We start from the raw sequence: 127,094 nt of genomic DNA, 5'->3' as shown, positions 1-127,094 counted from the left end.
GTGACCAACATCTCTTTGAAAAGGTCTGGAATCCCTGAATCAGATACCTTCAGTCCCCGTAGGGGGGGGGGGGGGGGGGACGAATAGGTGGTCTGGAGCGTGGGGATTGGTGGTAAATCTTCTTTCTTCTTTTCTTTCTTTTATCTTCTTATATACAGTATCTCACAAAAGTGAGTACACCCCTCACATTTTTGTAAATGTTTTATTATATCTTTCCATGTGACAACACTGAAGAAATGTCACTTTGCTACAATGTAAAGTAGTGAGTGTACAGCTTGTATAACAGTGTCAATTTGCTGTCCCCTGGAAATAACTCAACACACAGCCATTAATGTCTAAACCGCTGGCAACAAAAGTGAGTATATCCCTAAGTAAAAATGTTCATATTGGGCCCAATTAGCCATTTTCCCTCCTCTGTGTCACATGACTCGTTAGTGTTACAAGGTCTAAGGTGTAAATGGGGAGCAGGTGTGGTAAATTTGGTGTTATCGCTCTCACTCTCTCATACTGGTCACTGAAAGTTCAACATGGCATCTCATGGCAATAAACTCTCTAAGTATCTGAAAAAAAGAATTGTTGCTCTACATAAAGATGGCCTAGGCTATAAAATGATTGCCATGACCCTGAAACTGAGCTGCAGCATGGTGGCCAAGACCATACAGCGGTTTAACAGGACAGGTTCCACTCAGAACAGACCTCGCCATGGTCGACCAAAGAGGTTGAGTGCACGTTATCAGCCTCATATCCAGAGGTTGTCTTTGGGAAATAGACGTATGAATGCTGCCAGCATTGCTGCAGAGGTTGAATGGGTGGGGGGTCAGCCTGTCAGTGCTTAGACCATACGCCGCACACTGCAACAAATTAGTCTGCATGGCTGTCATCCCAGAAGGAAGCCTCTTCTAAAGATGATGCACAAGAAAGCCGGCAAACAGTTTGCTAAAGACAAGCAGACTAAGGATATGGATTACTGGAACCTGGGTGGCGTGTCCAAGATGGCCACCGGAGCGGCTGCTAAGTGAGGGAGCTCCGTGAGGATCGCCGCTATTTACCCGGTCCCTGCACTTATTAACCCTGCTAACCTGCTCTGCTGCCCCGGGGGGAGGTCATGATGGTGATGCGCCGCAGTTCCCGGTCTTCTCACTCCTCCAAGCTCGGTAAAAAGTCCTCCTCTTCTGGCGCGCACAAGGCCCTTCCCCCCACACTCTCCAGCATGGCGTCCCAGATGGATGGCGCGGACCCAGCCCAGCAGGAGACGGACAACTTTGCCGCACTCCTGCTGGCGATTACCACCTGCCAAGCTACCCTGACGGGTAAGATCGATTCCCTGCAATCCGACATTGGCCTCCTGCGGAGGGACATGGACAAGTTCCGCACCCGCATGTCGGAGGTGGAGCGCAGGGTTGGGGAGTCGGAGGACATCCTGCATGACCACGCTGCCACCCTCCACACCCTTACGACCAAGGTGAAGGCCCTGGAATCGAGGGTGGAAGATGCTGAAAATCGAAACAGGAGGAACAACCTCCGGGTCATGGGCCTTCCCGAGGGCGCCGAGGCCCCAGACCCGACGTCCTTTACAGAACGTTTCCTGCGTGCCCTCCTCCCGCAGGCCCAGTTTTCACCCTTTTTCATGGTGGAGAGAGTCCACAGAATGCCTGCAGCCCGTGGACCTCCGGGCTCCCCACTGCGCACGTTCATTTTCCGGCTTCTCAACTTCAGGGACAGGGATCTGGTCTTGAGGGAGGCTAGGAAATTGGATGCTCTCCACTTTGAGGCTGCCAAGATCATGATCTTCCCTGACTACTCGGTGGTCACGCAGCGGCTCCGGCGCTCCTTTGACCATGTTAAACTGGATCTGAGGAACAGGAAGATAAAATATAGTATGCTCTTCCCTGCCTGCTTGCGGGTGCAAGATGGGGAATCTGTACGGTTTTTCACCTTGCCGGAAGACGCCTCGCACTGGATTGAAACCTACCTAGGACCTGACATCTCTACTGCTGCCTTCTCCTGTGATCTGTTGCCCGGCCTGTTGCTCTTGGACCCCAGGCCGGTTTCTTCCTTTTGGTGAGTGGAGGCCTGCTCCACAGGCCTTGCTGACGGTACTTTCCAGTATGGTTCCTTTGCATCCCTTCGGTTCTGCTTCGGCTCTCTTACATCTGGATTTACCTAGCATTGTTCCTACCTGTTTGTAACTGCACCCAAGATTTGTGCGCCCGGAATACTTCGGGAGAAACACTTTCCTACAGGGACCACTTACCCAGTGTTTCCCATCCTACATGGCGATCCACATGTGGGCCTTGACTCTAGAACTTGGCCTTCCATCACCCTTCGGGGTGCCACTGTTCACTCCTCCGTATGGCAGTTGCCAATCTGTTTTGGGGATGTAAGGCGCACCCAGGTTTCTGGGATTGCGTGGGGTGGGGGGTTGGGGGGGGGTTTGTTTTCTATGTTTTTTTCTGCTGATGTTTATTATGTTCTTTTGGCTATATTATGCATCACTGGGGCAACAGATGGCTTCTGGGACGCTCTCGTGTGCTGCGAGCTGCCCTCTCTTGCCGCTACTGATCTCTGGTGCTGTTGGCTACGATTGTGTGTTGCTCTGGGGACCTGGGTGGAGATCCGGGCCCTTTCGTTATTTTCATTCTTGTTGTCATGGCTCCTCTAACCATTGTCTCCTGGAATGTCCGGGGTCTTAACTCCAAATTTAAAAGGTCTCTCATGTTTGACTTTCTTAAAAAATACCACCCGCATATTTGCATCCTACAGGAAACCCACCTCGTGGATAGTAAATTGCTCGCACTTAAGAAACCCTAGGTGGGCTCCCATTACCACTCCACTCACTCCTCCTACTCGAGATGTGTTAGTATCCTCATTCACAAGTCCCTGCAGTTTACTCTCCTGGATCTCCACCTGGACCCCAGGGGTAGATATGTTGTTCTTCATGCTATGTGTGATAGGCTTGAATTTGTTATTGTGGGTGTATACAATCCCCCCGGCCAGTATGACTCTTCTTCATGTGCTGACCCCACTCCTGGCCAAATACCCTGCCGCTCAGCTGCTACTGGCTGGCGATTTTAATATGCCCCCGATACCAAGTGAAGACAGGATGGGGGTGGACCCGGCGGTGGACTCCCCCCTCTCTCGTTGGGCTGATGTGTACGGCCTTTGGGACGTATGGAGGTGGAAGCACCCTCAAGAGAGGCAGTTCACCTGCCACTCCGCCACCCATGCCACCCTCTCCCGCATAGATCTTATATGGGTCAGCAATCCCCTTCTAGCACTCACCCTTGAGGCCTCCATCTTACCTAGGGGCATATCGGATCATGCACCTGTGCTCCTGAAGTTTGGAACGGACGTGCCCTCTGGGCCTTGCCTATGGCGGCTGTCCTGGTTCTGGGTGACGGATGAGAGGGTGGCCCCGAGGGTGACATCTGATCTCCTAGACTTTTGGATCCATAATAAGGGCATGGCAGACTCGGCTACGACCTGGGATGCCTTCAAGGCCTATGCTAGGGGTCAGTACCAACTGGCTATAGGGAGGACCCGGAAGGAGTCTTCTCTGGCGCTGGAGGAATTGGAGTCTACAGCGAAACATCAGGAGGCAGATTATGTGGCCACCGGCGATAATGGGATTTATAGTGCCCTGACTGCTACCTATAAAGAAATCACCCTTCTCCGCACAATCTCCTGTAAAAAATTAGTCTTGTCGCAGTCCCACCGTATCTTCTAACAAGTCGAGCGGGCGGGTAGACTCTTGGCGTGGTTGTCTAGGGAACGCACATATACCCCATTTTAGAGATCTAGGGGGCTCTTTATTTTCTGACCCTGCTCAGATTAATACCTGCTTACCGAATTCTATGCCAGCCTCTACTCCTCCCGGGTGGACTATACCTCGGATGATCTAACCTCCTATCTATCCCTCATTGATTTCCCTGAACTTTTCCTCCAGAGCTGTGAAATGTTTAGAGACCCCTTTTACACGCAAAGAAATTCAACAGGTGATAGGCTCCCTACAAACATCCAAAACTACTGGCCCAGGCGGACTCCTATCTGAGTTCTTTAAGCCAACGAGGGCGTTCTCCTCTCCCACTTTCATGGCCTGGTGAATGAGGTGGCCGATCTGGGCTCTCTTCCCCAGTCCATGTCCGAGGCGGTGATTGTACTTGTGCCTAAGCCCGGTAAGGACCCTGCATTGTGTGGCTCCTACAGACCGATTTCTTTAATCAACGTGAATGCCAAGATATTTGCCTGAACTCGGTGATTCTCTCTCTGGTTCATGGCGACCAAACTGGATTTATGCCGGGCAAGGGCACGGACATTAATCTCCGCCGTCTCTTTACCAACCTAGCACATGCTAGTGCCTCTGATTCTGGGGGGTTGGTGGCCTCGCTGGACACGGAGAAGACCTTTGACTCTGTGGAGTGGGGCTTTCTCTGGCAGGCACTACGCTGTTTTGGTGTGGGCTCCAAATTAATTTTGTGGATCCAGCTCCTCTACAGCAACCCTACTGCCAGGGTGCGGACAAATGGTGTCCTCTCCCCTCCCTTTGCACTGGGGAGAGGGACCAGGCAGGGGTGTCCACTTTCCCCTGCCCTCTTCGCCTTGGCCCTAGAGCCCCTTGCCATTCTAATTAGAGCTCTCCCCTCGATTGCGGGAATCCCGGTAGGTCCCTTCCTTGAAAAAATTTCCCTTTATGCAGACGATACTCTACTCTACCTTCCGGATGCGGAGAACTCCCTCAAAACTGCACTGGAGACTATAGATCAGTTTAGTAGATTCTCTGGGGTTAGGATTAACTGGAATAAGTCGCTGCTGTTCTCGCTGTCGCCAAGGCTGCCACCCTCTTTACCTTCCCTTCCATTGTCCTGGGTCCCGAAATTTAGGTATCTGGGGATTGAAGTGTCACAGGACCTCTCTTCCTACCTGACGGACAATTTATATCCCATACTTCACCAACTTACACTCTGATGTCAGGCTTGGAAGACCCTCCCGATCTCCCCTGTGGGTAGAATCGTTCTTTTTAAAATGACCTTCCTCCTGTAGTTTTTATACGTCTTTCGCAATACCCCAGTCCCCATTCCCTTGTCCTTCTTCTGCAAGTTGGACACAGTGGTGATGTCCTTTTTGTAGGGTTCCGTCCCCCGTATTGCAAAAATTGCTCTTCAACTACCATTATCCCAAGGGGGTCTGGCATTGCCATCGTTCCGACACTACTACTGGGTGGCGGTCTTGGTGACGGTGAGATGGTGGTTTGCCCAAACCCGCTCTAACCCTTGAGGCAGCCATACTGGGCTCCTACTCAGCACTGAGTAACCTGGTATTTAGAGGTCCGAAGGCCCACCCTGACATGACGACGCCGATGCGCACCACGGTTATGGTTTGGAGACAGGTGTCGGAGGCGTTCTCTGATTGCGGTGACATCTCTCCCAACACTCCACTCTGGGGTAACCCCCGTCTGCCCCACTTCCATTCCATGCCTGATCCGGCTCTTTGGGCCAGGTATGGAATCAAGAAGCTTGACCATATCATGCCTGACGGTAGACTAAGTTCTTTTGAGGAACTCAAAATAGCTTTTGATCTACCCCCCTCAATGTTCTTTCACTTTCTGCAGCTCTGCCACGCTTATTCCAAGCAATTCCCGACTCCCCCGCAGGTTACTACGCATACGGTAGAACGCTTTCTCATCTCTAAGAATGCAGATAGATTGCTCTCTCCCCTCTACCTTAGGATCTCGACCTCTGATCCGACAACCTTGACCCGACTCCTCAGCGCTTGGCAGGAGGATGTTCCTTCTCTAACGTTGGAGGACTGGGAGGAAAGCCTGAAGTTCTACATTCCGCTGGTCATATTGGCTAGAGATCAATATACCCAACTCCGATTCCTCCACAGGGTCTACTACACCTCGCAAAAATTGGCCCGAATTTATCCAACTAGGTCTGACAGGTTCCCCAAATGCCAGTCTGCTCTAGGTTCCTTTATTCATGTGATCTGGGCGTGCCCTCTGATCCAGGACTTCTGGAGGGCGGTTGCAGGAGAGTTGTCCTCCATTATGAATCTAGTTGTCCCTCTAGACACTAAAGTCCTTCTCCTAGGTATCGATGAAGCTCTCCCCACCGATAAATATGCTAAACTTCTTACATTTTATGCTACATTTTATGCTCGGAAAGTTATGCTTACCCATTGGAAGACAGACGATCCACCTACTGTATCCCACTGGAAAAAGTTGGTTGACTCAGTTCTACCACTCTATAAGCTTACCTATATGTCTAGAAAATGTCCCAAAAATGTTGACAAAATCTGGGAGCCCTGGGTGACTGGCTGATCCTTTTCCGGGCTCACTTGTTTTCACCCTCCCGTCTCTATACTTTTGTCTTACCTGCCCCCCCTCCATCCCTCTCTCCCCCCCCCCTCTGGTTTTCCTGTTTCTTTCTTTTGTGCCATGACCTTCACTGTCACGATGATTGTCTATACTTAGGTTATGATGTTCCCATGAGATCGCTTGCTGACTGTTCCTACGTGATTATGTTGTTCTTATAACCCCAAACGGGGTGTAACTACAGGGGTTGCAGGAGTTGCAATTGCAACCGGGCCCCATGCTCCAGGGGGCCCATGCAGCTCCCCTGTACACCTGGATAGGAGGGGGCCAAGACGCAGCATGTAGAGAAATCACTGTCCTCCTTTTACCTCCTGTAGCTGCAGGAGGAAAATGGAGGAGATTGGTTCCTCTGTATGCTGCCCCTGCCCCCCCCTACTGTGCTGCCCCCCCTTCCCTCTCCTGCCGGCTGCTGCAGGGGATGTGTCACAATAGAGAACCAGGAAGGGGTCAGTAAATATGTTATTTACCAGCTCCTTCCTTTTCTGAATGGACAGAGTCATAGTCAGTCACATTGTAAAAAAAATAAAATAAAATGATAAAAATAGTACAATTAAAATACCAAAAAAACTACTGACACCAGTGGGTGAACTTCTAGGTCGCAAAAGTCACAGTTGCGACTGGGCCCTGGCATTCCACCACCGTGGGGAGGCCCCAAGATGGCAGGAAGGGGGCCCACTGCAGAACTTGTGAAAGGGTCCTGCAACGAGAGTAAAGGGCCCCAGGATCAGTGGGAAGAGCCCCAGACTTGAAGGGAAGGGCCCGGGCTAGGGGTCCGGGGGTGCCCTTAATGGTTTCTTGCACCCGGGGCCCTGAAGGTTCTAGTTACGCCTCTGACCCCACAGTTTGTTATGTTGTTTTCTGTTCTGGATGTATCCAGTTTGTGTGTCCCTTGTTTTGAAAATCAATAAAAACGTTTCTGTTAAAAAAAAACAAATTGGAGTTTAGAGAAAAACTACAACAAAGTGCAAGGTAAAAGGCACACTATGTAATAGTGACTCTCTAAAATACACATCAGTTCAAAATATTAAAGTCCAAAACTATCTATAAGATGCAGCTTACACACATAAATGTTCTACTTTTAGATTGTATAATAATTTTCAGAAAATCCCACCTTTACGGCATTCTCTCCTTCCAAGCTGAGTTCTCCGCCTCTGAGTACCACAGAGATTCAGTAGATTGGAAGAAGAGGATACTGTAAAAAAACTGGATTTTTGTCCTACCGTAAAATCCTTATCTGAGGTTCACTGACAGACACAGTTTCAAGTCTTCAGACCAGTGGGATGTCCCAAAGTAGTGTCAACATGAGGGGTGGGAAAAAACATAGCAAGCACAGAATTCCCAACAATGGCTAAATTAATAAATAAATAAGTTAATTAAAAAATGCAGGCAAAGATCATCATGGCTCACTAAGGGGCCTTTCAAAAAAATCAGATTTTATTTTAAAAAATAAAATTTTTATTCAGTAAAAACTTAGATAAATATGTACACATAATAGAAACAGCTCAACAGCAGGTTGCGTTAACATTATGTTCATAACACATATTTAAAGGCAGGACATTGTATTTTTATAGCCCCTCACATGTGTTAATAAGGAATTTAAAAAAAGAAAATGCTTTAAAAACAATAAAGACCTATAGCCTATAATTTTTTGCTTTCTGTGCTTTCCTGTCTCAACTTAGTAATTGCAAATACTCTTTCTGAAAGAGTATTTGCAATTACTTGAGACAGGGGAAGCCCAGAAAGCAAAATATTATTTACACTGAGTCTGACTGACCTGGCGCCGCGACCTGTGGCTTCAGGGCCTCCCTCAGCTCTAAGCTGAGCCCGCGCTGCCGCACGGAGAAGAGGGAGGTGGCTGGTGGGTGGAGTAAATTCTAGGCGCGTAGGAGGAATTTGAAATCCTCCTCCGCTCTGAACGTTGCCCGCGCTCTCCTGCTGACATCCACGCTGACGTCAAGTAACATCACTGGTTGCTAGGCGCCAAGCGGCAGGCCATGCTAGCAACCAGGGGGCCGCAGTATGCAGGCCAGGCAGTAGAGCCAGGCTGAGGCCAGGTCAGCACAGAAAGGAGGATCATGGACTCTGGGCTATTAATGATTTACACATAGCAGGAGACCGGGGGCTTTTTGGGGGACCACTCGGGGCTATAGCCCAGGTCAGCCCCCCCGACGCCACTGCTTTGGGCCCAATTTGGACCGGGGAGGTAAAATGGCTAATTAGGCCAAATTCTGACATTTTTAACTTAGGGGCTTGCTCTTAACCTGGTCCACACTTGGAAATGTGGTGTTCTTTAGATTGGCATGAATTTGGTCCAACTATGTAGAGTTTACTCTGCGGGACCCCCCTCTCTTTTTTCTTCTCTCCTGCTTAGGAACCAAATATAAATAGTGTTTCTGAATTGCCATTAATGTTGATACTTAAGTTACTATGTCTATAGTGTACAGATTATCTTGACCGGTGCATTTTATATGTCTTCACCTAGCCCCCTCGGACGAAGATGGCTATGGACAGCAACTATGATATGGTATAGTTCTATTACAACTAGAATATGTTGATTTTGATCATTTCCGTTGTAACACCATTGTTTAATATATACTTGTACAATTTCGAACCCCATCGTTTGCCTAAAACTCTTTTTAATAAAAACCATTGGAAAAGAAAATATAAGTACACAAATAAAGCATTCATTTTGAAGACCACTTAAGGATGTTTATTGTTTAACATGCAGAGCTGCATACACCTAGGATTTTTAGAGTTAAGGGTTAAAGGTCCACGTTAAAGTAAGGTGACCATATTTTTAAAATGAAATCTGGAGACACCTAACCACACCCACAATACCACATCCTCCTTAGTAGTCATATCCACAAAACCAGACACACACACCCATGTTAACCTAAAACCCTGAAAAAAATGGTCACAAACTTTTGGAATAGGAGGCAGACATTCAAGGTATAAAGAAAAAAATAAATACATTTCAAACAAGAGGCACCAAGATGTGAATACATGGTCAGGAGGAACGCCTTGAAGGTATAAAGAATAAAAAGGCAGTACACTGATTTTCAAACATCTGGAGACATTGCTAATATTGTAATTTTTGCTTACTGGTGCACGGCTTGCAGGGATTTGACTATGGTTCAAAAAGACACAAATGTAGAGACAACTAGAGATGTACCGAACTGCTCGCCGGCGGACAGTTCCCGGCGAACTTAGCATGTTCGCGTTCGCTGCTGCGGGCGAACATATGCGATGTTCGGTCCGCCCCCTATAATACATCATTGAGGCAAACTTTGACCCTGAACTTCACAGTCAGCAGGCACATTTCCAGCCAATCAGCATACCTCCCTCCCACACCCTCCCACCTCCTATAAATAAGCAAGGGCAGCATCCATCTTAGATCATTCTGAAGCAGTGTGTTAGTGAGAGCCAGGAGAGTGTTGCTGCTGCTGCTGCTGCTGTTAATAGCCAGGGACAGTTGTTAGTCAGTGTTCCTGGTCTTGCTAGTCAGTGTTCTTGGTCCACTACTGCTGTAAGGACAGCATCCTGACAGCATCCCAAAAAGCCCTTCTAAGGGCTGGTATTTGTGTAATTTTATATATATATATATATATATATATATATATATATATATATATAGTGTCCCCAAAAGCCCTTTTAAGGGCTGGTAATTGAGTTTTTTCTTTTTATATATATATATATATATATATATATATATATATCTAGTGTCCCCAAAAGCCCTTTTTAGGGCTGGCAATTGAGTATTTTTTATATATATATATATATATATATATATATATATATATATATATATATATATATATATATATATATATATATATATATATATATCTATTGTACACTGCAGTTGCCTGCCCGCTGTGTGTGAGAGGCCACAGACCCACCACAGACTGTACTGTGTGCACACCACACTCATTTCGGGTGGCACAGGCACAGTACCTTGCATTTTAAAAAATCTTTTTTTTTTCCTCTGTCATAATTGCAGTGAGTGCTGTGTCAGGTCCACAGAGTACACTGTACCCACTGCAGTGCACTGCCCACCACTGATATATATACGGTGGCACAGCATCTTGTTGCAAATTGAAAAAAAATATATATTTTTTATTATTGCAGTTGCCTGGGCTGCCAGTGACTGTCAGGTCCACAGAGTGTACTGTGCCCCCTGTAGTGCCACTGCGTGCCCACCCACCACTGATATATATACAGTGGCACAGCAGCTTGCAAAGTAAAAATATATATATATTTTTTTATAATTGCAGTTGCCTGGGCTGCCAGTGACTGTCAGGTCCACAGAGTGTACTGTGCCCACTGCAGTGCCACTGCCCACCCACCACTGATATATACAGTGGCAGGCATGACTTTTTTTGGATTAGTGTCTGGGGGGGTCTAAAAAGCGTACCTGTGAAGTTTCAGCTCTGTAGCATGTCCAGAACCAGAAAAAAAGATCATATAGGTGTAAAAATCTTTTTTTTTTCCTCTGTCATAATTGCAGTGAGTGCTGTGTCAGGTCCACAGAGTACACTGTACCCACTGCAGTGCACTGCCCACCACTGATATATATACGGTGGCACAGCATCTTGTTGCAAATTGAAAAAAAATATATATTTTTTATTATTGCAGTTGCCTGGGCTGCCAGTGACTGTCAGGTCCACAGAGTGTACTGTGCCCACTGTAGTGCCACTGCGTGCCCACCCACCACTGATATATATACAGTGACACAGCAGCTTGCAAAGTAAAAATATATATATATTTTTTTATAATTGCAGTTGCCTGGGCTGCCAGTGACTGTCAGGTCCACAGAGTGTACTGTGCCCACTGCAGTGCCACTGCCCACCCACCACTGATATATACAGTGGCAGGCATGACTTTTTTTGGATTAGTGTCTGGGGGGGTCTAAAAAGTGTACCTGTGAAGTTTCAGCTCTGTAGCATGTCCAGAACCAGAAAAAAAGATCATATAGTTGTAAAAGGGGTTCCCACCATCCCTGCTCTACTGAAAAATGATCTTTTTTTCTGGTTCTGGACATGCTACAGAGCTGAAACTTCACAGGTACACTTTTTAGACCCCCTAGACACTAAATCACACAAAAAAGTTCTTAAAAAATTGTCATTTTTGATAGACAGCCAATTATTGGAAAACTTAAAAAAAAAAAAAAAAAAACTTAAAAAAAAAAAAATTCTTTGGATTTATTGTCTGGGGGGTCTAAAAAGTGTACCTTTGAAGTTTAAGCTCTGTAGCATGTCCACAACCAAAAAAAAAATAGAATTAGGGTTAGGGCTAGGGTTAGGGTTAGGGTTAGGGCTAGGGTTAGGGTTAGGGTCAGGGCTAAGGTTAGGGTTATTTTTAGTGCTTAGGGTTAGAGGGTTAGAGTTAGAGGGGTAGGGGTAGGGCTACTAACTCTAACCCTAAGTATCTCACCGTAACCCTAACCCTAGCCCCTAACACTAAACCTAACCCTAACCCTCTAACCTTAACCCTAACCCTCTAAGCCTAGCCATAAAAAACCCTAACCCTAACCATAACTCTAGCCCTAACCCTAACCATAACCCTAGCCCTAACCCTAACCCTAGCCCTAGCCCTAAGCCTAACCCTAGCCCTAACCCTAATTCGTAATTTTTTCTGGTTCCGGACATGCTACAGAGCTGAAACTTCACAGGTACACTTTTTAGACCCCCCCAGATGCTAAATCCAAAGAAATTTTTTTATTTTTATTTATTTTTTTAAATTTTTCCAATCATTGGCTCTCTATCAAAAAGGACAATTTTTAATAACTTTTTTTTGTGTGATTTAGTGTCTGGGGGGGGGGGGGTCTAAAAAGTGTACCTGTGAAGTTTCAGCTCTGTAGCATGTCCAGAACAAGAAAAAAAATAGAATTAGGGTTAGGGTTAGGGTTAGGGCTAGGGTTAGGGTCAGGGCTAAGGTTAGGGTTATTTTTAGTGCTTAGGGTTAGAGGGTTAGAGTTAGAGGGGTAGGGGTAGGGCTACTAACTCTAACCCTAAGTATCTCACCGTAACCCTAACCATAGCCCCTAACACTAAACCTAACCCTAACCCTCTAACCATAACCCTAACCCTCTAACCGTAACCCTAACCCTCTAAGCCTAGCCATAAAAATAACCCTAACCCTAAACCTAACCCTAGCCCTAGCCCTAACCCTAACCCTAACCCTAGCCCTAACCCTAGCCCTAAGCCTAACCCTAGCCCTAACCCTAATTCGTATTTTTTTCTTGTTCTGGACATGCTACAGAGCTGAAACTTCACAGGTACACTTTTTAGATCCCCCAGATGCTAAATCCAAAGAAATTATTTATTTTTATTTTTTTTTAATTTTTCCAATAATTGGCTCTCTAACAAAAAATTAAAATTTTTAAGAACTTTTTTTGTGTGATTCAGTGTCTGGGGGTCTAAAAAGTGTACCTGTGAAGTTTCAGCTCTGTAGCATGTCCAGAACCAGAAAAAAAATAGAATTAGGGTTAGGGCTAGGGTTATTTTTAGTGCTTAGGGTTAGACGGTTAGGGTTAGAGGCGTAGGGGTAGGGTTTCTAACTCTAACCCTAAGTATCTCACCATAACCCTAACCCTAGCCCCTAACACTAAACCTAACCCTAACCCTTAAAGACCAGTTCCTGTCCCATTTTGGTCGGTTCTGGTCTGTTTGCGGTTGTTTGCGGTGCGTTAAACGGGGAGTTTGGTCTGTCACTGTGAAGCGGGCGTAACCCTTATACTACCTGATCGATACAACATCATACCTGATCGTATACACACACTGGATGTTTTAAAGCACGTTATTCCAAACAATTTAGGAATGTTAGGTGATTTATGCCCTTTGTGGAATAAAACCCGACTCTGCGTCAACTACGTAATTTTCCATGGGAGTTTTGCCATGGATCCCCCTCCGGCATGCCACAGTCCAGGTGTTTGTCCCCTTGAAACAACTTTTCCATTACTATTGTGGCCAGAAAGAGTCCCTGTGGGTTTTAAAATTCGCCTGCCTATTAAAGTCTATGGCGGGTTCGCAGCGTTCGCCGTTCGCGAACGGCAAATTTTATGTTCGCGACATCAATAGAGACAACCAGAAGACTCATAAGCATCTGTAAGCATCTGTTTTTGTGCATATTTGATGTTTAGTTTGTAACATGCCATACTGACCCCTTGCAAAATAAAGTAAACGGCAACAACTGTCTATACTCCCCACTATACAAAGCCACCAATAGAAATCATGGGGCCCTGTACATTATACCTGACAGGGTATCCAGTAGTCTCAGTAGTTGGATGTAGGTTAAATGAGTCAGGCTGTAAAAATGTGAGCATACTGTTTTCCTTTTCCTGTATCTGTTTATCTACACAGGGCATGAATATAAGATAACAAAATAATTTTGCTGGGTACCATGAGCTTTGGTAAACCTGCTTCTGGTTTTGCCACACAGCACTCACACACATGGGCACGGGGGGGGGGGGTGGGCTTAAATTTGTCAAGATCATTCTAGAGAAGGGGGGTAATCATGAGCATGGGTCTAACTGGTCTAGTCTCAGTTGGGGGAATCCTAGGGAATGCTAGACACATGAGTAATCTTGAGCTATGCAGGCCAGAAGAAATGTGGCATCTTCTCCACTTCCTGGTCCTTGCTCCCACTTGGAAGTTTGCACAAACCGGGAGAGACCAGGTGGATCATATGATATCCACACGTGACCCAGGAGCTAATACTTGCAGATACACCCCTTCCCACCATCAAAGAAAGAGGACTTCAGGCACAGGCAGCCAATACCAGAACAGGGTGTAACAAAAAAGTCACCCAGTTGGCAAGCTGGATTAGCTGCTGATTTCCACCAAGCTTGCCAGGGGCTCCACTCAGCTTCTTCTTCAGATGAAGTATGGAAATACCTGTCCTGGAGGGGTTAGTCCACTATTTTGTTTCTCACTTACTTCCGGTCTGAAACCTGATCCCATCACCACACTCACAACTGTTTTCAGGAACAAAGCCCACCTTATTAAATAAAGAATGTCCACACAGAGCGCTGCTTTAACTATTTACTGTAGAACTTTAGGTTAATGCCTTGGCACATAACTTCACAACCTTCACACAGTTACGACGTTGAACAGTTCAGAGCCACCAACCCAAACTCTAATGGCGCTTTTCCACTGCATGGAACCGAACGGTTCGGCTCGCTTTTGTGCTTTTCCACTGCTGGTACCGTATGGTATGGTGTAGGAACGGTTCGGTACGGTACGGCGGCACTTTTCCACTACATGGAACCGAATGGTACGGCTCTCTAAAACAGCACCACCTCGATTGTGGTTCCAAGAGGTACCATACCGGTACCATATCCCACAATCCTTTGTATGTAGTCACTACTAGCCACTGATTGGTCAGAGAATCGTTGTTATCCCACCCACTTAACTTTAGTACTACTTTAGTGGAAAAGCAAACCATACCAAACCGTACCGAACCGTTCCAACACTGTACCATGTGGTACCAGCAGTGGAAAAGCAAACCGGGCCAAGCAGGGCCGAGTAGAGCCGAGCCGGTACTTGCAGTGGAAAAGTGCCATAAGGTCCATTCATCTTCCCAAATGCTCTTTCATGAATACACAGCAATGGGTCCTCACACAGTGTGTCTTTGCTTGGCCTACCACCTTTCCTGGCTACAAACCTACACTTAGATTAATTCAGTGATAGCCGTGTCCCATCCATCTTATGCCCAATGCCTCTCCCACATCAGAAAATAAAGGGGTACAACACTCCACCCACTACATAATCAGGGGAGTGTTCTCTCTAAAAAGGGGTATTACACCTGCTTACAAGCCACCCCATGGCTGGGAACACTATTATTGAAACTAGATAGTGATTGCAGATGCTTTCTTTAAAACAGGGATGAAATTGAGGACACTTTATCTGGGGACAGCCTCCTAAATCACTAAACAAGAGACATCTGGTAACCCAACTTTAAACATCCTGCAAGTAGCGAAAAATGTCTGCTGATCTTCAAAAAATGAACTCAGTTCCTAAGTCCTGTTGTGGGCTAACAGCTCATGAATGTTTGTGGACTGAGTAGTTTCAAGCCTCCCGTTTTTTGCTAAATGAATCAACCACTCAGTGCCAGGACAAGGTCATCCAGTGTCCAGGGTGAAAATGCCAAACTGCACATCCCCAGAGTAAAGAAGTGGGGAGACTAAATGCCATGCACAGGACCATTTCTAATGGTTGTGTCAGGTGCTAAAATAGTGTCACACTGCAGCAAACTGAACAGTTTATTAGTGGTGCAAATTCTGTCATGCAGAAACATATGGAACTAACAGTGGCAAAAGGAAGCAATTCCCTGGAATTGGTATGAGGAAAATGTCAGTAGTGTCACTGGAAGGAAACAATTCCTTGTTGCTGGTGTCACAATAAGGAAAAATCATCCCTGCGTTGGCGGTGTGACCATAAGGGAAAAAATGTCCCCGTGTCAGTAATGTCAATCGAAGGAAAAAAAGTTTCGGTTTTAATGATGTCACTGGAAGTGAAAAATGTCCCTGTGACAGCGATGTCACTGGAAGTAAAAAAATGTCCCTGTGTCAGTGGTGTCACTGGAAGTGAAAAATGTCCCTGTGTCAGTGGTGTCATTGGAAGTAAAAAATGTCCCTGTGTCAGTGGTGTCACTGAAAGAAAAAAAAAATAATTGCCTCTCTGTCTTTGGTTTCAATCTGAAGATAACGAGTATGGCATTTGCCGACAACCTTCTCCCTCACTTCTAGAGGTCATTCCACATTTAACAGATAAATGCTAACGACAGGCTGCTGTAAAACTTCTATTACCCTAGGTAACCACTTGTGTCTTCACACTGTTCTACTCCAGTCCACACCAATGTGTTTAAGACCCACTCAGTAGACTTTGTTTGCCAGTTACTTGCATTACATCTCTTTTAGTACCCTCAGACCAAGCAAGGACAACATTTTTTAAATGTTTTACTTAGGAAAGTGAAAAAGGGCAATTACAAAGTCCAAAATTCAAAAGCATAATTCTTCCCTAATTCCCCAACTCTAGATTCAGGCTGTAACACAGAGTCCATCAGAGGCATTCATCCAGTGGCTGGGGTCTTCAGGACAAACCCTGAGTTCCAATGACATTACATCCAGGTAGTAGTAGGCGACATTCTTCTGCTCCTCGAAGGTGTCATTCTTTGTCTCACTCCCTTACAGGCATCGGTCTTAGCTCTCTACTAGGGTTTTTTCAGGAACATACTGTTAGGGAGAACCAAATCCCGAACCGCACCGACCCTTCCACAGTTCCGGACCACTTTGCCTTATTTATATCATGGGATTAGTAGGCTGGGCCCAGAAAGAACCCAACAAAAGACCAAAGAACCAGGAAAGGCATTATCTCCTACCCTCTCGTCTGGGACAGCACCTGACTGGCTATTTTTCAACCTGCTTACATGTTGCAAAAAGGAAAGGGGGACCAGTTAAAGGGGGCAGGTCCAAGGTGATACAGTGTGGCATGGCTCTGTAGGAGTGCGGCTGGTGGAGTAGCTGTATCAGCAAGTGAGGCACCTGTACTGAAGAGGTGTGTTCTCAGAGTTCAGGAATGTGCTGCATACAGAGTTCAAGGTTCAGGAGTGTGCTATATACAGAGTACAGAGATCAAGAGTGTGCTACACGGAGTGTGCAGAGTTCAGAAGTGCACTATTTACAGATTGAAGGTCTCCAGATTGCGTTATTTATAGAGTGCAGGAGTGTGCTATGTATAAAGTGCAGGGTTCAGAAGTGTGCTATGTACAGAGTGCAGAGATCAGGAGTTAGCTGTATACATACCTCCTAACTTTCAAACCTAAGAATGAGGGACATTTGAGGGCGGCAAATAGTTGGAATGGCTGAACTTCACAGTGGGAGGGGCTTAAAGGGCACAGTTAAACCAACCCCAGAGTGGGGGTATTTTGGGAGGGGAGAACCTGTGCGGATATATTCTGGGGGTGCCTTAGCTGGGGTGTGTTTTTGAAAAGTGGATGGCTGCGCTGGACTGGCCTGCTCGATAGAGGGTCTGTGAGTGGCTGGTAAGTGAGAGAGGGCAACTTGGGGAAATTAACTCCCAATTAATCTTGCCCTACTGGATGAAAAAAGGCAGTGGACCTTTGTTAAGGGGTCTGGGCTGCTACCTTAAGGTACAGCCTAGTGGTCGTTTCCAAAGTTTCTAGTGGTAGTCGGTTAAAGGAGCGCCCAAAATCAGCAATAAGAATCCCACTTAGATCAAAAGATCATTGTTTTATTGGTAGCAGAACATGTTAAAGCCAACGCGTTTCGGGGGAACAGAGACTCCCCCTTCTTCAGGGAGTAAATGTTGCCATTTAGCTGGGATGTGGACTTGTGCTAGATAGAAGGTGGGGGAGAGGGAATATGTGAGGAGTGGGCACTTTGGGAGGGCAGTGGACTTGTGCTAGGAGGTAGAATGGAAATGTAATGGAGGACTTGTGCTAGAATGTGAGGTGAAGGGGACAGATATGTGCTGGCAGGGGGGGGGCGCTTTTTGAGGGAAATAGACTTGTGCTAGAAGGTGGGGGGTGGGCAGATATGCGAGGATGGCTCTTTGAGAGGGAAGAGGATTTGTGCTAGAAGGTGGGGGTGGGTGTAGATTTCAAGGAGTGGTGACATTATTGACCATCCCTAGTTGGCTGACTACAACTGGATTTGAACGGTGATCCATTCATCCATCCCAGAAGGGATTTCTCCCTAAAGAGATGTCAGACCTTCTGTTACAGAGGTCTATGCTTCCGGCAAGAACCTTTGATATCCTCCTTTGGTGGCGTGCACAACATTGAGGGTTGGAGGCACATGATTGCTGTGATTGTTGCTAGAATGCTAGGTGCACAATTAGAGCATGTTTGTTTCATGCAGCACTGCACTTGGTTGTTCTTTCATCATCTATGAATTTTCATGAACTTCTTTAACCACCCACAGTATTTACATTTATTTATATTTTATGAACTTTCCAAATCACTTATTTATTATTATATTACACTTAACTTTATATGAATGTTGTACTTTATATTTATTTTTTGGTTGTGGTAGTAGTTATATTATATGTTTTATTGAATTTATAGTTGGTTCACATTATTAATTTGGCAGCGCAACACATACAGAAAGACACACAGGCATTCTCTTACACACACTCCCATGCACGCGCGCACACACGCTCTCCCATACACACATGCACACACACTCCCATGCACGCACGCACACCCGCTCTCCCATACACACATGCACATACACTCCCATGCACGCGCGCACACACGCTCTCCCATACACACATACACACACACTCCCATGCACGCGCGCACACACGCTCTCCCATACACACATGCACACACACTACCATGCATGCGTGCACACACACACACACACACACACACACACACACTACAATGCACACACTACAATACACACACACACACACACACTACCATGCACACACACACACATTGGAAATTCAATAAGACACGGGGGCACTCACTAAAACTAGAATAAAAATGGTTTAACCTTAAACTGTGTAAGGGCTTCTTTACTGTCAGAGCAGTAAGGATGTGGAATTTTCCTCCACAAGAAGTGGTATCAGGAGGAAGCATCGATAGTTTCAAAAAACTTTTAGATGGGCACCTTAAAGACTGCAACATTTAGGGGTATACAATGTACGGTTAACGGCAAACACACACACATCATAGGTTGAACTGGATAGACTGATGTCTTTTTTCAACCTCACTAACTATGTAACACACACTACCATGCACACACCACACACACACACTACCACACACACACATGCACACACACACACACACATGCACACACACACACACACACACACACACACACACACACACACACACACTACAATGCACACATACACCCTACCATGCATGTACACACACACACTACCATGCATACACTACAATGCACAGACACACACTAACATACACACACACGCACACTACCATGCACACACACACACACACACACACACACTACCATGCATACACAGACTACCAAACACACACACACACACACTACCGTGCACAAACACACAACACCATGCACACACACACTACCATACACACATTACCATACACACACTACCATACACACACACTACCATGCACACACACACACATGCACACACACACACACACACTACAATGCACACATACACCCTACCATGCATGTACACACACACACACACTACCATGCATACACTACAATGCACAGACACACACTAACATACACACACACGCACACTACCATGCACACACACACACACACACACTACCATGCACACACAGACTACCAAACACACACACACACACACACACACACACACTACCGTGCACAAACACACAACACCATGCACACACACACTACCATACACACATTACCATACACACACTACCATACACACACACTACCATGCACACACTACCATGCACACTAATACTTAGACACTTCCTCTGCTTAAAGGTTGTTGAATGAGACATCCTCACCCCCAGTCCTCTTCTCTTCCAGTCAGTGGCAAGTAGCTGAAATTCCAAAAATCGTCTCCAATGACCATTATTTTTTTGTCAGAGAAGAATTCAAAGTAACTTTTAACATTAAATCCATGGATGTGGTAGAATTTTTGGCACAGAATCAATCTTGTGATGTTGACAGGGTGAGTTTCGCTTCTTTTGTTTAAACTTTACTAAGTACTTATCTTTCAGTATATATTTATTTTTGATCAGCTAGGTAAACTCATTTTAATGTTGTTATCAAATTCACAGGCCGGTCACAGGGAATTCAGCTGACAGAGCTGTGAGCTGTGATTACCAAGTCCTTTTTTTTTTTTTAATAAAAAAATCTTTGCAATTCAACTCACTATTCATTATTATCTATTTTATTCTAGACTATGTGAAGGTAACTTGTATTATTATTTAGTCTATGTTATGTAAATTGTTCAACATGTTCAAAATTTCAGAACAAAAGACAGTACCTCAGTAAAGCAATAAAAAAAACTTACTGGAGACCGGTGTCCTTCTTTATCATCATGCTACAGATAGAGTTAGTAATAACTAATTATACAGTAATAAAATATATGAAAATATGAAAAAAACGTTTTTAAGTTTGGATAGATTATGGAAGGGTAAGACCCTTTGTGAAGTTTTTATTGCTGTCTGTGCCCCTGCTGGTAATATTTATAAATAGGGGGTTATTGGTCCCGGTGACCGTTGTCCCTGAGACAGCCAATGGATGAAGGAAAATCCTTCAAAAGGGGAAACCTGGTCCTATAACAACTCTTTAAGATTCGGGAAGATTTCCTTTTCTTGTTACATCAGGAAGTGAAGAAAAACCTCTCCAGCTAGACCCAGATAGTAAAAATACTTTGATAAAGGTTTTACCCATCTCTATCCAAAAAAAGTCTTGGCTTTTCATACTCTTTACCTATAAAAGAATTTTAAAATTGAAAAAAATATAAGTATATAATAACACAAGAGATCCAAGTCACCTCTCATGGTAATATTTACTTGCAGCCATTGTCAAAGTGTGTGTAGACAGGAAGTGGCTTTAAATGGGCTACAGGAGATCAGCAGCACCATGTAAGCAGGAGTTCCATTTTACTGTGTGACCACTCTCCTCAGAAGATGTGTCCTCTGTGCTTGCCCAGCCCTGTCCCTTCATATAGTGGGAAGGGGAGCTAATGTGGTTTCCCGTCTGACACAGGAGGAGTCTTTCATCTGGAGGAGGGAAGGAGGGGCTTTCTCAGTTTAGCACATCCTCCTGCCTGCATGCCTGAGCTAAGAGCAGATGAAATCCAAGAAGTAAATGCTACATGAATCATCTGCCCTTACTCAAGATGGCCATTACTAGAATTGCTAGGGGAGTGTTTTTCAAAAGGATTTCTCAACAAAATAAAGCATGAAGGCATGGATAGATGGGTGGGTTTGCTTTGCTTTTGGTGTGAGGCCAGGTAGCCGGAGCGCTGTGTGTGAGGGCAGGCAGTGGGAGATGAGCGGTGGTAAATGGGAGCAAGAGGAGTTAGAGCGGAGGCTGTGTGTGGCTATGGGAGAGGATCACTGGAGCTGGGACTATGAGTGTGTTGGGGGCTCTACTGGCATTGTGAATAATGTGGACTGTGAGTTTCTGGGAGCACTGTGAGTAGCTGGGAGCACTGTGCATAACGAGTGCTGTGAGTAACTGGAAGCATTGTGAATTGCTGGAAGCATTCAGAGTACTAAGGGTTGTTTGAACCTGGTTGCATTGAAATGACTGAGGTCTGTGAGTATGTGGGGCATTGGGAGTAACTGGGAGAACTGGAGTACTGATGGCTGTAACTTGGAGTATTGTGAGTAACTTGAAGCTTTGCAGGTAACTTGCAGAACTGTGAGTACTTTGGAATATAGTGAGTCAATTATAACATTGCAAGTAACTTTGAGTACTGTGGGTAATAATACTGGGGAGTAACTTGGAGCATTGTGAGTGCTTGGAGTACTGTGAGCAAATGTGGTAATCTGCAATATTATAAGTATAGAGAGTATTCTGTATATAGTGGGGACATTGCCAGTAACTTGGAGTATAGAGACTAACTTGGGTCACTGTAACCTGAGAAAGCAATTTGGGCACACGAGTTGGTGCAAGTAACTTGGAGCACTGTGTGTAAATGGGAAATTGTGAGTAACTTGGAGCACTGTGTGTAACTGGGCCATTGTGAGTAATTTGCAGCACTGTGTGAAACTGGGCCATTGTGAGTAACTGGGGGCACTGAGAGTAACTGGAGTATTGTGAGTACCTGAGGAATTGTAAGTACCCGGAGCCCTGCAAGTACAGAGGCATTGTGACTGGGGCATTGTGTGTACTCAAAGCACTAGGAATACTCAGGCAGTGTGTGTAATCTAGGGGCACTATGAAAACTGAGGCTTTGAAGGTATCATTGAGTACTGGGGCATTGTTGGTACTGAGGTACTGGTTGTATAAAGGCACCACAAGCGAGAGCAGGAGGAGGGGAAAACGGGGACTACATGATACTGAACAGGAGGAGAAGACGCAGTGTAACCAGGGAGCCCCTTATCCTGAAGGAGGAAGACCTATCTCCTTTCACAGTTAGAAATGGTGGCATGGTAGAGCAATGTTACTATCACAGGGGAATATAATTATCCAGATATTGACAAGGCAGATGGAACTGCTTCTAAATGTCTTTTGGGAAAATTTTATGTTTCAGTTGGTGGATGGCCCAACTAAAAACAAGGCCCCGCTTGACCTACTGATAGCGGATGTGGAAGTAAGGGATACCTTAGGAAACAGAGATCACAAGGCAATTACGTTCACTGTAAATCATAGGAAAAGCAGACATGAGAGTAGGACATGTACATCAAATTTAAAGAGAGCCAGCTTTACCAAGCTGTGCTCCACACTCCATGACGTTAAATGGGAGAATTTTCTAAAAACAAAAAAACATGGAGGAAAAATGGGAATACTTTAAGAACATTTGAATTAATTCCATTAGCCAGTGTAATCCATTGGGTAACAAATCTAAAAGAACTAAGGTTAAACCTGGGTGGCTAAATTGTAGTGTGAAAAGGCACATTAAAGAAAAAAAAAACCTGTGTGGTTAATTCTCACGTAAAAAGTCACATTAAAGAAAAAAATATATGGCAGGAAGGACATTGCCAGTGTTCCAACACTTCAAAGTATGTAACAAGAAATGTAAGATCAGGGCAGCAAAAATAGACCACGAGAGACACATAGTAGCTAAAGGGAGTGAAAAGAATCCCAAACGTTTTTCACACCTGAGAGTCCTTAAAAAACTTAGCCAGGTCATTGCCAGACCATTATTCTTAATCTTTAAGGACAGCTTATTGATCACAATGCTACCAGCAGACTGGCAGAAAGCTAATGTGGTGCTAATATTCAAGAATGAGCCAAGATACATACCAGGAAACTACAGTCCAGTCAGCCTTACATCAATAGTTTGTACATTTTTGGAGGCATTGATATAGGACCATTTCCAAGAATTTGCTAATGAAACTAGTATCATAAGTGGTAACCAGCATGGGTTTATGAAAGATTGTTGTTGCCAGACTATCCTTTTAATGTAATGGAAGTGAGATATAATCTGGATAAAGGAAAGGACTTCTTGCTTATTAACTAAGGCGGCTACCACTGGGCTTGGTGCAATCATGTTTCCTGATTTGCTGGGATTTTGGGTTATTTGACCCAAGGTTGTCCCTCTGCCCCGGGCGACAGTAGTTTAAGGACAGCCTGGAGGGGTTCCTGAATCCAGACCCCCTACAGTACTTAGATATATGTCAATAGCGGTTACACCAGCATGTTCAACCCTCTTCATGGTCCCTGCGAAGTGGGTTCTTGCTCCTCTGGGGTTGGGGTAAGTCCTTTTTAGAGTCTTGGAGAAAATTATAACATCTTCCTGGTAAACTAGTACAGTCTCAAAATTAAAGTCTACCAAGCATAATTTCATTAAGCGTTGAAAAGTGCTGGAGGCATTGCTTGGCCTAAAGGACATGTGGTTGAACTCAGACAGTCCCACAATCCTGATATCTTACTGGGACTTTCCACTAGCCAATTGCCAAATCAAGGGTAGAAAAGCACTTGGTATGCCTCAATGACATTAGTGATCCTTCCACCCAGGGTAATGGGTAGGCATCCTGGTGGGTACAGACACTTAACTTGCCATAGTCCACCCAGAATCACAGGCTTCCTCCTTTCCTCCTTTCTTCCCCACCAGAACCACCAGAGCAGCCCAGGAGCTGAAACTCTCCAGGATTACACCATTTCATAGCAGGCTGTGGAGCAAGTCCCTGACCTCCTGGCACAGAGCTGGGTCAGAGAAGTGTTTGTGGAAGACATCAGGGTCCCAGCTGGGCTCAGCTGGGGGCCTGCTAAAGAGAGAGGATGCCTGAGCTAGAGTCTGAGTAGAGGCAAGAGATCTGGGGTCAAGAAGCTTCTCCTACAGTATGAGTGAGTACTTAATCCAGCCATACTTTCAAGAGAGGTGACTGTGGAGTGGAATACCCCACCAGTCAGGTCCAGGTGCAGTCAGAAGCGAGTGCAAAACAACCAATGGTACACCAACTCCCAGTGACTGAACTAGAGCAGTCAGGTGCAGTACAAGAAAGCCACACATTGTATTACTAACTTCTACCACTACTATTTTTCACCAGTACTACTTTCTATAAGTGCTTTACAGAACATTGCAACATACTGCTGTGCAATACAGCTTGCAACCTGTTTCAGAGTAGCCAAGGACTTAGCAGTCCTCAGTTTTTGTGTATAAAGTTCTGAAAGTGTCTTCAGTTCAGGGTATCCCATGCTCCTATTTCCCATCAAAGTTAACAGTTCTCAAAAACACATAAAACAAGAAACAAAACCCCTAGTCTGTTTTTTGAGTCATGTGGCTTTGGGCAGCACTACACTTAGCTAGCACAGGTGCCTGAAAATAATCGGATCATTCAGAGACATCTAATCAGCCTCTAGTGTTAATAGCCAGCTTTAGAGCTGCCCTGTTAGCATCTTGACTTTTGCCCACACTGTTGGTTTGGTGGTGAGAGTCCTAGCTGGGTTTTTACCCCCCTGTGCAATCCCCATAGTTAATAGACAATAAGGACTGTAGCTATCACTTTCAGTGCCATACCTATATTTTAATATGGAGCTAGATGTAGCACCTTAAGCAGGACCATCTCCATAAGGAAGAGAATACTCTAATCCTTTGTCTCTGTAATTCCATTGGCCCAAGGCACAGTATTGCCAAATACATAAAATTAAATGCAAACCCAGTCAAATAGTATCCAGGGTTTCTGTCATCATTTATATTCCACTATTGTGCTTTACTTGTAAGACTCCATGTATGTGGCCTCAATCATCCTGGCCAGAGAGTGCCATTACTAACTGCTTTACAGTATCTCGCTGGAGCAACTGCAGATCCTATTTTGGAAATACTTTGGCCACCCTCATCCTTTCTCTCTTTGATTTCTTAGTAAATCCAGGAAAAACCTACCAGTGTCCTTCTATATCATCATTCTACAGATAGAAATACTTTAAAATAAAAATGGATCAACCCAATTTTACTTGATATCAGGTCCTCATCCCTAGTAATTTGAGAGAAGAAATTGTGAAAAACCCCCACTAGTCCTAGATCAAAGTGGGGGTGTGAGAAATGGGACTATGGCGGATCTGATATCAACAGTAGGAAGGTAAGCAACAAAGGTTGATTACAAAAATAGAAAAGAGTTTATTATACATCTCTTAAAAATAATATTAACAATAGATCAGCAGCACAATGTTGCGGCATGTTGACAATAGTGTGACATATCAAGGATGAACATTGATAGTTGAAGTTGCCATTTCAATGCATTTCGCAAGTTAATTCAAGATTCATCAGGAATAAAGACAAATACAGGCAATGATTTATACAAGCCCTGATGCATCACATAAGGGGAAAGAAAGGGAGAAAAAAAGAAATACATATAGTGATATGTCAGCCAAACATTGAAATTTTGGTAGATAACTAGCCTTTATGGCATAAAACACATACATATCTATGCTTACCACACTTCATTATTTTGAATGGTTTAATCATTCGCTTGACCACAGGCACCGCACAAACCAACATCCGATACCCCACAACCAAAACCCCCCCGGGGGGCCATATTTGGTCCTCCCATAGGGATGGTCGTGTTATGCAGGTTGGACCAATCTTAAGGGGACCCCACCACAGCAGGCAATAGGTGGATGAATCGTTCTCTAAAAGAAATTATACAATATCAACATAAATATCAGGGTGATGCGAGTCTTGAGGTAAAAGTTACCGTAACTCCAAAATCTCTCTAATTGGGCTACTGCCCCCCATCTTCACATATCAGCCAAAATCTCCCTATAAACGTCATATTTACCCTAAATATCAAGTGTTCTACTCCACAGTGGATAGGTTAATATGTGGGGCAAGGGAGCCCGGGTTATCAATGTTTCACTGTTAACTATAATATCTAAGGACGATATTAGGGGATAAGCAAGATTAGAAGATATATAATGACAGGGAAAGGGATGTACACACAGTAGAATCCCATATGGCAGAACATTTGGCAGTGAATTAGGTCATAGTCATCCAACAGGGGAGAGAGTATTGGGGCAAATCTAAATGATGTTCGGTAAGGCTCACCAAAAATATATCAAAAATATTAAGTGATATAAATATTTCATAAGGTATTGAAGATCGTCCCCATAACTTACCCAGATCACAGGTCCCACATGTAGAGAATTGGGAGGAGCCGGGGGGTTTTTTGGTTGTGGGGTATAGGATGTTGGTTTGTGCAGTACCTGTGGTCAAGCGAATGATTAAACCATTCAAAATAATGAAGTGTGGTAAGCATAGATATGTATGTGTTTTATGCCATAAAGGCTAGTTATCTACCAAAATTTCAATGTTTGACTGACATATCACTGTATGTATTTCTTTTTTTTCTCCCTTTCGTTTCCCTTATGTGATGCATCAGGGCTTGTATAAATCATAGCCTGTATTTAGGTGAACAAAGTTGTCTTTATTCCTGACGAAGCTTGAATTAACTTTCGAAATGCATTGAAATGGCAACTTCAACTATCAATGTTCATCCTTGATATGTCACACTATTGTCAACATGCCATAACATTGTGCTGCTGATCTATTGTTAATATTATTTTTAAGAGATGTATAATAAACTTTTTTCTATTTTTGTAATCAACCTTTGTTGCTTACCTTCCTACTGTTGATATCAGATCCAACATAGTCCCATTTCTCACACCCTTACTTTTATCTAGGACTAGTGGGGGTTTTTCACAATTTCCTCTCTCAGATAGAAATACTTTGTAGTAATAACAATTATATACTGTAGTATTCGAATATATGAAAAGGTTTACTTTTTATTTTGGATAGGGTAGGGATGGGTTAATCCCTTTGTTAGGTTGTTTTTGATTTCTGTGCCCCTGCTGGGAAGATTTATAAAGATTTCTACCTGTCCTGGTGGCCATTGTCCCTAAGACAGCACAAAAGAGTGAGAGGAACTTCAAGAGAAGCTGAAACTTAAAGCAATTGTTTAGTCTCTCTCTTTTTTTTTTTTTTTTAAACATCAAACATGTTATACTTACCTGCTCTGCGTAGTTGGTTTTGCACAGGGCAGCCTGGATCTTGAAAGCGGAGTTCCACCCAAAAGTTGAACTTCCGCTCCTCTGCTTCCTCCCCCCTCCGGTGCCACATTTAGCACCTTTTAGGGGGGAAGGGGAAACGGGTACCTGTTTTTGACAGGTATCCTTCCCCACTTCTGGGAGACAGCACTGCGGCACCGTCCCTCAGAAGTTCCGTCCCTTTTCTCCTTCCTCCACCCCCGAGGCAATGAGAATGTGCAGCGCACTTCACGTATGCGCAGTAGGGAACCAGCTGTGAAGCCGAAAGACTTCATTGCCATTGCCAGTTTCCCTTAGAATGAATGCCGTCGACAGCACCTGGAAGCACCCGGCAGCCGGCAGCCGATCCAAAAATCGGCTGGGGTGCTGATATCGCAGGCTCTTTGGACAGGTAAGTGTCTATATATTAAAAGTCAGCAGCTACAGTATTTGTAGCTGCTGACTTTTAATTTTTTTTTCCACAGCTGGACCACCGATTTAAGTTATGACATACAAAAAAAAGTCGTCACCAAAGAAAAAAAAAAAAAGGTCACACACTCCAATATTTCATTGGACCGCCTTTAGCTTTGATTACGGCATGCATTTGCAGCTGTGGCTTTGTTTCGATAAGCTTCTGCAAAGATTTTTTTCCATCCAGTGTTGCAATCATTTTTCAACAAGATCTTGTATTGATGATGGGAGAGTCGGACCACTGCACAAAGCCTTCTCCAGCACATCCCAAAGATTCTCAATGGGATTAAGTTCTGGACACTGTAGTGGCCAATCCATGTGTGAAAATGATGTCTCATGCTCCCTGAACCACTCTTTCACAGTTTGAGCCCAATGAATCCTGGCATTGTCATTTTGGAATATGCCCATGCCATCAGGGAAGAAAAAATCCATTGCTGGAATAACCTGGTAATTCAATATATTCAGGTAGTCAGCTGACCTCATTCTTTGGGCACATGCAGTAACTATCCTAAAGGATAGTTACTGCATGCTTATTTTAGTTAGTTGCTTAGTTAATTCCAGGTGGCAACTTTTTTTGGTCAAGCAGCATATATTCATATTCAGCTTGTGAGCCTAAAATGTCTTATTATAATTTTGATAAATGAGTGATAGACCAGTATAGGGAGTTTCCCCACTATTAATGATTCCACATCAGAAATTTTAAAGAATCACCTCAAAAGGCCATTGTTTGATTGTCAGAGAAATAGAATTCAGAGAAACTTCTAGTGTAAAGTCAAAAAATGTGGTAGAATTTCTTTGGAATAGAATCTGCCTTGCAGTGTTGAAGGTTTAAAGCGTTTGTTACCCAAAAATAAAAAAAAAAAAAAAAAAAAAAGGATCCTGCTTCCTTAAAGCATGGTATACAGCACAGCGCTTGCGCTGTGTAATTTGGCCCCCCGTATCACCTAAAAAACCTGGCTGATCCTGCCAGTTTCTACACTCCCCCTTTACACTGACCACGGTGTATCAAGGCTGCTGAGCCCTGACACAGTGGTCAGTGTACATGCCTCCGTCATCCACAGCTCTCTGCAGCTCTCCTCTGTCTCCCTCTGTCCTCCTCCTCCCCTCCCTGCCTGTCAGCTCACTAGCGCCGCTCTGCTCCCCTCCCAGCTGCTATAAAACTATGTGATCTTTACATCATCCCCTCTGTTAGATTACAAACTGTATCCTGGTGCCTGTGTTTTATAAAAAAAAAAGGCCATTTCTACCTGTTTTCACAGGGCCACTCGGCCATCACGTGACTCCCGGCTCTCTCCTCCTTTCCTCCCCACCTGCCCAGCTGACGTCAGAGGAAGTTCTTGGCCCCGCCCCCCTGGAGATGTCAGACAGGAAGAGAAGAGAGGCGGGAGTCCAGTGATCGCCGATAGGAGCTGTGAAAACATGTAGAAATCTGCTTTTTTTTTATAAAGCACAGGCACTAGGATACAGTTTGTAATCTAACAGAGGGGATGATGTAAAGATCACATATTGGCTTAAAGCGTAACTCCACTTTTGTTGAGAAAAAAACATTCCCCTTTGGGGGATCTCTGTATATTAGAAGGATTATAACAACCTTTGTTGCAGATTCCTACCTTTTGTTATTCTGAAGAAATCATTGTTTGTTCCTCTGTGCTTAGTGGGTAAAATGGGAGTGGTTTCATAATTATCAATCAGCTGTGACAGCTGCAGGGCTCTAATGAGGCAATCTGCTGGGCCTGCATCTCTTTAGATGTGTTACTATTGGGAGTTTCTCACCAAAATTGACATTTTTGTTGCAGAAATCCGTCCCGGAAGGATTTGCCCCCTTTCTGACCAGGCCCTACTTTGCAAATCGGCACTGCGTTTTTTTAATGGACAATTGCGCTGTAATGCGACGCTGTACCCAAACGACTGCGACATTGCGGCGGACAGATAGGACCCCTAACTGACATTTTTGACACTTTGGGGGGGGACCAGTGACATTACTACAGTAATCAGTGCTAAAAATATGCACTGTTACTGTAATAATGACACCGGCAGAGAAGGGGTTAACCCTGTGGGTGATCAATGGATTAAATGTATGCCTCATGCTTACTGACGTGTGTGGGGGGAGGGGGTTCTGTCACAGAAATAGAGATCGCAGGTTCAGCTATGCTGAATCCTGTGATCTCTCCCTTTCTGTCAATGAGAAGATCTGCCAGCTTAGTTTTCATAAGCAGGCGGGTCTTCTCACAGTTTCCCTGACGATTGGGGAAGGGAGGCAGCAATCGCCGCCTCTCCTCCTCCGGCCCGACTCCCGCTGTGTCTAAACACAGCAGGAGCTAGACTCTGGTGACGCGTGAGCGCCACCGGAATCACTAGGAGTCCAACGACGTAGGTCTACATCACTGGACCCAGGGGAGCTGCACTGCCGCAGTAGGATTACTGTGAGCAGTCGGCAATTGGTTAAGCAGGCTTCTGTGAAAATTGCCTAGCCAATCACACAAGCAGGAAATGATGTTTCTGGGTGTGGTCAGTACACATTCTGGGTACAGAACAACTCCAGGTATATTGCATTGCAAATTCTGAAAATTACAGCAGTTGCAGATTGAAAAGGAAAGGTCATTTTTAATAACATTTAATTACAATATGATTTTGTATATGCTATATTGTTTTTTCTTTATTTGCTGTTTTTTTTCCCCACAAAAGTGGAGTTACCCTTTAACAACCACTTCAAGTTTCACTTCTTTAGTTTTACCTTTCCCATTTTGTTGACTTATCCCAGGGTTCTGTTTTTATTTATCTGGTAAATCCAGTTCCTTGTTGCCAGTTTTTGTTTGTTAAATTCTCATGACAGTCATGGGGAATGTATCTAACAAAGATCTGAATACTGCCTTTATTTTTGTAAAATAAACCTTCAGAATTCTATATATTATTCATTATTTTCTAATCTCTTTTGGCTTACTTTTAGGTAATTTAACTTTTTCTTTTTTAAGTAAAAACAGGAAAAAGTCCACAACTCCCTCTCAACTGAACAAAGAGATGGCATACTTACTTATCCCATCGTTATTTTATCACCAGCAGGTTCCAGGTATCAGGCTACAAAATCCTGACAAGATGGAATAAAAAACCCCACAGTTCTCATTAAATTCTATGCATGCACTTCCCTATGAACCTGCTGGAGATATGGTGTGCCAATATTGGGAGTTGATTTAAAATTTAATAGAGTTAAAGCAATAGTTAAAGTAATTCTAAAAAAAATAAAAATATAACAAACATGTTATACTAACCTGCTCTGTGTAAAGGTTTTGCAGCCCCGATCCTCTTCTTTTTGGGTCCCTGTCGGCAGTCCTGGCTCCTCCACACTGCTAAGTGCCCCCAATAGCTAGCCTTTAGAACTACTTTACTTATTTTAATAAACCTCCCAATTTTGGCTGATATTGTGAGTGTGACGTTTTATGATTTTGTAATATTTTACATGTACAGTATGTTAAATCTGATGATGCATTTTGGTATACTCATTATCCAAAGGGGGACACTGTAATTGTCCTGAAACATATTGACTTTCTATAGATAGATAAATAAGACACACAGTGGTGTTTAATAGATACATATTTAACAATATTATTTCAATATTGATCTCTATTAGGATTAAAGACATGCCTGGAGCTTGAAGGAAATTATAAGCAAAGGGCATACATGACAGGGTGGCAGGAAAACCAGGCAGTAGGGGTTAAATTGGTTGTTGGGATATGAGAGGTCAGGACTCTTACCTTATTGGCAGAGCAGACGAGGTGATGGAGAGGAGCAGGGGAGAGAGTAGTTGGAGGGGAGGAGACTCACGGCCGATCCTGGGCAGGTGCACGGGGTGCACCGCACCCAGGCGCCGCGAGGTGAGGCGGAGGAGGGGCTCTGAAGCTCCAGTGACAGGGCCGGTGTTCTAAAATTTAATACACAGCTGACAGAGAGGAGGCAGTAGGACTGGTTGCTTAGCTGAGAGGAGGCGGGACAGAGAGAAGACATCCTCGGGTCTGAGAGGAGGCGGAAGGATTGCTTAGCTGGGAGGAGATGGGACTGAGGTAGAGAAAAAATTTAATCAGCAAGCTCTGCATTATTACAATTATGCTCGACCTCTGTCCCGCCTCCTCCCAGCTAAGCAGTTCGGCCCGCCTCCTCCCCGCCTCCGCCCTGCCTCCTCTCAGACCCGAGGATGTCTTCTCTCCATCCCGCCTCCTCCCAGCTAAGCACTTCGTCCCACCTCCGCCCCGCCTCCACTCCATCCTGTCTCCTCTCAGCTAAGTAATTGGTCCTTCCTCCTCTCTGTCAGCAGTGACGTATTGGCGCCGGCGGGGCGCCATTTTTAAATCTAAAGTAAAAAACTGAAGTGGCCCAGCAGTGGCGCGCGCCTCTCATCACGGCCAGATAAGACCCCTCCACAGCCTCTGACCACCTCCCCCTGTACCATGTCCGCAGCCTCAGACATCTCCCCCCGGTACCATGTCTGCAGCGTCAGACATCTCCCCCCTGTACCATGTCCGCAGCCTCAGACATCTCCCCCCTGTACCCAGTCCGCAGCCTCAGACATCTCCCCCCTGTACCATGTCCGCAGCCTTAGACATCTCCCCCCTGTACCATGTCCCCAGCCTCAGACACCTCCCCCCTGTACCATATCTGCAGCCTCTAACCATCTCCCCCCTGTACCATGTCTGCAGCCTCTAACCATCTCCCCCCTGTACCATGTCTGCAGCCTCAGACATCTCCCCCCTGTACCATGTCTGTAGCCTCAGACAACTCCCCCCTGTACCATGTCCGCAGCCTCAGACATCTCCCCCCTGTACCATGTCCGCAGCCTCTAACCATCTCCCCCTGTACCATGTCCGCAGCCTCTAACCATCTCTCCCTGTACCATGTCTGCAGCCTCTAACCACCTCCCCCTGTACCATGTCTGCAGCCTCTAACCATCTCCCCCTGTACCATGTCCGCAGCCTCCAACCATCTCTCCCTGTACCATGTCCACAGCCTCTGAACATCTCCCCCTGTACCATGTCCGGAGCCTCTAACCATCTCCCCCCTGTACCATGTCCACAGCCTCTAACCATCTCCCCCTGTACCATGTCCACAGCCTCTAATCATCTCCCCCTGTACCATGTCCGCAACCTCTAACCATCTCTCCCCTGTACCATGTCCACAGCCTCAGACATCTCCCCCCTGTACCATGTCCACCGCCTCAGACATCTCCCCCCTGTACCATGTCCACAGCCTCTAACCATCTCCCCCTGTACCATGTCTGGAGCCTCTGACATTCCCTGTACCATGTCCACAGCCTCTAACCATCTCCCCCTGTACCATGTCCACAGCCTCTAACCATCTCCCCCTGTACCATGTCCATTTGGTGGGCACTGGTAGGCTGCATTTGGTGGGCACTAGTAAGCTGCATTTGGTGGGCACTGGTAATCAGCATTTGGTGGGCACTTGTAGGCTGAATTTGGTGGGCACTGGTAAGCTGCATTTGGTGGGCTCTGGTAAGCTGCATTTGGTGGGCACTGGTAGGCTGCATTTGGTGGGCTCTGGTAAGCTGCATTTGGTGGGCTCTGGTAAGCTGCATTTGGTGGGCACTGGAAGGCTGCATTTGGTGGGCACTGGTAGGCTGCATTTGGTGGGCACTGATGAGGCTGCATTTGGTGGGCACTGATGAGGCTGCATTAATGCATTGATCTCTTGTATCATATCCGCAGTCTCTGACCATCTCTTGTATCAAGTCTGCATTCTCTTACCATCTCCTGTCTGGGGGCTCTGTCTAACAGACTCTCTAACAGATGCCCTCTCTGTGTCCATTAGAGAGACCCCCTTCCAGTTCCCATTAGAGTACTCTGCTTCTCTTACTGTGATTTGTTTATTGTTAAGAGATCGTGGGAGGGTCCCGGGGTAAGGAAGACTTCTTAGGGGAGCATCTCTGTGTTTGAGCCATTGCCATAAAAACATTTGTAAGGGGGAGGAGTTAGTAAGATGACCACGCCCATGTGGGGGCGCCAGGAAAATTTCTGCACCCAGGCGCCTGTGACCCTAGGATCGGCCCTGGCCGAGGAGTGAAGGGGCTTCACTTGCAGACTGGAGATGATAGGATAAACGTCTCTCCTGCCTGCCCTGGTGATGCCGTTTTCTGTCGTTCTGCTAAGGAGGTCGGACGTTGGCAGTTGGGGTCCTTGACAAAGGTCCAAACCATGGTGTCAAACGATAAAATGGTGGGACCCATCTCAGGTATTAAGTCCTATGGTTGTTCCGATTCAGTCTAGACTGACCGGGTAGTGTAAGGTGGTAGGGGTCTGTGGTCAGTTAGGATAGTCCTCGAGGCGGTGTTTTGGTGGCTGGGGACAGAGCCTAACTTAATGGTACGACAGACTCCAAAATTGTGAGAGATGGCATCGTCAAGGATCTGCAACCATTCTTTGATCTGGATTGGTTTGACTGTTTTAAGTTGTTTTGTTATTTGTGGTTTTGTTTACTAAAAGGCTGAACCGGCCATTTAATCCCAATGCTGAGTTAGGGTTGCCATTTAAAGGTAAAGGGGGTGGTGTTGGGTTCTGATCCAGGTAATATGGTTAAACAGGTGGGATCTGAACTACCCTAGTCATGCAAACTAACATTTCTGACTTCACAGCTGCAGTGCTTTCTGACTACCACTTATTGCCTGCAGATACTTTGTAACATTTGCACTCTGAGATGAATGCTGTTAATTTCAATCATCTACTCTCCCTTATAACATTATAAGCTGTGATGAACATAATGGCTATATAATCGGTGAGAGCTCTAACATTTGGTCTTGTCTGTACTGCAAAGTAATCTATGGCCAACCCCAGCTTATCAAGGGCATTTTTCACAAAGTCCTCATTGTATTTCAAATGATGGATCTGTTCCTCTCTAACAACCATGAAAGCTGTGTCTAATAACCCCCCAAAAAAACAGCTTTAAGATCTTCCCTTGATTATTGATGTATTAATTTAAATTTTTCTTGATAAAATCAAGTATATCTATGCATTACCAATGCAGTCAGCAAGTGGCAACACCTCTGACGAGGTTATGTTTTCCTGTTCCGAATAACATTTAAAACCCTGCTTGATAAATTAATTTAGGTACATTTCTTTCTCCTGAATTTCCTCTCTAAATAAAATATTAAATGGGCATTTTAGGTAGTGTTTTCAGTATTCTGCAAGTGAAGAGCATACTTTTTGGTTCAGCACTGAATTTATCAGCAACATCTGCTAGTTATTTTCAGACTTAAGGCCCGTACACATGGGCCAAATGTCAGGACAGCATCAACTGGTTCAAAAGAAACCAGCTGACATTCGGCTAGTGTGTACAGCCGGGCTGGCTTCTGTTGAAGGGCCATGACTGAAAAAGGTCTGCCGATCAGTACCTGATCAGTGCTCTCAGCCAATGCCTGAAAGCGCTGACTGGCGTGTTCTCATGGAGGGGCCATCCAGTTGTCAGAACACAATAGCTCAGCAGTGGAGATCGCAGCACTAACATTGGATAGTTAATTCAGTGGCTCCTCCGAAGCTCTACAATTTTTTTTTTATGTTCAGTCCGCTAGTAATGCTGTAAATTTATAGATATGTATACACTTTCCATTGGAGCATCTCAATGGTTAATACATACCACTTCAATATACCGAGAGGAGCTGTGTGTAGCTAAAATCTGGTGGAACACACCAGAGGAAGAGAGGATGCCTGGTTTCAGGGCTACATGTGTTGTAGACAAGAGTACTTGAGAAATGTAGAAAGCAGGCCGTAGTATTGCAGATCAGTGGGCACCACAGTGATCAAAGCTGGTCCAGATAGAACCCCAAGAGGGGGATCGCCCAAGTAATTAATATGTAATAAAGTAAGGACCTGGGATATATAAAAAGTATACATCAATATAGCAATAAAAAGAAGAATTAAGAAGAAAAGGGAGGAGAAGAAAAGAAGGGCAGAATAATGATGTAATTCATAAATATCTTTACCTGTGATATATGGGTTGCCGCATGGCGAGAGGTCATATAGGTCAGGATTTACGTAGTCAATGTCAACCCCATGTAGTAAGTATATATATGCTTTATAGTATGATCATCTAATATATGGGAATAGAGAAGCGGAGGGGTAGGGGGAAGGGGAAAATGGTGATGTGATAAAAATTATATATGAAATACTGTAGTATTCAGTATGTGTATAATTGTTGAAAAATTAAATAATATCCCAGAAAGGGAGAGAGTGGTAAATACTGAAACAAGAGATTGTGATCACAGAATTAGAGTAAGAGTATACTGAATCCCCAAACCATAGTTTGTAGTGCCAGGGTATATAGGGAGTATAGATAAGATGAAAAAATGTACAAAGACCCCCAAATCTCATCAGTGTCTATATGGCCATGATGTAGTAAAAAGACCATGATAATATCATGTATTAATGAAGTCAGAATTCCCAAAATAGGGGGAGATTTTAAAGGCATCAATAAAAAATAAAAAGGGATCTCTTGAAAGAGAACTGTATAAGAAGGAAGTGCCTAAATACAAAATATAGCAAAGAGAGAGACGGAATTTAAGTGGCCTGCAGTCAAGGCTGTAAGATGAGAGGGGTATATGCTCAAACATAACCAACCCGGTGCATAGATATATTCATAGGAAAGGGAGAAGAAAATGTATCAGGCGGTGTAATAGTAAGTACCTGAGCAATGAAAATATAATGATAGACTTATTAGGAGTAATAGTCCAAAGTATAAGTTTGTTAAGCCCAGAGTCAGTTACCTGTGTGTCTGATAGCCACGGAGTCCTCTGCACTAACTGCAGGGGATTGCCGGAAGATAAGGCGTCTAAAAGACGCCGGCGCATGCGCACCGATGTATGTGTCACGGCGCCTGTGCATGCTAGGACCAATGCGATCACACGCCCGAGGAGCGCACGACGCGCCCCCACAGGAAGGGGAGGCCCGCCCTGTGCTCCACGGGCGCCAACGCAAGAAAGGCAAAACATTTTTTATTGTGTACCACGCTTTATAGACAGAAAAATTAGAGGAAAGTTGGAAATGCTTGTCTGCTGAATTATTTAGTTCTGCAGTAAATTTCTGCTTGAGCTACTGAGCTATATAAAGGAGCTAAGAGCTCTAAATGTGGCTAGAAATGTTATTAGTAAATATTAAGTATGTGTATGAAATATTTCTGAAAAAAAAAAGAAAACAATATTTTTCACCTTCTGCTATATGACATTCTCAAAAAAAAAAAAAATTAAAAATCTAAATTTTTTAACATTTTAGGCCAATTTGTTTTCTGCTACATATTTTTGGTAAAAAAAATTTTAATAAGCGTATTTTGATTGGTTTGCGCAAAAGTTATAGCGTCTATTAACTACGGGAAAAATTTATGTCATTTTTATTGGTTTTTTTTACTAGTAATGGCGGCGATCTGTGATTTTATGCGGGACTGCGACATTGCGGCAGACAGATCAGACCCCTGACTGACATTTTTGACACTTTTGGGGGTGCCAGTGACATTACTACAGTAATCACTGCTAAAAATATGCACTCTTACTGTAATAAATGACACTGGCAGGGAAGAGGTTAACCCTATGGGTTAAATGTGAGCCTAGGGGAGTGATTCTAACAGTGGGGGGGGGGGGGGGGGGCGTAGCTTTTGAAATGACCATAGAGACATGTGATTCTATATTGAAGGATCACATGAGCTCTGTGATCATTTCATGGAAAAGAGCGGTCAGCTGTGTTTACAACAGCCGACTGTCCTTCTCCCTCAGCGGGGAGCATTCGCGGGTGTCAGGCGGAAATTGGAGCCATCTGACTTCCACAGCCGATCACATGAGCGACTCCAGCGCGAGCCGCTCGTTCCTTCCTCAATGCGCGCCCCCCGGGGGCGCAGCGCGGCGATCGGGGACGAGGCTCGTCCCTCGGACAGAGCCCATCCCCAATCTAGGTAAAGAGCCAATGAAATTGGCTCTTTACCACGTGACCGCCTGTGTCCAATCACAGCCGGTCACAAATGTGAACAGAGAACGGGTAACTAGATGTCACCGTGTTCTCCTCCTCACACACTGATCCTGTGTGAGGAGGAGATTGTGGTAACAGCTAGTTACCAAGTACAGTGCACCCCAAACACACTGATTGCCCCCCCAATAAAGAGCACCTGTCACTAGCCCATCAAAGTACCCGAGTACCTGTCACCAGCACATCAGGTACTCTGATGACAGGTACTCGGGTACTCTGATGAGCTGGTGACAGGTACTCGGGTACTCTGATGACAGGTACTCGGGTACTCTGATGACAGGTACTCGGGTACTCTGATGACAGGTACTCAGGCACTCTGATGGGCTGGTGACAGGTACTCGGGTACTCTGATGACAGGTACTTGGGTACTCTGATGACAGGTACTCTGATGACGGGTACTCGGGTACTCTGATGACAGGTACTCGGGTACTCTGATGACAGGTACTTGGGTACTCTGATGACAGGTACTCGGGTACTCTGATGACGGGTACTCGGGTACTCTGATGACAGGTACTCAGGTACTCTGATGACAGGTACTCTGGTACTTTGAGTACCCATCACCGGAGTACCCGAGTACCCGTCATCGGAGTACCCGAGTACCTGTCACCTACCCATCAGAGTACCAGAGTACCTGTCACCTACCCATCAGAGTACCCGAGTACCTGTCACCTACCCATCAGAGTACCCGAGTACCTGTCACCTGCTCATCAGAGTACCTGACACCTGAAGTATTCGAGTACTTGCCACCTGCTCATCAGTACCCATCACTACTCATCAGTACTCATCAGTACCCATCAGTACCTATCACCTATCAGTATCAGTACTGATCATCCGTACCCATCAGTACAGTATCAGTATCACCTATCAGTATCAGTACTACTCATCAGTACCTATCACCTGCCTGTCACCTGCCCATAAGAGTCCCCGAGTACCTGTCACCTGCCTATCGGAGTACTCGAGTACCTGCCACTTGCTCATCAGTACCAGAGTACCTGTCACCTGCCCAGCAAAGTACCCGAGTACCTGTCACCCTTCATACAGCCAACATGTCTAAGTCCAAAAAGGTTTATATACGTCCTCCGTTTAAACCTAAATACCGGTGTTATGGCAGCAGATAGCTGCCATAACCCTGGTATTTTTTTTAAACGGTGGACGGTTGGCTTTCCGATAAGAGTGGTCCTAGCGGCGGATTCGCCGCGGGATGACCCTTCCAGGGTGGCGGAAGAGGTGCCCCCCCCTCCCGCCGCATTCTGGTCCTTTTCCCCGCTTCCCGGACCCGCCGGCAGCGGGGAAAACTATCTGGTCGCGGATCCTAACAGACAGGATGTCGAGTGAGGGCAAGCTTGCCCTCACTCGACTCTATGGTCTTGGAGGACGTCGTTGCCTAGCAACCATTTTAAAGGTCCCTTTTTTTTTCAGTTTATTTAATTTTTTTTTTATTTTTTTTTTTTATTTTTTCTATCTTTTAGTGTACTTGTGAGATCTGAGGACTTTTTGACCCCAGATCTCACAAAAAAGAGGTCCTGTCGTGCCTTTTACTATTACAAGTAATGTTTACATTTCTTGTAATAGAAATAAAAATGATCAATTTTTTTAAAAAAAAAACAGTGTAAAAATAAAAAATAATAAATAAAATAAATAGTAAAAAAAAAAAAAAAAATTAAAGCGCCCTGTCCCCTTGAGCTCGCGCGCAGAAGCGAACGCATACGGAAACCCCGCCCACATATGTAAACAGTATTCAAACTACACATGTGAGGTATCGTCGCGATCGTTAGAGCAAGAGCTATAATTTGAGCCCTAGACCTCCTCTGTAACTCTAAGATAGCAACCTGTAGACATTTTTAAAGTGTCACCTATGGGGATTTTTAAGTACCAAAGTTTGTCACCATTCTGTGAGCGTGCGCAATTTTGAAGCATGACATGTTGGGCATCTATTTACTCGGCGTAACATTATCTTTCACATTATGGAAAAAAATTGGGCTAACTTTACTGGTTTCTTATTTTTTTATTCAAAAAAGTGATTTTTTTCCCAAAAAATTGCGTTTGGAAGACCACTGCGCAAATACGGTGTGATAAAAAATATTGCAATAATCTCCATTTTATTCTCTAGGGTCTCTGCTAAAAAAAATATATAATGTTTTTGGGTTCTAAGTAGTTTTCTAGCAAAAACAACTGATTTTAGCTTGTAAACACCAAATGTCAAAAATAGGCCTAGGCAAGTGGCTAGGATGCATGATGATGCTCCTTGGATGTTGGGCCCCTCTATATGGCTAGGCTGTGAAAAAGTCTCACACATGTGGTATTGTCATACTCAGGAGGAGTGGCAGAATGTAATTTGGGGTGTCATTTTTGCTATGTACATGCTATGTGTTAGGAATATCCTATAAATTGACAACTTTGTGTAAAAAAAAAAAGTTTTTATTTTTTCCCCACATTTTCCAAAAACTTGTGGAAAAAAATGACATGTTCAAAGGACTCATAATGCCTCATAGAATATACGTTGGAGTGTTTGCTTTCCAAAATGGGGTCATTTTGTGGACTTTTCCGTTGTATTGGTGCTCTAGGGCCTTGAAAAGTGTGATAGGTAGTAAGAAAGTTTTATGTGTATTTATGCTCCTAAAACGCCTTATGGTGCTACTTGGACGTGGAGTCTCTTTTTGTGGCCAGGCTGTGTAAAAGTCTCACACATGTGGTATCACCATACTCAGAAGGAGAAGCAGAATGAATTTTGGGGTGTCATTTTTGCTGTGTACATGCTATGTGTTAGAAATAGCTTATAAATTGACAACGTTTTGGGAAAAAAAAGAAAAAACATTTTTTTTCTTCATTTTCCCAAGAATTGTGGGAAAAAATTATAACTTCAAAAAACTCACCATGCCTCTTACTAAATACCTTGGACTATCTACTTTACAAAAAGGGTCATTTGGGTGGTATTTGTACTATCCTGACATTTCAGGGCCTCAAGAAAGGAGATAGGCCATCAGTACATCTGGTGTGATCAATTTTCAGTAATTGGTACCATAGCTTCTAGACTCAATAACTTTCACACAGACTAAATAATATACACTAATTTGGGTTAATTTTACCAGAGATATGTAGCAGTATAAATTTTGGCCCAAATGTATGAAGAAAAAATAATTTTTTGCAAAATTTTATAATAGAAACTAAAAAAAAAATTTTTTTTCAAAATTTTTGCTCTTTTTTTGCTTTATATCACAAAACCCCCCCCCCCCCCCAGTTGTGATCAAATACCACCAAAAGAAAGCTCTATTTGTGTGAAAAAAATGATAAAAATTTTGTTTGGTTACAGTGTAGCATGACTGAGCAATTGTCATTCAAAGTGTGAGAGTGCTGAAAGCTGAAAATTGGTCTGGGCATAACTGCTCTGTATGGAAGCGGTTAAACAACATTTAAAACTCTCAGTAAATGCTGAGTCTTTCTGTATTAAAAGGTTTATCTGGAGGTTGTTCAGTATAATTCATTGAAAAGTTATATGTAATCATTTTTAATTCAGAGAGGCTCTGAAAAGTGAAAACCAAAGAATTTAAGCATGGTTTTTAATTTTTTTTATAAAAAAAAGGAACTAGCTCACAGCACCCTAACACCCTTTCCTTAGTCCCTGCTGCACTTATACAGTATAATATGACCTCCCACACCAGCCAGTGTAACAGACCCCACAATTGGAGTTTTCACTGCTCTCTGGGCTATGTACTTTCACAATGCATGTGATGAGGAGCTGTCAATGGTCAGCATGGCCACATGACCAAGCTGACTAATGGCAATCTTTTCTGAGCCTTCTTTCTGCCAGGATGTCCCAGAAAAAATGAGAATCTCATTGGTCATCATGGTCACTTGGCCATGTTGACCAATGACAACTCTCCATTGTATGCATTGTAATGGTGCACAGCCTCCTAGGCTGTGTGCAGAAATGTTTAGTTGTGGGGGCTGTTATATCAGCTGGTGTAGGCTGTGGGAGAAGGTGCCCATAATACATAGGTGCAGAAGGGACAAGGGGTGGGGAGGTTGCTGTGAGCTAGTTCACCTTTTAATTTGTTTATAAAAAGCTTTTAACTAATCCCAGAGTTCAGTTTATATGTATCTACAATCATCTCCTTTGACCACGCTGTTCGCATAGTAGTGCATTTCCTAGCTGACCTTTTTATCCTCCTGTACTTCACCATAGGTCATAGAAAATGAAGACTGGAGCTGTCAGTTTCAGTGCAATTTTTTTAAGATGATGCTGAATGCAAAACCTCAAACATGACAAACTCAATGAGGTAGAGAATACTTTCTTACTACTGATAAGACTAGGCCGGGACTATTGTATTTTGTATTCACCTTTATTTCTGCTCCTTTACATACTGTAGTTATGCAGTTTAGAATATTGAAAATAATACACAGTCCATTCAGTTGAACTTATGTGGATTTTTATTCTCTAACAATCCCGAAAGCCTTGTATATTCTGCTTTGTGAAGAAGACATCTAAACGTTTTTTGAAGTATAGTTCTTAACTTGCATGGCTCCATCTACAATGCCTTGAAAAAATATTTATACCCCTTGATATTTTCCATATTTTGTCATGCTTACAACCAAAAACGTAAATTTATTTTATTGGGATTTTATGTAATAGACCAACACAAAGTGGCACATAATTGTGAAGTGGAAGGAAAATAATAAATGGTTTTCAATTTTTTTTACAAATAAATATTTGAAAAGTGTGGCGTGCATTAGTATTCAGCCCCCTTTACTCTGATACCCCTAACTAAAAATCTAGTGGAACCAATTGCCTTCAGAAGTCCCCTAATTAGTAAATAGAGTCCACCTGTGTGTAATTTATTCTCAGTATATATACAGCTATTCTGTGAAGCCCTCAGAGGTTTGTTAGGGAACCTTAGTGAACAAACAGCATCATTAAGGCCAAGGAAAACACCAGAAATGTCAGTGATAAAGTTGTGGAGAAGTTTAAAGCAGAGTTAGGGTATAAAAAATATCCCAAGCTTTGAACATCTCACGGAGCACTGTTTAATACTTCATCCAAAAATGGAAAGAGTATGACACACCTGCAAACCTACCAAGACATGGTTGTCTACCTAAACTGACAGACCAGGAAAGGAGAGCATTAATCAGAGAAGTCAGAGTACTGTTTTTAGGACCTGGAAACCAGATTTTCTTCCCTCCATATTGCTCCCCCTTTGGACTACCTTCTGGCATCCTTGGGGAGCTTCTGTGTTGGCGGGGCGCGGGACGTCACTCCACCATGCCAGCGTTATAATGTCGATAACGCATGTGCGATGTGGAGGCACTGCATGTGCATGGCCCGGGAGGCAATCCATGGACTGGGCTCTATCAGTCTCCCCTATCACACACAGCTGTAACCTATTGAGGTGGGTGGTGTAATGGGGAGAGAGACATATAAAACACAGAGACATCAGTCAGCTTATCAGTCTGCTGTATGCTCTTATGGAAGACACTTTGTTGTTTACACCATGCTGTTGGTAGCCAGGTAGGCATTTTTTCGGACATAACAGTTTTTAGTCGCTATTGATCAAATAGAATTTCCTGTGGATTACCCATATCATGCACTGAGATGATTTATTCTTAACGCAGTCTTTATGTATCACTAGATCTGCCAAACCTCTTAGTTTAAGGTTTAAAATTGTGACCACAAGAAAATGTTTTTGATCCTGTTGATGATCATCTATTAGTACTGATGTTTTTAGATCCCATTCACAGTTTATATGTGGTGATGGGCATCGTGCTGTGGAAAGCATAATTACTCTTATAGCCCTCTGTAGGATGCATTCAGAGCTGGCCATGTTGAATGTATTTTTGACACCCACAGAAATATTATATTGTTTTCAGGCCAAATGCATATTATATCTATGTGTATGCCATTCGTGGCATGCATGCACATATGCACATATATATTCTTTTGCATATATAGATATATATATTGACATATATATACATACTTATTTTGCCTTTTAGCTTATATTAACACTACTAATATATGCTATGAGGTTGTCCCCTATCGTAACGATTCCACTGATGCAGGTAGGCTGGACTATCTTTTAACATGTCTTTTATACACATGCTTCAGAATCTCTACATTATAATTATCACGTCATATCTCTTTGGATTATAGGACCTTGTCTGCTAGGCCTCAATGTTTCCTGGTTTTCAAAGCTGAGTGCAGTATTTCCATTGATACTTCTCTTCAATATCGATCTGTATTCAGGATAACATGCGTTACCTCCAAGGTTGGGCAGAATAGGCAGGAGTTTTTGAGACTCTGTTTTTAATGATACATGCAATCTTTACTGTTGCATCATGTGAATATTTGTAATTTTGAGATTTAGTAATTCATATGTATTTACTGTTAATGTATGTACAGTATGTTTCTGGCCTATGTATTTACATTGTGGAAAAATTATACCTCCTATATTCCTGATGAAGGAGTTGCACAGCCTCTGAAATGCATCGGGTACAATACATCAGTCTATAGTATCGTTGCACACTCTAGTTGGTGTAATTTCAGTTACTTATTCCATGTATATTTTGCAATTCTTGTTTTTAATTGATGAATTATTAATAAAGCCTGTATTTATTAATATACTCGTTTTATGATTTAAATGCCTACAAAGTTCCATAACAGGGGAATTTCCAAACCTACGGAGCACTGTTAAAACCATTATTCAAAAATGGAAAGAGTATGGCACAATTGCAAACCTACCAAGACATGGACGTCCACCTAAACTGTCAGGCCGGGCAAGGCGAGCATTAATAGGAGAAGCAGCCAAGAGGCCCATGGTAACTATGAAGGAGCCGCAGAGATCAACAGCTCATTTGGGAGAATCTGTCCACAGTACAACTATTAGTCGCGCACTCCAAAAATCTGACCTTTATGGAAGAGAAGAAGAAAGCCGAAAGAAAGTCATAAGAAGTCCTGTATGCAGTTTGCGAGAAGCCATGTGGGGGACTAAGCTAACATGTGGAAGAAGGTGCTCTGGTCAATTGAGACCAAAATTTTACATTTTGGCCTAAAAGCAAAACGCTATGTGTGGCGGAAAACTAACACTGCACACCACCCTGAACACACCATCCCCACCGTGAAACATGGTGACAGCATCATGTTGTGGAGATGCTTTTCTTCAGCATTGACAGGGAAGCTGGTCAGAGTTGATGGGAAGATGGATGGAGCCAAAAACAGGGAAAACTTAGAAGAAAACCTGTTAGAGTTTGCAAAAGACTTGAGACTGGGGCGGAGGTTCACCTTCCATCAGGACAACGACCCTAAACATACAGCCAGAGATACAATGGAATGGTTTAGATCAAAGCATATTCATGTGTTAGAATGGCCCAGTCAAAGCCCAGACCTAAATGCAATTGAGAATCTGTAGCAAGAATTGAAAATTGCTGTACACAGACACTCTCCATCCAATCTGACAGAGCTTGAGACATCCCCAAAAAGACTTGCAGCTGCAATTGCAGTGAAAGGTGGTTGTGCAAAGTATTGACTGAATACAAATGCATGCCACACTTTTCAGATATTTATTTGTAAAAAAATTTGAAAACCATTTATCATTTTCCTTCCACTTCACAATTATGTGCCACTTTGTGTTGGTCTATCACAAAAAATCCCAATAAAAAACATTTAGGTTTTTTGTTTGTAACATGACAAAATGTTGAACATTTCAACGGTATGAATACTTTTTCAAGGCACTGTCTATGTGGCCACAAATACCCTGGTCAGCAAATCTTGTAATTGGCCCCCATGCAGTTTCTGTCCGTACCTACTGCAGGTACCTTGAAAAAGTAATTTGTTACTACTGTCCCTGGTGCTGGTTTAAAAGAAAAACCAAGCTAAAGCTTTAGCTAAATATAGTAGTAACAAATTATTGGTTATTATTATGTACAGTATATAAACACATACAGTGCCTTGTGAAAGTATTCAGCCCCCTTGAACTTTGTGACCTCTTTTGCCACATTTCAGGCTTCAAACATAAAGATATAAAACTGTAATTTTTTGTGAAGAATCAACAACAAGTGGGACACAATCATGAAGTGGAACGAAATTAATTGGATATTTCAAATTTTGTTAACAAATAAAAAACTGAAAAATTGGGCGTGCAAAATTATTCAGCCCCCTTAAGTTAATACTTTGTAGCGCCACCTTTTGCTGCGATTACAGCTGTAAGTCGCTTGGGGTATGTCTCTATCAGTTTTGCACATCGAGAGGCTGAAATGTTTGCCCATTCCTCCTTGCAAAACAGCTCGAGCTCAGTGAGGTTGGATGGAGAGCGTTTGTGAACAGCAGTTTTCAGTTCTTTCCACAGATTCTCGATTGGATTCAAGTCTGGACTTTGACTTGGCCATTCTAACACCTGGATATGTTTATTTGTGAACCATTCCAGTGTAGATTTTGCTTTATGTTTTGGATCATTGTCTTGTTGGAAGACAAATCTCCTTCCCAGTCTCAGGTCTTTTGCAGACTCCCTTCAGGTTTTCTTCACCAGATCACAAGCACCAGACATCAGAAGGAGGCATCTTTTCCCAGTGACCACTGGAGATCCCAATCTGTTAACCCGGGAGATGGGCTTCCGAACAGTATAACTTCACATGTGACCCGGTACCTGCTTCTTCTACTTTACAAGGGCATTTTCTCAGTGCTTAGTGAATGAGGTGATATTTCACTTTGCAAATAATACCCAATAAAGAAACCAGATTGATTATATTCTCTATAGCCAAAGATGGAGAAGCTCTATACAGTCAGTCAAAACAAGACATGGAGCGGGCTGTGGCTCAGGCCATGAACTTTTTATGGCAAAATTCAGGCTTAAATTGAAGAAAGTGGGAAACACCACTAGACATTTCAGATATGATCTAAATCAGATCCCTTGTGAATACTTAGTGGAGGTGACAAACAGATTTAAGGAATTACATCTGATAGACAGAGTGCCTGAGGAACTATGGAAGGAAGTGGGTAAAATCGTACAAGACGCAGCAATGAAAACCACTCCAAAGAAGAAGAAATGCAGGAAAGCAAAGTGGCTATCTGATGGGGCCACACAAATAGCTGAACAAAAAAGGAAGGCAAAAGGCAATGGAGAAAGGGGTAAATATACCCAACTGAAAAATAGGCAAGTGACCAATGCGCTACCAGTGAAGTAAATGAGAATAATAATAAGGTGAAATATGTAAGTGATAAAATCTATGAAACAACAATAAAAAAAAGCTGCCAATTTCTGTAGTGTCACCACATACCGATAAAAAATTCAAAATTTGTGTAAAAATTGGTGCTAATTCCAATAATAAATGTGAAAAATCCAATCACAAACAATATCAAACAGTATAACACTCTTAAAACAATAATTTATATCAATGGATTCCAAAGCATAAAGCCCTGTGAAAAGGGTAAACTGCACTTAATCGAAATATTCATAAAGTGACAATTAATATAAAAAATCAATAAAAAAAAGTCCATGTGAATGTGCAGAAAGTAAATGTTTATAAAGCAAAAAAAAATGGGGGATCCAAAACATGATGTGAACAATCAATTCAAACAGTGTCACCGATGTGAGTAGATCCCAACACAGAATCCAACATTGAGTGCAGTGGCCGCTCACCTCAATAAGGGATACATAAGGCGTTTTCATAGGTATAATAATCCTCTGTGGAACTCCAATGGTGGTACTGGCTCAGTTTATAGGGAGTTTTGGATAGATAGCCACACAAATTGGAGGTATATATCCCCTTGGCAGTTCACTCATGAGAAATAGATAAAGACTCCATTGTGTGGTATATAAGATAATTTTATTAAAGGACAATAGATAACTTACAATAAAATTCAGGTATCCAGTGGCGGCTGGTGCTCAAATTTTTTTTTGGGGGGGGGGGGGGGCGCAAACAGAAAAATGTAATAGGCATTGCTTCGCGGCAAGAAATGCGGTAAAAAAATAAAAAAATTGCATGACTTTGACTCACTGTAAAAAGAACTTCTTTTGGGCGACAGGAGTACCACAATTCTGTTTCCATGATTTTACTGTGATATGTCAGGTGACAATCCTGACAAAGTTGCGCCACAATCGGGGTACACTTAAAAGTGATGGGGATCACAACGGCATCCAGCGATTTGGAATTGCAGGCAGAATGGCGGCGATTACGCCTGTGATTCGGGACGCCTAGCTGTGAAAAAAGCCTTACAGATTACAGTATCCCTTATCACAAAGCCCCTTTATACATTACAGTGCCCCTTATCAAAGTGCACCAAACTGATGGAAATTGTTATTCAAAGTGTGACAGCGCTGAAAATTGGCCTGGGCAGGAGGGGGGCACAAGTGCCTGGTACTGATGTGGTTATAACAGAATAGACCCTAGTGGTCTCTTGTGTTATAAATGTCCCCCCTGCCTGTCAGTGATAATGTGATTTGAGGATTTGAGTCACGCATGCGCAGCTCACATAACATTTAGAGAATGCTCTGTGTGTTGCGGCTATGTTATCCCCGTGCACATGTGCAGGAGTGACACCACTGCATCCTGTCCATTCAAGCGGTCAAAGGTTGAGAACCCAGAAAGAAGACTGGGAGAAGAGAGATGTGCCAAGGACCAAGGGGTGGAATGAAAGACTCAGTTTGCAGGTACGTTTGTCATAATGTGCTAGTATGCTGTGCATACTAGCACATTATGACAAACTGGCAGGGGGATCAGAGTTTTTATTTTATAAAATGACTTTACTACTGCTTTAGGCCTGGTTCACATGTATGCAGATTGGCAGCCCACATTTGCACAGGCACAGCAGCCTATTCATTTAAATGGGCTGTCATACCTGCGTTTCCTGCAGAAAAAAAAGTGCATGCATCATTCATTTATAAAATGTAGTGGCCATGAAATCGCTGCTTTTGCTCCATGCGACTTACCTGTGGTTCCTGCATACGCAAATGCACTTTTTTTTAATGTGTGGCCCACGCATCAAAAAATGCAGCATGTTTGCTGATGCAATAACTGTAGGGAAATCGCATGGTCCAAATGCAGTGATTTCAAGGCCACTTGCATTTTTTCTGCAGAAAACGCAGGCATGGCAGCCCATTCAAACGAATGGGCTTCTGTGCAAACCTGCATACATGTCAACCAGGCCTAAAATAAGCCTATCAAGCAGTGAAATAGCACTGTGTGTGGAAGATATCAGCACATGCTGTGTGCTCTCTAATCAATACAGCCACAACCAGGTTAGGTCACTACATAATATGGGGAGCCTGGGGAGGAGAAAGACCTACCTGAGAGGTGGGGGGGGGGGGAGGAGGACACTACTGGTACTGTGTGTGTGTGAGGGGAGGAGGAGCAGAGCAGAGGACACAACTGTGTGTGTGTGTGGGGGAGGGCAGCATCGTATGAGGGGCCCTAAAAAAATGCTGATTCTCCCCCCAAATACAATACAAGAGCCCCTTTACTACTCTTACCTAGCTGCGAGCATAAACCATCCAGAGGGAGTGGGGGGCGTCATGTATTCTAAAAATAATGGGATCAGACAAGTGGCTATTTTCTGGCTGAAACACGAACGAAGTAGTCACTTACAGTACTGAAGACATGACAGTCAGGCTGAGGCTCACAGCAGGCAGCAGGGGTCGGGAGTCGGGATAGGAACGCTTAGGCTCTGGCTCCTCTCTCCTCCTCTCACACAGCGACGGCGTCCTCCTTCAGCAAGCTAGCTGAGATAAAAGACCATCGTCTGGGCCGGCTCAGGCGGGAAGGAGACGGTGACGCCCAAGCACCGCCCACCGCCACCACACCAATCACAGGACGGCAAGCAAGAGGTGGGAGTGTTCGGGGCACATTCTAAAGGGCCACCAATAAGCATCAGAAAAAAAAGCACATGAGGATAAAAACCCCACCCCCTCCATAGCAGCAGCATTGGCCGGTGCCCCGCTGCAATTAAAGGAACACCTTTTTTTTTTTTTCTGGCCGGGGGGGTCGGGGGGTGGGGGGGGTGATCCCCTGTCAGAACACAATATCTTAGCGGGGGGAGATCACTATACCAACGTGGAATAGTAAGTACAGCGGCTCCGCCCAAGCTCTTCAATTTTTTTTGTTCAGCACGCTGGGTTTTAGGAAAAAAAAAACCTGTTAGTGTGTACCAGGCTTTATATACAGAAAAATTAAAGGAAAGTTGGAAATGCTTGTCTTCTGACTCATACCGTTCTGCAACACATTTTTGCTTGAGCTACTGAGCTGTATAAAAGAGCTGAGAGCTCTATATGTGGCTAGAAATATTATTAGTAAATATTAAGTATGTGTATGCAATATTTTATATTTATCTGACTTAACCGCTTCCATACAGAGCAGTTTGACACCCTTCCTGCCCAGACCAATTTTCAGCTTTCAGCACTCTCACACTTTGAATGACAATTGCTCAGTCATGCTACACTGTAACCAAACAAAATTTTTATCATTTTTTTCACACAAATAGAGCTTTCTTTTGGTGGTATTTGATCACAACTGGGGTTTTTTTTTTCGTGATATATGCAAAAAAAGAGCAAAAATTTTGAAAAAAAAACACTTTTTTTTAGTTTCAATTATGAAATTTTGCAAAAAAATAAATTTTTCTTCATACATTTGGGCCAAAATGTATACTGCTACATGTCTCTGGTAAAATTAACCCAAATTAGTGTATATTATTTAGTCTGTGTGAAAGTTATTGAGTCTAGAAGCTATGGTACCAATTACTGAAAATTGATCACACCAGATGTACTGACTGCCTATCTCCTTTCTTGAGGCCCTGAAATGTCAGGACAGTACAAATACCGACCAAATGACCCCTTTTTGTAAAGTAGACAGTCCAAGGTATTTAGTAAGAGGCATGGTGAGTTTTTTGAAGTTGTAATTTTTTCCCACAATTCTTGGGAAAATGAAGAAAAAATTTTTTTTTTCTTTTTTTTCCCACAAAGTTGTCAATTTATAAGCTATTTCTAACACATAGCATGTACACAGCAAAAATTACACCCAAAAATACATTCTGCTACTACTTCCGAGTATGGTGATACCATATGTGTGAGACTTTTACACAGCCTGGCCACAAAAAGAGACTCCACGTCCAAGAAGCACATTCAGGCGTTCTAGGAGCATAAATACACATAAAACTTTCTTACTACCTATCACACTTTTCAAGGCCCTAGAGCACCAATACAATGGAAAAGTCCACAAAATGACCCCATTTTGGAAAGCAAACACTCCAACGTATATTCTATGAGGCATTATGGGTCGTTTGAACATATCATTTTTTTCCACAGGTTTTTGGAAAATGTGGGAAAAAAATGAAAACTTTTTTTTTTTTACACAAAGTTGTCAATTTATAGGATATTCCTAACACATAGCATGTACACAGCAAAAATGACACCCCAAAATACATTCTGCCACTCCTCCTGAGTATGGAAATACCACATGTGTGAGACTTTTTCACAGCCTAGCCATATAGAGGGGCCTAACATCCAAGGAGCATCATCATGCATCCTAGCCACTTGCCTAGGCCTATTTTTGACATTTGGTGTTTACAAGCTAAAATCAGTTGTTTTGCTAGAAAACTGCTTAGAACCCCCAAACATTATATATTTTTTTTAGCAGAGACCCTAGAGAATAAAATGGAGATTATTGCAATATTTTTTATCACACCGTATTTGCGTAGCAGTCTTCCAAACGCAATTTTTTTGGAAAAAATTCACTTTTTTTAATTAAAAAATAAGAAACCAGTAAAGTTAGCCCAATTTTTTTCCATAATGTGAAAGATAATGTTACGCCGAGTAAATAGATACCCAACATGCCATGTTTCAAAATTGCGCACGCTCACGGAATGGTGACAAACTTTGGTACTTAAAAATCCCCATAGGCGACAATTTAAAAATTTCTACAGGTTGCCATCTTTGAGTTACAGAGGAGGTCTAGGGCTCAAATTATTCCCCTTGCTCTAACGATCGCGGCGATATCTCACATGTGTGGTTTGAACACCGTTTACATATGTGGGCGGGGTTTCTGTATGCATTCGCTTCTGTGCGCGAGCTAACGGGGACAGGGCGCTTTAATTTTTTTTTTTTTTTTTACTATTTATTTTATTTATTATTTTTTATTTTTACACCGTTTAAAAAAAAAAAACAAAAATGATCATTTTTATTTCTATTAAAAGAAATGTAAATATTCCTCGTAATAGAAATAGGCACGACAGGACCTCTTTTTTGTGAGATCTGGGGTCAAAAAGTCCTCAGATCTCACAAGTACACTAAAAGATAGAAAAAAAAAAAAAAAAATAATTATAATATAAAATGGAAAAAAAAAAAAAAGGACCTTTAAACCGGTTGCTAGGCAACAACATTTTCCGTAGCTCCGGTCCTCCAAGACCATAGAGTCAAGTGAGGGCAAGCTTGCCCTCACTCGACATCCTGTCTGTGAGGATTCGGGACCGGATCGTTTTCCCCGCTGCCGGCGGGTCCGGTAAGCGGGGAAAAGGACCGAAACGCGTCGGGAGGGGGGGGGGGCGCCTCTTCCGCCATCCCGGAAGGGTGATCCCACGGCGAATCCGCCGCTGGGACCACCCTTATCGGAAAGCCAACCGTCCACCGTTTAAAAAAATACCAGGGTTATGGCAGCTATCTGCTGCCATAACACCGGTATTTAGGTTTAAACGGAGGACGTATATAAACCTTTTTGGACTTGGACATGGTGGCTGTATGAAGGGTGACAGGTACTCGGGTACTTTGTTGGGCAGGTGACAGGTACTCTGGTACTGATGAGCAGGTGGCAGGTACTCGGGTACTCCGATAGGCAGGTGACAGGTACTCGGGTACTCTGATGGGCAGGTGACAGGCAGGTGATAGGTACTGATGAGTAGTACTCACTGACTGATAGGTGATAGGTGATACTGTACTGATGGGTACTGATGATCAGTACTGATACGTGATAGGTACTGATGAGTACTGATGAGTAGTGATGGGTACTGATGAGCAGGCGGCAAGTACTTGGGTACTTCAGGCGTCAGGTACTCTGATGAGCAGGTGGAAGGTACTCGGGTACTCTGATGGGTAGGTGACAGGTACTCAGGTACTCTGATGACGGGTACTCCGTTGACAGGTACTCAAAGTACCCGAGTACCTGTCATCAGAGTACCCGAGTACCCGTCATCAGAGTACCCGAGTACCTGTCATCAGAGTACCCGAGTACCTGTCATCAGAGTACCCGAGTACCTGTCAGAGTACCCGAGTACCCGTCATCAGAGTACCCGAGTACCCGTCATCAGAGTACTCGAGTACCCGTCATCAGAGTACCTGAGTACCTGTCATCAGAGTACCCGAGTACCCGTCATCAGAGTACCCGAGTACCTGTCATCAGAGTACCCGAGTACCTGTCATCAGAGTACCCGAGTACCTGTCATCAGAGTACCTGTCATCAGAGTACCCGAGTACCTGTCATCAGAGTACCCGAATACCTGTCACCAGCCCATCAGAGTACCCAAGTACCTGTCATCTGAGTACCTGATGGGCTGGTGACAGGTACTCGGGTACTTTGATGGGCTAGTGACAGGTGCTCTTTATTGGGGGGGGGGGCAATCAGTGTGTTTAGGGTGCACTGTAGTTGGTAACTAGCTGTTACCACAATCTCCTCCTCACACAGGATCAGTGTGTGAGGAGGAGAACACGGTGACAGCTAGTTACCGTGTTCTCTGTTGACATTTGTGACCGGCTGTGATTGGACACAGCCGGTCACGTGGTAAAGAGCCAATTTCATTGGCTCTTTACCTAGATCGGGGATCGACTCTGTCCGAGGGACGAGCCTCGTCCCCGATCGCTGCTCTGCGCGCCCCCGGGGGCGCGCATTGCAGAGAGAACGAGCGGCTCGTGCGGGAGCCGCTCATGTGATCGGCTGTGATTGACACAGCTGATCACGTGGTAAACAGCCAATTTCTATTGGCTGTTTACCTTGATCAGGGATGGGCTATGTCCGAGGGACGAGCCTCATCCCTGATCGCGCCGCTGCGCGCCGCCGGGGGCGCGCAGTAGCAGCTAGAACGGGCCGACGTCATATGACGGCGGCCCGGATCTAGACAACCACTTTGCCGACGTCATTTTACATGACTCGGTATGGAAGTGGTTAAAGAGTATAGCCCACTTTTTTTTTTTTTTGGGGGGGGGATATGGGAAAAAGCAATCCTAAACAGGATATTGCACTAAACCACTTGGAAAATAAGAGAGCCAGAAACGTCGGTAAGTGAAAGAGTGAGTTTGATAATAAAGTTGGCAGTTCCTCCACCCAGGAAAAGATAATGTGTATATCTTTAAGGAATATACTAGTGTATATGCCCCACGCCACGTGTTTATTTAATATTATAAATATGTGAATAAATAATAAAATTCCTGTGAATGACAATTAATTTTGTGCATAAAATATTTTAAAAATAGTGTGTATTCGTAGCAGCTGCTATAGAAGATAAAAGTTATTTACAGGTAAGTAGTCTGGATGACTACCTATAGCGCTTGCTTTAAAATAATTACAATATATATGAAAGTGAATAAATACATTTCATAAAATTAATAGTGACCAATATATGTGAAAATAGTCAAATCTTATTTCATATAGAATGTCCAAGGTAAAAAGTCCAATAAATATACATTATAAAATAAGTCCTTTGTGCGAACTTCCAAGCAAAAAAGTGCAATTATTATGCAGAATAAAGTGAGTCCTTTGTGCAAAACTTCCAAACGAAAAGGTACAAGTGCTCAGCGCGATGATTACTCAATTAGCTCCCTTTTTTTTCCATACTCCTTTTTTGGCACAAGGGGAGAGGAGACAGAGGGGGATCCCACCATCTCATCCACCTGGAGCAAGCCATCTTTAGCCTGGACGGCTATACAAGCTTGATTGGTCGTGGTGCTATAAGGCACACATGACCCCCAACATCTGGTAAGTGATTGAATCTTACCTCTGTCATGACGATATTTTAAATGTAAGGATTACCACTGAGTGGATTGAGTAATCATCGAACTGAGGACTTGCACCTTTTCGTCTGGAAGTTTTGCACAAAGGACTCACTTTATTCTGCATAATAATTGCACTTTTTTGCTTGGAAGTTTGCACAAAGGACTTATTTTATATTGTATATTTATTGGACTTTTTACCTTGGACATTCTATATGAAATAAGATTTGACTATTTTCACATATATTGATCACTATTAATTTTATGAAATGTATTTATTCACTTTAATATATATTGTAATTATTTTAAAGCAAGCGCTATAGGTAGTCATCCAGACTACTTACCTGTAAATGTGTATATCTAACTAATATTTAAAGTAATTTATTTGTTATGCGATTGGTTTACAAAAAGTAGTTTATAATATTGGAGTCAGAGATCATCAGCCAAGCAGGTTATTAAAAGCAAATAGTCCCTTTCACTGTCAAAAACAGGCCAATAGAAAAAAAATAGCTTGTCCTCTGGAAGCAAAAATTGTTGGTACAAAACATAAATGCTCAGCTCACTGCCAGACACACTTCTCCTTAAATAGAATGTTGGAAAACTCCTGGGTGCCTAACGGGTCCCCATAGGAAGGTCATTAGTGTTCAGCAACCTTCTTCAATTCTTCAATCTATGTATTTATGCCAATATCTACTATCAGGACATTGTTCCAATACCTTATAATATTGTTATGGTTCTACTATACCATTTATACCTACATGGTTATTATTCATGTTTACCCTAAATGTATTGGTTACATATTTTTATCTAGAGATATTGGCTTTACTATCATTAGTCTTCAGATGTATTAATAAACATACAATTTTTATTATATCTTTTTGTTTTCTTTGTTTATCAAATATGTTTATGTCCAATTTTCAAACTGGTCACTCCTCACACAAAGTCCCAAATTTTAATTTAGTTTTTTTGCCTTGTTGCATATAGGGATGGAGACTCAATATGGTCTCATTTAAAGTCCCAACATAACCCCCCTTTGGTTCAGCAACCTTTTCTCAGCCACACGCTAGCCCACATGGCTCATTTTGCTGTGTTCTTCTCTACTTCACTTCCCACACAGGTTCTGAGTGTTTCCTCCTCTTTTTTCTGGACTCTGATGCAAATGGGTGAACCCTTTAACGCATGAGGAGAAAAAAAGAGAGCCAATAACCGGCTTGTGGTAAAGGGACATCAGCACTAATAATCAGGGCACTGATTATCAGTGTTGTGATTATAAGTGCAGTCTGAACAGTGCCCACCAGTGCTGCCAATCAGTGCCCTATAGCAGGCCTGCTGATAAGGCAGTACAGCCAGCCCTCCCATACTGGACCCATGCCCCATAAGTTCAAAAGGGGGCCAGGGCACTTGCTAAGCAGCATGGCCGGCTGTACTTATTGCAGCCACTGTTCCTCTTCTGCCTCTCCTTGCAACGGTGCCAGCTTCTCTTCCTCTTTCTCCCTCCAGCTGCACTGCATGGGGATTGGTCCTACACACATGCCCCTTCCATCTGCTGTCCAGGCCCCCTGTTTGTCCCTTTCCCCCGCAGCACTTCTGGCTTCCCTCCTCTCCCCTCCCGCCGGAAGCTACTGCAATGTTTCAGGATAGAGAGTGAGGGAAGGGGCCAGTAGATATGTAATTTAGTGGCCCCTTCCTTTCTTGAATGAACACAGTAAGCGATCGGTAACCAATCACTCCTGTGTCCTTTCATCACCAAAGCATAGTAAACTGTGTTTATTATGCTTCAGTTTGCGAATGAGCAGGAAGCCTCAGAGCATTTCCTCTTCAATAATCTGTGCTGCTGAGGCTGCAGAGAAAGAGACTGATAAATGTATGTCCTCGGTCACTATTGGCAAGGAAGGGGGGGCTGGCTGTCAGGTAGGCTGTATGGGGCTGTATGGGGCCCCGTGATTTCTAACAGCAACTCTGCCCACCAGTGCTGCAAATCAGTGCCCATCAGTGCCTCCTCATTACTGCCACCTATCAGTGCTACTTACCAATGCCCATCAGTGCCTCCTACCAGTGCCCATCAGTGACCCCTATCAGTGCTGCCTATCAATGCCACCTATCAGTGCCCATCAGTGCCACCTCTCAGTGCAGCTAAATCAGTGCCTCCTCATCAGTGCCCACCAGTGCTGCCTCATCCGTGCCCATTAGTGCCACCTCATCAGTGCCCATTAATGCAGCCTATCTGTGCCTATCAGTGCAGCCTCATCAGCGCCTATCAGTGCAGGAGAAACATTATCTGTTTGCAAAATTTTATAACAAACTATGATTTTTTTTCCAAGTTTTTGGTCTTTTTCTTTGTTTAGCAAAAAAAAAAAAACATGTGGTGATTAAATACCACCAAAGGAAATCTCTATTTGTATGAAAACAATTATTAAAAAAAATTAATGTGGGTACAGTGTTGCATGACTGCGCAATTATCATTCAAAGTGTAACAGCGCTAAAAGCTGAAAGTTGGCCTGGGCAGGAAGGGGGTAAAGGTGCCCGGAAGGCAAGCAGTTTAGGGAAAACAACCCAAATAGTGGGGAAATGTAGCTGCCATCCAGGGCCCATCCCTGCCATCCTGTACAACGCTTATTAATTGAATCTCTTCTATATTTTATCTCCTCATAAACTATTAATGTTTAGGTACTGAATCTGATAATGTTATTTTTTTCTGTTTTCTAATATATTATCCATACACTGCATCTGATATTGTATTTTTGTATAATCTTTATCCATATTCTGATGAGAGCATCACCGTAAAATGTCCTGAAATGCGTTGGTTACCAATAAATAGATAAAAAGATATGTTGTATACATAAAAGGTTTACAATATCGTTCCAAGACAACTCAACACACATTTATATTCTGAATGATCTTTATTAAGATAGCGACATTTGTTAACACAATTTAACACAGATTAATGCAAAATGACTTTTCTGACTTTAGCACAGCTGCTGTGATTTCTGACTGCTATTATTGGGTCAATGATTAATTCTATTTGTTGCCTGTAGATTCCTTGTAAGATTTCCACACTGACATTAATGCTATTGGCTCCAATCATCTATTCCCCTTTGCGTCCTACAATGAACATCACAGCTTTATAATCAGTGAGATCGCTGACATTGCTTCTCTTCTGCACTGCACAGAAATCAACGACCAAACCCACCTTACCAAAGGCATTTTTCACAAACTCCTCATTATATTTTAAACAATGGAACCGTTTTCCTGCAACAATCCAGTAAGTTGCATCTAATCCTGCAAGAAGTATCAGCTGGCCTCCGGGCTTTAGCAGCTTTAATGTCTTCTCCAGATTCTTAATGTATTCATCTTCATTTTTACTGATGAATTCCAGTATCCAAGCACTGATAATGCAGTCAGCAAGTGGTAATAGCACCGGGGAGGTTATGTTTTCCTGTTCATAATTACATTTCAAAATCTGCGAGATGGATGACCTTAGGCGCATTTCTGTTTCCTGAATTTGATCTCTGAAAGAAAAGAAAAAAAAACTTAAAGTAAAATTTAACTTCGGTCCATCTTCTTGCTCCGGGTCACCTGAAAAACGATTGGATAATCGCAATTTTTTTTTTTTCACTTACCTTGTTTAGAAGATAATATACTTACCTTACTTCCTCTTACTCCCTCGGCGTCCACGGCGAGTCGTCATTCCTGGCTTGCAATGATTCCTGGGAGCTGAAAGTCATCGCTCCCAGGAATCAATGCGCCTGCACCGACCCCGAGTTCAGTTCCGGTGCAGGAACGTCATACCTTGCTAAACAGCTTCTGGGCATGCCCAGAAGCTGTGCAGGGATGACGCTGTAGCCCCCCGGAAGTGACGGCGGGGCCGGTGCAGTGCATCGTGGGACCGAAGAGGACGGAAAAGGACGCAGAAGAGGATCGCGCTGGCTTCAGCTGTCCACACCTGAGATGGCAGCGCTAGACAATACATTTTCAAGGTAAGTATTTCTTCTAAAAGGTAAGTGCAACCCAAGACAGTTCAGAGGCTATCCATTGTGGAATGCACTAGCTCTGACTGTCCCGGGGGTATTTTTATGTATTTTCTTTTGTTTTAGGTGGAACTCCGTTTTAATATACACAATACAGTAAAGATTTCAATATACAGTGATATGGCATGATGAGCGATGCTGCCAAAATTCGGTTAGACTGTAATTTGGTAAGTTAAAAATAAAATTGTCATACTAGTATAACACTTCCCCCATAGGAGTTGCTGATGTCAGGGTGTGCACAGCCAGTCACACAGCATTTCCTTCTTGTATCCAGACACAGTGATCAGAACTTTGGCTTGTTTTTTTTTGTTGTTGTTTTATTAGGGGATGATAACTTGGATGGGGTAAGGGATTACAGGATACCCAACTTAAAAAAGGCCAACAATCAAAACCAGGAACATCTTCCTCACTATTTAAAGATTCCACTTCTTCCTTCCATCTGCACAAACCTGGTTCCCTTATACAGCTCCTACTGGTTCACTCCTGGGGGAACTAACAGTCTCTAGTTAGTTCAGCAACAGCCCATTACAGGCTAGGAACTTGAAGTCCCTTGGTAAAGTAGCAATGTGGAGTGAACAGCATCTTACACATATCTTTTAAATAAATACCATACCATGTGAGATGTATTATAAAGTGCTAAGTGATGTAAAACTCATTATCATAGATACATAAATCCAAAACATATCCAAAAAATATCCACAAATATAATGAATTATAAATAAATATTGATGCTATTAAACTCATTAGTGTAAACATATAGTTATTCCAATGTTAAAGTGTCCAGTGCTCGGTGACAATAAATATTAATAAATTAATTTTCCAAATTCATACAAAAAGTGCTCAGTGCTCAGTGCTTGTCTGCTGTCTTACACCAAATATTGGGATGATCAAAGTGCTCAGTGCTCATGCGTCCGGGTGCTCCCCTCTCAGTCTCCTACTCACCGGACTGTAAGAGAAATCAAGCCTTATTAGCATAAACAACGGCCAGGAACCCAGGAAAGCACCAGGTTAGCAGCACCTCAGATCAATATCTCCTCACACTCAGATCGCAGCAGTTTCCAATTTGTACCATCCAGGAATAAATCCACCATAAAAGTCAAATGGAGAGAGACCTCATTGTGCAGTATTACTAACTTTATTAAAGATTAATTAAGATTGCACTTACAGCGTTACAAATCAAATATGCGGTATCGGCTCCTATCTCGGGGACACCAAACTTTCCTATGCGTTCCACTCGCTCGGACCGGAAGTGACGTGGTGCGTGAGAGTAACGGCTTGACGCGTTTCACTCTGCCAATCAGAGCATTCTCAAAAGCAATCAGAATCCTTTTGAGAATGCTCTGATTGGCAGAGCAAAATGCGTCAAGCCGTTACTCTCATGCACCACGTCACTTCCGGTCCGAGCGGGTGGAACTACTCACTGTTTCCCCTTGCTCTCTCCACTGCCTCTCTGGTTAGGGTGCCTCCAAATTCCTGCTGTGGTGGGATCCTTCCAGACCAGCCTCCCCAGCCCCTCCCTGGAAGCGGTCCCTCAAGGGCCACTGACAAACTCTCTTCAACACTGCTTCTCCATGTTCCACCCAGCTCCCCCGCTGGCATGGCTCATGTCTATTTATAGGCTTCTTAGTTCCCTGCCAGGCCCCCAACCTGGGGATTGGCTAAGGGCCCCTAAATAATCAAGGAAACCTCTCCTAGCTTCCACCCACTATCTTCATTCATTTTCCAACATTCTAGAAACATTTTTACGTTTAAGTTAGGTCCTCTGGAGGACTGCTGGACAAGCTATTGTCACTGAAATGTGTTTGCTTGTTGTTCCTTGAACTGGTAAGACAATAAGGGTTGGTTTACTAAAGGCAAATAGTCTGTTGGCTTTTCAAATGAAGTTGCACTTTGCAAGGGCATTTTCCCCAGGGCTTAGTGAATGAGGTGATATTTCAATTTGCAAAGAATACCCAATCACACACAAAGAAAATAAAAAAAAACATTTTTACTTGCATATGATTGGACGATGGAAGCCAGCAGACCTTAACTTTATTCATTAAGTGTGGGGTAAAATTCCCTTGCAAAGTACAACTTCCCTTGCAATGTCTGTTTGTCTTTAGGAAATTAACTCTAAAATATTAGCATTCTTAAAAAACAAAGAAGCAATACAATATGTGCTTTTATTTTAGTGTTATTTGATATTTCTTACCACTAGAGTACAATACATCCAAACACAGTAAATGGCCCTAGCTGTCTCTTTATCACACACAGTTTGTTTCTTTGGTCAGCACCTGTTAAGTTTAACCTGCCTAATAGTACTTTCCTGTGCATGGTATGGCAGCTTACTGAGGGCAATCCTTACAGGGCTACAAGACTGACTACTATATAAATGAAAAACTCTACCTAGCACCAGAATTCTTATTTTTTATCCCCAAGGTCAATAGGATGCAGCTACTGTCCCTATCAAGAAATTAATTACTAATGAAATACATTTTTGTACTATTTTTACCCTTACCTGTCTGCTTCCTTTGGTCTTTTTCAGGCAAGTTCTCTGAAACTCTCCTCCCTGAATTCCTCATACCACAGGTGCTAAAGGCGTCCCTCATGAGGAACCCTATTCTGGTGGTCTTGGGGGTAACAGAGTACTGTGGTGTTATATCATTGAAGCACAGGACACATGTTCCATGCTTTTATTTCCTCCTTCTCTGTCCCCAAGCCTCAATAATGGTTGGTGTTGTTGCGATAGTTCCACACGATTGGCTAAGCCCAGTCATCTAACACTGCTGTTTTGGCCAGATGAGGAGGTGGGCTATGGTCTGACAGGGGTTGGGGTTTTAAAGTAAGTAGAGTTGAGCGGACAACTGGATGTTCGACGGGTTCGGCCAAACGTCGCAAAAAAGTTCGAGTTCGGGACCCGAACTTAACCCGAACTTGACCCCGAACCCCAGTCAATGGGGACCCAAACTTTTGAGCACTAAAATGGCTCTAAAAAAGTCATGGAAAGGGCTAGAGGGCTGCAAATGGCAGCAAAATGTTTTTAAGAGCATGGCAAGGGCTCTGCAAACAAATGTGGATAGGGAAACAACTTAAAATAACATAAAATACATGAAAATAAAAAATAATAATCTTGATCTAGGAGGATGAGGTCCATATGGAGTAGGAGGTTGAGGTGGCGGTGGATGTGGTGGTGTAGGTGGAAGTGGCGGTGGAGGAGGACAAGGTAGCCAACACTGGTTTTTGTTTTTAATTTTATTTTTTTCTAAATGAAAGGAAAAGGGGCATCATTTTGTGCCCCCTTTTCCTCATGGGATGGGGACAGGGATTATAACTTGGTGTAGGCTAGTTATTAGCAGTCACAGGGTGAGGTAAAATTGTGGCTGGGAAAAGTTTAGTTGACCTTTATGACCTGGGGTTATTCAGCCGCTGTTCCCGCTCAAATTTCACCTTTGTGTTTTGCAAAGGGGAACAATGTATATATATACTGTATATATATATATACGATTTGTTCTGTGTATTAATGTTGTTCTGGATAATTTTATTAACCACTTTACCACTAAAGCATTTTGCTGTCTTACGTCTGGGCCACTTTTTGCGATTCGGCGCTGTGCGACTTTAACTGACAATTGCGCGGTCATGCGGCGCCGTACCCAAACGAAATTTACGTCCTTTTTTTCTCACAAACTGAGCTTTCTGTTGGTGGTATTCAATCACCTGTGCGATTTTTACTTTTTGCGCTATAAACAAAAAAAAGCGTTTATTTTGAAAAAATAACAATATTTTTAACATTCTTTTATATAAAATTCCCCCCAAAAAAGATGTAAAAACCAATTTTTTTTAAAATTTTTGGCCAATTTGTTTTCTGCTACCCATGTTTGGTAAAAAAAAATTGCAATAAGCATATTTTGATTGGTTTGCGCAAATGTTATTGCGTTTACTAACGAGTAATGGCGGCGATCTGCGATTTTTTTTTTTTGCGGGACTGCGACATTGCGGCAAACAGATCGGACCCTTGACTGACATTTTTGACACTTTTGGGGGTACCAGTGACATTACTGCAGTAATCAGTGCTATAAATATGCACTGTTACTGTAAAAATGACACTGGCAGGGAAGGGGTTAATTTTATTGGAGAGGGAGGGGTTAATGTATGCCTGGTGCTTACTGACGTGTGTGGGGGGGGGGGGTTACTGTGTGAGACAGGGACAGATAGGATGTCCAGCTATGCTGAACACTCCGATCTGTCACTCCCTGTCACTGAGGAGATCCGCCCGCTCTGTTTACACAGGCGGGCGGATCTCCAAACTGGATTCCCCGACGATCGGGGCAGAGCAGCGGCGATCGCCGCTGCTCCTCCCCTGGCCCGACTCCCGCTGTGAATGAAAACAGCGGGAGCGCGCCTCCGGCGGCACGTGAGCGCCGCCTACAGGGGGAGGAGTCTGGCGACGTAGGTCTACGTCGTCAGACGGGATCGTGCCACTTTGCCGCAGTAGTACTACGGTACTCAGCGGTAAAGTGGTTAAGTTGAATTTGTTTATTCTTACAACCTGGGTCATAGTGACCAGGTTGTTTTCAGTGTTTTACAATATTGTTGAAAATCTTTTATCACGTTTGTTTAAATAAACAAATAAAAAAAGGGCCGCAGCCTTAAAAATTTTCCAACCACATGTTGTGTGGTGTCTCATTATTGTTAATTTATTATCTGTTATATATTAATAATCCAGGGAGTCCTGTCTACTATTCCATTAGGGTACACCCCAAAAGAGTGAGAAAGATCAAAAATACAACAATGGCTGGGTAAGACCGGTATACATGTTTATTCTGCACAAGGTACAGACAAGTCCTGTGGGATCCATGCCTGGTTAATTTTAATGAATGTGAGCTTGTCCACATAGGCTCTGGACAGGCGGCTGCGCTTGTCTGTGATAACGTCCCCCGCCGTGCTAAAAATACGTTCAGATAATACACTGGCTGCAGGCCAGCACCTCCAAGGCGTAAAGGGCAAGCTCAGGCCATGTGCCCAATTTGGAGACCCAGAAGTTGAAGGGGGCAGACCCGTCATTCAGTACGTCTAGGCGTGTGCACACATACTGCTCCACCATGTTGGTGAAATGCTGCCTCCTGCTAAGACGTTCCATATCAGCTGGTGGTGCTGGTTGTTGTGGCATGTTGACAAAGCTTTTCCACATTTCGGCCATGTTAGCCCTGCCTTCTGAGGTGCTGGCGGTGCCCCGGCTGCGTTGGCTACCTCTTCCTCCTTCTCTGCCTTTGCCTTGTGCTTCCAATGTGCCCCCGCTGTCAGGTGGGAATGCCACCAGCAGTACGTCTACCAGCGTACGCTTGTACTCGCGCATCTTACGATCACACTCCAGTGAGGGAATTAAGGACGGTACATTGTCCTTGTAACGAGGATCGAGCAGCGTGGCCACCCAGTAATCAGCACAAGTTATAATGTGGGAAACTCAGCGGTCATTAAGGAGACACTGCAACATGCAATCGTTCATGTATGCCAGGCTGCCCAGAAGCAACGAAAAGCTGTCCTCTGTGGGAGGTGTATGGTCTGTGTCCTCTGTATCCCCCCAGCCACGCAACAGTGATGGCCATGAGATGGTCTGGGTGCCACCCTGCTGTGAACATGGTTCCTCCTCCTCCATCTCCTTCTCCTCATCCTCCAGAACTGTGCCCCTGCTGGACAATTGTGTCCCTGGCGTTTGTGTGTGCAGGAACCCACCCTCGGAGCCACTTGCGAATGACTGCCCTGAAAGCCTTGGAAATGTTATCTCTTCATCCTCCTCCTCCTCCTCCTCATCCTGTGCCACATCCTCTTCCATCATCGCCTGAATCGTTTTTTGAAGGAGGCATAGAAGTGGGATAGTTAAGCTGACAACGGCGTCATCGGTACTGGCCATGTTGGTGGAGTACTCAAAACAGCACAACAAGGCACACAGGTCTCGCATGGAGGCCCAGTTATTGGTGGTGAAGTGGTGCTGTTCCGCAGAGCGACTCACGCGTGCGTGCTGCAGCTGAAACTCCACTATGGCCTGCTGCTGCTCGCACAGTCTTTCCAGCATGTGCAAGGTGGAGTTCCACCTTGTGGGCACGTCACATATGAGGCGGTGAGCGGGAAGGCCGAAAATACGCTGCAGCGCTGACAGGCGAGCAGCAGCAGGGTGAGAACTCCGAAAGTGCGCACAGACGGCCCGCACTTTCTGCAGCAGCTCTGACATATCGGGGGTAATTTTTAAGGAACCTCTGCACCACCAAATTCAGCACATGCGCCAGGCAAGGGATGTGCATCAAGCCGGCTAGGCCCAGAGCTGCTATGAGATTTCGCCTGTTATCGCACACCACCAGGCCGGGCTTGAGGCTCGCTGGCAGCAACCACTCATTTGTCTGCTGTTCCATGCTCCTCCACAAATCCTGCGCGGTGTGTGGTTTTTCCCCCAAACAGGCAAGTTTTAAAACTGCCTGCTGTCGTTTACCCCTGGCTGTGCTGACGTTGGTGGTGAAGGTGTTACACTGACCGGATGAGGAGGCTGTAGAGGATGAGGAAGCGGAGTAGGAGGAGTTAGGAACAGGAGGCAAACTGAAGCGCCCTGCAATCCTCAGTGGTGGAAGGACATGCGCCAAATTGCTATCCGCCTCAGGCCCATCCGCCACTGCATTTACCCAGTGTGCCGTTAGGGAGATATAACGCCCCTGACCGTGCTTACTGGTCCACGTATCGTAGTTAGGTGGACCTTGCCACAGATGGCGTTGCGCAGTGCACACCTGATTTTTTTCCCCCACTTGGTTGTGCAGGGAAGGGATGGCTTGCCTGGAAAAGTAGTGGCGGCTGGGCATGACGTACTGTGGGACAGCCACCGACATAAGGCTTTTAAAACTGTGCGTCTCCACCAGACGGAATGACAGCATTTCACAGGCCAAGAATTTTGAAATGCTGGCATTCAGGGCCAGGGATCGCGGGTGGGTAGGGGGGTACTTCCTCTCCCTCTGAAGTGTTTGGGAGATGGAAAGCTGAACGCTTCCACGGGACATTGTGGAGATGGTTGGTGACCCAGGTGGTGGTGTTGCTGACAGATCGTCTGTTTGCGGGGTGGCAGGTGCCGGTATCACTACAGAGGTGGATGAAGAGGCAGAGACTGCAGCAGAAGAGGAAGCAGGAGGAGCCAGAGACCTTTGTTGGTTTTGAAGGTGTCTACTCCACTGCAGCTCGTGCTTTGCACTTAGATGCCTGATCATGCAGGTTGTGCTCAGGTTGAGAAGGTTTATGCCTCGCTTCAGGCTCTGATTGCACAGGGTACAAACCACTCGTGTCCTGTCATCAGCACATTTTCTGAAGAACTTCCACGCTAGAGAACTCCTTTGAGCTGGCTTTGGTGCGCTCGGTCCCTTGCTGCGTTGGGCAGTAAGGATGATCGAACTTTTGAAAAGTTTGGTTCGGCCAGAACATCCGAACTTCCCGAAAGTTCGGCCCGAATTTCAGAACCCCATTGAAATCAATGGGACCCGAACTTCGGTAATCAAAAAACACAATTTTTAAGCCCTAAAACCCAATAAACGCCCCTAAAAAGTGCCCAGGGTTCTGGGTCATGCCCCATTAACTATTAATCACACAAAAAAAAGTTCTTAAAAACTGTCATTTTTGATAAAAAAGCCAATTATTGAAAAAATTAAAAAAAAAAAGAAAAAAAAAAAAAAAAGAGATTTTTTGATTTTGATTTTGGATTTAGTATCTGGGGGGTTTAAAAGGTGTGCATGTGAAGTTTCAGCTCTGTAGCATGTCCAGAACCATGAAAAAAAAAAGATAATTTTTCAGTAGAACAGGGATGTGGGACCCTCCTTTAACACCTATATGATCTTTTTTTTCTGGTTCTGGACATGCTACAGAGCTGAAACTTCACAGGTACACCTTTTAGACCCCCCGGACACAAAATCACACAAAAAAAGTTCTTAAAAATTGTCATTTTTGATTAAAAAAAAGCCAATTATTGAAAAAAAAAAAGAGATTTTTTGACTTTTACTTTGGATTTCGTATCTGGGGGGTCTAAAAGGTGTGCATGTGAAGTTTCAGCTCTGTAGCATGTCCAGAACCAGAAAAAAAGATTGTTTGTATTAGAACACTTTCTTTCAGGACAGGTAGTTTGCTTCTCTCCCGGTTTAATAGCAGGCATTTTTTGGGGTTCTTTGCAGTCAGGAAAAACATCTGAACTTGTGTATAGTGGTACTGTGCACAAGTTCTGATGTTTTGTCTGCCTCCAAAAACCCCCATAAAATGCCAGCAAAAACACACCTGGGCATTTTTTTTTGACGCTAGCGTTTTTTTGGCATTTTTTGGGGTTCTTTTGAGGCAAGCAAAACATCTGAACTTGTGTATAGTGGTATATATATATATACACACATAATTATATGTATATAGACACCTAGCCATATATAGGTGTGATAGTAGCAGAAATATATTACTGTAAATGATTTCATTAGCGCAAGCATATATTTCTGCTACTATCACACCTATATATGTCTAGGTGTGTATATAAATATATGTATGTGTGTATATACACCACTATACACAAGTTCTGATGTTTTGCCTGCCTCCAAAACCCCCCAAAAAATGCCAGCAAAAACACACCTGGGCATTTTTTTTTTTTTTGACGCTAGCGTTTTTTTGGCATTTTTTTTGGTTCTTTTGAGGCAGGCAAAACATCTGAACTTGTGTATAGTGGTATATATACACACATACATATATTTATATACACACCTAGACATATATAGGTGTGATAGTAGCAGAAATATATCTGTGTAAATGATTTCATTAGCGCAAGCATTTATTTCTGCTACTATCACACCTATATATGTCTAGGGGTATATATACACATATATGTGTATATATATCCCCTATACACATGTTCAGATGTCATGTCTGACATCAAACATGTCCTCAAAAAAGCACTGACAGTGGCAGCCCCTGCAGCATAAAAAAATGCTTGGCTGGTGAGAAGCCATAAGGGTGTCCCGAAGCTATTCAGAGAAATGATCATTTCTCTATAGCGGTCACCCTGCTATGGAAGGGTTTGGTCACCCTGCCATAGCAGTCACTGTCAGTTAACCCTACACTACACTACGGTCCCCTGACACTTCATACTTTCCCTATAGAAACTGAATTTTTGAAGCTAACTTAAGTGTAAAGGAGCACTCTAACTACACTAGATATCCCTTTCCTCACACTAATAAATAGCTAAATGACACTTTTAAAGTAAAATTAACAGAACTGCTTCCACTCTCTTCCATGTCCAGTATAAGAATGCTAGGAATATGACGGGGGCGATCTTATATACTGGGGGGTGTATTCACTAATGATTGGTCTAGGGACCCCCTAGTCACTCCAATCACATTCCTAGCATTCTCCTGCCCCCTCAATTGGCTTTTGCTAATGGTTCTGGTCCAATCATGGGCTTTTAAAGCCCATTTCCTGAAGCATTGCATTTTGGGCGGTTCTGGTTGCCGAATTCCGAACTTTTCGGGCAAAAAGTTCTAAATTCGGCCGAACCTCGAACACCCAATGTTCGGGCCGAACCGATGGTCGACCCGAACCGTTCGATCATCCCTATTGGGCAGTAGCAGGCGTAGTGTCTAGGGCACGCCCGCTCCGCTTCTGCACCCTGCTCCCTCTTCTGCTGTGCTGGTGGCTCTGTGCGACCACCGCCTCTTCCTCCAAACTACTCAGGTCACCTGCATGACTTCCATTCCATGTGGGGTGGAGGACCTCATCGTCCTCCACATCATCTTCCACCCAGTCTTCACCCCTGCCCTCCTTGTCGGTCTCCACAATTCTGAGTGCCGCAGCAGTTGGCACCTGCGTTTCGTCATCATCGGAGACGTTCTGCGATAGTCCTTCCATGTACTCATCTTGAGAAATAAGTGGTTGGGCATCGCTGCACTCAATCTCTTCCACTTCTGGGGCAGGGCTAGGTGGATGGCCCTGGGAAACCCTGCTGACAGAGTCATCAAAAAGAAGAAGATACTGCTGCATGACTTGGGGCTCAGACTGCTTGCCTGATTTGCAAGGGGGTGAGGTGAAAGACGGTTGGACATTGGCTGCATGTGCCAACTCTGACCTTTCTGCAGTAGACTGGGTGGGAGACAATGTGAAGGAACTGGAGGCACTGTCAGCAACCCAATCTACTATCGCCTGTACTTCTTCTGGCCTCATCACTTCTAGAGGCGCATGATGCCCTACCAAATACTGCTGCAGTTTCTGTCGCCTACTCACACTTGAGGAAGGTGTTTCACTTGTGCGTGTAGCTGGCACAGATCGACCACGTCCTCTCCTTGTAACAGGAGCTCTACCAGCAGCACCACGACCCAGGCCACGGCCCCTATTTGACGGTCTCCTCATATTTCTGTAATTTATGATCTTGCCCTAGAAAGGTGTTTATTGAATAGCGGAACAAAACAACAACAGTATCGCACGGGTGTATCTCACAGTCAAATATGCAAACTATGCCGCAATTTAATTTTTTTACCCCAAAAGGGTGTTTATTAAATAGCGGAATAGAAAAACAGTATACAAATACAACGGGTGTATCTCACAGTCAAATATGCAAAGTATGACGCAAATTTAATTTTTTTCACCCCAAAAGGGTGTATATTGAATAGCGGAATAGAAAAAAGGATATAAAACGGTGTATCTCACACGTACAAACACAGACTAGGCCCCAATTACAATTTTTTGTACCCTAAAGGGAGGATGAGGAAGAGGAGTAGGAGAAGTTCGGAACAGAAGGCAAACTGAAGCGCCCTGCAATCCTTGGCGGTGGAAGGAGATGCGCCAAACAAATTTAAAAGGTGTATCTCACACGTACCGATACAGACTATGCCGTAATTTAATTTTTTACACTCAAACAGGGTGTATAAACTAATAGCGGAATAGAAAAAATTTTATAAAACGGTGTATCTCACACGTACAAACACAGACTAGGCCCCGATTACAATTTTTTGTACCCTAAAGGCAGGATGAGGATGAGGAGTAGGAGGAGTTCGGAACAGGAGGCAAACTGAAGCGCCCTGCAATCCTCGGCGGTGTAAGGAGATGCGCCAAACAAATTTAAAAAGGTGTATCTCACATGTACCGATACAGACTATGCCGTAATTTCATTTTTTACACTCAAAAAGGGTGTATATTGAATAGCGGAATAGAAAAAATTGTATAAAACGGTGTATCTCAAACGTACAAACACAGACTAGGCCCCGATTACAATTTTTTGTACCCTAAAGGCAGGATGAGGATGAGGATGAGGAGTAGGAGGAGTTTCGGAACAGGAGGCAAACTGAAGCACCCTGCAATCCTCGTGGGTGGAAGATGCGCCCCAAAAGATTGGAAGGTGTATCTCACACGTACCGATACTGACTATGCCGCAATCTAATTCTTTTTACCCCAAGGGTGTAGATTGAATAGCGGAACAGAAAATATGATATCAAAAGGTGTATCTATCTCACACTGGCATGGTGGCCAATTTCCAATATGGCCGCACTCGCACAAATGCACGCACACGTATTGCGAACGCATGTTCACTACGGCAAAGACGTGTGTGTGCTGGCTCACACAATGCTTGTTAGATCTTGGCGCCCTCTGGCCTTTAAAAGAGGGACTGCAGCACATGGACATTGCTGACTGATCTTCAGCTTCCTGCTTCCTGTTCTTGTGTGTGTGCTTATGCTTCTGATCATCTGTTACCGACCCGGCCTGCCTTTGGATACCTCTTGTCATTCCCCCAGCTCTGACCTCGGATAGCCCATGGATCTGCTCTTGTCTCTTGTCCTGTGTATGAGTTCGGCTTGCCTGACTACGTCCCTGCTCTTCTGTCTGCTGACTACTGGCTTACTGACCTTGGCATCCATCTCTGACTACGTTTCCTGCTTCACCCTGTCTGCTGTGATCCACCTTGATGCCTACCTGCAGTACCCAGCCTGCTGTACCCACCTGCAGTACTTACCTGTTGCTCCAGCCTGCAATACCTATTTGCCATATCCAGCTTACTGGAGCCACTACAATCTGTTTCTTGCTGTGTGCAGTCTGCACCATCATCAGCTCCACTGGGTCCTACTGCTCACCTCATCTGGTATCCACCTGCGGAGAGATCTCCACACCTGCATCTCTCATCCGTGGCACAGCCGGCAATCCCTGCTTCTTTGGGCTTTGTGTTCCCTGTTTCCACCTTCAGGGACACCGAGCACCTAGCCGCAAGGAGAGCCCTCTCAGCATTTTGGCTTCAGGACCAAGTACGTGACAGTATCAGTCAGCCAAAAGATGTCTGAAGCCGACAGAGGTGCGTCTCCATTAGAAGCTCTGTGCCAACAAGTCGCAGCCATCACGCAAGCCATAACAAATCTGCAAGAAGACTATGATCAATTGGAAGGTCGTCTGCAGAGTCTATACACTACTCCTTTTCCTACCGACCAGAACCCGAAAAATACAGCCCCAGCCTCAGCTTCTGCTTCCTATAAACGCACAGCTGTCGCACCAACGATAGTGGTATCTCCACCTGAACCAAGGGTCCCCATACCTGAACGTTTCTCTGGGGACCGAAGAAAGTTCAGGGCTTTTAAAAACGCTTGCCAGTTGTATCTAGCTCTGCAACCACAGACTTTTTCTCTTGAAACCATTAAGGTTGGCTTTGTCATTTCTCTGCTCACAGATGAACCACAATCCTGGGCCCATTATCTTTTGGAGCAAAAGAACCCGGTCCTCAACTCAGTCTCGGCTTTCTTCGAAACTATGTCGCAACTTTACGACGACCCCCAGCGAATGGCCACGGCCGAGGCAGCCCTACACACACTTCAACAAGGGTGCCGGCCTGTTGAGGACTATACAGCTGAATTCTACAAATGGTCAGCAGACACTGGCTGGAATGAGGCCGCATTAAAGTACCAGTTTCGGCTCGGCCTATCTGAAGCACTTAAAGACGAGCTGGCTCGAGTCGACACCCCTGCCACTCTGGAACACCTTATCAAACTGTCCATCCAGCTTGATCGCCGACTGCGGGAGAGACGATCCGAACGAATTCAGTCCTCCAGACCTACCTGGATGCTACCCAGAGTTCCCCCAGCAATCCACTCTACGCCTATTACCTCTTCTTCCTCAACACCCCTAGAGGGAGAACCAATCCAGATTGGACTGATGCATTCTGCCCTAACTCCCGAAGAAAGGACATGCCGTCGGCAAGCCAACCTTTGCCTCTACTGTAGAGGGGCTGGACATTTTCTTTGTAATTGCCCTGTGAGACCCAGTAAGCCCCGGCTTCCTGGCCCTGCCTACTCTCCAGTCTCCGGGATTCACCCAGCTCACCTACTTCTACCCATCTCACTACAGGTGGCGGATAGGGAAATCAAGTTTCAGGCCATAATTGACTCCGGTGCTTGCAGTTGCTTCCTAGACCTTGCTCTAGCCAAGAAGTTTAGCATTCCGCTTAGACCTAAAAGACTTAGCCTTACTGTTCACCTGGCAGATGGCACCATCCCCACATCGGGGCCCGTCACCCAAGAGACTGAACCTGTTATGACTATAACTGACTCTGAACATCAGGAATTCCTGTGCTTCGATGTCCTTCGCTCCCCCATATTTCCTGTGATATTGGGCATCCCCTGGCTGCGAGCCCATAACCCCAGGATTGACTGGTCTAAGGGGGAGATCATATTTTCCTCTGCCTACTGCCGCCAACATTGTTTTGTACCTGAGTCCCTGAGCTCTTCCAGTTGCATGACCATCCAATCAGTATCTGATAACAGCCAGCTTGTCCCATCCAGCTACCACAACTTTCTAGACGTGTTTGATAAGAGGAGAGCCGATGTCTTGCCACCGCATCGGCCCTATGATTGTCCCATAGAATTGCTGCCAGGTGCAGAAATTCCCTTTGGCCGGATATTCCCGTTATCCAAGGTGGAATTGGAAGCTCTACGTCTCTACATTGACGAAAATCTAAACAAAGGATTTATTCGTCCATCCTCTTCCCCAGCAGGCGCGGGGATCTTCTTTGTTGAAAAGAAGGACCACACACTTAGGCCCTGTGTGGACTACAGAGAATTAAATAAAATTACTATTAAAAATCGATATCCACTTCCCCTAGTACCAGAACTTTTTCAAAGATTTAGGACTGCCCAAGTTTTCACAAAACTAGATCTCCGGGGTGCTTATAATTTAGTCCGGATTAGAGAGGGGGATGAGTGGAAGACAGCTTTCCGAACCCGTTTCGGACAATTTGAGTATCTTGTCATGCCCTTTGGATTGTGTAATGCCCCGGCAACTTTCCAGCATTTTGTAAATGACATCTTTAGAGAATACCTGGATCACTTTCTGATTGTTTATCTTGACGATATTCTTATTTTCTCTGCTCGAACTACACCGTGTACATGTGAAGAAAGTCTTATCTACACTTAGAAAACATGGACTCTATGCTAAAGCAGAGAAATGTGAGTTCGAGAAACAAGCCATCCAATTCCTGGGGTTGGTAATATCCACCAATGGAATCGCCATGGACCCCCAGAAGGTGTCTTCTATTCTTGAGTGGCCTGCTCCAGTGGATAAAAAAGGAATCCAAAGATTTGTAGGATTCGCTAATTTTTACAGAAGGTTCATCAGAGGGTTCTCAGCCATCATCGCCCCCATCACTCAATTGACACGACAACACTCTCGATTTCAGTGGTCTCAGGAGGCCCAGGAAGCCTTTGATAAACTTAAAGCCCTGTTCACTTCTGCTCCAGTATTACAGCACCCAGAACACACTCTACCCTACGTCCTGGAGGTAGACGCCTCGGAAGTAGCTACTGGAGCAATCTTATCACAGCGCCAAGGGCCTAAAGCTTTGCTCCACCCAGTAGCCTTCTTTTCAAGAAAATTAAGTCAAGCAGAAAAGAATTATGATGTCGGTGACCGGGAGCTGTTGGCCATCAAGGCGGCTTTAGAAGAGTGGCGATACCTGCTGAAGGGTGCAGCCCACCCTGTGATGATCTTTACCGATCACAAAAATTTGGAATACCTCAGGACTGCCAAACGGCTTAGACCCCGGCAAGCACGGTGGGCCCTGTTTTTCTCCCGTTTTAACTTTCACATTACTTATCGGCCGGGGTCCAAGAATAGCAAAGCTGACGCTCTCTCTCGAATGTTCCCGGAAACTCCTAAAGTAGCATCTTCCAGCACAATCCTGTCCTCCCAAAATTTTTTACTAATACTACCTAATCTAAAGTCAGCCATACAGCTAGCATCTGCCCAATGCCTGGTAACTGAAGTTTCAGCTTTAAGGAAGCAAGATGGATTCTTCTGGCATAACGATAAAATTTTTGTACCACAAGAGACCAGGACTTTAGTCCTTAAAGCATGCCATGATCATCAGCTAGCCGGTCATTTTGGGGTACACAAGACCATCAAACTTGTCCAATGTTCCTTCTGGTGGCCAGGCTTGAGCCAGGACTGCAAAGATTATGTTGGTTCCTGCACAACTTGTCTTCGCAGCAAAGGGAGTAACACTAAAGCCTGGGGCCTGTTAAGACCATTACCGGTCCCGGACTTTCCCTGCAAAATGCTGTCCATGGACTTCATTGTGGATCTACCCCCTTCTGAGGGATTCACTTCCATTTTTGTAATAGTAGACTGATTGTCTAAAATGTCACATTTTGTACCGATGGTGGGCACTCCCTCTGCCGCAGACACCGCCCATGCCTTTATAAAGGAAATAGTAAGGCTCCATGGTCTGCCCAGAAACATAGTCTCTGACAGAGGAGTACAATTTACCTCCAGATTCTGGAGAACTCTTTGTAGAGCCTTAGACATTGACGTCTGCCTATCCTCGGCCTACCACCCCCAAAGCAACAGCCAGACGGAAAGAACCAACCAAACCTTGGAACAGTACCTTCGATGCTTTTCCACTTTCTCACAAGATAATTGGGTATCTCTGTTACCCTGTGCCGAATTTTCCTATAATAACTCAGTTCATGCTGCCACCAACCAGACTCCATTCTGGGCCAACTATGGGTACCATCCATCCTTTCTACCTGACGTGTTGCCTGAAAGTCCTGTGCCCGCAGTTCAAGACAGATTAACCTCCATCGTAACCAACAATCAGGTTCTTCAGGAAGCCATTTCAAAAGCTCAGGAGGATTATAAAAGGTACTATGATAAGAAGAGGAGGGGGAATCCAGTTTTGAAAGTTGGAGACAGGGTCTGGCTATCTACGGCTAATTTGAAACTCCCTTGCCCTTCACGAAAGCTGGGTCCAAGGTTCATTGGGCCATTTGAGATAAGGAGAGTGATAAACCCTGTGGCCTTTGAACTGACACTTCCACAATCTTATAAAATCCACCCGATTTTTCATGTGTCTCTTCTGAAACCTGCCTCTTCAGACCGTTTTCCGGGAAGAGAAGACCCACCACCACCACCGGTTACAGTGGGCGAATATACTGAATTTGAGGTAGAAACAATTCTTGATTGCAGGAAGAGAGGAAGGCAAACTCAATATCTTGTCAGATAGAAAGGTTACCCCCCTGAAGAGAATTCTTGGGAGCCCGAAGGGAATATTCATGCTCCCAGATTGTTGCTGGAGTTCTTCAACAGAAACCCTGAAAAGGTATCGCGTTTGGGCATCCGGAGGCTGCCCGTAGGGGGGGGGGGCACTGTCAGGAGACTAGCCAGAGGAGAGTTGCCGGAGGCCTGGCATGGTGGCCAATTTCCAATATGGCCGCACTCGCACAAATGCACGCACACGTATTGCGAACGCACGTTCACTACGGCAAAGACGTGTGTGTGCTGGCTCACACAATGCTTGTCAGATCTTGGCGCCCTCTGGCCTTTAAAAGAGGGACTGCAGCACATGGACATTGCTGACTGATCTTCAGCTTCCTGCTTCCTGTTCTTGTGTGTGTGCTTATGCTTCTGATCATCTGTTACCGACCCGGCCTGCCTTTGGATACCTCTTGTCATTCCCCCAGCTCTGACCTCGGATAGCCCACGGATCTGCTCTTGTCTCTTGTCCTGTGTATGAGTTCGGCTTGCCTGACTATGTCCCTGCTCTTCTGTCTGCTGACTACTGGCTTACTGACCTTGGCATCCATCTCTGACTACGTTTCCTGCTTCACCCTGTCTGCTGTGATCCACCTTGGTGCCTACCTGCAGTACCCAGCCTGCTGTACCCACCTGCAGTACTTACCTGTTGCTCCAGCCTGCAATACCTATTTGCCATATCCAGCTTACTGGAGCCACTACAATCTGTTTCCTGCTGTGTGCAGTCTGCACCATCATCAGCTCCACTGGGTCCTACTGCTCACCTCATCTGGTATCCACCTGCGGAGAGATCTCCACACCTGCATCTCTCATCCGTGGCACAGCCGGCAATCCCTGCTTCTTTAGGCTTTGTGTTCCCTGTTTTCACCTTCAGGGACACTGAGCACCTAGCCGCAAGGAGAGCCCTCTCAGCATTTCGGCTTCAGGACCAGGTACGTGACAATATCTCACACGTACAGACCCAGACTAGGCCCTGATTACTATTTTTTGTACCCTAAAGGCAGGATGAGGAGTAGGAGGAGTTTGGAACAGGCAGGAGGCAAACTGAAGCACCCTGCAATCCTCGGCGGTATAAGATGCGCCCTAAAAATTGGAAAGGTGTATCTCACACGTACCGATACAGACTATCCCGCAATTTAATTCTTTTTACCCCAAGGGTGTAGATTGAATAGCGGAATAGAAAATATGATATCAAAAGGTGTATCTATCTCACACGTACAGACTCAGACTAGGCCCTGATTACTATTTTTTGTACCCTAAAGGCAGGATGAGGAGTAGGAGGGGTTCGGAACAGGCAGGAGGCAAACTGAAGCACCCTGCAATCCTCGGCGGTATAAGATGCACCCTAAAAATTGGAAAGGTGTATCTCACACATACCGATACAGACTATCCCGCAATTTAATTATTTTTACCCCAAGGGTGTAGATTGAATAGCGGAATAGAAAATATGATATCAAAAGGTGTATCTATCTCGCACGTACGGACCCAGACTAGGCCCTGATTACTATTTTTTGTACCCCAAAGGCAGGATGAGGAGTAGGAGGAGTTCGGAACAGGCAGGAGGCAAACTGAAGCACCCTGCAATCCTCGGCGGTATAAGATGCGCCCCAAAAATTGGAAAGGTGTATCTCACACGTACCAATACAGACTATGCCGCAATTTAATTATTTTTACCCCAAGGGTGTAGATTGAATAGTGGAATAGAAAATATGATATCAAAAGGTGTATCTATCTCACACGTACAGACCCAGACTAGGCCCTGATTACTATTTTTTGTACCCTAAAGGCAGGATGAGGAGTAGGAGGAGTTTGGAAACGGCAGGAGGCAAACTGAAGCACCCTGCAATCCTCGGTGGTATAAGATGCGCCCCAAAAATTGCAAAGGTGTATCTCACACGTACCGATACAGACTATCCCGCAATTTAATTCTTTTTACCCCAAGGGTGTAGATTGAATAGCGGAATAGAAAATATGATATCAAAAGGTGTATCTATCTCACACGTACAGACCCAGACTAGGCCCTGATTACTATTTTTTGTACCCTAAAGGCAGGATGAGGAGTAGGAGGAGTTCGGAACAGGCAGGAGGCAAACTGAAGCACCCTGCAATCCTCGGCGGTATAAGATGCGCCCCAAAAATTGGAAAGCTGTATCTCACACGTACCGATACAGACTATCCCGCAATTTAATTCTTTTTACTCCAAGGGTGTAGATTGAATAGCGGAATAGAAAATATGATATCAAAAGGTGTATCTATCTCACACGTACAGACCCAGACTAGGCCCTGATTACTATTTTTTGTACCCTAAAGGCAGGATGAGGAGTAGGAGGAGTTCGAAACAGGCAGGAGGCAAACTGAAGCACCCTGAAATCCTCGGTGGTATAAGATGCGCCCCAAAAATTGGAAAGGTGTATCTCACACGTACCGATACAGACTATCCCGCAATTTAATTCTTTTTACCCCAAGGGTGTAGATTGAATAGCGGAATAGAAAATATGATATTAAAAGGTGTATCTATCTCACACGTACAGACCCAGACTAGGCCCTGATTACTATTTGTTGTACCCTAAAGGCAGGATGAGGAGTAGGAGGAGTTTGGAACAGGCAGGAGGCAAACTGAAGCACCCTGCAATCCTCGGCAGTATAAGATGTGCCCCAAAATTTGGAAAGGTGTATCTCACACGTACCGATACAGACTATCCGCCAATTTAATTATTTTTACCCCAAAGGGTGTAGATTGAATAGCGGAATAGAAAATATGATATAAAATTGGTGATTTTTCAATAGCACATGGGAACACAGCAGTGTCTTATGTCAGTCAGCTCTGCTGCAGACTATGAAGGGAAAAAAAAGGAAAATTCCCCTTTAAGTATTGTAATTTTTAAATAGCTTAGTACAGACTATGCCACAATTTTATTTTTTTTAACCCAAAAGGGTGTATATTGAATAGTGGAATAGAAAAAAGTGTATAATATTGAAAATCACTAGCACATGTGAACACAGCAGTGTCTTATGTCAGTCAGCTCTGCTGCAGGCTATGAAGGGGAAAAAAAAAGGAAATTCCCCTTTAAGTTTGAAATTTTAAAATAGATTAGTACAGACTATGCCACAATTTAATTTTTTTAACCCAAAACGGTGTATATTGAATAGTGGAATAGAAAAAAGTGCATAAAATTTAAAATCAGTCAATAATAGCACATGTGAACACAGCAGTGTCTTATCACAGTCAGCACTGAAGCAAAAACGCTGCACACAATTGACTGATAAAAATAGATTTTTTTCTCCCTCCTCCTCAGCGGGCAAAAAGATTGTGTTCACTGCACCACCCCACACACAGCAAAATCGATGTAGAACACTGACCCTGCCTATTATCCAGCCTCGCCCTAATATTGTCGATAAGATCGTTCACTGGCACTGCACAACCAACCCCCCACACAGCAAAATCGATGTAGCACACCGACCCTGCCTATTCTCCAGCCTCGCCCTAAAATGCCCTAATAACTCGCCCTGCCTGCACTCCGACCTGACCCTGCATTCTTTTCGGACACAATACAATTTTTCACTGTCTGTCCCTAATCAGCAGCCAGCACGTATGATGTGTGCTCTCTCCCTAATCTACAGCAGAATGACCGCAGCGCGCTGGGGCTCTCGAACTTATAAAAACATGGACACATGCTTCAGATGGCCAATCACAGCTACTAATACATTAGTAGGCATGGCTGGGATGGCTTACGGCACACCAGTTAAACGCTTGTTGATTGGCTGTTGAAAGCCCTCCATTAAAAGCGCGCCATTACATACAAATACGGAAATAAAATGACCGAACACGGATTTTAAACCCGAACATACAGTAAAGTTTTCGGGTCCGTGTTCGGGTAACAAAAATCCAATTATTCGGTACGAACACGAATAATACAGTCCGTGTTCGCTCAACACTAGTATCGTCCGCATAGACATCATCAGAGGATATTGCTCGAGCAATATCCTCTGATGATGTCTATGCGGACGATACGTGTCAGGAGCTCACCATAAGAACTTCTATCTACATGTTTTATTGCCTGTTACCATGCGAACATTGTAAGTGCAAGTCTTTTTTTATTAAAAGGTTTTTTTAGCAATATTACGCTATATGCACTCTTCTTTCTGGCTTTTATGTAACCTGGCTATGAGAGATCTACATCCCTCTACAAACCACTTCATGAGCCTGAAATTACATCCATGGTCGTATCTTAGGAGGAATCTGGATCATCTTTAAAAGCCCATTTGGTCTGCTTGTTATATGGTAATGTAGACCCATTTGATCTGGTGAGCACCCAATTCATTTGGTTCTATCTGGTGATGGGATATCTTCTTTCATTTTAAAGATATATTGTGTTCAGCGTCAAGATTCATCACACTCATGGGACTATTTTTCTTTCTGTATGGAAATTTTTTTGACATGGGACTTATTTAAATCATTATTTGTTTTTTTTTCACCATGTTATCACAAGTTGGTATTATCATGTTAATGCCTTCCTCCAATTTTTTAGCGCTGCACTTATTTTCCTTTTTTGTTTTCCTGAGGTAACATCTTAATTGCACTTAAAAACCACTTTCCACCCTTAGGACATTCATGGATGTCCTTGAGTTGAAGTGGTTATACCAGGATGATGCCTGCAGCTACAGGCATCATCCTGGCATCAAAACTTGCAGCCGGCGATTCTTACTTAAGCAGAAGTGATTTAAGTGGCTGAGCGGCCAATGGATCACTTCTGAGGGCAGCTGGAGTGGGTCGCTGTGGCCAGTGATGAAAGCTGCACTTAACAGAGAAAGAGGAACTGCTGTTGTTACTCCCTCTCTGTGAAGGATTTCATCACTTCCGGTTTTGGCTTTTCGTTTGCCTGCCCGTTAGTGGCCAGGAAAGAGGCCAAGCTGATCTATGTCTGAATGGCTGCATTGGAGGCCTGAGGAGAGATTTGAGATCTAATAGACCCCAGATCTCTCCATAAAGGCGACCTGTTACGGCTCAAGCTGTCACGAGGTATGTTGTTCATCCCTTGTGATAGCAATGAAGGTAATAAAAAAAAATGTCCCTGTTCCCCCGTGCTTACATGCAAATACGAACACATACATAGCTCCTGCCGCATATGTAAACGATGATCACACCACACTTGTGAGGTATCATAGCAAATGTCAGCACAAGAGCAATAATTCTTGTTCCAGACCTCCTGTGTAACTCTAAACTTTGGAGAATTTTAAGTGCTGTAGTTAGGCGACATTCCAAGCGCGTATGCAAATTTTAAAGTGTGACATGTTAGGTATCTAGGAAAAGATAGCCCAGTCACCGCACACCTTACCCAGCCCAAGTGGTTAGCCTGTGCACTGAATAGCATATGAGTCTAAGCCCCTGAAATGCAACCACAGTCAAGAATGTCACGTGTAATGTAGCAATAATGAGAATTTATAGACATTTTGGAGGCATGCATACACAGGTTAAAAAAATAAATAGGGACTAAAATAAATAAGTGAAACAATAAAAAAAAAAATGAAAATGTTGCATAAAACCTGACATCTCTGCAACATTGTGTGAATCAGGACTAAAGGCTAATGGTAGAAATGTTTTGAATCCTGATCTGATGAAATGTGTATGAAAGGTAGGTGATACTCTCCTCGATAGTCCTGAGGGCCAGATGCAGCCTTTTGCCTGCTTTGGGTACTCTTCCACCCACTGATACCAAGAATGGGGCATAATTCCTTCCACTGACACCAATGAGGGGGCACGATTGCTCCCAAAGGACACCAATGATGGGGCACAATTTCTCCCAATCACACCAACAGTGGGGCACAATTTCTCCCAATCACACCGATAATGGGGTCTTATGACACCAACGATGGGGGCCTGATTACAGCAACGATGGGGCACAACTCCTCCCACTGACATCAAAGATAGGGGCATTGTTTTTCCCACTGATGTCGGGACCATCTCTACTCCCAATGTCCACAGTCCTGCCCTCCTAAAGTCTGAAGGACAATAAACTGGCCCTTTGTTTATAAAAATTGGAGACCATTGGTCTATACCAACATGCAGAGGAATCACTACATTGGAGATTTTTAAGGCAGCAATATGGCCGTCTTACGCTACCTCCTTGACACATGACAGGGTCAGTCCTGCTGCCCTTACCACCATAGACTTGGACATGGAGATCTGTGGTTCTCTCTTCTACTTTCAATATTAAAAATTAAACTCTATAGGTTATTTTTACCCTGTTTTTAGATTGTTATATCCTTTCAGTATGATGCCATACATACTGTACGTGCTAAGAAAGGACAATGAGCAAAGGTAAGTATACAGTTTTCTGATTTGTATGTGTCTTTCAATATTTTATATTTCAGTATCTACTTTGTACTTTCTAAAGCTAGCTACATATTGATCAAAATTATACTAATTTAGCAGGGACTGACAGAATTTCGACCTACGTATGGACACTGTGGTTGTACAGAAGTCGATCTACCGATTGACTTCTGTACAACCACCCTGTTGAATTCTCCACGCTCTATCAGTGCTGCAGGAAGGCAATGACACAGCAGGGAGGATTCCTTCATCCACCTTGAATGTGTGGATAGGGAGTCAATTTTTTTTTAATTCAGCCAGCTCATCCATGGGCAGCCCAATACACCATATTATTATTTGGCTAATACACTAAATTAATCAATCTCTTTTCTATTCAGAATATTTTGTTTTGGATTTCTGTATGTGACGTAGTTCCTATTAAATCCATCACAGTGTTTACTGTATGTATTCGTGCTAGATTATATTCTCTGGCATCTATTTTGTATAGCTATTCCCCCTTAATATGTTGATTCTATCTCTCAGGGACCTTTTGTGCTGTTTGGAGGAATGGTTTTTCCTCTATTCAGCCTTTGCTCCTCCTTCTTCACTCTCTTGCTGACAGCTTTGAACATGGCGACCGGACCGGATGTTATTGTCCTCGACTTCCGGTTTCCGGTCTGACCATGTGACGCCGTCGCGTCTTATTGACGCACTTCCATATCGGGCTCCGATTGGCCGGCTGGGTGTGCTTCGCTCTCACTCCCTCGGTGACGTCAGACGCCGAGGGAGTGGAGGAGATGTATAAATGCCGGCGCAGATGGTCAGTATTCCACTAGACCACCGGGGAACATGACGTTCGTTTGGAGACACATGCGGTAATGGAATTTCTTTTTCTTTGGCCTCCTATCCATTTCTTGATGATTCCAACATGGCGATTCAAACCCTTCTCCTCTTTGCTTATTCTGTTTTGTTTCTCATGCAGCTTTGCATTGGAGCAGACCATCTAAAGATTCTTCTGAATTAAACAAATTCCTACAGGATTGTTACACAAAACTTTAGGATTTGGATGTGTACTAAACTGGACCACCAGGGTAAATGGCATTCCTATTTTATATTTTATCTTTATAGCAACCAATATTATGTTGGCAATTTCTCCTTATGGAATATATGCCCATAGAAATTCTCTTTACTGTTTTGAAGGAATCCTATTTCTCTTTCTTGAACTGATGGGATATCTTTTCCCTTATCATTGCCAATAAGGCACCCTCCAAGGTATCCTTACATCTTTGAGCTGATTGGTAATTACATCATTATTTAAAAATTGATAATATCCATTTGATCCTTTTATAGGATATGTATGCAAATTACACTCCTATATTGCAGTCTCCTCACTTTTCCAGTTGTTGTTACCGGCTTGGCTTTCATCTTCTCTATGGGTCAACGTTAAGGGGTCAGGTATCTCAGTCCCTTCCTCTCCACCCACCCTTGCCTCTGCACCTACGTCATCTCCACTTCCGGCAAACAAAAAGGTTCAGGTCTCCTTAAAGGTACATTTTGTCAATATTATATCCATTGGATTTATGGAAATTATTTGGGCATTCAACATAGGACCATTGATATATGCCCTATTCTGACTATATTTGTCCTATTTTCATGTTTTTTCTTTGTAATTTAGAAATGTTCACTCTCGAGAAATATCTATCAAACTCCTGAAGAAGCTATTATGAAGATGGCGAAACATGTAGAGTTGATATTATCGAGTGCATTCTCTTGCTTTTAACATTTTAATCGATGTTGTGTCTTGTCCTAATCTTATATGTCAAATAAATTGTGATTTTTTGAGAATTCAGATTTTTCTCCATCATTTGCACCTTTAAAGTCCCACTTTGCCCCCTCCTATTGTAGTTACCAGCCCAATACACCACTTTAATACCTACCAGCTACTCCAACAGACCTAGAAAGCACATCCACTAATTTCTGATCAAATACAAATAAACATGATTTTATTTTATATCTACTCATATACTATATCTATCAATTTTAGGATTTTTTTTTTTTTTATTTTTAAACAGAACTCTAGATACAAATAACAAGGTGAATAGCATGTTAAAAGATAAATACAACCAGATTTTTCTGCAATATTCACCTTCAGTCCAGAGATATCTCCCATAGTACCATTTTTTCTACCACTTGATGTCCTCCGTCAGATGGCCAGAATCATTCAACTCATTTCCCTTAAGCCCAGGTTGTCCTGCACCCTCTCCCATCTGTGAATGGACAGTGATATGAGAAGCAGCACAATGATGGTCTTGTCTCTCTGTCACTCTGTTCTCTCCTTCTGTCAGCACATGAACTGATACATGTACTGCTTGTTCCTCTCACACTCCAGTTCTGTAGTACAGAGACTGCAAGAGGCTGATAACAGGTCAGATTCCAGGTACTTACACTGCTTGCATTTAAAATGATTACAGAGCTCCATAAGGCCTGGTTCTCACCCATGCATTTTTTTAGTGCATTTTCAGTTTTGCAGAAACACACTATAGTCCATTTAACATGTATTTCTATGGGTCACGTTCACATCTGTGCATTTTAAGGAAAGGGCCAGGGATTTTTTGGGGGGTTTTTGGTTCCATAGACTTCAATGGATCAAAAATGTGTACTGAAAAATGCTAAATGCACCTGGGACATGCAAACTACAACCTGCATAGGTGTGAACCAGGCCTTAATCTGAGTCTTTTAAATCTGCATAGAATTCAGTTTTAATATATATATATATATATATATAATACATCTCGTTATAGAAAATTATCATTATCTTTCCCTTTTTATCTGCTTATATATTCACCTTATTTTTTTTACATATATAGGTAATGTGGTTAAATAAAGGGGTTGTAAAGAGAGAACGGTGGTCTGCTGTTGTAAACACTGCAGATTGTTATTCTCTCAAGAATCAGTACAGAGCGCCTATGATCCTCCTATTTAGGATTACAGGTCTCTGTGTTGATTCCTCAAGCCCACCCCCTCACAGTTAGAAAACACCCCCTACGCATACATTTAACCCTTTGATCACCCCTGGGTTAACCCCTTCCCTGCCAGTGTCATTATTACAGTAACAGTGCATATTTTTAGCACTGATTACTGTAGTAATGTCACTGGTCCCCCCAAAAAAGTAAAAAATGTCAGTTAGAGGTCCGATCTTTCCGCTGCAATGCCGAAGTCCCACTAAAAATCACTGATCGCCGCCATTACTTGTAAATAAATAAATAAATAAATAAAACTGACATAAATCTTTCCCCTAGTTTGTAACATAGAAACATAGAAACATAGAATGTGTCGGCAGATAAGAACCATTTGGCCCATCTAGTCTGCCCAATATATCTGAATCCTATGAATAGTCCCTGGCCCTATCTTATATGAAGGATAGCCTTATGCCTATCCCAGGCATGCTTAAACTCCTTCACTGTATTTGCAGCTACCACTTCTGCAGGAAGGTTATTCCATGCATCCACTACTCTCTCAGTAAAGTAATACTTCCTCATATTACTTTTAAACCTTTGCCCCTCTAATCCTCCTTTACCGAGTTGATTCCCTTTATGTATTTAAAGCGGAGTTCCACCCAAAAGTGGAACTTCCGCTTTAGGGAGTCCTGACCCCCCGACATGCCACATTTGGCATGTCATTTTTTGGGGGGGGGGAGCGGGTACCTATTTTGACAGGTACCCGCTCCCACTTCTGCTCGGAGCGCCGCGGCGCCCTAAACGGAAGTTCTCCTCTTCCCCTCCCTCCCTGCAATCTTCTGGGACACGTCAGAGGTCCCAGAAGATTGCCGGCCAATCACGGCGCGCAGCGCGACTCGCGCATGCGCAGTGGGTACCCGGCTGTGAAGCCGCAAACTGTAACAGCCGGGTGCCCACAGCAGTGATGCCGGCGCCGAGGGAGAGGATCGAGGCTTCCGGCGGCCGCATCGCTGGACCGTTGGACAGGTGAGTAAATGGCTGGAACTCCGCTTTAAAGTTTCTATCATATCCCCTCTGTCTCTTCTTTCTTCCAAGCTATACATGTTAAGGTCCTTTAACCTTTCCTGGTAAGTTTTTTCCTGCAATCCATGTACTAGTTTAGTAGCTCTTCTCTGAACTCTCTCTAGAGTATCTATATCCTTCTGGAGATATGGCCTCCAGTACTGCGCACAATACTCCAAGTGAGGTCTCACCAGTGTTCTGTACAGCGGCATAAGCACTTCTCTCTTTCTACTGCTTATACCTCTCCCTATACATCCAAGCATTCTGCTGGCATTTCGTGCTGCTCTATTACATTGTCTTCCCACCTTTAAGTCTTCTGAAATAATTACTCCTAAATCCCTTTCCTCAGATACTGAGGTCAGGACTGTGTCAAATATTCTATATTCTGCCCTTGGGTTTTTACGCCCCAGGTGCATTATCTTGCACTTATCCACATTAAATTTCAGTTGTCAGAGTTCTGACCATTCTTCTAGTTTTCCTAAATCCTTTTCCATTTGGCGTTTCCCTCCAGGAACATCAACCCTGTTACATATCTTTGTGTCATCAGCAAAAAGACAAACCTTACCATCGAGGCCTTTTGCAATATCACTTATGAAGATATTAAACAAAATTGGTCCCAGTACAGATCCCTGAGGTACCCCACTGGTAACATGACCTTGTTCTGAATGTTCTCCATTGACTACAACCCTCTGTTGTCTGTCACTTGTAGATGTGATAACTTTTGCGCAAACCAATCAAAATACACTTATTGGGGTTTTTTTTTTACCAAAAATATGCAGCAGAATACAAATTGGCCTAAAATGATGAAAAAAATTGATTTTTAATTTTTTTATTTCATTGGGAATGTTATATAGCAAAATGTGAAAAATATTGCTTTTTTTTTTTCAGAATTGTCGCTCTTTTTTTGTTTATAGCACAAAAAATAAAAAATTGCACAGGTGAATAAATACCACCAAAAGCGAGATCTAATTGTAGGGAAAAAAAGGACATCAATTTCTTTAGGCACAGTGTCGCACAACCGCGCGATTGTCCATTAAAAAAACGCAGTGCAGAATTGCAAAAAAATGGCCTGGTCATTAAGGGGGTAAAACCTTCCAGCCCAGAAGTGGTTAAACAATGTGAATTTGCTTTTTCAGCACAGTAGATAAGGAGAGCTTGAATAAAAACAATTATAAAGAGCTGAGAGCTCCATCGGATGGATGGAAACAGATTTGAACTTTTCAAATACAATATTTCAAAGTTACCTGACTAAAAACATGAAAAAAGTTTGTATTTAACCACTTGCGGACCAGCCGCCGGCCGGTCTGCTCTGTCCCGTGAAACGACGCACATGTACGTCGTTTCCTGGGACCGCTAGTAGGGGGGCTCCAATTGGCCACAGAGAGAGACAATCAGCGGGTCCAGATGCCGCGATTGCCGCCGGGAACCCGTGATCGCTCCCCGTGGAATGGCGGTCTGCCGTTGTAAATAACAACAAAGAGCAGAGCCGCTCAGGTGTCAGTTCAATGGCTGGTGCTGGTCAGATCCGCCGTCCAAGCAATAGAAAATCCAAGAAAGTAGACCGCACTCAGGAAATGTAAGGTGAAAACAATCAAAACTCCTTTATTCTTCTTCGGTACAGCAGACAGACAGTACAATGCACATAACAGACGTGTCAGGTTGACGCGTTTCACGATAAAGATCGCTTACTCATAACCACACACTGTGGAACCGTGGAAGCCGACATACATTTGTAGGTAAACCAAAAAAGAGGGAGGTGACCAAAGAATGTAATTGCTTGCACCTTGAATTGATTGATTGATAAGAAACAGATGTAGGTTCAGCAAGTCCACAGTTCCACAGTGAAAGACAATTAGATACAAAACTCCTTCACCACGTAGGGGAATGGAGATATACATACGAACAATATAAAACCATATGTGTGACTGATACAAAGATATAAAGATATAAAACAATGGCTGAAAAAATAGGAACCAATAAATGAATGAATCATGCATGAGTAAATAGAAAACCTCATCATTGAATGCTTTAGACTCTGGTGGCGAGGACATAATAAATAAAAGACAAATATATGTAGAAAGTGGTCGTCCAATGTATGGAAAGGATCTCTCAAATGTAGTTAGTGGCTATGTAAAAAATCGTGTATATAAAAAAGATAGTTTATTGGAATAACATACCAGATGTTGCACTGATATTAATCCTGAAAAAGAGAAGATAACTCCCATGCATATAAAGAATATTATGTGTGAAAAATGTGAAAATATAAGAAATTAAAAAAAAAAAAATAAAAAAATAAAAAAATAATAAAAAAAAAAAAATGTGAAAAAAGAAAAAAGACTTGTGAAAAGAAAAACCACATTTTTGACAATAGTTGAAGAGACATAAAATCAATATGAATAAAAATAGATGGTGATAGTGAAAGATGTGGCAGTAAATATACTACCGGATGTAGAATGTGAGAGAAATAATAAAAATAGGAAAATAATTATTCTTCTTCCAAAAAAGTGTGAAGAAGGGTGATAAGGTGAAAAAATATATAATAATGAATGTGATATGATAAAAAGTAACAATCCGTCAAGTGTGTAGCATAATCAATGAACATTAATCAATATATAAAGAAAACGCAAAACACGGGATGAAACTGAAAGTAATGTGCAACTAGTGTGCGTGATGGTGAGATGTAGTAAAAGTATAGGTTAACATATCAATAAAGACGACTCATATAGAAAATATAAAACATGAATTGTCATGCCACCAGAGGATAAGCACCGAAAAAAGCCTATAGGTTCCCATTTTTACAGATGTATCTAGACTGACACCAAAGTCGCCATGTATAAATTCACTAATTAAGTATATAAATGATTGATCGACCAAATACATGGTTCAAAGAAGACACTCAAAAACAGAAGCGCATGCATACAAAATATATAGAAAAACCATTTCATAGAAGCATATTCCATTTGTTTGAGTGTGCCCTAGGGGTTTTCTCTACCAAAGATACTGAAAAATTAGTCCCCATTTCTCCCGTCATGCCCATATTCCACCATCTCCCCAAGGTCCACAAAGGTTTAGACCCAATTTTGGGAAGACCTATTGTTTCAGGTATTGGGTCCCTCTGTGAGAGACTTGGGGAGTGGTTGGATGGGCAACTACAAGGTCTAGTACATAGTCTTCCAGGTTTCCTAAAAGACACCACACACCTATTAAATATCATGGAAGATTTTGTCTGGAAGGATCACTATGTATGGATCACCTGTGATGTCACTAGCCTCTATTCCTCAATACCCCATGATCTGGCTCTATTAGCTATAAAAACTATGTTGTTACATAACACAAACCTACCTGCTGATCTACAATTATATATTCTTGAAGTCCTTCAATTTTTGTTAACACACAATTACTTTACCTTTGATGGGGATTTCTACCTCCAAAGATGTGGGGCAGCGATGGGAGCCAAGTTCTCCCCCTCTGAAACTGAAAGTAATGTGCAACTAGTGTGCGTGATGGTGAGATGTAGTAAAAGTATAGGTTAACATATCAATAAAGACGACTCATATAGAAAATATAAAACATGAATTGTCATGCCACCAGAGGATAAGCACCGAAAAAAGCCTATAGGTTCCCATTTTTACAGATGTATCTAGACTGACACCAAAGTCGCCATGTATAAATTCACTAATTAAGTATGTAAATGATTGATCGACCAAATACATGGTTCAAAGAAGACACTCAAAAACAGAAGCGCATGCATACAAAATATATAGAAAAACCATTTCATAGAAGCATATTCCATTTGTTTGAGTGTGTCCGTGAATGTAATGGGACATGTAAATATAGTGAAGAACCAGTAAACATTGATTTAACATAGAAAATCACTATATGTAGTGAATATAATAAGATATGAACTGGAATGGAGAAATATATGCGATATGGCGGTCATGGTGTCAAGGAAAAGGAAGACCCCCTCTTCCAATGGTGACTTTATTAATCAAAAAGTCATTGGAAAAATATAGAAATTTTAATTTTAACTAGTAACCATTGTTGACACTCAGACAGCTTGTTGACCTTAAATGAATGCATATTGATAGTAGCAAAATATGACAATAGAAATAAAGTGACTGGTGCATAGTATATATCAAGAAAAGAAGGGCTCGAAGAAGCTCGGAACGAGCCTCAAATGGAGCCTCAAGACAGGGAAATAGCCATGACCTGACATGAGACTAAGGGCCTAAAAACAGACCTTATTATTTAGAAAAAAGGGAAGTGAGGTAAAGAGAAGAAACAGAAAAAGAAAAATCTCAAAGCTATATGGAGCTACATAGCAGAATCCTTCAAACCATTACCGGATGGCGATCAAAAAACAGAAGCAAATGACTCCTGACATATAACCATGAATGACCACGGGGTTCGTGGCTGAAAGCCAAAACCAGCGAGATACATAAAAATTTAAATAAAAATCAAAAAGCCAAAAAAATCAAAAAGCCAAATATATATATATATATATATATATATATTATATACATAAAGCTGCGCTAACAAATGAAACAGTCCATGTGAATGTCCATAAATGAGAGGGAAAAATGATGACCCTTGTGCAGGTACCGCTTACCAGATTCCAATCATTAAAGAGCCAAGAAATTTAGAGGCAGAGTCTTCAAATGTGGAACACAGCAAGCTTCATAGGGCTCCGATGTAAATCTCCTCAGTGGTATATGAATAGAAGGAGAAAAACAACACCATAGTGTAAACCAGTAAAAAAAAAAAAAAAAATTGGAAAAAATTGCGTTGTAACTTGTGCGGGTACCGCTTACCAGAAGTAGCAGATACTGTAGCCAAAATAATGGGAACCGAATCCACAGACCTCAGAAGGCAGCAACCCGTACCGTGGTGATGCAGGTGTCCAGGGATAAGTTTAAATGAGGGAAAAAGAGGCAAACGCCATAGCGTAAAACCACAAAACAAACGATGATAACACCCAAATAGTGATAACTAAAAATCCAATAGTGGTGAATAATGACAGCCACCACCGAAGAGGGTAGGTTCCCTTATAGATTGTACCAAGAAGTTTAAGCAGGTAGTGAGATAAACCGCTTACCAGATAGACTAGAAGGTAGACGTATAATAGAACCTAGAGGGCACCAGTGAGAATGGGTACTCTTACCAGCTCCAGATATTAATTGAGCGGGGGTTCAAAGTGACGCTGGACAACACTCCTGATAGCGCTCGTCAACCAGACTCAGGGAGGGATGCAGGTTACCCAAGAAATGAGGAGGGGAGAGCCATAGCATAAAATCCAACGACTAATTTATTGACACAAAATGTATTGCACTTACAAAATATCAGACGACAAGGAACGTGGATGAGAGGGGTTGGAGGGAGGTAACAGCCGCCGGCCGGACGGCTCCGCTCGCCCGTCCTTCACAACAAGTAGGTGGGTGTGACGTCAGCACGCCGTGACCTGACTAGTTTCATCAAAGATGATTTTTTCAAAGGTACGGGCGGCGTGCTGACGCCACCTATAAATATAGTTGAATCAATGACCGGAAGTTCCTTTTCGGCCATTTTCGTTATGGTAATAGAAGACCGGAAATACACGTCATAAACCGGAAGAGGATATGACGTATGTTGCCCAAATGTAAACAAATAGCAAAAGTGGAGCTCCGCATCCAAGGGATCAGAAATTGCATCAACACAGACCAGAGGTCCACTACGAAATCCGGGCTTTAGCGCCGAGACTCCAAAACAGCCCCAGATGGCAGATTTGTCAAAAATGCCATCTCATCGGCCAATGGAAAATTAAAATGATATAAATAATATTATAACTGAATAATTAAAATAGGATATTCCGGTCATGGATTCCTAAATACAATACAAATGAAAAGCTAAAACTAAAATCACTAAATAAATTAAAAAATACATTGCAACATATTAAAAAAGTACATAAAAAGCACCTATACAGAACATATTGTCCCTTAAAAAGAAAACTAAAAATTCACCAACCAAAAAAGGTAATTATTCTTTGAAAATCCTAATCAGCTCAGGAGTTATCAATGAATGCGTTGATCTCTGTGTCAACATTCAAGCCAAAAGGTGTGTATGTTTTGACCCTATATATCCAGGCCATCTCAAGGCGGGAGATACCCCTCTTAAGAGGTTCACCCCGCCAGTGTGGGGTAAACTTGTCTATTCCCAGAAATAGTGTATTCTTGGGATCACTATTGTGGGCCTGGGCATAATGTTTCGATACCGAGTGCTTCGGAAATGATTTACGAATGTTTGCCACATGTTCATTGAGTCTGACATTCATAGGGCGTTTGGTTCTGCCTATGTATTGATAGCCACAAGGGCATTGAAGCAGATAGACAACTCCCTTGGTAGTGCACGAAATGAAAGGCTCAATGTCATGTGGCTTGCCAGTACTATGTGAGGTGAAGGATTTAGTATTACGTGTCCGTATTGAATTCAAAGAACATATCTGGCACCTATTACATTTGTAATAACCAGTGAGCTGGTCTAGGAAAGTACTCCTAGGTTTGGGGGGTTCCAGCACATTGGGGGCCAGACTATGTCTTAAGGATAGTGCACCCTTGAAAACAACCCTAGGTTTCTCAGGTAGGGTTGTGCCTAGAACAGGGTCATTATTTAAAATATGCCAGTGTCGGCGTATTAAGTTTTTAATGACCATGTGTTGACTGGAAAAGGTGGTAATAAAGGGAGCAGCGGGCACACTGGAAACTGTATTATCTTCCACTTCCCGTGGTTTCAAGAGTGAAGCTCTATCTTTTTGCTGTACCTCCAAGAGTGTTTTCTGGAGAAATTCATGATCATATCCCTTCTCAAGAAATCTCTTGGTTAAAACCTCAGACTGAGAGAGAAAAACCTGATGACTGGAACAATTCCTCCTAATGCGGAGATATTGTCCCTTTGGCACAGCCTTTAGCCAAGGGTCATGGTGACAGCTGTCGACGGGAATGTATGAATTTCTGTCCGTCGATTTAAAGTGGGTAGAGGTGAAAAAACAGTTATCCCTCACAGTTATGGTAATGTCAAGAAAGTTAATAGTAGATTGACTACATTCATAATTAAGTTGGATCCCTCTTGAGTTGGAATTCAGCATCTCCATAAAAGCTACCAGGTCACGATGATGACCATCCCAGAGGAGGAGGACATCATCTATGTACCTGGCCCACAACCTCAATTGAGGCCTATGGTGGGCATAGATGACATCCTCCTCCCACTGTGCCATAAACAAGTTGGCAAGGGAGGGGGCATACTTAGCCCCCATTGCCACACCTGTCGTCTGGCGATAGAACCTCCCATCAAACCAAAAATAGTTGTGATGGGTGGCGAATTCCAAAAGTCTCATAATGAGTGAGATCTGTTGGTCAGGTATAGAGGAGTCTCTGTCTAGAAACATTCCCACTGCATTAAGACCCAAGTGATGTGGAATGACGGTATACAGTGAAGATACGTCCGCTGTTACCATCCATAGGTCAGCAGTGGGAGTCAGTCCAGATAGTAAATTAAGGACATGTGTAGTGTCCTTAATGTACGATGGGGTCTTTTGGACCAGAGGCTGCAAATAAGAGTCAATATACTTCCCCACCCGGGACGTCACAGAGTCTATACCACTGACGATGGGACGACCCGGGGGGGAAGTCAGACTCTTATGCAGTTTAGGGAGGCAGTAGATCACCGGAGTCCGGGGACATTTTGGGACAAGATAGGCCCTCTCCTTTTTGTTGAGTATGCCTCTTTGGTAACCATCTTCAACTATGTTTACCAACTCCTTTTTGTATTTGATCTTAGGGTCAGAGGGCAGTGTGACATAAGTCTGACCATCACTCAATAGTCTATACATTTCTGCCATATAGTCGTCCCTATCCAGGACTGCTATCCCACCGCCTTTGTCGGCGGGCCTGATCACCAAGTTTTTATTATTACATAGGGAATCTAATCCGGTCTGTAAATTAGTGGGTAGAGAAGTTTTATGCACTTGAATGCGATCCAGATCTCTAAGCACCACATCCCTGAAAACTTTCAGAGATGGTGCTAAAGATCCTGGCGGGTTAAAAACAGATGCATTTGATAACCCGGAATGCTGATATTGCCGGGGTACATTCGTTTGTTGGCTAATTGGATTACTCATCATGTATCTTTTTACACTCATTTTCCTCACAAACTTGTGTACATCCATGTATGTTTGGAATTTATTAAGGCGTTGTGGGGGTGCGAATTTAAGGCCTTTATCTAAAATTTGAATCTCAGCACTGCTAAGGGTGACCTTGCTGAGGTTAAAGATACCTGCACCCTCTACGTTTTGGATTTTTTTTGATTTAATGCGCCTGCCTCCCCGACATCCTCTTGAGGTTCGGCTGGGCGCTTGATGCCTTGATTGGCCTTGGGAAAACCCCAACCAGGATAGCTTTGACCTGCTAGGGTCTCAGAGTTAGGGTTCTCCAAGGCCACCTCTCTTACTGTATGTGTACTGTTGAGTGGTTGAGATGTTTCCACTTCTTCAGGGGCCTCATTGTCCTTAAGCGGGTAGAATCGGTTATTAACCGGTACATTATACTGATAGCCCTCTTGTCTAGGGGGAGGGTGATCTCTTCTAGAATTCTGAGGTTCCCTTGCAGGCCCTGGTGGACGATTGTAACCTGGATCATACCAATATGGTTGGGATCTAGGGGGACTGTAATACTGCCGCCAGTGTGGTGGTCTATATTGGTCAGGTTCTGGACAATGGGGATTAGGGTAATAATATCCTGATTCTGCAAAGTTGTCTGGTCCTCTCCTCCATTGAGGAGTATGGGGATAGTTGGGATAACCATACCCTCCATGCTGGTTGCGGTCTCTACCGCGTTGCCAGTCGCCTTGTTGACCCTGTCCGGAAAAATGATTATTAGGTTTAGATTGATTCCCAGTGGGTTTGTTATTAGCAACATTGGGGCCCCTATGTGGTGATTTATATGAGAGACGTCGACCATTAGGCCGAGGTCCCTTTTTATTTGTTTTGGGACCATTATTATTGGTTTGAGGTGGGCCATTAAAAGCAACTCTTGGGGGGTTAGTTGAAACTTCCATTGCATCATCAGGTTGCTCTTGGTCACCCAACAATTTCTTTTGCCACTCAAAGACTGCACTTGACTGATAGTCCTGTAAGTCACGATTGAACTTTTTACGTTTTTTAATTTTTTGCTCTCTCTCTTCCTTTTGGAGGAGCTTCAATAGATCAGCCGACGCGGCCTTATAGGCTTCGCTAGTCATATGAGGGACTAATTTCTCTTTAACAATTTTGATTTCCCCATCCAGCCTAGTTAGTTTGGCATTTTTACGGGATATGAGGAATCTCAAAAAATTAACCCCTGCCTCATTGAAGTATCTGTGCCATTCTTCAAGCTCACCCTCATCTGACTGGGGACATACCTCCCACCTCAGACTCCTGGGCACCATAGTTCTCTTAACATAAGTTTCAAGAAAAACTATATCCCACTGGGTATGTACTTCAGACACCATTAAATTTTTAAGCCTCATGAACAGACCACTCATGTCAAAATCATCTGAAGTAAAAGATTCGAATACCCCATCGGTGTTGACCACCTTAGAGGCCCTATAATCAAAAATATCCATGAAAAAGCAGCAATTGAAAGTCAAACAGGTGAAATAAAGGAGAAAAAACAACTGCGCTAATTCAAAAAAGCAAAGCAGCAGCTTCAAGTGCGACTGACACCCCAAGAAGAAATTATATACATAAAGCTGCGCTAACAAATGAAACAGTCCATGTGAATGTCCATAAATGAGAGGGAAAAATGATGACCCTTGTGCAGGTACCGCTTACCAGATTCCAATCATTAAAGAGCCAAGAAATTTAGAGGCAGAGTCTTCAAATGTGGAACACAGCAAGCTTCATAGGGCTCCGATGTAAATCTCCTCAGTGGTATATGAATAGAAGGAGAAAAACAACACCATAGTGTAAACCAGTAAAAAAAAAAAAAAAAAAAATTGGAAAAAATTGCGTTGTAACTTGTGCGGGTACCGCTTACCAGAAGTAGCAGATACTGTAGCCAAAATAATGGGAACCGAATCCACAGACCTCAGAAGGCAGCAACCCGTACCGTGGTGATGCAGGTGTCCAGGGATAAGTTTAAATGAGGGAAAAAGAGGCAAACGCCATAGCGTAAAACCACAAAACAAACAATGATAACACCCAAATAGTGATAACTAAAAATCCAATAGTGGTGAATAATGACAGCCACCACCGAAGAGGGTAGGTTCCCTTATAGATTGTACCAAGAACTTTAAGCAGGTAGTGAGATAAACCGCTTACCAGATAGACTAGAAGGTAGACGTATAATAGAACCTAGAGGGCACCAGTGAGAATGGGTACTCTTACCAGCTCCAGATATTAATTGAGCGGGGGTTCAAAGTGACGCTGGACAACACTCCTGATAGCGCTCGTCAACCAGACTCAGGGAGGGATGCAGGTTACCCAAGAAATGAGGAGGGGAGAGCCATAGCATAAAATCCAACGACTAATTTATTGACACAAAATGTATTGCACTTACAAAATATCAGACGACAAGGAACGTGGATGAGAGGGGTTGGAGGGAGGTAACAGCCGCCGGCCGGACGGCTCCGCTCGCCCGTCCTTCACAACAAGTAGGTGGGTGTGACGTCAGCACGCCGTGACCTGACTAGTTTCATCAAAGATGATTTTTTCAAAGGTACGGGCGGCGTGCTGACGCCACCTATAAATATAGTTGAATCAATGACCGGAAGTTCCTTTTCGGCCATTTTCGTTATGGTAATAGAAGACCGGAAATACACGTCATAAACCGGAAGAGGATATGACGTATGTTGCCCAAATGTAAACAAATAGCAAAAGTGGAGCTCCGCATCCAAGGGATCAGAAATTGCATCAACACAGACCAGAGGTCCACTACGAAATCCGGGCTTTAGCGCCGAGACTCCAAAACAGCCCCAGATGGCAGATTTGTCAAAAATGCCATCTCATCGGCCAATGGAAAATTAAAATGATATAAATAATATTATAACTGAATAATTAAAATAGGATATTCCGGTCATGGATTCCTAAATACAATACAAATGAAAAGCTAAAACTAAAATCACTAAATAAATTAAAAAATATTTATTTTTTAATTTATTTAGTGATTTTAGTTTTAGCTTTTCATTTGTATTGTATTTAGGAATCCATGACCGGAATATCCTATTTTAATTATTCAGTTATAATATTATTTATATCATTTTAATTTTCCATTGGCCGATGAGATGGCATTTTTGACAAATCTGCCATCTGGGGCTGTTTTGGAGTCTCGGCGCTAAAGCCCGGATTTCGTAGTGGACCTCTGGTCTGTGTTGATGCAATTTCTGATCCCTTGGATGCGGAGCTCCACTTTTGCTATTTGTTTACATTTGGGCAACATACGTCATATCCTCTTCCGGTTTATGACGTGTATTTCCGGTCTTCTATTACCATAACGAAAATGGCCGAAAAGGAACTTCCGGTCATTGATTCAACTATATTTATAGGTGGCGTCAGCACGCCGCCCGTACCTTTGAAAAAATCATCTTTGATGAAACTAGTCAGGTCACGGCGTGCTGACGTCACACCCACCTACTTGTTGTGAAGGACAGGCGAGCGGAGCCGTCCGGCCGGCGGCTGTTACCTCCCTCCAACCCCTCTCATCCACGTTCCTTGTCGTCTGATATTTTGTAAGTGCAATACATTTTGTGTCAATAAATTAGTCGTTGGATTTTATGCTATGGCTCTCCCCTCCTCATTTCTTGGGTAACCTGCATCCCTCCCTGAGTCTGGTTGACGAGCGCTATCAGGAGTGTTGTCCAGCGTCACTTTGAACCCCCGCTCAATTAATATCTGGAGCTGGTAAGAGTACCCATTCTCACTGGTGCCCTCTAGGTTCTATTATACGTCTACCTTCTAGTCTATCTGGTAAGCGGTTTATCTCACTACCTGCTTAAACTTCTTGGTACAATCTATAAGGGAACCTACCCTCTTCGGTGGTGGCTGTCATTATTCACCACTATTGGATTTTTAGTTATCACTATTTGGGTGTTATCATCGTTTGTTTTGTGGTTTTACGCTATGGCGTTTGCCTCTTTTTCCCTCATTTAAACTTATCCCTGGACACCTGCATCACCACGGTACGGGTTGCTGCCTTCTGAGGTCTGTGGATTCGGTTCCCATTATTTTGGCTACAGTATCTGCTACTTCTGGTAAGCGGTACCCGCACAAGTTACAACGCAATTTTTTCCAATTTTTTTTTTTTTTTTACTGGTTTACACTATGGTGTTGTTTTTCTCCTTCTATTCATATACCACTGAGGAGATTTACATCGGAGCCCTATGAAGCTTGCTGTGTTCCACATTTGAAGACTCTGCCTCTAAATTTCTTGGCTCTTTAATGATTGGAATCTGGTAAGCGGTACCTGCACAAGGGTCATCATTTTTCCCTCTCATTTATGGACATTCACATGGACTGTTTCATTTGTTAGCGCAGCTTTATGTATATAATTTCTTCTTGGGGTGTCAGTCGCACTTGAAGCTGCTGCTTTGCTTTTTTGAATTAGCGCAGTTGTTTTTTCTCCTTTATATATATATATATATATATATAAATAATAAAAGTTAATAAAAATTAAAAATTGAAAAACCAAAAACTGAAAACCAAAAACCAAAAAAACAAAAAAGGGGAAGGATGTGTAGAGCATGGCATTAAATGAAAAAAGAAAAGAAAAAAGAGGGGAGAGGAAAACTCACTCATAAAAATGAGTGATGTCCCACTCAAAATTCAATCCCTGTGGAATGCGAGTTTAAAGCCTAAAAATCCAAGAGACCTCTTTTTTGCATAATATATGGAAAATATCCCCGCCTCTAATTGGTTTAGTGATGCGCTCTATGACCTGAACCTGTACTAGGGACAAGTCACCTCCATGGTTGTGATTGAAGTGGCGTGCCACATTGGTTGATTTTGATAGTCTAATGTCACTTAGATGTTCCCTGAACCTATCCTTAAGCCTGCGAGTGGTTCTACCTACATATTGTATCAAACAGGCCTTGCAGGTTATAAGATATATGACATATTCTGAGTTACAGTTAAAAAACTTTTCCAGATGAAAAGCCTTTTCACTCACCGAAGACTTAAAGGTGTTTCCATGAAGGATGTGGGGGCAAGTGACACAATCAGTCATGCCACATTTGTAATTGCCTCTACAGTATAGCCAAGTAGGGGATTGTTTAGGTTTTTTAGAAAGATAAAGGCTAGGTGATAAGACGTTGCCCAGGGTAACAGCTCTTTTGGCAACTATATTGACTCCCACGTTTAGAATGTTAGCACATATGTCGTCAGTATTAAGAAGCGGTAGATGTTTCTGAATAATTGTTTTGACCTTGTGGAATTCTAAACTATACGGGAGAGACAACGTAATAGAGGGCATGGGTTTAGAGTTTTTCATGTGGGTAAGTGGAGTGCGGTTATGTCTATATTTATTGCTGGCTTTAGATTTTTGGTTAATAAATTTAGTTAGAGTGTTATTGGTGTTGGAACATCGTTGTTTATCCAGGAGATCAGTCCGATCTCTATTAAGGGCCAGGACATATGCTCTGTTGATCATCCATTGCGGATATCCTCTAGCAAGGAATCTAGATCGTAAAGAAAGTGATTCTTTTTTGAAATCCGCAATATTACTGCATATTCTGCGCAATCTCAAAAACTGCCCAACGGGTATACCTTTCAGTGTATGCATAGGGTGGCTAGATTCCGCATGTAACAGGCTGTTGCCTGACAGTGGTTTCCTATATAAATTGGAGACAACTTTGTCGCCCAAATGACTCAAGGTAACATCTAAAAATTCAATTCTATCTGGGCTCCTGTGTCCCGTGAATTTTAGATTAACCGAATTGTTGTTGAGGTACTCCAAGAATGCATTCAAATCAACATCATGGTGGCAAACAAAGATCAGATCGTCAATGTATCTAAAGAACAGAGCGATCTGATCTCTGAAGGGATTTCCACCTCCAAAGATGTGGGGTCTCTCCCACCAACCCATGTATAGGTTGGCGAGAGAGGGGGAGAACTTGGCTCCCATCGCTGCCCCACATCTTTGGAGGTAGAAATCCCCATCAAAGGTAAAGTAATTGTGTGTTAACAAAAATTGAAGGACTTCAAGAATATATAATTGTAGATCAGCAGGTAGGTTTGTGTTATGTAACAACATAGTTTTTATAGCTAATAGAGCCAGATCATGGGGTATTGAGGAATAGAGGCTAGTGACATCACAGGTGATCCATACATAGTGATCCTTCCAGACAAAATCTTCCATGATATTTAATAGGTGTGTGGTGTCTTTTAGGAAACCTGGAAGACTATGTACTAGACCTTGTAGTTGCCCATCCAACCACTCCCCAAGTCTCTCACAGAGGGACCCAATACCTGAAACAATAGGTCTTCCCAAAATTGGGTCTAAACCTTTGTGGACCTTGGGGAGATGGTGGAATATGGGCATGACGGGAGAAATGGGGACTAATTTTTCAGTATCTTTGGTAGAGAAAACCCCTAGGGCACACTTAAACAAATGGAATATGCTTCTATGAAATGGTTTTTCTATATATTTTGTATGCATGCGCTTCTGTTTTTGAGTGTCTTCTTTGAACCATGTATTTGGTCGATCAATCATTTATATACTTAATTAGTGAATTTATACATGGCGACTTTGGTGTCAGTCTAGATACATCTGTAAAAATGGGAACCTATAGGCTTTTTTCGGTGCTTATCCTCTGGTGGCATGACAATTCATGTTTTATATTTTCTATATGAGTCGTCTTTATTGATATGTTAACCTATACTTTTACTACATCTCACCATCACGCACACTAGTTGCACATTACTTTCAGTTTCATCCCGTGTTTTGCGTTTTCTTTATATATTGATTAATGTTCATTGATTATGCTACACACTTGACGGATTGTTACTTTTTATCATATCACATTCATTATTATATATTTTTTCACCTTATCACCCTTCTTCACACTTTTTTGGAAGAAGAATAATTATTTTCCTATTTTTATTATTTCTCTCACATTCTACATCCGGTAGTATATTTACTGCCACATCTTTCACTATCACCATCTATTTTTATTCATATTGATTTTATGTCTCTTCAACTATTGTCAAAAATGTGGTTTTTCTTTTCACAAGTCTTTTTTCTTTTTTCACATTTTTTTTTTTTATTATTTTTTTATTTTTTTATTTTTTTTTTTTTTAATTTCTTATATTTTCACATTTTTCACACATAATATTCTTTATATGCATGGGAGTTATCTTCTCTTTTTCAGGATTAATATCAGTGCAACATCTGGTATGTTATTCCAATAAACTATCTTTTTTATATACACGATTTTTTACATAGCCACTAACTACATTTGAGAGATCCTTTCCATACATTGGACGACCACTTTCTACATATATTTGTCTTTTATTTATTATGTCCTCGCCACCAGAGTCTAAAGCATTCAATGATGAGGTTTTCTATTTACTCATGCATGATTCATTCATTTATTGGTTCCTATTTTTTCAGCCATTGTTTTATATCTTTATATCTTTGTATCAGTCACACATATGGTTTTATATTGTTCGTATGTATATCTCCATTCCCCTACGTGGTGAAGGAGTTTTGTATCTAATTGTCTTTCACTGTGGAACTGTGGACTTGCTGAACCTACATCTGTTTCTTATCAATCAATCAATTCAAGGTGCAAGCAATTACATTCTTTGGTCACCTCCCTCTTTTTTGGTTTACCTACAAATGTATGTCGGCTTCCACGGTTCCACAGTGTGTGGTTATGAGTAAGCGATCTTTATCGTGAAACGCGTCAACCCGACACGTCTGTTATGTGCATTGTACTGTCTGTCTGCTGTACCGAAGAAGAATAAAGGAGTTTTGATTGTTTTCACCTTACATTTCCTGAGTGCGGTCTGCCGTTGTAAACCTGGCAGACCGCTGTTCTGTCAGTTATGAACACGGGGGTCCTGTGTTCCTCCTATTTAGGAACACAGGTCTCTGTGTTCATGCAGCAAGCCCATCCCCCACACAGTTAGAAAGCACATTTAACCCTTTGATCACACCTGGTGTTAACTCCTTCCCTGCCAGTGTCATTAGTACAGTAACAGTGCAAAAGTGTCAAAAATGTCAGTTAGGTGTCTGGTCTGTCTGCCGCAATGTCGCAGTCCCGCTAAAAATCGCTGATCACCATCATTACTAGTAAAAAAATAAATAAAAATAACATAAATCTTTCCCCTAGTTTGTAGACGCGATAACTTTTGCGCAAACCAATCAAAATATGCTTATTGCGATTTTTTTTTTACCAAAAATATGTAGCAGAATACAAATTGGTCTAAAATTATGAAAAAAATAGATTTTTAATTTTTTTATTTCATTGGGAATGTTATATAGCAAAAAGTAAAAAATATTGTTTTTTTTCTTTTTCAGAATTGTCGCTCTTTTTTGTTTATAGCGCAAAAAATAAAAATCGCAGAGGTGATCAAACACCACCAAAAGAAATCTCTATTTGTGGGTAAAAAGGACATCAATTTATTTGGGTACAGCATCGCACGACCGCGCAATTATCAGTTAAAGTAACGCAGTGCCAAATCGCAAAAAATGGCCTGCTTATTAAGTGGGAAATTCTTCCAGTCCAGAAGTGGTTAAACAACTTAATAAATGAAATCTACTCAAAACCAATAAAAGTGTCTTTTAAAGAAACAATCTTCTGCAACCTAAAATACAAAAGTCAGAAAGTGAGGAATGATTAGGGGACAAGTCACCTCGTTCCTTCTAACTCAGCTGCAGCTGCTGATGTATGCGACCAATCATATGCTCCGGTACGGTCATGTAGCCATCTTGTCAGTTCCATGATACATTTCTCTTGGAATTTTAATACAACTATTTTTTTGAAGAAACCGGAGCAGGCATAAAGATGGTGAATGATGGAACCAACGCTGATGTCAATCATAAATGTACCCTTAACATGACCTGCAGGGATAATACAGATTCAGATGTTATTTTCCCAAAACATTTTACTGCCAATAAAGAGATTTCATAACAATTGGCATTTAATGACACTGCTAGGTGAATATAGCTTTAAAAACTTGTTCCCCACCAATATTTGATATGGTCATGCCCTGCTAAGCCCAGCCACCATTATATGTCACATTATCTTCCATATGTGTCACATTATCTTCCGTTACATGTCACATTATCTTCCATTATATGTCACATCTTTCATTATATGTCACATTATCTTCCATAATATGTCACATTATCTTTCATTATATGTCACATTATCTTCTGTTACATGTCACATTATCTTCCATTATATGTCACATTATCTTTCATTATATGTCACATTATCTTTCATTATATGTCACATTATCTTCCATTATATGTCACACATTATCTTCCATTATATGTCACATTATCTTTCATTATATGTCACATTATCTTCCATTATATGTCACACATTATCTTCCATTATATGTCACATTATCTTTCATTATATGTCACATTATCTTCTGATACATGTCACATTATCTTTCATTATATGTCACATTATCTTCTGTTACATGTCACATTATCTTTCATTATATGTCACATTATCTTTCATTATATGTCACATTATCTTCCGTTATATGTCACATTATCTTCCATTATATGTCACATTATCTTTCATTATATGTCACATTATCTTCTGTTACATGTCACATTATCTTTCATTATATGTCACATTATCTTCCATTATATGTCACATTATCTTTCATTATATGTCACATTATCTTCTGTTACATGTCACATTATCTTCCATTATATGTCACATTATCTTCCGTTATATGTCACATTATCTTCCATATATATCACATTACCTTGCCAGATGAGCAAGGTGCTGAGATGTAGTGCAGGTAAGGGGAGTATAAAGAGGTCTGGGGACACAGTCACTTTGCTCTACATTTGTTATGATCTTTTGTTATGCTCCATTCACACTTTCAAAATTGTGCAATTTCCATTGTGACTTTACAGTGTGACTTAATGGGACTTTGATGCCACTTTGGGCAAGTGCGACTTTGGCTTTGACCATGTGACTGTGTGTGCTCTACAAAGTCACACATACATATATATATATATATATATATATAAAATTCAGGTGCGGCTTTCATGCGACTTTTAAGGTTTACATTGAAGTTTATGGCCCTCATGTCGCATGAAAGTCAGATCAAAGTAGTGCAGGAACTACTTTAATGTCGCTGTGACTTTAAGGACGTTATAAAAAAAAAAGCTGCAAAACCAGTACTGACACCAGGAAAAAGCAGCTGTAAAAACACGCTTTTAGTAGCGTTTTGCATTGGTGCTAATGCACATTTTGCCACATTTAATTACGTTAGCGTTTAGCAGTGTTTTTCTGCCCTCTTCTATTTCCTAAAAGCAGCCGGAAAAAACGCCCTGTATGCACGAGGCTTAAATCACACAAATATGAACTGTACTCATTGAAAAAACATGGGGTGCAACTTGTCATGTGACTTTGGGGTGCAAAGTTGCACTACAACTCGTACAAGTGTAAACTGGGCCTTAAAGTTAAAAAACAAGTATGATAATGTTTGTAAATTAACCTTTTGCAAGCAAATACATAAAAAGTGATAATATAATGACTAGGAGTGACACCTTCACCAAATAAAAAAAAACAGTCATAGAATTTGGACTCCATCGTCGACAATCTTCTTTTCTTTCCCCCCACCCCCTTCTTCTACCTTCTACCTTCTACTTTCTACTGTCCCTCTCTTCTCCCCCCCTTCCCCCCCCCTCTACCTTCTACCTTCTACTTTCTACTGTCCCCCCCCCCCCCCCCCATCTTACCCATCCTGTTCTAACTGCTGGAAAAGGGAAGGTACAGTGGGCAGAGAGAGATGTTCAGCACTTTACTTCTTATGTTCAAGAGCCAAGTCAAACATGACTAGTTTCACAATGGGCCTCATATAGATACGGTAATTCTGTGCCTTTACTTGCTGTAAGCCTATAGGCCTTTTTTCTCTCTAGTTTTGCATATGGCTCTAACAACTATTTGTGGCCTTATTTTGTTCACCTGTGTTTTAGTTATATTTAAATGTAACTACTGTTCTGTTCTACTGTATCGCTTTCGGTGTTTCAATAAATTTATATTTGTTAAAAAAAAAAAAATGTCATAGGAAATACATTATCATTTGTTATTGTCTCATCATGATGTGGTACCAGTTTATATGGAAGAGCCCTGGGGCCATCATAAAAAAATGTCAAAGATTTCTGAGTTTGAAAATATATATATATTTTTTTTTTACAGAATTCTGAGTTTGAAAATCAGAATCATGAGATTAAAAGTCATAATTCTGACTTTTTAAACTCAGAATTCTGACTTTTAATCTCAGAATTCTGACTTTTAATCTCAGAATTGTGGTTAATAAATTTTAGCATGGTCCAAACTTGTAATCTCAGAATTCTGACTTTTAATCTCAGAATTCTGACTTTCAAACTCAGAATTCTGTAAAAAAAAAAATATATTTTTAAACTCAGAAATCTTTGAAATTTTTTTATGATGGTCCCAGGGTTCTTCCATAAGTTTATGATCCTCTTTTAAAATGTATTTTTTAGATCAGCCTGCCACTGTTGACCTCTCCACCTCACGTTGGAGTTCTCCATTCCTTCATTGTGCCATTGGATGGAATAAATGGCACAGAGGATTCATCTTGAAGTTGTTGTTTGCCTCCCAAGACAGCTTTTCACAATTAAAAATTTTGAAAAGCCCACTGGAGAAGTTTTTAAAAATAATTTCTAGAACCCAACCTTGATTGGTACTTGTCTAAAACCTTATCCTGGACTTGCTTACACCAGGAACATTAATTACCCAAAAGTAGACCTCATTCAACCAATTATACAACATCAGAGGACGATTGTTTGCTCCAGAGGAAGCCCAATTTTTTGTGTTAATTGTTATTATTTAATTACAAATTGAATTTAATTTTATACAATTATGTATACATTAATTTTAATATACATCATATATATAAAATCTCAATAAAATCTATATAAATTGCAACTTGTAACACAACAAAATGTGGAAGAGTTCAAAGTGACGTGAATAACTTTTTCTATAGAAATAGCTTGATTTTTGAGCCAGAAATAAAGCATTCTCCTGCTACCAGCAATGGGAAACTGTGAAGACAGAGCTATGGGAACCCCCACCACTGTGAGTTATATGCTTAGATTTATTACCAAAATTAGTCTTTTTTGTTAAATATATCAATATATTGTGTACATACCGCTGCTGAGCTGATTGTAAATATTCGCCATTGGAAATTTTAAAGAATCGTCTGCGAAGACCATGTCCTCCTTATTAGAGAAATATGAATCCAGATGATTTCTGGTATCCATTCCATGTACATGATAGAGTTTATGTGTTGTGGAATCCATTGTCCTGCAATGCTGAACTTCACCTTATTGATTTCTGCTTTCAACTAAACTTTAATGTTGGAGTTCTATTTATATTCAGTTGAAAGAAGGTTGGTATATTTTAATTCAATATAATTGTAAGTATATTTACAAAGCAGCCATGGTAACAGAGCTGACTGAGCTTTGATTGCCACCCGAGTTTGCAAATGTTTAACCACTTTAGGACCGGGCCTTTTTCTGACACATGTTGTTTACAAGTGAAAACCCGTATTTTTTGCTAGAAAATTACTCAGAACCCCCAGACATTATATATATATATATATATATATATATATATATATATATATATATATATATATATATATTTTTTTTTTTAGCACAGACACCAGAGGATAAAATGGCAGTCATTGCAATATTTTATATCAAACTGTATTTGCGCAGCGGTCTTTCAAATGCAATTTAAAAAAAAAAAAAAAAAACTTTAATGAGTTCAAAAAAACAAATAAAAACAGTAAATTTATCCCATTTTTTTTTTGTATAATGTGAAAAATGATGTTATGCCGAGTAAATAGATAAATAACATGTCACGCTGTAAAATTTCACACGCTCGTGGAATGCTGACAAACTGTGGCACTTGAAAATCTCTATAGGCAATGCTTTCAAAATGTTTACAGGTTACCTGTTTAGAGTTACAAAGGAAGCTCTGTGCTAAAATGATTGCTCTCACTCTAACAATCGAGGCGATACCTCACATGCGTGGTGTGAACAGCGCTTACATATGCTGGTGCAACTAACATATGTGTTTCCTTCTGCGCGCGAGCACGGAGGGATGGGGCACCTACATTTTTTTTTTTCCTATTTTACTTTTTATTTTTTATTTTTGCATTGTCCCTTTATTTATTTATTTTTTTTATCGCTTTTATTCCTATTACAGGGAATGTAAATATTCCTTGTAATAGAAATAAGCATGACAGGTCCTCTTTATTAAGAGATCAGGGGTCAAAAAGAATCAAGATCTTTCATTTACCTTTAAAAGCAAAAGAAAAAAAACATTTTTGACACTTTGACTTAAAAAAAAAATGCAGATGGATTAGAATGCTTGGCAGTTTTTATTGCAGTCTGTGCCGACCTTAGAGAGATTTACCCTCTCTATTTGTCCTGTTTACCATTATCATTGAAAGTGAAAGTAAAAGAAAAACCCCCATTTTGGGTTGTCAAGTAATAGAGGGGGAATTTTCTAATAGGGACACTAGTTCTGGTGACCTGGGGTTCCCCAAGGAATTCCCTTAAGGGATTTCTTCTCCCTTCATGTTTGGCTATGGGACAGGAAGTGAAGGGAAATATCCTCAATGGAACATAGATAGCAAAAAATAAATAAATTAGATGGGGTTATAACCCTCCCTTGTTCTAACTAAAATGAAAAAAAACAGAAAATTGTTTCATACTTACCGTAATTTTCCTTTCCTGGTGCCCATCCATGGCAGCATACTAGTGATAGAGCCCCGCCTCTACTCCTCCCTCAGGACTAGTGAGTAGCATAAAAGAAAGGCCCAGCCCCCTGTCCCATCATTCTCTGTCATATAGAATACCAGGGGTGGGAGCATATGCTGCCATGGATGGGCACCAGGAAGGGAAAATTACGGTAAGTATGAAACAATTTTCCGTTTTCCTGGTGCCTCCATGGCAGCATACTAGTGATAAATAACTAGCAAGACAAATGGGTGGGTAATGCTAAATATGCAAATCTTTAATTGGGCAAAGACATGGCTGACTGAATAGTCCTTCTGCCGAACTCTACAGTTGTAAGCGACCCTGGGTCGATACGATAATGTTTGAAGAATGTAGGACGTGATGACCATGAGGCGGCCCTGCAAACCGTCTCTAAGGAAACGTTGGCCCTTGCCGCCCAGGAAGCCGAGACTGCCCTAGTAGAATGAGCTCTTACTTGTGAAGGTGGAGATAGCCCCTTGACTTTATAGGTTTTCTGGATGAGTTTGATGATCCATGATGATAGAGTCCTCTTGGTGGACTCTTTGCCCCTGTTTTTCCCAAAGGGGATGACAAACAAACTGTCAGATTGTCTGAATGAGCTTGTGATTTCCAGATAGGCTCGAAGAACTCTAGAGATGTCTAGGTCGTGCTGAGTTGCATCCGCGTTTTGGAAAACCGGAAGGGCCCAAGGTTCTAGAAGATGGGAAGAGGAGGAGACCTTGGGGATAAACCCCTGTCTAGGGCGAAGTTCAACCCTGTCCGGAAAAAAGGTGATGTGATCCTCACTTATTCCCAGGGCATGTAGCTCGGAGACTCGTCTGCCGGAGGTGATGGCCAAGAGGAAGGCAGTTTGTAATGACAAGTTCCAAAGAGAAGCCTGTTCCACTGGAGAAAATGGGGGGTTACAAAGAACTTCCAGGACCAGGGAGAGATCCCACTGTGGAAAAGAGCGTCTAACGGGAGGGCGAATTTTCAACACTCCTCTTAAAAAGGTAACCACTAGAGGATCTTCGGCCCATCTCCTGTTGGTCGCAGCCGAGATTGCCGCTACCTGTACTTTGAGGGAGCTTAGTCCCAATCCTAAATCCAGTCCTGTCTGTAAGAAGGCTAAGACTTGAGAGGTAGAGGGGAGGACGGGGTTGAAGTCCTGCCCCGCGGCAAACGCTAGGAATTTGTTCCACACTTTGAAATAGACCGCGTTGGTAGAGGGCTTCCTGGCTTTCAAAAGTGTCGTGATGACTTCAGGAGTACAGTAAATTAGGGAATTAACCGCGCTAAAGGAATAAAACAAACAAGCAGCAACTTCAAGTGTGACCACACCCTAAAGAATATATGTAAATCAAGTTGCGCTAATGTGATCTATGGAGGTATAAAGTCCACAAAGTCCCAATATTGATGACAGATGGAAAATATCTTGGGTAAGATCCTGAACTCGACTCCCTTAAGAGTGTACGCTTACCAGATTGAGGTAAGAATAAAGCGGATATGCTTAATCTTGTCACTTTGATAGATGATCCAGGCCCGTGTGAGCAGTGAACTCGGAGGTCATTTGATCATGTAAAAAATACAAACAAACGCAATAGCGTAAAACCCAACAAAAAATATAATATCACCTTGAGTGTGACTTAAAATGGAGATTGGGAAACGTGTAAAAAGCTGCCACCAAGATAGCAGAGTGAAACAAAAAAAAAAAAAATTTTATAAAAATTTAAAAATTTTTTGGGGTGAATAACCCTAACAAAACAGATGCAGGATAAGGTGCAAAAAATATTCCAGTTGGAGTTGCCTCTTACCAGACAAAATTAACTTATAAGCCCAAGTGAAAGATAAAGTGTTGAAGATATGTGTTTGGACCATCACCAACTAGATCAGCCTCTTACCAAAAACAAGTTTAAAGCAAGTGTGTAGAAATCAATCCAAGTGACACAGGATGCAATACCAGATAAGCACCAGTAGGGGTCGCCTCTTACCAGATGTTACACTCAGTCAAGCTTGTATGGAAATCAATAATCGGGGTCCAAACATGAATTCTGGGATCCTCGCTTCAGCATTCACTATCCACCCGCCATAACTGTTTGCGTTCCAAAAGCTGCGTTCCAATGCGACACTCTCTGTCTTCCGAACGCACCCTCTCCGCCTTCCTATTCTTAGGAAAGCTCTCGAGTTCTATATATCGGTTGAGCCTCTTGAGGTCTATCACCGGCCTCCAACCTCCCGTCCTTTTTGGCACTAAGAAGAGTGGAGAATAGAAACCGGTGTAACGCTCCGCCAATGGAACCGGTATGGCTGCACCTTGAAGCTGAAGATCTGTCAGGAATTGGGATAATGCCAATGCTTTTGATGGCGAGGCTGGTATTCTTGACTCCTGAAACGATGCATGAGGAGGAGGATGAGCAAACACCCACCGGTGACCCTGATGGATTGTTGACAGAACCCAGGGGTCCTGACAACGCGAAGCCCAAATTGGGAGAAAAGCCTGTAGCCTGGCTCCGACTGGGAGGGGTTGCGATCTTCTGGCGTCAAAAAGGCTTCGTTGCCTCCTGGGGAGCGGTGAAAGCCTTGGTTTTGCGTGTGTTCAAAAAAGAGGCCTGGGTGCCTCTCCAGGGTCTTCTGTTATCCCTGTTCTGTCTGGTTTGCCTAAAATCTCTGGAATTTGAGGGCCGGAATCTAGACGAATAGACTCTTGTTCTCTTGACTTTCCTGTCTTGTGGCAGGAGACCAGACTTGCCTCCAGTTACCCTGGAAATAGCCTTGTCCATTTTTTCTCCGAAGAGGGTTTTGCCGTCGAACGGAATCTTACACCAACTCTGTTTGGACGCAAGGTCAGCTGTCCATGGTTTTAGCCAGAGGGCCCTTTTGGCCATTACTGTGTGGAGCATTGATTGTGCGGAACAACGTATGGTATCGATGGCGGCCTCTCCGATGAAATCGGCCGAAATTTTCAGTTCCTCCAGTGCCTTGACAATGTCTTCTCTAGGGACATTTTGGCGTAGCGCTGTCTCAACATTTTCCGTCCAAGCCCTGATGGCATTGGAGACAGATGTAAGGGCAATAGCCGGTTTACAGGCTGCGCCCGAGGCCAGGTAGCTCCTTTTTAGGTCCAGATCTATTTTCCGATCTAGCGGATCTTTGAATGAAGCTGCATCTTCCATAGGTAGTGTCACGTTTTTGGCGAGCCGAATGACTGCAGCATCCACCACCGGCATGGAATTTAATGATTGCGCTTCAGCCTCGGCTAGAGGGTAGAGTTTATTAAGACGGCCCAATGAAAACTTTTTATCCGTCTTCTTCCATTCCTCTTCGATAATTTCTCTTATCTCGCCCATAAGAGGAAAGAATACTTGTTTTCTCTTAAGGAAGGGAAAATACGTTTTTGACTTAGGAGTGGGTTCTTCAGGATCCTCCCAGGCAATTGCTGTTTTAACTGCCTGAATAAAAGGTGGGATTAAGGCATAGTTAAAGCCTGACGGGTCCGACTCCTCTATGGATTCTTCTGAAAGGTAGTGATGTCGCGAACCTAAAATTTGCGGTTCGCGAACGGCGAACGCGAACATCGGCAAATGTTCGCGAACCGGCGAACCGGGCGAACCGCCATAGACTTCAATAGGCAGGCGAATTTTAAAACACACAGGGACTCTTTCTGGCCACAATAGTGATGGAAAAGTTGTTTCAAGGGGACTAACACCTGGACTGTGGCATGCCGGAGAGGGATCACGCAAAAAAAAGTTCTTAAAAATTATAATTTTTTGATCGAGAGCCAATTATTGGAAAAATTAAAAAAAAATAAAAATAAAAAATTTCTTTGGATTTAGCATCTGGGGGGGTCTAAAAAGTGTACCTGTGAAGTTTCAGCTCTGTAGCATGTCCAGAACCCCTAAAAAACAGCATTTTTCTTATATTTTCAGGAATATGGCTTCTCTGCGGCTGGCTTTTTCTCTTGCAGGCATTTAGCGGGCATTTTTTTAGGCAGGCATGTCATTTTTTGTATTTAGTGTCTGGGGGGGTCTAAAAAGTGTACCTGTCAAGTTTCAGCTCTGTAGCATGTCCAGAACCCCTAAAAAACAGCATTTTTCTTATATTTTCAGGAATACGGCTTCTCTGCGGCTGTCTTTTTCTCTTGCAGGCATTTATCGGGCATTTTTTTAGGCAGGCATGTCATTTTTTGTATTTAGTGTCTGGGGGGTCTAAAAAGTGTACCTGTCAAGTTTCAGCTCTGTAGCATGTCCAGAACCCCTAAAAAACAGCATTTTTCTTATATTTTCAGGAATACGGCTTCTCTGCGGCTGGCTTTTTCTCTTGCAGGCATTTATCGGGCATTTTTTTAGGCAGGCATGTCATTTTTTGTATTTAGTGTCTGGGGGGTCTAAAAAGTGTACCTGTCAAGTTTCAGCTCTGTAGCATGTCCAGAACCCCTAAAAAACAGCATTTTTCTTATATTTTCAGGAATACGGCTTCTCTGCGGCTGGCTTTTTCTCTTGCAGGCATTTATCGGGCATTTTTTTAGGCAGGCATGTCATTTTTTGTATTTAGTGTCTGGGGGGTCACAAAAGTGTACCTGTCAAGTTTCAGCTCTGTAGCATGTCCAGAACCCCTAAAAAACAGCATTTTTCTTATATTTTCAGGAATACGGCTTCTCTGCGGCTGGCTTTTTCTCTTGCAGGCATTTATCGGGCATTTTTTTAGGCAGGCATGTCATTTTTTGTATTTAGTGTCTGGGGGGTCTAAAAAGTGTACCTGTCAAGTTTCAGCTCTGTAGCATGTCCAGAACCCCTAAAAAACAGCATTTTTCTTATATTTTCAGGAATACGGCTTCTCTGCGGCTGGCTTTTTCTCTTGCAGGCATTTATCGGGCATTTTTTTAGGCAGGCATGTCATTTTTTGTATTTAGTGTCTGGGGGGTCTAAAAAGTGTACCTGTCAAGTTTCAGCTCTGTAGCATGTCCAGAACCCCTAAAAAACAGCATTTTTCTTATATTTTCAGGAATACGGCTTCTCTGCGGCTGGCTTTTTCTCTTGCAGGCATTTATCGGGCATTTTTTTAGGCAGGCATGTCATTTTTTGTATTTAGTGTCTGGGGGGTCACAAAAGTGTACCTGTCAAGTTTCAGCTCTGTAGCATGTCCAGAACCCCTAAAAAACAGCATTTTTCTTATATTTTCAGGAATACGGCTTCTCTGCGGCTGGCTTTTTCTCTTGCAGGCATTTATCGGGCATTTTTTTAGGCAGGCATGTCATTTTTTGTATTTAGTGTCTGGGGGGTCTAAAAAGTGTACCTGTCAAGTTTCAGCTCTGTAGCATGTCCAGAACCCCTAAAAAACAGCATTTTTCTTATATTTTCAGGAATACGGCTTCTCTGCGGCTGGCTTTTTCTCTTGCAGGCATTTATCGGGCATTTTTTTAGGCAGGCATGTCATTTTTTGTATTTAGTGTCTGGGGGGTCACAAAAGTGTACCTGTCAAGTTTCAGCTTTGTAGCATGTCCAGAACCCCTAAAAAACAGCATTTTTCTTATATTTTCAGGAATACGGCTTCTCTGCGGCTGTCTTTTTCTCTTGCAGGCATTTATCGGGCATTTTTTTAGGCAGGCATGTCATTTTTTGTATTTAGTGTCTGGGGGGTCACAAAAGTGTACCTGTCAAGTTTCAGCTCTGTAGCATGTCCAGAACCCCTAAAAAACAGCATTTTTCTTATATTTTCAGGAATACGGCTTCTCTGCGGCTGGCTTTTTCTCTTGCAGGCATTTATCGGGCATTTTTTTAGGCAGGCATGTCATTTTTTGTATTTAGTGTCTGGGGGGTCTAAAAAGTGTACCTGTCAAGTTTCAGCTCTGTAGCATGTCCAGAACCCCTAAAAAACAGCATTTTTCTTATATTTTCAGGAATACGGCTTCTCTGCGGCTGGCTTTTTCTCTTGCAGGCATTTATCGGGCATTTTTTTAGGCAGGCATGTCATTTTTTGTATTTAGTGTCTGGGGGGTCACAAAAGTGTACCTGTCAAGTTTCAGATCTGTAGCATGTCCAGAACCCCTAAAAAACAGCATTTTTCTTATATTTTCAGGAATACGGCTTCTCTGCGGCTGTCTTTTTCTCTTGCAGGCATTTATCGGGCATTTTTTTAGGCAGGCATGTCATTTTTTGTATTTAGTGTCTGGGGGGTCTAAAAAGTGTACCTGTCAAGTTTCAGCTCTGTAGTATGTCCACAACCCAAAAAAAACAGCATTTTTCTTATGATTTTTAGTAGAAAACTAATGCAGTGTCTTTCCAGCTGTCTTTTTTTCTTTCTGGCAAGCTGAAATATGATATGCCAAGGCAAACATGCCTATCAGTTGAGCTATGACACAGACAACACTGCACACATGGGGAAATATGTAAAACAAAAAACAGGAAAAGGAAATTAGGTGACGGTAACAAAACATGATATTGTGATTGGCCAAATAAAAAGTCACCTCGCGATGAGGTCGCGCCAAAGTCGCGCTAAGTCGCGCCAAAGTCGCACTGGAAGCGACGCTACTTTAGTGGTAGCGGCAGTGTAAACCAGCACTAAAACATCCAGTGTGTGAATACGATCAGGTATGATGTTTTATCGGTCAAGTAGTGTAAGGGTTACGCCCGTTGCCCGCTTCACAGTGACAGACCAAACTCTGACAGACCAAACTCCCCGTTTAACAGTCAGTCAGTCCATTTGCACAACCGCAAACTCCCAATTTGCACAAGGTTGGATACCAAGCTAGCCATGTCCCGTTCCTTGTCCTCACTGACATCATTGAAGGTCTCTTCCTCCACCCAGCCACATACAACACCAAGGTGAGAACAAGCCCCCTGGGACGCCTGCTGTGGCTGGTATTCCACCTCCTCAAAGCCACCTTCCTCCTCTGACTTCTCTTCTTCAGACTCCTCTCTCTGCGTTGCCACAGGTCCAGCAATTGACAACGACAAGGCTGCTTCTGGTGGTGATGAGGACCACAACTCTTCCTCTTCATGCTCATCTACAGCCTGATCCAGTACTCTTCGCAGGGCACGCTCCAGAAAAAACGCATATGGGATGAGGTCGATGATGTTGCCTTGGGTTCGACTGACCACCAGGGTTGTCATCTCCGCAAAAGGACGCATGAGCCTACAGCCATTGTTCATGAGCATTCAGTAACGCGGCCAAAAAATACCCAGCTCCGCAGAAAGAATGAAAGAAAATGAATGTTTTTTTTTATGAAAAATTATCCTGCGGATCGCTTTTGGTCTGTACACAATGAAGCAACGACCTTATCATCTGGGGTGTGCCAACACAATCCTAGAGGTGATCGCTTCATTGTGATACGCAAGCCCCTTCACCACGACAAGGTAACGATCACGAAGGGGAATTGACACATGTATGTGCCTTTTTTTTTGTTTTTTGTTTTTTTGCAGCCACAGTGTAGCACCAGAGGCCAGAAAAATTAGGCATGTACACATGCATGAAAAAGTAGGTATTGTTGCAGCCGCTGCTGTAGCAGCGGCCTGAAAAATTGAGGTTTTAAGGCAGAAAGTGCACTAAAACATTGCTGCTTGAACCGTAGTTGGTGGCGGAGACGTCACGTAAGTCATCCGGCATGCAGAGAATGATTATATACAGCAGCGTGTGGACCATTTTTAGGCCAAGGCATCTCAGTCATCACCAGGCCTTTTTTAGTCAAATGCATCCCCCACTGTCAGTCCCTTCGGGATCCATGCCTCATTCATCTTAATAAACGTGAGGTAATCAAGACTTTTTTGACCTAGGCGACTTCTCTTCTCAGTGACAATACCTCCTGCTGCGCTGAAGGTCCTTTCTGACAGCACACTTGAAGCGGGGCAGGCCAGAAGTTCAATGGCAAACTGGGATAGCTCAGGCCACAGGTCAAGCCTGCACACCCAGTAGTCAAGGGGTTCATCGCTCCTCAGAGTGTCGATATCTGCAGTTAAGGCAAGGTAGTCTGCTACCTGTCGGTCGAGTCGTTCTCTGAGGGTGGACCCCGAAGGGCTGTGGCGATGCATAGGACTAAAAAAGCTCCGCATGTCCTCCATCAACAAGACGTCTGTAAAGCGTCCTGTCCTTGCCGGCGTGGTTGTGGTGGTAGGAGGAGGATTACTTTCACCTCTTCCCCTGTTGGATTCCCGTTGTGCTGTGACATCACCCTTATACGCTGTGTAGAGCATAGTTTTTAACTTATTTTGTAGCTGCTGCATCCTTTGCGACTGCCGGTAATTGGGTAACATGTCACAGACTTTCTGCTTATACCGGGGGTCTAGTAGCGTGGCCACCCAGTACAGGTCGTTCTCCTTCAGCCTTTTTATACGAGGGTCTCTCAACAGGCATGACAGCATGAAAGACCCCATTTGGACAAGGTTGGATGCCGAGCTACTCATGTCCAATTCCTCGTCCTCACTGATGTCATTGAAGGTGTGTTCTTCCCCCCAGCCACGTACAACACCACGGGTACCAGATAGGTGACAACGAGCACCCTGGGATGCCTGCTGTGGTTGGTGTTCCTCCTCCTCAAAGCCACATTCCTCCTCTGACTCCTCTTCCTCACACTCCTCTTCCAGTGTTGCCGCAGGTCCAGCAATCGATGGTAAGGCTGTTTCTGGTGGTGGTGATGGTGACCACAACTCTTCCTCTTCCTCTTCACGCTCATCTACGGCCTGATCCAGCACTCTTCGCAGGGCACGCTCCAGGAAAAAAACATATGGGATGATGTCGCTGATGGTGCCTTCAGTGCGACTCACTAGGTTTGTCACCTCCTCAAAAGGACGCATGAGCCTACAGGCATTGCGCATGAGCGTCCAGTAGCGTGGCAAAAAAATACCCAGCTCCGCAGAGGCTGTCCTAGCACCCCGGTCATACAAATACTCGTTGACCGCTTTTTCTTGTTGGAGCAGGCGGTCGAACATTAGCAGTGTTGAATTCCAACGTGTCGGGCTGTCGCAAATCAAGCGCCTCACTGGCATGTTGTTTCGCCGCTGAATATCTGCAAAGTGCGCCATGGCCGTGTAGGAACGCCTGAAATGGCCACACACCTTCCTGGCCTGCTTGAGGACGTCCTGTAAGCCTGGGTACTTCTGCACAAAACGTTGCACAATCAGATTCAACACATGTGCCATGCACGGCACATGTGTCAACTTGCCCAAATTCAATGCCGCCAACAAATTGCTCCCGTTGTCACACACCACTTTGCCGATCTCCAGTTGGTGCGGGGTCAGCCACTGATCCACCTGTGCATTCAGGGCGGACAGTAGTGCTGGTCCGGTGTGACTCTCTGCTTTCAGGCAAGTCAACCCCAAGACAGCGTGACACTGTCGTATCCGGCATGTGGAATAGCCCCTGGGGAGCTGGGGGGGTGCAGTTGGTGTGGAGCAAGACGCAACAGCAGAAGAGGACTCAGCCGAGGAGGTTAGCAAAGAGGATGGAGTAGGAGGAGTAGAGGAGGTGGCAGCAGGCCTGCCTGCAAGTTGTGGCGGTGTCACCAACTCCTCTGCAGCAGAGCCACGCATTCCATGCTTGGCAGCCGCCAGCAGGTTTACCCAATGCGCAGTGTACGTTATATACCTGCCCTGACCGTGCTTTGCAGACCAGCTATCAGTGGTCAGATGGACCCTTGCCCCAACACTGTGTGCCAGACGTGACATGATTTCTTTTTCCACAATAGAGTACAGGTTGGGGATTGCCTTTTGTGAAAAATAATTTCGGCCGGGTACCTTCCACTGCGGTGTCCCAATAGCGACAAATTTTTTGAAGGCCTCAGACTCCACCAGCTTGTATGGTAAAAGCTGGCGGGCTAAGAGTTCCGACAAGCCAGCTGTCAGACGCCGGGCAAGGGGGTGACTCTGCGAGATTGGCTTTTTGCGCTCAAACATTTCCTTCACAGACACCTGACTGTGGGCAGGTGACGAGCAGGAACTGCTGAAGGTGAGAGGCGGAGGGGCGGGTTGTTGATAGGGGGCATGGAGGACAGCAGTGGTTGACGTGGCTGAAGATGCTGGACCAGGAGGAGGATGGTGGCTTTCAGTTTGTGTGCTGCTTTTACTCATGTGTTGATCCCATAGGCGTTTGTGATGTGAGATCATGTGCCTTCGCAAAGCAGTTGTACCTAGGTGGGTGTTGGACTTCCCACGACTCAGTTTCTTTTGGCACAGGTTACAAATGGCATCGCTGATATCAGAGGCAGACACACAAAAAAAATGCCACACTGCTGAGCTTTGCAAGGACGGCATTCTGGTGGTGGCAACAGCTTGCGTTGATTGGCGTGCTGTCTGGCTGACCCCGGGTGCCGAATCTACATGCTGTCTGACTGCGCCACTAGCTCCTTGCGATGACCTCCTCCCCCTGCTTCCAACTCGTCTTCTCCTCCTCTCTGTCTCCCCATCTGAACTTTCCCCCTCTTCTTCTGCTCTTCGAGCAGGCACCCAGGTGACATCCACAGACACATCGTCATCATCAGCCGCTTCACTTGACAACTCAGCAAAGGCAGCAGCAGCAGGTACAACATCATCATCATCACAATGTACGTCCATGTGTATAATGCTGCCTGACTGAGACATATCCCCGTTATCTACATCCTCTGGCACTAATAGTTGCGCATCACTTATTTCTTCAAACTGATGTGAAAATAACTCCTCTGACGGATCAAGTGAAGCGGCTGTGGTGCTAGTGTTGGTGGTGGTGCCGGCGGGCTGGCGAGTGGTAAATTGAGAGGTGCCCGAAGCTGAGCTGGAGGAGGATGGTGCATTAAGGTTCCGAGCGGAAGCTGTAGACGATTGGGTGTCCTGTGTAAGCCAGTCAACTATGGCCTCAGAATTTTTTGAGTTCAGGGGCTGTGGTGGCCTCTGAACACTGGGCATTATTCTAGAGCCTAAGGAAATCACAGCACCACGACCACGACGGCCCTTGCGGGGTGGCCTGCCTCTGCCTGTCATTTTTTTTTTTAATGTGTTGTTACTGTTGTACTATGAGTGCAAGCTGCTGTGCCACCTTATATATCAGTGGTGGGTGGGCAGTGGCACAGTACACTCTCTGTGGACCTGACAGCAGTCACTGGCACCCAGGCAACTGCAATTTAAAAAATATATATATTTTTTTTTACTTTGCAAGCTGCTGTGCCACCTTATATATCAGTGGTGGGTGGGCAGTGGCACAGTACACTCTCTGTGGACCTGACAGCAGTCACTGGCACCCAGGCAACTGCAATTTAAAAAAATATATATATATTTTTTACTTTGCAAGCTGCTGTGCCACCTTATATATCAGTGGTGGGTGGGTGGGCAGTGGCACAGTACACTCTCTGTGGACCTGACAGCAGTCACTGGCACCCAGGCAACTGCAATTTAAAAAAATATATATATTTTTTTTACTTTGCAAGCTGCTGTGCCACCTTATATATCAGTGGTGGGTGGGCAGTGGCACAGTACACTCTCTGTGGACCTGACAGCAGTCACTGGCACCCAGGCAACTGCAATTTAAAAAAATATATATTTTTTTTTTACTTTGCAAGCTGCTGTGCCACCTTATATATCAGTGGTGGGTGGGCACACAGTGGCACTGCAGTGGGCACAGTACACTCTGTGGACCTGACAGTCACTGGCAGCCCAGGCAACTGCAATAATAAAAAATATTTTTTTTTTCAATTTATTGCAACAAGATGCTGTGCCAACGTATATATATCAGTGGTGGGCAGTGCACTGCAGTGGGTACAGTGCACTCTGTGGACCTGACACAGCACTCACTGCAATTATGACAGAGAAAAAAAAAATATTTTTTAAAATGCCAGGTACTGTGCCTGTGCCACCCGAAATGAGTGTGGTGTGCACACAGTACAGTCTGTGGTAGGTCTGTGGCCTCTCACACACAGCGGGCAGGCAACTGCAGTGTACAATAGATATATATATATATATATATATATAAAGAAAAAAATCTATTACCTTACCAGCCCTTGAAAGGGCTTTTGGGGACACTATATATATATATATATGTATATATATAAAAATAAAAAAATCCTCAATTACCAGCCCTTAAAAGGGCTTTTGGGGACACTAGATAGATATAGATATATATATATATATGAAGAAACAACTCAATTACCAGCCCTTAAAAGGGCTTTTGGGGACGCTAGGTATATATATATATATATATATATAAAAAACCACAAATACCAGCCCTTAGAAGGGCTTTTTGGGGTGCTGATATTACAGCAGTAGTGGACCAAGAACACTGCAAGACCAGGAACACTGACTAACTGTCCCTAGCTTAACAGCAGCAGCAGCAGCAGCTCTCTCCCTATTCTCACTACACACACTGCTTCAGAATGATCTAAGATGGATGCTGCCCTTGCTTATTTATAGGAGGTGGGAGGGTGTGGGAGGGAGGTACGCTGATTGGCTGGAAATGTGTCTGCTGACTGTAAAGTTCAGGGTCAAAGTTTGCCTCAATGATGTCTTATGGGGGGCGGACCGAACATCGCATATGTTCGCCGGCAGCGGCGAACGCGAACATGCTAAGTTCGCCGGGAACTGTTCGCCGGCGAACAGTTCTATACATCTCTACTGAAAGGTGACCTGAAGATGCCTCTCCAAGTAATGGAGCCGCAGCGCGTGAAGGGTTTAGCCCAGAGGGGCCTGGAGCGCTATCATCCCTGTCTGGAACTTGAGCTGCAGAGGGAGCCGCCTGTGCGGGTACTAGAGTTGTCAACTCCGAAAGGGAATCTTTCATTGTCTGCTTTAGCAGATCCACCACTTGTTGGTTTTCCAACTCCCGGTTGGCTGCGTAGTCCCGAAAACAGTCCTGGCAGACTAGTTTTCTAGGTAAGGGTACTGCGCCACAAGCCCAGCACTTCTTCCTTGATGAATGTGATGGCGGAGAAGGAGAGCAACGGTATCTTGACCTAGATCTTTCTGAGGATCTATAGTGGGAAGATCTTGATCTGCGATCTGGACTGTCATGGTCGCGGTGCCTCGAAGACTTCCCGGATCTTTTGGAGTGTGTTGGGCTGGAACAAAGGACACTTGTTAGTCCATACAAGCACTCTTTTCCTTCTTACTTCAATACTTACAGAAAGGTGGTCCCATACCTATTGTGAGGATCTTGGTTACGTGATGAGTGGCTCATCGTAGGGCGTTGCAGAAGGACCGGCTGTGAGAAAAAAACGCAAGAAGGAAAACAGAAAAAGGGAGAAGAAAAGGGCAAAAAAAAAAAGAATGGGAGAAAAAAAAAAAAAGTTTTATTGAAGACAAATAACAACTGAATAAATGGGAATGATGACGGAGGAAAAAAAAAAAAAAAAAAGTATTACAAAATGCTACCTACCAAGGGCTTTAACAAGTCGGTAGGAGCAGGGAAAGATGCTGTCTTTCGGGTGGACAGCAGGTGGAATGGCCCTTTAATAGGCAGAGCAGCCTAAGAGAGCACAAAACCCCTCCCCTTAGCTTCTGTGGGAACTCAGGGCAAAATTACACCTGGTTCCCACATCCAAGATGGCCGCCCGAGCCTCAACCGCACTGCGCATGCGCCCGCGCATGCGCAGAGCGTTCCTCGTGCACGGCCCTACTCCCCGCCCTACGAGGCGGTCCGCAGAGACGCCGAGACTCTGTGGAGCAAGGGGCGGCCTCGATTTGCATGGCGCTGCAGGGGGAATCCCAGGACTGGGAGCCATGTACACAGGATCGGATGTTTTCATAGAAAACTTAAAGGAACAGGCTGAAAAGGTAAGACAAAAGGCAAGAAGGGAAAGAAAAAGAGGGAAAGAGAAGGGGAAGATGACAATGAAAACGAACACAAACAAACACACAAATAAGTACTGGGAAACCTAAAGGGGAATCCAAGCTGAAAAGAGGGGGGGAAAAAAAAAAAAAAAAGAAGACGGTCCTTGTGCAAAACCCTGCAAAGCCAAACATTTAAAGATTTTTATAGAGACAGTAGCAGTATGCGTTCCTATGAGGAAACACTGCAATTTGTACCCCCAAAGATCCACAGAAGGGGGTTCCCGGCCTTATTAGTGCTTTGAGCGACCCAAGAACCGGGACTGCGCACAGGAGAGGCTGAACCCGGCGGAAAGCTGCCTGGAGGCAGAGGTATGGACATACTGCTTATTCTTCACCAGTCAGGAAGGTATGAGGAAAAAAAGGAGAATGATGGGACAGGGGGCTGGGCCTTTCTTTTGTGCTACTCACTAGTCCTGAGGGAGGAGTAGAGGCGGGGCTCTATCACTAGTATGCTGCCATGGATGGGCACCAGGAAAAAGTTTTGCCTATAGGTCTACTTTAACCACTTGCCGACTGTCGCAAGTAAATTTACTGCGGCGGTCAGCCCCTCACAGGCAAAGTGACGTTAATTAACATCACTAGCCTGGGAGGGTCTGGGGAGCGAGCGCGCTGCCGGAGGCGCGCTCCCGCGTGGTCACGGACCCCCCCGCGCGTGTGACCGGCGGACCCGATGTCCGCCGGTCACTCGGCGATCGTCGGGGGAGAGGGAGAAAGTCAGGCAGCTTGTGTAAACAAGCCACCTGTCATTCTCCTCGGTGTAAAAACACTGATCACACGGTTCTACTATGTAGAACCGTTGATCAGTGTCCTTACACCTCAAGTCACAGCCAATCACAGTAAGAATCACACCCCTAGGGACACACACAGCCCCTCCCTCTCAAATAAAGTTAACCCCTTCGCTACCAGTGTATTTTTACAGTAACAGTGCATATTTATAGCACTGATTACTGTAGAAATGTCACTGGTAACCCCAAAAGTGTCAAAAATGTCAGTCAAGGGTCCGATCTGTCCGCCCCAATGTCACAGTACCACAAAAAAAATCGCAGATCGCCGCCATTACGCGTTAAAAAAAAACCAACAAAAATGACAAAAATCTTTCCCTTTGTTAGTAAACGTGATAACTTTTGCGCAAAGCAATAAAAATACGCTTTTTGCGATTTTTTTTACCAAACATATGTAGCATAAAACAAATTGGCCAAAAATGTTAAAAAATTTTGATTTTTACATTTTTTTTGGGGGAATTTCATATAAAAAAATGTGAAAAATATTGTTATTTTTGCAAAATTTACGCTCTTTTTTTGTTTATAGCGCAAAAAGTAAAAAGCGCACAGGTGATCAAATACCACCAAAAGAAAGCTCTGTTTGTGGGAAAATAAGGGCGTCAAATTTGTTTAGGTACAGTGTCGCATGACCGCGCAATTGTCCGTTAAAGTCACGCAGTGCCGAATCGCAAAATACCCCCTGGTCGTTTAGCAGCCAAATCCTCCGGGGCTTAAGTGGTTAAGCCTGAGAACTGGAAGTGACGTCAGAAGGTCACTCCAAGGGCATTGAGTAGAGTGGGGGGATACCTATGCCTAGCTATGGGCCGCATTAGATTGGTTCCGGGCTTACTGACGGCTCTGGTAAAGGGGCACCTCTCTCGTCACCTATAAAAGTGAGTAAGTGGCGAATTCACCGCCAGGAGTACTTTTATCTGAAAGCCGGCCACCTAAGGGAAAAAATGATACCGGGCTTATGGGAGCAACTAGCAGGTATTTAACATCAAATTAATGACGTACATTCCCAGTTAGGTGGTGGGCAAGGGGAAGTACAGCCAAAGCTCGTTCGTCTGTACTTCTTCTATGGATCACAGGAGGACTGCAGTTCGTTCAGCACTCCTGTGACCCTCTTTCAGCAGACAGCAGACTGAAGCCCGCTGTTGGCTGACGTCATAGAGCCGGTCCAGGCTCAGGCAAGATTGTGACAATGAAGTCAAGATCTGCATACATGCCTGGACAGGCACCCGGCTTAGCCTCCTAGTGAACTGCTGAAAACCCAGCTGGACGGTCCCCTCCCCTTCACAGCCCAGCACTACACTGAGCGAGGTAAAAGCAGAGAAGAGAGCGGTGACCAACAGTCAGCCGCTCTCTGCTCCGAGAGCCCTGAGAACCGAGTGATCGTCAGTGTTTGATCGCTTGGTTCTCAGTGTTAGAGCCGGCGGGGGACAAATGCTGCATCCACCTAGGTAAGTATTATTTCGGGTAATAAAAAACTCTTACTTCTCTTTTAAAGTGGAGGAAGAAGTTATTTCAGAAAAGAAAAGAAAAGAAAACCTGATAAGGTTTGTGGTGCTAACCTGTCTCTTTGCACTGTTTATACAGTCTCAGCACTCTGACTCCCTACAGATCTGAAATCTGCACAGACATTTAAAGTGGAACTTCATGTTAAAAATGTAAAATGGGCAAACTGTCAGGATTATTAATGCTGAAGAGACATACTTTGTCTCTTCTGCATTAAAGTTACTTACTTGCCAGTTCCACCCAGCCAGTGAAAGTGGCCAGCGATTGATAACTGAAACCTGGCCACCCAAAGATGTTAGCAGCCGGTGAGAAGCTCTGGGATGTCACATCACTGGACTGAAGGAGAGTATAGTTCCACTTTAAGAAAAAATGTCATCAACAGCCAGATTCTTCTTTATTATTCTATGCTGGCTGACTGATAGAGTTGGGCGAACAGTTGAGCTGAGCAAAAGTTCAGGGAAAACGCAATTTGCAGGGTGGTCGGTGGGATGTTCACCTGCCGAGCACCCTACAGTTGCTGCGTGCTGCACAGTGCATCCTAAGCCCTGACTGGGCAAAGCTTTGCTCAATCAGGGCACAGTGAATAGCTGGTTGTTAAGGAGCAGGCCAGAAAGCCGGCCGCGGCGTCCTTAACAACTGATGAGTGATCAGCTGTCAATGGGCTTCCCCACTGACAGCAAAAAAAAAAAAACATCGCTGGCAATAGAAAAATGTTTATAAAAATGGTGTTGAGCCCCCCCCCCCCCCCAATCAATACCAGGCCTGTTGGATCTGTTATGGACTTAAGGGGATCCCCCACGCCAAAAATAAAAAAATAAATAGCGTGGGCCCCCCCCCAAAATCCAAACCAGACCCTAATCTGAGCATGCAGCCTGGCAAGGCAGGAAAGGGGTGGGATGAGCAAACGCCCCCCCCCCCTTAACCATATCAGGATACATGCCCTCACAATATGGGAGGGTGCTTTGGGGCAGGGGGCACTGACCCTCACACCCCAAAGCACCTTGTCCCCATATGGATGAAGACAAGGGCCTCTTCCCCACATACCTGGGCTGTGGTTGTGGGGATCTGCGGGCAGGGGGATTATCAGAATCTGGAAGCCCCATTTAACAAAATGAAATTTTGCGTTTTAAGCGTTTAAAATCCTTGCTCCTGTAAAAACTATATTTTAAAAAAACAAACATTTTTGCATTGATACATGTCCTCCAGGGCGGTACCTGGGCCGCCATTTCCTTTTTATGGCTAATAACTTGCACATGCCAAGCTGTGACCAGGCTGAGGAGAAAAGAGGAAACCAGGCACAGAGCTGTGACACTGAGATAAAGCATATACCTGGAACCTGCAGCAAACATAACAGAATTAAATACATATATTGGAGATGTCCTATTTGCTGAAGGATTTTTATTTCTGTCCATCCAATCCTGGAATTTACACAGCTTTCCTAGACTGCCAGTGAATGGAATATTGTCTGAAGGCTACTAAATGTCATAAGGAATTTGGATCCAAAGAGCTTGGAGACATATCATCCGAGGATCGGTTTATTGTCTAAAGGAGAGTTTTGATCTAGTATTTGGTCAGTGTCCAGAGAGAGGGGGGAGCACCGGTGGTTGGTGGAGACTTAGTGGATGATTGAGAGATGCTTCACACCCTTCCCTATGTTTGGACTAAGCATTACTGGATTTTGATTAAACCAGAGACTCTATTTCATTCCTTCCTTGCAGGACTGACATTTAGTGATGTATAAGCATAGTATTGTGTATGCTTATTAGCACTGCTAGTGTTGTGGGCTTATCTATACGTTGAGATTTTTCTATTACAACGTTGTTATTTACATAATTATACATAATTACCCTCATCTGCTCATAAAAAAAGGAATCTCCTACCTTTCCAAGATCATACGAGATCTAAATGTTTAGAAGTAAGATCTCCCTGCAAGGCACTGGTGACAGTCTTCCCAGGGGATACCTGTGAGGCCCTGGCTTTCTCACCAATACCTCTGAAGACCTGGAAATAGAAAACATCAAAATGTAAGTACACATTCCGCAATTCCTCCCTGGCCAACATCCGCAAAACATGGTCACTTGGTGGATCAACAAGGGCTTTACATATTATATCATATTATAGATCATAGAGGAATTAGAAAATACTCTTATTTTCTGGAGACTTTACAAATGCCCCAGTCGGAGACATTTAGACTGTGTCGAGATCAGGGTGATATTACCACACAGACTTTTTATGAAAATAAATGTTTGAGTGGCCCGAGGGAAGAGCGGGAGTATATCAGAGTTGTACACTCTGTTTGTGGATCAGAGTTCTAAATTCTCTTACCAACTAGCTTGGGAGGCAGATCTGGGGGAGACTATAGACGAGGACATCTGGTTCCAGTGGTGCACAAGGGAATTTTAAATTCTTCCCTGGTGGAGGCGAATTACCCACACGATTAGCAAAAATCTACTCGGATGCATCACCTCTCTGTTTCAGGGGCTGCGGCCAGGAAGGAAGCATGCTCCACATTTGGTGGACATGCCCAAAAGTAAAATTAACCCATGAGTACTTTTTTTTGATCTATCGAGTGAGTTACCAAAAAATCTTAGGACTCTCATCTTCTTTATCTTCCTGGCAGCTAAGATCATCATAGCGAGAGTATGGAAAACTCCTCCGTTAAACCTAGCAATAGTGAAAAACAAAATCTCTTTGATCTTATTAAATGAAAAATTGGCTAGCATCCTTTGTGACCAACATCTCTTTGAAAAGGTCTGGAATCCCTGAATCAGATACCTTCAGTCCCCGTAGGGGGGGGGGATAGGTGGTCTGGAGCGTGGGGATTGGTGGTAAATCTTCTTTTCTTTCTTTTATCTTCTTATATACAGTATCTCACAAAAGTGAGTACACCCCTCACATTTTTGTAAATGTTTTATTATATCTTTCCATGTGACAACACTGATGAAATGTCACTTTGCTACAAAGTAAAGTAGTGACTGTACAGCTTTTAATATAGTGTCAATTTGCTGTCCCCTGGAAATAACTCAACACGCAGCCATTAATGTCTAAACCGCTGGCAACAAAAGTTAGTACACCCCTAAGTAAAAATGTCCGAATTGGGCCCAATTAGCCATTTTCCCTCCTCTGTGTCATGTGACTCGTTAGTGTTAAAAGGTCTCAGGTGTAGATGGGGAGCAGGTGTGTTAAATTTGGTGTTATCGCTCTCACTCTCTCATACTG

General features: G+C 43.4%; 1 protein-coding gene across 1 annotated transcript; it reads right to left on the bottom strand.

Annotated features, from left to right (window-relative positions):
- Positions 1–57,938: 57,938 nt before the first annotated feature.
- LOC309568071 (indolethylamine N-methyltransferase-like) lies at positions 57,939–106,366 on the bottom strand (the record flags this gene model as incomplete). Its single annotated transcript, XM_082273641.1, has 3 exons — positions 57,939–58,466; positions 102,700–102,907; positions 106,216–106,366. The coding sequence occupies 3 exons, from the start codon at positions 106,364–106,366 to the stop codon at positions 58,043–58,045; spliced, it is 783 nt and encodes a 260-aa protein (XP_082129767.1). The 3' UTR covers positions 57,939–58,042.
- Between the last annotated feature and the right edge of the window lie 20,728 nt (positions 106,367–127,094).

The sequence above is a fragment of the Pelophylax lessonae genome (genome assembly GCF_965119305.1).
Source record: "Pelophylax lessonae genome assembly, chromosome: 12".
In the NCBI taxonomy this organism is placed as follows: domain Eukaryota; kingdom Metazoa; phylum Chordata; class Amphibia; order Anura; family Ranidae; genus Pelophylax; species Pelophylax lessonae.
Note: the sequence above shows the minus strand (reverse complement) of the source record. Positions and strands in the feature narration are given on the sequence as shown.